General features: G+C 44.4%; 3 protein-coding genes across 6 annotated transcripts in view; 2 read left to right on the top strand and 1 right to left on the bottom strand.

Annotated features, from left to right (window-relative positions):
• Nucleotides 1–23,533: 23,533 nt before the first annotated feature.
• On the top strand, nucleotides 23,534–35,392 carry C1H12orf45 (chromosome 1 C12orf45 homolog). Its single transcript, XM_034778413.1, has 4 exons — nucleotides 23,534–23,681; nucleotides 26,073–26,159; nucleotides 28,003–28,139; nucleotides 34,329–35,392. The coding sequence occupies exons 1-4, from the start codon at nucleotides 23,576–23,578 to the stop codon at nucleotides 34,512–34,514; spliced, it is 516 nt and encodes a 171-aa protein (XP_034634304.1). The 5' UTR covers nucleotides 23,534–23,575; the 3' UTR covers nucleotides 34,515–35,392.
• A 1,527-nt stretch (nucleotides 35,393–36,919) lies between these two features.
• Nucleotides 36,920–101,753, bottom strand: ALDH1L2 (aldehyde dehydrogenase 1 family member L2). 3 transcript variants are annotated; one of them, XM_034778381.1, is made up of 23 exons: nucleotides 101,210–101,753; nucleotides 93,175–93,316; nucleotides 72,416–72,650; nucleotides 70,360–70,525; nucleotides 68,989–69,090; nucleotides 65,208–65,297; nucleotides 62,349–62,483; nucleotides 61,238–61,363; nucleotides 56,745–56,836; nucleotides 55,225–55,372; nucleotides 52,687–52,806; nucleotides 51,253–51,380; nucleotides 50,665–50,815; nucleotides 50,093–50,163; nucleotides 49,869–49,974; nucleotides 49,297–49,384; nucleotides 47,911–48,004; nucleotides 47,492–47,591; nucleotides 45,892–45,990; nucleotides 44,945–45,110; nucleotides 43,857–43,962; nucleotides 40,532–40,731; nucleotides 36,920–37,659 (listed from the first exon to the last, which is right to left on the bottom strand). In XM_034778381.1, the coding sequence occupies exons 1-23, from the start codon at nucleotides 101,258–101,260 to the stop codon at nucleotides 37,604–37,606; spliced, it is 2,772 nt and encodes a 923-aa protein (XP_034634272.1). In that variant the 5' UTR covers nucleotides 101,261–101,753; the 3' UTR covers nucleotides 36,920–37,603. The 3 variants fall into 3 exon arrangements, with proteins under 3 accessions (XP_034634272.1, XP_034634291.1, XP_034634282.1); XM_034778400.1 differs by lacking the exon at nucleotides 93,175–93,316 and having other exon boundaries at nucleotides 101,210–101,230; XM_034778391.1 differs by lacking the exons at nucleotides 93,175–93,316; nucleotides 101,210–101,753 and adding an exon at nucleotides 76,411–76,444.
• A 26,413-nt stretch (nucleotides 101,754–128,166) lies between these two features.
• The window catches only part of WASHC4 (WASH complex subunit 4), a 57,675-nt gene continuing 41,835 nt past the window's right edge, over nucleotides 128,167–144,006 (top strand). For both annotated transcript variants that reach the window (XM_034778363.1, XM_034778372.1), the window contains exons 1-7: nucleotides 128,167–128,251; nucleotides 133,632–133,771; nucleotides 135,968–136,021; nucleotides 136,186–136,251; nucleotides 136,433–136,478; nucleotides 139,701–139,768; nucleotides 143,997–144,006. The exon at nucleotides 143,997–144,006 is cut by the window's right edge and continues 73 nt beyond it. In XM_034778363.1, the coding sequence (XP_034634254.1) occupies nucleotides 128,191–128,251; nucleotides 133,632–133,771; nucleotides 135,968–136,021; nucleotides 136,186–136,251; nucleotides 136,433–136,478; nucleotides 139,701–139,768; nucleotides 143,997–144,006 (445 nt within the window). In that variant the 5' untranslated portion in view covers nucleotides 128,167–128,190. The remainder of the gene's footprint in view (nucleotides 128,252–133,631; nucleotides 133,772–135,967; nucleotides 136,022–136,185; nucleotides 136,252–136,432; nucleotides 136,479–139,700; nucleotides 139,769–143,996) is intronic.

The raw sequence follows: 144,006 nt of genomic DNA, 5'->3' as shown, positions 1-144,006 counted from the left end.
GACCCTGCGCCCCCAGCCGGGCACTTCCCCTCCCGGGCTCCGGCGGCGCAGGGTCTGGAGGCACGGGGCTGCCCGAAGCCGGTAGCGTTTGGGCAGCCCGGCTCTTAAACAGAGCCGAAGAGTCGGGGAGGAGCAGAGCCGCCATTTTCCCGGACATGTTCGGCTTTTTGGCAATTCCCCCCGGACGGGGGTTTGACTGCCGAAAAGCCGGACATGTCCGGGAAAAAGAGGACGTATGGTAACCCTAGAGTTGGAGAACAGGGAAAATGGCCAGCCCAGTGATTTAGTAGTGGGTCAAGGAACTATCATAGAGGATAGTTTGCCTCACCTGGCCAAACATGGGATTGAGGAAGATCAGAGAGAAATAGCAGGGATCATCAGTGTTTACAGGTCTCTCGGGAGGGAAATGATGTTGGGGAAAGTATGGATTTTTATAAAGCCACGAGGATAAACCCAAGTTCCTGACCTAGCTGTTCAGCCCATAAGGATCCTTACTTTCAGGTGGTAAGCCTCAAGACAACATTTTGAGTTGGGGAGGCTTTAAATGCTCATTTAAAATCTGACTTACTGAAGTTACTATTAGCCAAACACACAGATTAAGATAGATATAATTCAATGTTTGTATGCTCAATTAAGTGTATGCTACATATTTTCAAAATGTTAGATGTACAGTATATGTATTACAAGAGAAGATCTTTTTAAAACAAGTTGCAGACTGCTTTGTTACAGTTTAACTGAACATATATGCCAGTAACAACAACTGGATCTAAAACAGAGCAACAATTTTAGTTCTGGTTTGCAGCTTAACAAACAGATATGCAAACAAATGTTCTTATGTCCAGAAGCAACAGAAGCCATTCTTTAGAGTGTAGTCATGGTCAGAAAAATAACTACAAATGTTACCAGTGTTATGCATCAACCAAACTGCAGCTACAGCTTGATTTTAGAATATTTATTGTTGATGATTAATAGCTTTGGGTACTATTACAATGGAAAGTCACTTCTGCAATCAAAGAGGCGATCTAGTTTTCTGATTAAAAAAAAACCTGCAGTAAGTGTACTTCACCATGCAGTTAATAAAAAATTAAGAGAAATGTTAACAATCCTATTCTATCTCCCAGCTCTCTTTTTTTGAGGGGGTGAGGAACAGGGAAAAAAGAGAGAAGGAACTGACATCTCATGCCTCTTTTTCTCCATATTATTTCTCTTCAACTGTAAGATATTTACAAAGGAGGCAGTACATTTTACAGTTATATCTCCTTTCCCCTTACAAGTTCTATTACCAACTCAGCTACTGACTTCTTGTCTAATCTTGACACATCACTTAGGCCAAAGTTTTGCCTAACTTGAAACACTTAGAGCCTTAGTCTCAGAGCTACTGAGCACCTGCACCTCTCACTAGCTACAACTGGAGTCAGACACTTTTGAAAGTTTGGGCCTTAACATCTGTGTACCTCAGTTACCCAATCTCTCAAATTGCAAGAATACTTACCTTTGTAAACCACTTAGAGATGCTCTCTACTACAGAAGTGCAAAATACAATCATAACCTCCAGCTGTAACCAGTGCAGCCAGTACCCTCTGGGGACCTGAGTGCTGTGTCTCCCATGGTTTTGGGGACTCGTATTTCTTTCTACTCAAAAAGCACTCATACAATATTCATACCAGCATTTCTATATTTGCACTTTTTAAGATTTGTTTAATCATCCATATATATAATTATATAGTTAAAAAAAGATTAGTGCAATAACAAGTAACAGTGAAACCCAGAAAGAATCTCCAGCAGATACTGAGACAATCCTGGCATTTTGAGTCTTGTTATTTTATTCACTGTAAATGAGTGGCAAATAATCATTGTATAATTTGAGGGTAGTGGAAATTCTCTCAAATTACCAGATGATTTTCTAATTGACAACTGTAAACTTTACTTCAGGTTAGAACACAGCTTAATTTTTTCTTCTAACTTCTAGTTCTAGCCTCACCAATAAACAGATTCTGCTGTTAGAATTTAGTTAACAATTCTGTTGATTATGTACCAGACATAAAGAAACAAAAAATTCAACTAACTCTCCAATATTGTAGTTGTAATGACTATGTAGTGTTAAAAGGGGTAAGAAAATATGGTTCAGAATACAAAAGGAAGCAGAGTAATTACAGGGATGTGATTTTTACATTGTAACTTTTCTGACATTGTTAACAACACAAAGGGATCAGTTACACATTTAATATATAAGCCATAAACCTGGCTACACTGAATTCCTTTAGACACTAACACGCATGACATCCCCCAATGAGGAATGCCAATGAGCTCAGCTAGTTCAACAGTATTTGAAACATTTACTTCCAAAACCCAGCATCTGCTCCTGATGAAGTTGAGAAAATTGTAGTTCATAAAAGTATGAACCAAACTCCATGTTATAGCCCTACAGGTTAAAATAAGGTCACAGTGCAAATAGATGCTATTGAGGCCAGCATACCATTAGTAGAGTGAGCACTCAAACACAAGGTCATCAGCAGTCATATTATGACATGACACTTAGACATCCTTTGAGCCAAGATTACTTCACCCTTAAATGTTTCTCCAGAGCCCACAAATACTAACTTTCTAAACAGCTCTTAACATCAAAGGTATGTAAACTGAGCTTTTCAGGATGACTATGGGGATTTGTCTAAAAGACAGGCAGTTGTACTGGCTAATCAAAATGAAAATCTGATACTACTTTTGTCAGAAATTTGGGATGGTGGGGGGCAAGACAGGCCTAAGTGCCACCTTGTCTTTGTGGAGTAGAATATAAATTGGAAGCAGGGTCTGAAGCTCTAAAACCCTCCTGGCTGAAATAATGGTCACCAGAAATGAGGCCTTCAGTGAGAAGTGCAAGCTCTCAAGGGATATTCCACGAGTTTTGTTCATACCAAATGCAAGTCTCAAGGCTCACTAGACTGTCTCCCAGATGAGAGGATATGAGCTTGTAAACTTAAAAAAAAAAAAAAAAAAATTAACCAGAGGTGCACTCCCCTCTCTCTGCCCCCACTCCCCCATTTTATAACCAGATTGAAGTTAAACCTGGACATAACTGCCTCTCAAAGCCAGATATGTTCCTATGGATCCTTGGATCCAAACAAATTCAATTACTGGAACTCTATATCCCCAAGGGCCAAAGTCACCTTCTTAGCTGTGGATTTCTCACTTGCAGCAGAAACTTTGAATGACCCTGAGGTAGAGAAATAATTTCAATTCCTCCATAGGAACCTGGGATAAGGAATCAGGTTTCCTGATCACAGAAACATCAGAGACCAGATGTTTCCAGCGTCTTTCTCCTACATATCCTGACTGTTAGAAAACAGCCCTTTCTCCCCAAGAGCTATTGAGTTTTATATATGCAGTTCTACAGCATCAAGACATTATGACAATAGCAGGGGGATAAAAACGATGTTTTTACAGAGTACAGGGAGGTGGGAGCAGATTGGATTTGTTGGGGTGTTTTATCAGGGGTGAGAGGGCAGGTCAGACTCAAATTCAGAACTCTCTCTCTAACTGATTCGAATCCTGCATCTTGGCAGAGGGTTAGACAAGACAACAACAATTGAATCAGACACTTCAGTACCGAAGAAGAGCTGAGGTTCTGTGAGAAGAAATATTTTCACCTATCAACTGATGGTGTGCTGAAACTGCAGCCTATCATGGTGACCAATATTGTCTCACTGTTTCTTTGTATTACCTTGTCTGTCTGTATCCATCAGTTCTCTCATCTTATACTTAGACCATAAGCTCTGGGAGCAGGGAATGTATTTTTGTTCTGTATTTGTACAGCACCTAGCACAGGGTAGTAATAACAATAATATACTTGCTAATATACTCTGCTGTTTTTGTCGTGTCATCCATACTAAGCTGTACCCATCACACCACATATGTAAGAATTTCTAGGCACTATAACTGGTTTCTGTGGTAATATTTGCAATTATATAATTATTACTACTGTAGCACCCAGGTAATCATGGACCATGACCCCATTGTGCTAGGTGCTGTACAAATACAGAACAAAAATACAGTCCCTGCTCCAAAGAGCTTACAATCTAAATATAAGATAAGAGAACCAATGAATACAGAAAAATGAGGAACTACAAGGAAACAATGGTCTCAGCACACCAGCAGCCTACCCATTGTCAAATTTTCTGTAGGCATGACGACAAAGGAGAGTTTTAAGGAGGAATCTAAAGGAGGATAATGAGCTTTATGGGGAGCAGACTGTGAGGGGCAGCATGGGAGAAAGAGCTGGTGGCTAGACATCCACAAGGAGATGTCAGAGAGACTGGATGAGATTTTAGTTTGGATAGGAGGAGACAGGTCTAGAATAGAGAGAGATCTGAGAGACTTCAGTATAATGATGGTAGTTGAATTTGTGTTTGCAGATGAGATTACCCATAGATAAGATGCAGAGGGAGAAGAGAAGGAGGCCCTGAGGAACCCCCCACAGAAGGCTGGAGGTGGGCGGGGAGTGGGAAGATCCTCCCAAGGACACACTGAAAAAGTGATTAGAGAGGTAGGAGGAGAACCAGGAAACTACAGAGTCAGGGAAGCCAGGGGAGGAAAGATATCAAGAAAATGATGATCATGGTGCACTGCACTGAAGGTGGCTGAGAGGTATAGGAGGAGCATGGAAAACTGGTTCTGAGATATTGCTAGGATGTGTTCATTAGAGACCTTAATGAGAGCAGTTTCAGTGGAGATCAAGGGTCAGAATTCAGATTAGAAAGGGTCTAGGACAGATTTAGAAGAATAACTCCAGCCAGTGATTGTAAACAGTGTGTTTAATGAGCTTGGAGATGAAAGGGAGAAGGGAGATGGGCCATTAGAGAGGCAAGTGGGGTCAAGGCTAGGTTTTTTTGGGGAGTTTTCTGGGTTTTTTTAAATGAGAGAGACTAAAGCATGCTTATATTGTATGGGGAGTCAGAAGATAGTGAGTGGCTGAGTAGAAGAGTAAGGCAACTGGGATTGTTTAGTCTCCAGAAGAGAAGAATGAGGGGGGATTTGATAGCAGCCTTCAACTACCTGAAGGGGGGTTCCAAAGAGGATGGAGCTCGGCTGTTCTCAGTGGTGGCAGATGACAGAACAAGGAGCAATGGTCTCAAGTTGCAGTGGGGAAGGTCCAGGTTGGATATCAGGAAAAACTATTTCACTAGGAGGGTGGTGAAACACTGGAATGCGTTACCTAGGGAGGTGGTGGAGTCTCCTTCCTTGGAGGTTTTTAAGGCTCGGCTTGACAAAGCCCTGGCTGGGATGATTTAGCTGGGAATTGGTCCTGCTTTGAGCAGGGGGTTGGACTAGATGACCTCTTGAGGTCCCTTCCAACTCTGATATTCTATGATTCTATGATTCTATGGCAAGAGATAAGAGTGGGAACAAGGGAGATCAGGAGATGGGATAGGAGAGGGCCACTGGGGCAAGTGGAAGGGTTAGAGGAGAATGTGACAGGGGAAGAGGAGGAGATAGAGTTGTAGGAAAAGAAGGCAAGACAAGGGGAGGAGGAAAGACATGTATTCTATCCATTTTCTGTTAGAAGAAATTGGTGAGATTCTGTACAGAGAAAGAGTGAAGGCAGAATGAGAGGAGGGTTTGAGGAATGAGTCAAAGGTGGTGAGAAGGCAGTGGGGATTGCAAGTGTGGGATTCAATTAAGCTGGAGAAGTAAAGTTGTTTAGCAAGAAAGATGTTGGAACTGAAGGAGAATGAGTGTGTAGTAGAGCAGTGGTTCTCAAACTTTTGTACTGGTGACTCCTTTCACATAGCAAGCCTCTGAGTGTGACCCCCGCTTATAAATTAAAAACACTTTTTAATATATTTAACATCATTATAAATGCTGGATGCAAAGCGGGGTTTGGGGTGGAGGCTGACAGCTCACAACCCCCCATGTAATAACTTGGGGAGAGAGAGAGAGAGGGAAGGGGTCCAATGTCAGAGGTGAGGAGAATGCTGCAGATGTGGAACATAAGTTTGTGTGAGTGGGAGGAAGGGGGGAGAGGATCAGGGTGGAAAGGGGAAAAGGAGTAAGTAAAGCTGGTGGGAACTTTTACTGTACAGGGTGAGAGCACAGACACGGGCAAATGGAGCTGGTGGGGGTGAAGGGAAAGGAGGAAGACAGATGCTATGATATAGAAGAGGAATGTGGTGAGAGACACAGATGAACAAGATCACAAAACAAACAAAGCATACCACATGCTAGTCACAGAGCTCCTGGCTGATCCAAAAGCAAAGTACTGTTATTTGCTGAATAGTGGAATGCATCTCATGTCTAAAGATGACCATAGCTCATGATCAACGTTCTGCCACTAAATCAAATATTAATATCTACAGCCTCATGAGCACACACACTTGCAGAATTCTACCCACATTGAGTTTTGGATTCACTTTCACTGTAGCCATTATCTCTAGAGGTACAAGTCAATTCAGACCAGAACATCTGTAGTTTATTTTGATAAAATACATGTTTTCAGGCTCAGCTGTGTAACTGATCTCTTCATCCAATTTTAATATAATTAGAAAACCCGGAAAACTACTTACATACACCTTTTATACTAAATTAATTATTGAGATGAACAAAATAATCATGATGGAAAGTGAACATTGGAAAAGGCCACAAGCACTACCAGCAAGTTACAAAGGTCTGAAAAATAAAAGGTTTTATCAGGCTCCCAATGAAATTAATAATGAAACTTCCCAGCTGCTACAGTGGGACAGAATAGGTTGTGGTTTCTCCGGCATGTATTTTAATTATATGTTTCAAAAATATTACCACAAGTACAAATGTGAAGAAACCATGATGATGGCTCATGAAAATGATTCACTACTCTAGAACTTCAGTTAATTTTTTTCCAAACCACATAATTTTTCCTTATAATTGTGTATATTTTTGTTTTGTTATGTAAGAGACTATTATATGGGGGGAGGGAGTTGTTTTATTTCATATAGTAAAGTGTTAATGCAACTAGAAATTAAAATGGTATGGAAGAGTACCAGAAATATGAATCCAGACAACCAATGGGAAACAGAGGGTGAGGACAAGAGTCTGGCCAGGATGACTAAGAGCTTAAATAACTTTTGTGAAATAGTGTGGATAATATTCACATACCTTTTTCCTAACAAAATACTTGGCCTTTTGTCTTGAAGGCTGCACTAATGATGAAGTACAGAATACTAAACCAGCACATCTCAAACTTTTAGACAAACTCTACCACTATGTAGGTGTTGTTTAGAACCATTAACTGGAAACGAAGAAAGGCTATGTGGGGGGGTAAAAGGTAGAGTAACAGACCCCAATTGGTGCAGACCTATTTGAACTAAATGAGTCAAAATATCTCTTACAAGGGGGCTACTAAACATTTTTAACCTAAACTTATGCACAGCACATTGAGTAGCAACATACTGTAAGTCAGTTTACTCACCATGAGATTCCAGATGGGCTAACAAATAATAGACCACAATACAAATGGCTCATTTTGATAATTCTCCTCCAACAGACCACTAAAAAAGGTACTGTTTTGAAGTAGCAATGTGATCAGAAAGCCACTGAGGTTCAGAGACAGTTACTGACTAGGGTGACCAGATGTCCCGATTTTATAGGGACAGTCCTGATTTTTGGGTCTTTTTCTTATATAGGCTCCTGTTACCCCACACCCCCATCCCGATTTTTCACACTTGCTGTCTGGTCACCCTATTACTGACAGATGTCCAGAGAGAAGAAGAATCCTCTTATCTGTCAAGGGGGGGTTCAAGCTATCCTTACCTCAAGTCTCTATTTGTGTCTTTTATTAATTTATGGTATTATTTAGCAGTTGTTTTTGTTAACATTTTATTTGCATATAATTAAAAAAGGAAGAGGAAATGTTATAACAAGAGCTATAAGAATTAGTGGATAGACTGATCCCTGCCATATGGCAGGGATATTAACTTTTGTAAATGTCATGTGCCCAGGGGCAAAGAACAAAGATCAGACTTTTACAAGCACTCCTGTAAGTCACACCTTTATTATAGGTGATTTCTCAGACTACCAGGTCCAAAGCAATGAAGTAATTGTAGGTCATTATCAACACCTTAAAATATACCCAGAAGCTAACTGAAAGCCAGTGCTGCACCTGCACCTTGCCAGAGAGCTTCCCACATTAAAAAAATCACCAGATCACACCTACTAGACAGAGGGACAAACTTCTTAGCTATAGAGGTCTGTATAAAAAATTAAAGCCTTGAAGAAATACAGAAGACATTTGGAAATCAAATTACCATGTAATTTTAATTACATTTTTATCTTTTTTTAAATGAGGGTCCACCAAATGGGGGCTCACAATATCAGACACAACTGTAGATCCCACGGTATATAACACATTAACACAATTTTTTTTTCAAACTCAAAGACTATGATAAATTAAAATACCAGTCATTTTCAGTGTCTGGCTAATCAAATTAAAAGACCACATATTGAATGATCTTGTGGACTTTTGCAGCAGTCACCACCTCTTCTCAGCACAGACAAACTCACTTATGCCAGAACCTGATACATTTTCATCTATCAGAAAGTGCCCAGACTACTTCATATTGGAAAGGAGGGAATCTTGCAGAGCCACTTTACAAACCAGTTCATAAGAATGCATCATATTGCCATATACTAACCTGCTGCTTTTAAAATATTTCTCTGACACAAAATAAAAGTGGACATTTAATGTAACTATGAGATTTGTGTTGACTCCGGCACTTAGAAGCAAGCCTTCCAATATTCAGGAGGATAGTTTTGGGCAAATAAATGCAAAGGAGCAAATCTAATAATATAGCTTTGTAAATAGCATACAATGTTCTCCACAATCCTTTCTGACTGCACTGTCTTTCAAGGAGTTCACACTTAGCATGCCTCTGGAAGGCATTTGACCACTAAGGGCAGATCCAGCCTTTAACTTCTATATGCCTCAGTTTCCCATTGGTAAAATAGTAATATTAAACTTCTATCTGTATTACAGATAATACATAAGGCATAAGACCCCTATTCCTCAAAGTATTTAAGCTCGTTCTGAAAGGGCTTTGCTGAATTAGGGCCTAAATTACACTTTTTTAACATTTTAAATCTAGAATCGGTCTCTTGAGCCAATGGATTAAAAAAAAAAAATCGAAGATGGATACAGGCCAAATTTTTTTAAAAAAAGTTTACAGGTAATTTAAAAATAATGGTAAGATCACAAAGTAAGTACTTTTGTACTACATGTTTGCATTGCTCTTACAGTATATATCCTTTGAATGTGCTTTGTAACACAACCATAACTAATATACAACAGGATAAACACAGTAAAGTAAACATACCTATCTAAGAAACTCTACCACTGCAAACCACAAAATCTTGCCTATGTAAGTTTATCTAAATATTACATATGGGAACTACAAAAGAAAAGTTTAATTTTAGTATTTTTGCCAAAGTATAAAGCTATCCTAAATTATGGTTTAACGTGCCAGTCTTAAAAAGGATCAGTTAGCTTGATGAGAATCAGGGTATGTTGTTTACTGTGTATTGTTTTCCATGTGGTAAACACTGGCCTCTTACATTTGGTAAGGACAGTTTCCCCCCTCTTCTGGCCTTCAAACAACTCCTCAACCTCACCAACAGCTGCTGCTGAGTTTAGTTCCTTAAATCTAGATGACCAGGACTGTGGACCCACTTGAGCAGTAGCCTGAGGGACTTCCTTGTACTGCATGGGCCACAGCAAGTGAAAAACTTCATGTTCCCTAAAGACAATGAAAATAGAAGTTTCCATTCAACACATTGCTGGCGTAAAATCCCCAATGGTGACAAAGTGGAAAGGCCATGGCTTATGTACTTAAAAACCCAGAATGCTGCATACTGTTTTTGTTGCAAACTCTTCCAGTCTAATGTTCCAGCCACATTGGGTTCTATGGGAACAAAGGAAAAATCTGGCATGCCATGAGAAGGCAGCAAATCACCAGAGAGCATTCCATAGGTGGAAAGAGCTTGAGATGAGACTAAGGTTAAAGGCCACCATAGATGATCAGCATCAAGAGAAGATTGAATCAGAGTCTCTTTACTGGCAAAATGTTCTGAAAAAGCTCATTGCCATTGTGAAAATGCTTGCTACCCAAAACCTAGCACTGTGTGGCACTTCAGATCATTTGTATGTGCCAAACAATGGAAACTTACTTAAAATTGTGGAGCTGATGGCTAAGTTTGATGCTGTACTCCAGGAGCATCTAAGAAGAGTCACCACCCAAGAAATGTACACACACACCACTACCTTGGAAAAACAATTCAAAATAAGATCATACAGTTACTGGCAACAAAAGTCAAACAGAAGATTGTGGCAGATCTGAAGTCAGCAAGATATTACTCTGTTTTTCTGGACTGCACACCTGACATCAGCCATATGGAACAAATGACTTTAATGGTGTGTTTTGTAACAACAACAGAACCTAATGAAAATGTCCCAGCAATGGTGACTGTCAGAGAGCATTTTCTAGAATTTATTGACACTGATGATACTACAGGAGCTGGTATGACAAATGTGCTTCTTAAAAAGCTGGAAGATATGGGAATTGCAATAGCTGACGTGAGAGGTCAGGGCTACGATAATGGTGCCAACATGAGAGAAAAGAACAGAGGAGCGCAGACACGGATCCGAGAGTTAAACCCTCAAGCTTTTTTTGTCCCATGCAGTTTTCATTCATTGAACTTGGTGGTCAGTGATGCACCATCAGCTTCTAGTGGGGCTGCTGAATTTTTTAATGTAATTCAAAACATCTATGTATTTTTCTCTGCATCAACTCATTGATGGCAAATTTTGTAGCAACATCTGGGAACATCCTCTCTGACACTGAAACCACTGAGTGCCACACGATGGGAAAGTCGAGTGGAGGCGATAAAGCCTATCAAACACCAAATTGGGACGATAGATGATGCCATAGTTGCCATTACGGAGGATAATGTTATGACAGGAACTGTTCATGGAAGAACAGTGGCAGAGGGAAATGGAATCACCAGAAACACACAAAACTTCAAATTTCTGTGTGGCTTAGTGTGTGACATGACATACTGTTTGAAATAAATGTTGTAAGCAAGAGACTTCAAGGTGTTGACCTTGATATATCTGGAGCAATGGAACAACTGGTCAAAGCAAAGTCATACCTACAGTCTTACCGGTCAGATGAGGGATTTCAAAACGTTCTGAAGAGTGCACAGAAGTTTGCAGAGGAACTTCACACTGAAGCTATTTTCCCACCCAAGAATTCAAGAGTCACCAAAGAAGAAGACATTTTGATTACGAGGCACGGGATAATCCCATAAGAGACCCCAAACAACAATTCAAAGTTGAATTCTTTAACCAGGTGCTAGATTGTGCAATACAGTCAGTTGAAGAACGTTTCATGCAGCTCAAGGAACACAGCAGTATATTTGGGATGTTGTATGATATTCCAAAACTCCTCAATATACCCGAAGAAGACCTACACCAGCAATGCAGAACACTAGAGACAGTGTTGACGCATGATGACATACGCGATATTGATGTGAGTGATTTAGGTGATGAACTGAAAGCCCTTACAAGATACATTTCAGCAGTATCAACTTGAAAGGCAGTTCTGGAATATATGTGCACAAATAAGATGACCACCCTCTTTCCAAATGCTTTTGTTGCTCTGCGCATACTTCTAGCACTTCCTGTAACAGTTGCCAGTGGAGAACGCAGCTTCACCAAGCTGAAGTTAATAAAAACACATCTACGCTCCATAATGACACAGGAGAGGCTGGTCGGCCTTGCAACCATCTCAACAGAGCATGAGCTGGCCCAGACTGTATGGCCCGGACCTTCAGCAGGAAGCAGTTCAAATCTTTGCAACCAAAAAGGCACAGAAAGCATACTTTGATTATTCAAACAGATAAAAATGCCAGTGTTTACTATGGAGACAAGAAAAGTTACGTTTGCTGTTCAGGCGTTTGAAAGTTAAGTGTTACTTAAAATTTTTGAACAAGGCATTTTAAGTTGTTAGTTCTCCATTATTGGGGTAGGTAGCAGAGCAGTACCACTAGAGGAGAAGAACAGGAAGAAGGCAGAATTGAGACCTTTCAAAGTTTTGGCCCAAGTGAGGGGGCATCCCCACCTCAGGTGCCAAAATATTGTGGGCCGGACCTGAACTCACACAGAAAAATGACAGAAGACAAAAATTTCATATCACTTGTCGGCGAACACTTCACAAAGTGATCACTCCATATCTGACTTTTTAGTTCTGTCGTCTACCGAAAATTGCATAATACCTTCAAAAGACGAGCCTGGGAACTTAAATTATTAACTTTGTGGAATACTAAAAACCACAGACTTAACAGAGCCTGGTTTTATGGATCATTTCAACAATTTGTAATACACATTACTGCCTGCTAACCCTTAATTGCCCACTTCATTTTAAATGGTTTCCTACAGCAGGGGTTCTGAACCTTTTTCTTTCTGTCCCTCTTCCTGCTCCCCCTCCACCCCTCCCCAAAATGCTATAAAAACTCCTCAGCCCACCTGTGCCACAACAACTGGTTTTCTGCATATAAAAGCCAGGGCCCGTATTAGGGGATAGCAAGCAGGGCAATTTCGTGCAACAGGAGCCCCTGCGAAGCTACACTGCTCAGGCTTCAGCCCCAGGTGGTGGGGCTTTGGCTTTCTGCCTGGGGTCCCAGCGAGTCTAATGCTGGCCCTGCTTGGCAGACCGGACCCCCTAAACCTGCTCGTGCAGGGCCGGCTCTAGGATTTTTGCCGCCCAAAGCAAAAACAATTTTGGCCGCCCCCCGCTTATTTAATTACCCCACCCCCGGCCCCACCTCAACTCCGCCCCTTCCCCAAATCCCCAGCCCTGCCTCCTCCTCCCAGGCTCTCAAGCCTAGGAGGGAGGGAGGGGGAGAAGCAGCGCCGCGCCACGGCCACTCGGAGTCTCCCCCTCCCTCCCAGGCTCTTAAGTCTGGGAGGGAGGGGGAGCAGCGGTGCGCTAAACAGCTGTTTCGCGCGCCGCGGCCGCTCGGGATCTCCCCCTCCCTCCCAGGTTTGAGAGCCTGGGAGGGAGGGGGAGACCCCGAGCCGCTGCGGCGTGCGTAACAGCTGATTCACGCGCCGCTGCTCCCCCTCCCTCCCAGGTTTGAGAGCCTGGGAGGGAGGGCGAGTAGCGGCGCGCGAATCAGCTGTTTCGCGCGCTGTGGCAGCAGCAGCGGAGGTGAGCTAGGGCGGCCGGGGCACATTTTTAGGGGCGGCATTCTGGCGCTGGCCATGCCGCCCCTAAAAATGTGCTGCCCCAAGCACCAGCTTGTTTTGCTGGTGCCTACAGCCAGCCCTGTGCTCGTGGCCCCGCAGGGGGCCCCGACCCTGGTTGAGAACCACTGTCCTACAGCATGTGTGCCCCCTTATGCTTAACAATTCATCCCACCTTGTATTTAACATAGACACATTGGTTACCTTCCCCAGACTTAAGGAAGAGCTCTGTATAGCTTGCAAGCTTTTCCCTTACACAAACAGAAGTTAGTCCAATAAAAGATATTATCTCACCTACCTTGTCTCTCTCCTATTCTGGAACCCACCTGGCTATAATAACACTGCATACAATCATATAGTCATTTCCATGGCTAAAGACAAATGTCATAAAAATTGTTTGATTTCATTATATCAAATCTAAATTATAGCAAGTATATTAGAAAGTGAAAGTGATATCTGATGTTCCCAGTTCATACACTAAGTAATGCAACAGTCCTTAAACTCACTGGGCCCATATTTTTGTAGGAGTCAGAAGATCAAGCAGATTGTATGTGTGTATTTCTTTTTGTTTTGTTCTTTTGTGTAAATATAGCAGAATCTCGGTAATTCATACTAAGGCTTGTAAATTACTATTTGTCCTGACCTGTCCATTGGGATGGTTACTGTAAGAGCACACTGGACTAAATCAACAGGGCTGTTGGAAAACCGACAGGAAGGTGAAAACAATGACTTTCAGTAAGACCCTCCCACCCCAGCAAACACTGGAGGGTTGTTACAGGACAATGGGAGAGCAACTGACCCTGAGGGAACAGGCTCAACTTCCCACTGAGTCTAACAATCTGGTTTTGAACTAGTGTAGCCAAAAAGTCTGCAAACTGAGCGAACAAAGAACTCGGACTAGTTTTTTAAAAGGCACACTCCTGCAAGCAGGGGGAAAGACAGTTAAGGGAAACAGACTAACATCCAGAGTTCAGAGGTTAGGGGTGAGTAGGAAAGCAAGGCCAGCTTAGGGCATCTATGGGAATGGTAGGACTCTAGGTAAAACAGACATGCAAGCATACCTTTTGTTGTTTTAAAATCCTTTCTCTTATGGTTTATTCCTACTGTTAGTATTAAACAATACTTCGGTTTAAAATGGGTAGTAGATGAGGGGAGGGGATGGTGGATGAGGGGAGGAGGCTGTGTTGGGTAGATGGGCGATGGATGTGGGGGACAACGTGGAGTAGACGGTGGTGGATATGGGAGGGTGGGGGGTAGACAGGCTGTGTGGGGAAGGGGATGATGTGGGGGTAGATAGGTAGTGGATGAGGGAGGGGCTTACAGAGCTAGAGGGGCGGTGAATGGGGAGGGGCTATGGGGGGAGTAGATGAGCAGTGGATGGGGAAGGGGCGATGGGGGGAGTAGATGGGCGGCGAATGGGGGAGGAGCCGTGGGGGGAGTAGATGGGCAGCGGATGGGGGAGGGAGAGTAGATGAGAGGCGGGATGGGAAAGGGGGCAAAGTGGGGGAGTAGATGAGAGGCGGATGGGTAAGGGGGTAAAGGGTGGTTATGGGGGGAGTAGATGGGTAGCAGATGGGGGAGGGGCGGTGGGGGGAGTATGAGCGGAGCATGGGGGAGGGGCGGTGGGGAAGTAGGTGGGGAGTGGATGGGGGAGGGGTGGTGGGGAAGTAGGTGGGGAGTGGATGGGGGAGGGCTGGTTGGGAGAGTGGATGGGGAGGGGGTGGTGGGGGGAGTAGATGGGTAGCGGATGGGGGAGGGGCTGTGGGGGAGAGTAGATGGGGAGGGGTGGTGGGGGGGAGTAGATGGGTAGCGGATGAGGGAGGGGCTGTGGGGGGGGAGTAGATGGGTAGCGGTGGGGGGAGTATGAGCGGTGGATGGGGNAGGGGCTGTGGGGGGGAGTAGATGGGTAGCGGTGGGGGGAGTATGAGCGGTGGATGGGGGAGGGGGCGGCGGGGAGAGCAGATGGGGGTCGGGGGCGCTGTGTTGTTCTTCTCATTCACTTATTTAGAAACTTTCCTGCTCGGAGCAGCAGCATCCCCGGACCCCGATCCCGGCCGCGCCTCCCTCCCCGCGGCGGGTCCCGGGCTTCTCCTGCCCGTGCTCGGCTCCGCTCCTGCCCCTCAGGGACCCTGTCGCCCCCGATGCCCCCTTACCTGGGCGATGGTGGCGCCGGCAGCCCGCAGCCCCTCGCCATGGCCGATCGCTGCCCGCTCTTCGCCCGGACCAGCCCGGCTGCAGCGGTGACAGCTCCCGTGCAGGGTGAGCGGCGCTCCCACTGAGCAGGCGCGGAGCCCGCACGAAGGGAAGGGAAGGGGAGGGCAGGGCAGGGCACGGGCACGGGCACGGGCAGCCCCTTGATGATGTGGCCCGTGATGCGAGTGCGCAGCAGCCGCGGCAGGACCTGCCAGTGAGCTCGGCTCGCGGGGAACCCCCCAGCGGAAGGGGCTGAGCGCGAGGAGCCGCCGCCAACCGTCATCCCGAGCTCCGGGGGCGCGAGGAACCGCAGCCTGGCGGCGGGGGCGGGGGGAGCTATGTTGTAAGCTTCGCGCATTAAGCACGGGGGAGGGGAGCGCTCGGCTGTTCTCCCCAGCAGCCCCCTCCCCTCGGGCGTAGGGGGCTATAAAAGGGAGACTGAGGGGGTCGATTACTTGATCACAGCCGTATTGGGGGGGCACCTAATGACTGATGCCCCCAGCCCCAAGGGGGACGGGGTGCGGATGGGGTGTGATACTCCCACCCACAAACGGGAGGTGGGGGCAGTGAACCCCCCTCTTCACACACACACACACACAAAGAGGGGATGGGTGGGGCTAGGGAGAGCCTCCCAGTGGGGCAAGGGGCTGTACAGGAAGGACAGTGATCCCATTCCCCCACACAAATACACCCAAAAATCCTGCTGGGAGGAAGGTTAAGGGGCACTTTAACTAACACACACACACGTAGGATCAGAATGATGACAATTTCCTTCCCCAGCACCCTGAAGAGCAGCAAAGGGAAAGCTACAGGGGCAGAGAAATCCCCCACCCCAATTATCCCCTCAGAAAAACCTAATCATTTTCTAGCTAGGTGCCTTTTTTTAAAAAAAAAAAAAGTTTCCATTTGGTGCAGCTGTGCCTCCACGCCACAATGAAAGATGCCCACTCAATCCTGAAAATAATTTAAACCAGCCCAGTCCAGAAGTCACACATAATTACCATCCACTTTGCTATTCAATACTGTAGTTAAAAAAAAAAAAAAATCCCTCTAGAAAGCCTCTGGTTTGAATTACCTAGACTCCAGGAAGCATAATTTCAAATCCCAGCAGTTCTGGTTCAATTCTTCATCCCTTCCAGATAGATAAACTGAGTTCCAAGTTGTTTACTGTGTGCAGGTCTAGTGAGTGAGTTCATGAGGTACTATGTGCTCTGAGGGGACGTTAGAGATGAACTTGCTAAATCTTGCTCCACAGTTCGGCTTGCCAATGACACACTGGTCTCTTCCTGTTTTCACATTTCCAGTACTGCTTTCACAAGTGCTGGTTTCTCATTGATTAAAAGTGAGTGGGTGGCCATCTCTGTTTTGAGCAACGACACTATAGATTTGCAATGTATGAAAATCAAAAAAGGATGGAAAGCAGAGTAAGCACCAAATGTATTCCTGGCAATGCTTTTGCTTTCACTTGTAAAAGCTTTATTGGCAACAAAACACAAGACTCAACAATTTTTACTTATTTGAGACTCTTATACAGAATGCATTTGAACACTTTCTTTCTTTTAGCTAGATTGAAATAATTTCATTAAGTCAACTGATTTCATTAATTGGTTCAATGAAATAAAAAACATAAATTGCTGTTTGAAAACTTTTCTCTTTAGACTGGCTGGTTTTTTTAATTGTCCTTGCTCAAGTACTCGTTGATATGCCCAGAAAGCTTTAATAATTTAAGGCCCTGATCCTGTAAAGATTTACACATGGGCTTAACTTTACACACTCTGAGTAGCCCCATTGAAGTCAATGTACTCATGCATGTAAAATTAAGCACATGCAGGTTCAAAGTCTAACTATGATACGTATGTGGATTCTTTGTTGAAGTAGATATAGGGAGAGGTGAAGTTCAACTAATTTATTTTGTCCTGATAAACATAAATATTTTAAATTCAAAATGATGAATGTTTACATTCACTTAGTTTAACATTTGTACAAAACATTGAAAATATGTGCTGTTATTTTCTAAAAGAGTACTTCCTATGCTGATGCTCTGTACTTCATAGCAATGGAGAAACCTGAAGTGGAAAAACTTTTTTTTTAAAAAAATCTATACATGAATTTAGTGATGATGGAATCTGTCAGATTGACAGCTCTGGAACCTGTTTTTCGCCTCTCTAATCCACAGAACATACCTATCTCATAGAACTGGAAGGGACCCCGAAAGGTCATCAAGTCCAGCCCCCTGCCTTCACTAGCAGGACCAAGGACTGATTTTTGCCCCAGATTCCTAAGTGGCCCCCTCAAAGATTGAATGCACAACCCTGGGTTTAGCAGGCCAACGCTCAAACCACTGAACTATCCCTCTCCCCACAAACATAATACAGAGTGCCCAAAACACCAAGTGTCTGCAATAAGTTGGAGCTAAATACTGTGAGCATATGAATAAAAGTTTAAAGTTAAGTATGTTGGTAGATGTTTCACAGGATCAGGGCCAAAATCATTTGCATTGAAATAGTTAACAGTGTTGACATTCATGTCACCATAATTAGTTTTCAGAGTGAACATGCTATTGAGATTAATTGGACAGTATAGACCTAATGTTTTAGGTCTTTTCCTAAAGGGATTAATTGGACAGTATAGACCTAATGTTTTAGGTCTTTTAGACCTAATGTTTAGGCCGTTTCCAAAATTCAGAAAGATTTACACCTGGTCCATGCTATCCAAGTTATTTTCACAGTTGTGAGAGATAGCTAAATATATTTGTAAATGAAAATTGAGATTCTGGAGCACAACTGTATGGAAAAGAGTGAATTCTGCAGCAAATTCAGTGGTTACATAACTGGAATATACAGAGGCCAAGCATGGGTGGCAGCAGCAGTGGAAGCTTCCCCTGCTTTGGTCAGTCCCTGATCTTGAGGGACCACTTTTAGGGAGAAGGCAATTCTCCAAGTTAGTAGAAAAGTTAAGGACTAAGAGAGAGAGAGAATGTGTGTGTGTGTGTGTGTGAGAGATCTGAACATGAATCCAATAGAAATTGAACAGAAACCACATTTCACATAAACCACTATACAGCATTTGGAGGGTTAACTACATTTTGTCACAACTGGACTGGACTGAGTGATCTAGAAGTGAAATGTCCACATTCCATTGCCAATCCCTTGAACTGTCCAATCCCTCTTTACAGTTTTCAAGGTCTAAATTGTAATAGCTAGACAGCAATAAAAATTGCAGAGCAAATCCTGTATAACAGGTTGGCCAGTCAATTAAAGTTGGCAAGCATGTGAGTTGCTTGTCTAAGAGAAAATTTAGCTCCCTTGGGCCAAAATTTAATCTCAGATGCACTTGCCAGATTTTGACAATTAACATGGGAAAGGTTTCAAAAAATAGTAGCTAGTCACCTGGCTGCTTGACTTTCCAGCACAGTCGGCCACTTACTCAGTTTAATATTGTAATTCTTCTAAAAATGATGAGTTTTTCATTCCAAAGTATCACAGAAATGCATACCAAAAGTTTTTTGCTTTTTGTTGCCTTTTTCCTTCCCTTTCCTCATATTTTTAACTACTGATTTACATGAGCCTAGAGGGCTATATGTTACTTTCAGTTTGTGTGTACAACTCTAATTGATGGGACCACCACCTGCAGACCAAGGGTACTGTACAATCCAAAAAATGAAATGGTAATGGCCTTATTCTACCTTTTATTCCTTTCCCTGAAATACTGTTTCATCTTTATTTACTTAGTTTGGTATTATATTAAATTATGAAAACTGTATTTATATGATTTTCAAGCTTCCTCCACTTTTGACGAGCTCAGTGAGATCATTTGTTGATTTGCCACTACTCTTTCCTGAAATCTTGGTAGAAACTCTGTATTTGGAGTGGTAAAACAGCTGCGTTCCCCAGTGAGCTAAAGAAATATACTCACTGTAATCTATTTTTATATATTACTGTTTAAAAAACAATGGTTTATTATAAAGTTCTGAGGCAGTACTCCTTAGAGGTACAATATAGCTGATTGAAATACCTAACTTCCATCAGGGCATTTTGTATTACACCCCTTTAAAATTGCTTGCTTAGAATACCAGGAGACTCATAAGAATTAAAACCCCTTTCTTTTTCTGTATACTTAATTATGTTTGGATTACCAGTCATGTGTCTTTGAAATATTCAGACTGCATTAGTGATTGATCTCTTTAAAACTGTATACGAGAAGAGTTAATCTAAAATTACAGGAGTTGTATTTTCAGAGTCACATTAAAGAATTTTGGGGCCTGTGCACTATGGAAATTGGGGGTCTCCCACCTTCCCTGGGGTGGGAGGTCGGGAGGGGGGGGAAGGTCCTGCCCCCAAGGAGGTGTGAGAGGCTCCAGGGGATGGGGTTGTAAGGGAGGCCACTCAAGGCCACACAGCGACTCCTGTCCTGCAGGGCTGGGCTGGCTCGCTGCTCCAGCCTGTTGTCTCTTGCCTTAGGCTACATCTACATCGCGCACCCCAGCCGTGCTGCTGTAAGGTATGCTCTTTGTCTGCAAGAGAGAGCTCTCCTGCCAACAAAATAAAACCACCCCCAACAAGCGGCAGTAGCTTTGTTGGCGGCAGAGTGTCTCCCAACGACATAGCGCTGTCCACAACGGTGCTTTTTGTGGGTAAAACTTTGTGTTTTTTTCACACCCCTAACCGACAAAAGTTTTACTGATGAAAGTGCAGTGTCGACATAACCTTAGCATGCAGGTGGGGCCTTCCCCTCCAATGCCCTACTCTGGCCTGTGGCGTGTAAGTTTTGAGAGTTTTTAAAATCATTATTATTTTATGTTGTGTATGTGTGTGGGGAGGGGTTTCCTGGTAGTCAAGGGGCCTTCTCAGATGGGGGCCGGGTGCAAGTGCACAGTGGTTAATTTGGGCCTTGGAGTAAGTATTTCATTCAGCAGTACCTGGATAAATTTGAACTCCAGATCACTATGATATCTTAGGCTTATACAAGACACTATGACCTAATATAATATAAAATTAACATTAAATGCAATAAATTCAAGTAATAATAAAATACATCAATATCTGATTTATACAGCTATAACTCAGAAAAATCCTAAATGAGATGCCTAAATTTCTGTTCTCTGTCTCTCTTCCAATTCCCTTCTTTATCATCTTTAAATCTTTCCCCTAAGAGAAAGAGTTAAGGATGCCTTGATCCTGCACAGATCCTGCATAGCCTAGATTCCACAGAGATTTATCCATATGCAGATAAATCTTTGTGGCGCCTAAGCTATGTGGTACTTTATTCCACAATTACATAATATTGAACCTACAAGAAACTTACAACAGTTAGGATGCTGGTGTGCTGAGACTATTGGCTGTCTTACTCACCAATATCGTCTCATTGGTTCCTGCTGTTCCCCCAGTAGTCTGTCTTTATCCATCTGTTGTCTCTTGTTTTATACTTAGTGTGTAAACTCTCTGAGGCAGGACTGGAATATTTTGGTTCTGTTTGTATAGCACCTAGCACAACAGGGTGCTGGGCCATGACTGAGACTCCTGGGTGCTACAGTAAACCAAATAATGAAGAAGAAGAATGACATTATTTGACAAAAATGGATTAATTATGGGGAGGTATAGAAACATTTCACACACAAGTTGTAGTGTATTATCAGTACTTTTACTCTCCTATACTAAACAGATTTCACGGGGGAGACCAGCGTTCCTCAAACTGGGGTCCTGACCCAAAAAGGGTTTTTTTTTGGGGGGGGGGGGGGTCGCGATATTGCCACCCTAATTTCCATGCTGCCTTCAGAGTTGGGTGCCTGGAGAACGGCGGCTGCTGGCCAGTGCAAAGCTCTAAAGGCAGCACCCCGCCAGCAGCAGTGCAGAAGTAAGGGTGGCAATACCTAACCATGCCCCCTTACTTCTGCGCTGCTGCCTTCAGAGCTGGGTGGCCTGAGAGTGGCGGCGGGTGGCCAAGGGCCCAGCTCTGAAGGCAGCAGCGCAGAAGTAAGGGTAGCAGTACCGCGACCCCCCTACAATAACCCTGTGACCCCCCACACACACCTTCCTTTTGGGTCAGAACCCCTAAAGTTGCAATTAGAGCCCTGAACAGATACACAGAGTTGTGCACCCTCCACTTGCCCTCAGCCAGGAGTGGAGCCTGGGGGATGGGGACACGGCCGGGGGCTGCTCTCAGTCCCACCCTGCTCAGCAGGCAGGTGGAGGGTCCGCCATGGCTCCCCACAGCTGCCTGCCCGGCTTTTACCCTGTCGGGCTGTGACTCCGAGCCACTCCCTTCCCCGGCCAGAGTCAGGTTAGGGAGAGCAACACTGGTAGCAGTGGGGAGCCACAACAGCCCCTCTACCTGCCCCGGGTGGGAAGCCCGAGCAGCCCCCAGCTCGTATCCCTGCTCCCCCGCCCCCTGCCTCTGCCCCCCAGCCTCCCCGCTCAGTGTCCCTGTTCCCCCAGCCTGCCCCACCCAGTGTCCTTGCTCTCCAACCCCACACCCAGGGACCCGGCTCACCACAGCTGCCAGTGCGGCTTTCCCCAACCCAGCTCCAGCAGAGGGGGGGTGGGGGGCGAAGGGCAGCTCAGAGCTGCAGCCCTGCCATGATAAGAGCGAAGCGGGCAGCTGTGCGGAGCCGCAGCAGACTCTCCACCTGCCCTGGGCAGGGAGCCTGAGCAGCCCCTGCCCAGTGTTCCTGCCCCCCAGCCTCCCCGCCAAGTATCCCTGCCCCACAGCCCCTCCACTCAGGGCAGGTGGAGGGACCCAGGCTCCCCACAGCTGCCAGCGCAGCTCTCCCCGACCCGGCTCGAGGCGGCTCGGAGCTGCAGCCTGGCCACGATAAGAGATGGGCGGGTGGCTGTGGGGAACAGCACCAGATCCTCCACCTACCCTGGCCCTGGGGCCCAAGCAGTCCCAGGCCCATGTCCCTGCCCCCAGGTCCCTCACCCAGGGCAGGTGGAGGATCCGCACCAGTTCTTCACACCTACGCACTGGGTTCTTACCATCAGAGCACTACAGGGATACAAAATTTGTATTTGCATCTGTGCTACTATCCGCAGAAATGGTCCACGGCTATAAAGCGGATACACACGGATTTGCAGGGCTCTAGTTACAACACTGAATTTTCATTTTTAATTATCTGAAATTTACTATTTTTAAAATCGTTTGACTGTAAAAATGACCAAAATGGACTGTGAATTTGGTAGGGTTCTAATTATCAGATTATACAGGCAGATTGAAATTATAATATTAGTAAATATAGCACAGGTTGCTTTACCCTCCCCCATATCTCTGCGCGCTCTCAGATTTTCTAAACGCCATCTCTGAGCCTGCCCTTACTTAGCAGGGAGATTTCAGAAACTCTTGGTGCGTCAGTCTCAGAAGAGTTTTCAGGAACTTAAAAAAATATATCTATTTAATGGGCAGCAGAACCCCCCACAGTGGGGTCAGTCAGGGCTTAACCGTCTCCCAGAAATGTTAGGTTTATCATTATCCAATCAGGACATTTCATTGATTAGTCCCGCCCCTCATTTTAGGACTTTGCCAACTGGTTTCAATAGATTTATAATCAGGCATCTGTGCCTGTAGCCTACTACCACCTCTACAGCCTGTTTGGCCAGGCTATGTGATGGCCCATAGCAGTTTCTCGGGGTGGCTCCTCTATGAGGCACGTGTATCCGTTCCTCACCAGACCACGCCCTATGAAAAGCCTGGCTGCACGGGCTGAGCCTAAGGGTGTGCAATGAAATAGCCTTGGCAGGCCCCGGGCTGTAAAACAGGGGTGTACATGCTGGGGCCTCTCAGACTCTGGCCCTTCCCCCTGTGGCCGGGTCCTAGAGCTGGGGCTCCAGCCCCAGCCTGAATGTCTACACTGCAATTATCAGAGGGGTAGCCCGGCTGCTCCCTTGCCGTGTAGCCACACCCAGACAATCCCTCCCAGGGCTGAGTCTCCCACTGACGTCAAGGGACGCTTGGCCCCGCCTGGGCAGCGAGAGACTCCCGAGCGCTGGGGGCTGCCTCGCCCCGAGCTGCGCCGGCTCCTCCGGGCTCCAGGAGGCGCTGTGGCGCAGCCTGAGGCAGCTAGTCTGTGGCTAGAGCGGAGCCCCGTCGGCATCCGGATCCCCGACACCCCCTGCCCCCGCGCATATGGAAGGAAGCGGCGCGCGTAGGCCCGAGACCCCGATGGCGCTGAAGGAAGGTGCCGCGGGCGCCGCTGCCTCCAGGGAGCTGCTGTCCGTGGGGAGCGGAGGAGGTAGCCGGTCCTGAGCCGCCCCGTCCCCGGGCTGGGGAGGGAGCGAGCCTCCGGCTGCGGGCAAGAAGCGGGGCGGGGAGGCTGGGAAGCGGCGCCTGGCGGGAGGCGGTTTGCTCGCGCGCGCGGTCTGGTGTCGCTCCCACTTTTCAGCGATGGTGGCGACGAGCGGGCGGGTAACGCGGCCCGAGAGCAGCGCGCGCTGCCTGCGCGGCAGGTGGGGGGCCCGCCTCGCGCGGTAGCTGTTGCGCAAGCCGCGACCACGCGGCACCGCCCGGATTCAGCTTGACCGGCAGGCGGCCTCAGGGGTGGCGGGGGCCCAGCTTGTTGCGGGGGCGGAAGGTCTCGGTTTCCGCTCGCCCCCCCCCCCCCTCCCCCCATGAAACGCTCTCCGCTCCCTAGGCCGCCTGCACGTGCCCTGGAGAAGGCAAAGCACAGGCTCGCGCTGGCCCTTTCAGCAGCGTCCGCTGAGGCTCCGGGAAGCCGCTGAGCCCAGAACTGACCCGTCCTGACTAGAGCGGGGGGGGGGGCGAATAGTAAATTTCCTGCCAAATGCATTGTTTGGGGGGGCACCCAAACTAGTCACAAATGTTGGCCGAATTCGGAGCATAGTTTTGGCCGGAAATATAAAAAAAAAACTCTGAAAACAAAATTTTGGGCAGTGTTGAAATGGTTCGGTTTTGAACGTGTTAAAACCATCAAAAAGAACAGGAGTACTTGTGGCACCTTAGAGACTAACAAATTTATTAGCGCATAAGCTTTCGTGGACTACAGCCCACTTCTTCGGATGCATATAGAGTGGAATAAATATTGAGGAGATATATATACACACACATACAGAGAGCATAAACAGGTGGGAGTTGTATGCATCCGAAGAAGTGGGCTGTAGTCCACGAAAGCTTATGCTCTAATAAATTTGTTAGTCTCTAAGGTGCCACAAGTACTCCTATTCTTTTTGCGGATACAGACTAACACGGCTGCTACTTTAAAACCATCAGTATTTCCTAAATGAAATGTTGATTGGAATGAAGAGTTTTCTGGTTTTCATATTGGGAAGAAGAGCTGGGGGGAAAACAGTTTTCATAGAATTATAGAACTGGAAGGGACCTCGAGGGGTCATCTAGTCTAGTCCCCTGCACTCATGGCAGGACAAAGTATTATCTAGACCAGAGGGGGGCAAATTACAGCCTGTGGGCCACATCCGGCCCGCAGGACCCTTCCCACTGGCCCCTGAGCTCCTGCCGGGGAGCGGTGTCAGGACAGGCTTGCGGAGGAGCCAGCCCAACTCCCCCAGGCGGCAGCGTGGTGAGTTGGGTGGAGGGTAGCCTCTGACCCCTTCCCTTCTGCTCCCCTCCCTCCCTCGCAGTCACAGTTCCCCCAGCGCCTGGGCAGTGCATCTGTAGCTCCTGCGGGCGGCATAGCTATAGCGCCACCAGACCTGGTGCTCCAGGGCGAGGCAGTCAGGGGCTGTGGAACAGGGGGAGTTCCGGGGAGGCAGTCAAGGGGCCTGGACCCTGCTGCCAGGGACAGGGGCATAGTAAGCCAGGGCCCCCCTCCAGCCCCAGCATGCTTGGCCCCTAGCCCCAGCAGTCAAGCCCTGATAGGGAGTGAGTCCTGCCTGACTGCCAGGGAGAGTAGCCAAACGAGCAGGGGAAATGCACAGGGAAAGCATTGAGTCCCTCTTTCCCCCACCCCACAGGTAATGAGCAGGGAGGGTTGGATGGGGGTGGGGGTCCCGGGGGTGATAAACAGGGGGGATTGGATAGGGGACGAGTGTCCTGTGGGATTGGTCAGGGGGCAGAGAACAGGGGTGTTTGGATAGGATGCAAGAGTTCTGGGGGGTTGGATGGGGGTGGGGGTTCTGGGGGATGGATAGGAGGCAGGGGCCAGGCCACGCCTCACTGTTTGAGCCTCCCTAGCTTGTGGGATTTGATGAGATTCTCAGCCCAAGGCACTATGCAAATATATTATTTTAATGCAAAGGCTTATCTGTTAATCCCCACATATGTTCCAAAGGAGAACAAGTTAACTATACCTGGTATTACTGATGTAATGCTAAGTAAATAAGCGAAAAAATACTAAGGATGTACTGTAATGTCAGACCTTTAAAGGACAAAACTAGAAGGGACTGAATGTTTTCAAACTTCTGATAGGATAAAGAAATCATTCTAAAATAAACTTTTAAAGGTCTCATTTTAATTAGTGGTAAGTAATTCCCTTGAAATTGGTCATCCCGTTTGCTGTATTAAGAGTTGACTAGTTAAATTCTCCAACTAATGAAAACTTTCTTAAATTGTCTCTGTTTTCTGGTGCAAATCTTGTGAAATATCTAAATAAGGGAGCTAGTATCACATTGGTAAATAGTGAAATAACTGATGTAATTTTTCTTTGTAGGTATTCATGACACACTGTTGATTAACTCAAAACATGCCAGCAAAAAGGTCACAAATTTAGAGACAGTTAGGATACCAAGAAGTAACAGTAAGTGCATCTTTTCCTAAGGACTATGTTGATCACTGTTTGAGTTGCTTTGTGAGCTTGAAAAGCACATAACCATGACTACATCTAACGTTAATTTAGTTGACCACTGAAGCAGTTAGCATTTGAAAATCAATTAACAGAATAAGTTTTAAATAGTTTTAAACCTATTTTTGCTACTTGTGAATCTGCAAATTTCTCTGTTGCGGTTGCCGATATGGATGTTTCCCCCCTCTATTTATTGGAGCTTGATGCTAACTAGGCCTTTTTTACTCACCACATAAAATGGGCACAGTTCTCAGAATATTTCTAATGTAGTTAACTGACTCATCCTGCAGAGGGAGCACAAAGCATTAATTCCGCATAATTTTTTGTAAACATTTGGTGTTTTAGGGCCTAATGCTACAAACCCCCACTGGTGTCAGAGGGAGTATTTCAGTATGTAGAGGGCTTGCAAGATTGAACCTCTGGCGTTATATTTCCAAGTAGTGTAAAAATGGACTTCTAATATTGAAACTACTTTCTTAACCTCACTTTTTAAAAGAATACTGTCAAAATCAATAAGCCAGATTACTCATTTGTCTATTCAGTGATCTCATTGAATGGCTTCAGAGAAGGTATTTTTCTGCATTTGATCCATGTGCCTTGGCCCCTAATCAAAGACACAGAGTTAACTGGCACTGTTGTCTGATTGTGGTATAAAGTGACACATCTTCAGGATTTTTATTCTTTTCACAGAATACAAATTATTAGTGATTTCTCAGCCTTGGATTGTATTTGCTTAGTGTGCAAAGGGCGTCTACTTTTCATATAACCATTCTAATCTCTGTATTCAAAACCAATTTGCTAGTATAAAGTATTGGATGCTAGTATATCTTTTTAAAATAATCATTCCTTTTTAATAACCTTTCAACATTATCTTCAACGTGTAATTGAGATGATAAAGGAGGAAATATGGAGTTCTTTCTTTGACAGAACTTTATGGGGAGAGTCAGTGTGGCATAAAGTAGTAGTTTTTAAGGGACTTTACTGGAGTTGAATCAGAATAGTGCAGACTTACGACAAGAGAGGGAAAAGGCTATTTGAAAAAAGTGTGCAAGTATAATGTTAATCTGCAAGTGTAAGGGTAGACTCATCCATGAAGGGGATATGGCCATGACCCATCAAATAGCAAAGATGTCGCAACATTGGTGGGAAATCCCATGGAGCTTGGCAACATCCCTGCAAAAGGCCAGCTCCTCCATGCTGTTACCTACACTGCCTATCCACCTTGGCTGCCTTCTTGGCAGCATAACACACTTGGTAGAAAGCTGCTTCTGAGGTTGCTTTCTCCCATCAGCAGCACAGCTTTCTTGACAATTGTGCCATCACTGACCCCCCCCCCCTCCCCAAATCTTCTTTTGGACCCTGCCCCTTTGTTCCAAGAGAGGAGAAGGTAAGGTACAGTACTTCACAGGAACTAATATTGACGTGGAGCATCCTGAGTATTTCATTTTTTTTGGTGTGTGTTTAAAACAATAGAATTTTGCTATGAAGCATCTGTTGGACTCGCCTTATTTTAGTTTTTCAAAAAGGTCAAATAAAAGCCATGACATGACTCCCTTAGTGAACCATTTGGACTGATGCACAAGATCCATGATATTCTGCACTGTGTGTGCCCTGGAAAGTTGAGCAATCTGGTCAATAAAGTAGTAACTTTATTCCCCAAATGAATGGTTAAATATTGTAGACAACTTGAAAGTTCAAAATTAAAACAGTTAAATCCTGTGTTAATAAGATATTCATGTCTTTGTACTGCAAAATCTAAATATGCATATATGGTATAATCTCACTATTTCTACCTTAGTTTTGGACAGAGTTCAGAGCTTTCTACCGCAGATGGCCCTTGCAAACAATGAGCTAAGAAGAGAAATGGCAACCGCTCCAGCTCATCAGTTTGATATTGAAAATCTAGACAGCTGCCTTGAAAATATTATAGAAATGGTAAATATATTTCTTGTGTTTTGCTTTTGTAAAGTAAATTTAGTGCTGTGGTGTAAAACTCTTCACTCAGTTTTAGGATGGGTTTGTTTGAAAAATAAAGCTCCGAGTTTCCTCCTTTATATTCCTTTATAATTTTGATCTGAAACTAGCCTAAATTTAAAGCAAAGTATGCTACTTGCTCTTCATGACATAGTAATCTTGTCGATCACTGAAACTTGACAATAAACTACTTTATCTCGAGCAGTTTAAGCCCAGAATACGAGCTGCCTCTAAAGCTCTAATCCTGGCAATGAGTAATTTTTGTAATTACAGATAGTAATTTAAAGAGATTAAGTTTTTGTTTTCAAAATAATCTGACTTCTGATTAATCGTAATTTAAGATTGTATAGTAAGTAACAATAACAAGTGTTCTGTTATGTTTAAGGGACACTTTTAAGTACCGTATATACTCTTCATTAGCCCGTTCGTTTATAAGCCGACCCCCCCAAAATGGATAGGTAAAAATAGCAAAAACTGTATGACCCTTTCATAAAATGACCCTGTATTTCAGGGGTTGGAAAACTTTGGCTCCCGGCCCGTCAGGGTGAGCCACTGGCGGGTCGGGACGTTTTGTTTACTTGGAGCATCTGCAGACCTGGAGCCCCTCAGCTCCCCGTGGCTGCGGTTCGCCGTTCCCAGCCAATGGGAACTGCAGGAAGTGGCGTGCCACTTCACGCAGCTCCCGTTGGCTGGGAATGGCGAACCGCGGCCACGGGGAGCTGAGGGGCTCCATGCCTGCAGACGCTCCAAGTAAACAAAACCACAATGTATTAGATCAAGGATCGGCAACCTTTGGCACGCAGCCCACCAGGGTGCTTACCCTGGCGGGCTGCATGCCAACAGTTGCCAATCCCTGTATTATTCAATTCAATGATTCCATAGAGTTTAAAATCATCAATTTTGGTGTAGACCTGTTTATAAGCTGACCCACTCTCTTTGATGCGTCACATTTTTACCAAAAATATTCGGCTTATGAACAAGTATATACGGTAGTTTAAGGCCCAAAATCTAGGTCTCATATATGTCAAGTATAACAAAACTTAAAAATCTTAATTATGATCTTTCAAATTTTATTGGAAACTCTTGTATTTATTTCAACATCCCTCTCCAGTGTTTTAACTGAAATACTGCAGCATTATGCTAATGTCTTGGAACCCCAATGAGAAACTGATTATATCCAAAACATGAAAATAGCTGTCTGTTTTCATTATCTAGGGCTGAGACAATTGTGAAATGTAAATAGTGGAAGAGTGAATTAGATTCTGGAAATTGTTTTAAGAATCTAATGTGAAATTAGTAGAACAAGTAAAGAAGCTTTGGTTTTTTTGTTTGTTTTTGTTTTAAGTATTTGTCTGTTTTCAAATGTCTCTATGAAAAGCTTAATCATAGAGTTTAAGGCCAGAAGGGAGCACTAGATCATCTAGTCTGATCTCTTGTATATCACAGACCATCAACTTCACCCAGCACCCACACACTACACCCAACCATCGTAATGTTTGAAGTATTGCAACCCAAAGGAGATTATTAGCCTATTATGTGTCCCCCATACACACAATAGGAGGGACCAAGGTGCACCAGTTCTCGAGGCCCCCACAATGTCAGGGAAATGATTGAGATATACCCAGACAATCCTGGCAAGCGACCTGCACCCACAAAAAGTAGAGGAAGGAAACCCTCCTGCCCCCAGGTCACTGCCAATCTCATCTGGGGGAAATTCCTTCCTGACCCGACCTCACATATGACCATCAGCTAGACCCTGAACATGCAAGCAAGAACCAGCCAGCCAAGCACCTGAGAGAGAATACTTGGTGCTACCTCCAAGTCCTGGTTCACCCCTCTCGGTGTCCCATCTCCAGCCATGGCCATCCCTGATGCTTCAGAGGAAGGAGATTTAAAAAAAACCCTCCCAGAATACATTGTGGGGGGGGGGGGAATCCCTTCCTGACGTTTGCGGATGGCAGACTGAACCACCAACATGAGCTTCAGGAATTTAAGACTTAAACCAGAAGCGAGCCCCAGACCTGCTGGGTCCTGTCCCCTACCAGCACGAGCAATCCCATCATACAACCACACTCATAAATTTGCCCAGCTCTCACTCAAAACTAATCAATTTGTTTGCCCCCACAGCTCTAACTGCAAGGCTCTTCCAGAACCTCACTCCTCTGATAGTTACAAACCTTCTAATTTAAAGCCTAAATTTGTTAATGGCAAGTTTATATCCATTTGTTCTTGTGCCTACATCATCCTTTAGTTCAAATAGCTCTTCACCCTCCCTGGTATTTAGCCCCCTAATGCAGCAGTTCTCAACCATGGATCTGGGGGCTGCAAGCAGGTTTCAGGGGGGCCGCCAAGCTGGGCCGGCATTAGACTTGCTGGGACCCAGAGCAGAAAGCCGAAGCCCCGCCACCCGGGGCTGAAGCCTGAGCAATGTAGCTTCACGGGGCCCCTGTGGCATGAGGTCCCAGGCAATTGCCCTGCTTGCTACCCCCTTATGCTGGCCCTGGCTTTTCTATGCAGAAAACTAGTTATTGTGGCACAGGTGGGCAGTGGAGTTTTTTATAGCATGTTGCGGGGTGGGGAGAGGCGCTTCACAAAGAAAGGTTGAGAATCCCTGCACTAGTGTATGTGTAGAGCGCAACCATATCCCCTCTCAGCCTGCTTTTTGCTAGATTAAACAAACCAAACTCGTCCTCATTAGATAGGCCCTCCATTCCCCTGATGATTCTAGTAGATCTGTTTCTCTTCCAGTTTAAATTCATCTTTCTTGAACATGACTGACCAGAATTGTACACAACTCCAAATGAGGTCTTACCAGTGCCTTGTACAATGGCATTAATACTTCACTATCTACTGGAAAAGCCTCGCCCGATATATTCTAGGATCACAGTTGCCTTTTTCACAGTGCATCACATTGGTGGCTTATAGTCGTCCTGTGATCAACCCATACTCTCAGGTCTCTTTTCTCTGTCATTTCCAGTTGATAATCCCCCAGTTTGTAGCAGAAATTACTATTAGACCCTAAGTGCATGACCTTGCACTTAGTACTACTGAATTTCATCCCATTTCTGTTACTCCAGTCTTCAGGGTCATCCATATCTTTCTGTATAACATTTTAATAGCAATAAACAGAAAGCACATGTCAAAAGGTCTTATGGTTACAGTGCTTCTTGCAGTAATTCAATACATTTAATAAAAGTTCAGTTTCTTATGACTGATCTCACCATGCAGGTTGTATGTTTGTTTTGTTTTTTATGGGGGAGGGGGGGGTTGGACCTAGGATAACAGCTTTGGTTAGATGCAAATTTTTCGTACTTGTCAAAAATTTTATACAGCTTCACATCTTGAAATATGATCCCTTTTTTTTAGGGCTGTCAAGTGATTAAAACAATCGCGCGATTAAACAATAACAGAATACCATTTATTTAAATATTTTTGGATATTTTCTACTTTTTCAAATGTATTGATTTCAGTTACAACACAGAATACAAAGTGCACAGTGCTCACTTTATATTTGTTTTTGATTACAAGTAAAAAAAACAAATACACCTTATACAAGTACTGTAGTGCAATCTCTATCATGAAAGTCAAACTTTCAAATGTAGAATTATGTTAAAAAACAAAACAAACTTACATTCAAAAATAAGAGATTAGAGGAGCTTGGGTTGTTTAGTCTGACAAAGCAAAGGCTGAGGGGGGATATGATTGCTATCTTTAAATATATCAGAGGGATAAATACAAGGGAGGGAGAGGAATTATTCCAGCTTAGTACTAATGTGGACACGAGAACGAATGGATATAAACTGGCCGTGGGGAAGTTCAGGCTTGAAATTAGACGAAGGTTTCTGACCGTCAGAGGGGTGAAATATTGGAACGGCCTTCCGAGGGAAACGGTGGGGGCGACTGACCTGTCTGGTTTTAAGATTAAGTTAGATAAGTTTATGGAGGGAATGGTTTAATGGTAAAACATAGCCAAGGAAAACCAAACAATGGTACGTAAATAGCATAATGGCCAACAAGGGTCAGGCTAGAGATTCTTGCCTACGTGCTCGGGGTCTTACTGATCGCCATATTTGGGGTCGGGAAGGAATTTTCCTCCAGGGTAGATTGGCTGAGCCTCTGGAGGTTTTTCGCCTTCCTCCGCAGCATGGGGCAGGGATCACTAGCAGCAGGGTCTCTGCCGATTGAAGTCACTAAAACACAGGATTGGGGACTTCAACGGCAGAGTCCAGGGAAGGGTCTTGTGGCCTGCAGCATGCAGGGGGTCAGACCAGATGATCATAATGGTCCCTTCTGACCTTAAAGTCTATGAGTCTATAAAACACTATAAAATTTTAGAGCCTGCAAGTCCACTCACTCCCACTTCTTGCTCAGCCAATTGCTGAGACAAGCAAGTTTGTTTACATTTGCAGGAGATAATGCTGCCCACTTCTTGTTTACAATGTCACCTGAAAGTGAGAACAGGTGTTTTCATGGCACTGTTGTAGCCAGCGTCGCAAGATATTTATGTGCCTGAGGCACTAAAGATTTGTATGTCCCTTCACGCTTCAACCACCATTCCAGGGGATATGCGTCCATGCTGATGACTGGTTCTGCTCGATAACCATCCAAAGCAGTGTGGACCGATGCATGTTCATTTTCATTATCTGAGTCGGATGCCACCAGCCAGTGGTTGATTTTTCTTTTTTAGTCGTTCAGGTTCTGTAGTTTCCGCATCGGAGTGTTGCTCTGTTAAGACTTCTGAAAGTATGCTCCACACCTCGTGGAAGGCACTTCAGAGTCTTAAACCTTGGGTTGAGTGCTGTAGCTGTCTTTAGAAATCTCACATTGGTACCTTCTTTGTGTGTTGTGAAATCTGCAGTGGAAATGTTCTTAAAACGAATATGTGCTGGGTCATCATCCGAGACTGCTAGAACATAAAATATATGGCAGAATACAGGTAAAACAGAGCAGGGGATATACAATTCTCCCCCAAGGAGTTCAGTCACAAATTTAATTAACACTTTTTTTTGAGCGTCATCAGCATGGAAGCATGTACTCTGGAATGGTGGCCGAAGCATGATGGGGCATACAAATGTTTAGCATATCTGGTGCATAAATACCTTGCAATGCCAGCTGCATAAGTGCCATGCAAATGCCTGTTCTCAGTTTCTGGTGACATTGTAAATAAGAAGAGCATTATGAGCCTGTAAATGTAAACAAACTTGTTTGTCTTAGTGATTGGCTGAACAAGAAGTAAGACTGAGTGGACTTGTAGGCTCTGAAGTTTTCTTTGTTTTGGTTTTGAGTGCAGTTATGTAACAAAAAAATCTACATTTGAAAGTTGCACTTTCATGACAGATTGCACTACAGTACTCGTATGAAGTGAATTGAAAAATACTATTTCTTTATCATTTTTACGGTGCAAATATTTGTAATAAAAATATTCTTTGATTTCAATTAAAAAACAATACAGTATATATGAAAATATAGAAAAACATCCAAACTATTTAATAAATTTCAATTGGTATGCTATTGTTTAACTGCGCAATTAAAACTGTAATTAACTGCGATTCATTTGCGTTAATCGTGTGAGTTAACTGCGATTAATGGACAGCCCTAGTTTTTTGTTTAGAAAATATTCTGATTGTCTTGAATACTTATCAGTGGCACAGCTGTGACTGTGGATGACAACGTTAAACTGTTATGACATGAATTACATTAACAAAATATGAGAGAGCCCCCTGAAAATTATATTTTCAGACTTGGATTCTTGTCTGAAAAATCCAGCCTTTTGCTCCCTTCATTTCTCAGTTTAAACCAGAAGCCTTCACTTTAGACAAAGTGAATTCATCAATGTACCATTCTCTTTTTGCTTCATGTAAATTATTTAAAAACTATTACTTTATTACTGAGCTCTACAGGTGCTTAGAATGTATAAACTCATTTTTCATATTTAAACTTTCATGTTTATAGTGATCCCTAAAAAACTTGCAAATATTTCCAGTCTACTGAGGTCTACTGATTTTTTTTGCATAGCACATAATTGATGACTTTATGGTAAGGATGTTCATGTGTATTAAGGTCCTGGATTTTTTTTTTTAAACAAAAATCATAAAAGCAATATGTAGATATATGGGTTGTCCATTTTTTAAGAACTGTTGTTTCTTGCAGAATGTAGCCTTGGTTGAATTAAGTGGTTCTGACACGGATGAAGAAGAAATAATTTCAGGAGACAGCTCAGAATCTGAAGAGGACAGTTGTGCAACTGATGAAGTTACCATAGACACGATAAAACTTCCAAAACAAAAAGGAGAAAAAGGCAAAATAGAAATTTTGGACAGCAAAGTGAATGAGTAGATAGAACTATTTTCAGATTTCCATTTCTGAATGTATCATGTGTCCTGACTACTTTGAAGGCTTGACCCTTAGAAAACTAGCTAATTTCCAAGTGTGTGTCACCCGGAAACTGGCGAACTCCTAGTCACTTATGTCACTGGAAGTACTGTGTTTAGTAGGGTGGAGAGTTTCTTATGGCTGGGAGGAAAGCTGGAGCTCTTAGAACTAAGTCCAGACCTATCCCCCAAGCTATATAGAAATGAGTTGCATCAGGAGGTCAGGGTGGGGAAGAAACAGCATGAAACTTAGTAATTTGAGAGGCTGCACTGTAAAGCTTGGCAAGAAGTGTGAAGTTCTTGGCCTGTTGCGAGGTGAAGAACAGGTTACTAGGGTGTGGGGGTACGTACTTCAGGAGAGGAAAATAAGTAGATTGGAGGAAGACACAGCTTGTGTTTTGAGATGGGAATAAATATGCTAAGATACTAAAGTATTATATACTTGTCTTCACTAGCAAATACTAAAAATGACCACACTCAGTGCTTCAAGAGTTAAGTCAGGAAATATGCCTAATTTATTCTTGCCTCCTTAATTTTATAGGGAGCAATTTGGGCTATTTTACTGTATGTAGTTTAGTTGTGTTCTGCTTTTCAAATGATGTATTTGAATGTAACTTGTTTCTCAAAGAAACAGTATTTTATATAATAATGTTATATTACTGTATTGACTTCGCTACAGAAGATTGACTAGCAAGCTGCAGTTAAGCACAGGATTTAAAATCAATACTGTTTGGAACATTTGACCAAGATAATGATCAATACCATTTCCAGTCTTTGTTGAAGAGCATGTCCTCTTACCTTTCTTTATTAATAGGAAAAATAAAATCTTACTGGCATCAATTACTATTGTGATTCAATTTATGGGTTATTTTAGCTAAATTATTAGTCCAAAGCCGGTCCTTTGATGCATGTTGCTAGTAATCAATCTTTCTGAAAAGCAGCAGCACTTGGGATATGGGCTGTATAAGACACAGTGCTGAGGTGGTTAGTTTCTACTTATTAATTATGGTACATTAGAATTAAACTATTCAAACAGTTTTAAATCTGGAGGGAAACTGGCCTAAGATGCAACACTGGACTGCTAGTCTCACACATCACTTTAACATTGCTTCCCACTGGAAGGAGATTTAGACATGCCAGTTTTACTCAGCACAACTATTTAATGACCCATATCTATACACATTATTCCTTGTGTCTCTGGCTCCTAAATATCTGTCAACGGACAAAATCCAAAGCAGTTGGGGAACTAGTATGGTTGTCTGTTGAAGGTACTGTTTCTGTGGTAAATTAAACACTTTAAGGTACCTTTATTTGGATAGCCTGGATACTGTTTTTATACTAAGGTTTGTAGTATAGACTAATTTTACTCAATTGCATTTCAAATACACTTTGTCAACATGCAAAGTGAAGGAATTATGCAGTGATTTAATGGTACATTGCACAATGTGGATACAGCTTGTTTATAATGTCACACTTCATAAACCTTGCTTAATGGCTGTGTAAACTGTGTCCAGAACTGAATATTTAACTTTGTGAACCATGTTGATGTGCCTGATAAATTGAAGGTAAAAAATTGTCTTGTGGCTAGACCACTTTTACTACAAAAACATATTCCACATTAACTTGTCTAACATTGGGCTATTTAAGTAGGAAAATAATTACATAGAGCTAACATAAACAGATAATTTTGTTCTTGTGATACCAGCTAGAGATGAGCAAAAAAAATAGTTTTTTTCGTTTGGTAGCTGAACTGGAAAAAAACAACAAAATTGGTTCATTTCAAACTGACAATTTGTTTTTTCTTGCCAAAACAAAAAAATGTTGTTTGAATCAATTCTAATTGACACTTTGAAACACTTTGTTTAGACTTTAAATATTTTCTTTTAGAAGAAAAAAAGGGAAAAAAAACAAACCCAGCAGCAGCTATTTGCTAAATTTACACATGGCTTTGGTCTCACCAAAACTGTAGTTTTCAGGAAACTTACTGTTCACTGAAAAAACTTCACTGGGCTGTAATACCTGTTTTCAGAAGGTACATACATTTGGAACACTGTTCAGCTGATCTCACAAACTAATTAAAATATTGGCTGTAGCATGCTGTAGCTTTGTGGTACAGTAGTTTCTCTTAAAATGTTTCTTGAAGTACAGAATGTGCAAAGTTATGTTCATTATCTTGAAAAAACACTTGGTCATTATATCAGATATCCTTTCTATTTAGTACTTGACAAGTAAAAAATACAGTTAATATCTGACTTTATAGCATAGTAACTGCCTAATACCATAATCTTGCGTTAAATTCTCCTTGAGGTAAAGCGAGTGCATGTAATGTGAAATAATTATGCCACATACAATAATGATAGCAGACACATACACAGACACAGCTGGTTTAAATCTACTAATGTAACCACCATTCACAATCCCATACAAATTGCACATTTGCAAAAAGATAGAAAATATTTTCAGTAACTTCAGCTTAATATTCATAGTTTAACAAAGATCATAAGTGCACTTTCTTGCTTTTATTTACATTTTATGGCACTAAAGTTTCCAATACTGCTGAAAAGTCAGAGCTGTATACTTTTGTTGAAAAACTTGAACTGTTTTATAACAAAACTGTATAATGTGCATTTTAAAGTACAGTTTTAAGAGAATTTTAATGACTAAATGTATGTTAAAAGGTTTAAAATGATCATGTAAAATACATCTCTCATTAATAAAAAACTTAGGCACATCATGGGCCCAATCCTTGAGTCTTACATAAGCAATCTCCCATTGCCTGAGTTAAGAACAACTCGGAAGGTTTAGGTATGTGGACATTTAGATAAGTAAAGATCAAATTCTAGTTCCACTAAAGTAAGTTGCCGAATTCCTTGTGACTTTAGTGGGGCTAGAATTTGGTCCTTACAATTTTCCATGGATAAATACTATTTGCTTTTTGTTAGTGATACTACTTCAGAAAGTATATCCTGGGCATTGTATTAAGTGCTTAACAGAGTACTTAAAATTGAGGCTATCAGCAAGGGGGTTGTTTGGCAGTCAGGCTGAGCTGTTTCTTTAATACTCCACAGTTACAGCTTTAGTTCTGAGGTACTCATGAAGAGCTTCTTCACCTATGGAAGATCAAAATGTGAAGCAGTTATACCATCAGTTTAAAGGAATAGTCAGAAGACGTAGTTTTAACCACTTAACAGGAATTCTGAACTGTTGTTTGCTAAGTGCTTAGGTACTTCGCATTTGCATGTTCCAATAGTTTGTGGCCAAGGAATTACTTTTTTTTTCTTTTTTTTTTTTTAGACAAATAGACTGAGTATATTCTAAAATACCCCACGCTTATCCCATTGACTGTAAATTAAACTCTTTTTGAAGCTGAAAAAATCACTTTAGCAATAATACAATATATCATAATCTGATTACTGTCTATTATAGCACCAAAACACTGTCCTATCCACTTTAGAAGTTCCCCTGAAGAGCTTCTCCCCCCCCCACACACACACCCTCTCCCCAAGACAGTTTGGAGTTGCAGCTTTCCTAAGGTGCATTATAATGGGGCTTCTTCCTGTGAACATTTAGAGGTTGTATTCCCTTTGCACTTTACAAAGGTCCTTGGGAACTAAGTCAAGACCTCCTGTGGTGCACTTGGCTCTCTGACTGACATCTTACATTCTTGAGTTTTGCCTAAAGGTGAATGTTTCTGGAAAGTTTGACCAAAATTGTCTAGCTAGCCTTAGTGGGGAAATAGATTGCTTTATGCTTAAAAAAACAAAAAGGAAAAACTGACACCCCCACACATACCCTCTCAAAAATACCCCACAACAGCATCAAATTGACATGTCAGAGTTGTAAAAAAACCACCTCAAGCTTAATAATACCATTGTAAGTAGGATAGGTTATAGACATGAATTTTTTTTTTATTTGCAGGAGAGGGTAATTTATTTTATTTATTTATTTATTTATTGCTCAAAATATTTTCTGACATACTCCCTGGTGTATCCAATATAAATGTTATCTGCTATATAAACATCAACACCTTAATACAGACGCTCCCAGACTTACACAATCGTTCCGTTCCAGAAAGCCTTGCATAACTCAAATTTTGTGTAAGTTGGAAACTTATACCTGTACATTAGGCAAAAATTTCTGCAACTCGAAAAGCCTATTTCTGGCTTACAGAACTTTTTCCGTAAGTGCGAATTTGCGTTCGTCGGGTCTTGCATAACCCAGGGAGCGTCTGTACTTTGTGTTCTATGGCTATGTTTAAGTGAGATACTAAATAAACCAAAGTTGGGCTTTTAAATCCATATTTATTTAGGCACCTGCCTAGTTTTTCAAAAGTGCTCACTCAACCACTCCCACTGAGGTATTTTTGAAAATCCTCTATCTCCTTTAAAAGTCAAAAAGCTCAAGAAATTCAGAGTAATTAGATTTAGAAAGCTACATGATGTGTATGGAATAGTTTGGGAGAAATAGCCCCATAATATGTTGGCAAAAGTCAGTCTCAAAGATGTGAGAATGTTAATGGCAGTGAGAAGGTCATGTAGAGAAGTGTCATGTATGTGTATGTTAGGGGGACGAAAAAACACGAGTCAATGGAAACTCATATTGATACAAAGGGGGCCACTGTATGAACATATAGCCACATTACCTATAACTAGAGAGGGGTTTTTACTGAAAGATATGCGGGTGGGTAGGGTGCCCTGAAGGTGAATGGAAGCCAAAAGTAAGCTTCAGCACTAGTATGGGTCAGGGACACACAATTTAAGATCCTTGGGTAAATGGATTCTTAAGTCTGATTTCCTGTCTAGTGATTTTTTTAGTAATATTAGTCCTAATGTTAGTTTAACTACCTTCTTAACGTTATTATTGTGTGTTTAATTTGCCAAATAAAATCTGGTTTTGATTTTAAGCCAGTCTGAAATTAAGTAAGTTTTGAAAATGATAGGGGAGTTAATAACGGGGGACTGGAGGGAGACAGGAACTTCAGTGTATGCTTGGGTCTGGAAGAGACCACAGTCAATTTCCTTGAACTATGTCAAACAAGGGCTGGTGAGAACCAAACAACCAGAAAACCACTGACCAAAGATAATTCCCATGAAGGTTGTGATGCATTTGGAGCTGCCCACTGATGATTTATTATATGAATGCTGTTTGTTAGCCTGGTTATTGCATGTTTACTGCATGAGGGCTGTCTGGAACACAGGCAGGAAAGAGGGGATGGCTCCAGGTAGAAACCTATCAACTGACACCGAAGAGTCACTGACGGACAATGTCAGAATCATTAGGTCTAAAGACTGTTTGAAAGAGGAATACATTAATACTTTTAGTTCACACCAGTAGTGTCCACATGGGGTAGTTAGCAGTGCAGTGTAGTAGGTGAGCCATTAGACACAAGGACCTGCTGGGGGTGTTTAAAGACGTTAGGACTACACAGGTTACTATTAGGGGATGCTTTGCCTTTAGGTAAGGTAGACATGCAATGTAGACTATCTATTTTTATAATCCTTTTTCTCTAATAAACTTGTTCTCCAACTAAAATAAACACTTTGGTTAAGGAAGCCTGTCTGATTACTGTATGCTGCTGGTCACAAATGGAAGAATCGTAAGTGTCCAAATTCAGTTGGACCTGCTGGGTGAGCACAGTTGATACAAGGGGGATACTGTAAGCCAGAATCCGGTTGAAGACTAGAACTGCAAAATTCCACCCTGAGATAGGTAAAGGCATGAGGCCTGATACCTGAGAGGGTGCACTCAAACCAGCCGTGGGTCACAGAGATGCCATTAGCCCCCTAGCTGACAATGGTGTTATTTCTTACATTTTTCCTTGTTTTTTAAATGTAAAACTTGATCTATCAGGACTTTTATGGGCTTTTTTTCTCCTGTGATAGAAACTGGACAAGGCTTTAAAAAAAAAGGGGGGGGGGGGGTTTGAACCATCCGTGTATGTGTGTGTGGGGTAGGGGAGAGGGGTGAAACCAAACTACTTACCTAAATCTTTTCCGAAGCCAGATTGTTTGAATCCACCAAATGGTGCTGCCACATCAGTTTTGTTATATGTGTTAATGAAAACTGTTCCTGCTTCTAGATTTTCACTAACATACAGAGCTTTGCTTAGGTCTCTTGTGAAAACCCCTGAAGCTAAGCCATATTCTGTGTTGTTTGCACGTTTTAACACTCCATCGACATCCCTATAATAATAATAAAAATAAATCATTTGGCTTCACTGACAGTAAGAGAAACATAACAGAGACTCTGATGTAACAACCTTCTAGCTGCAGTGCAACAGCTTCTTTCCACACCCTTTTTCTTTCTAATCTCTGTTTAGCTGTTTTGAAAACATGACTGTTACGTACTAGTCTACTGTTCATCAGTCAGATATATGAAAATTCACATTACTGTCTCTAATTTATACAGTTTGTAAATTAGATTGCAGAATGCTTAAGATTTATACCAAAAAACCTCAAACAAAATATTGTATTATACATATCAGTTTTGTGCAGCTCCAGTGGAATTCAGGGAATGAAGAAGTACAAAAATGTTTGCAAAGCAGAGCTTTGCAGCAGAACATTAATTTTTGCTAAAATTAGCCCTAACTCTCATTTTGTTGGGGAATAAATTCTTAAAAAGCAAAGCCTTCCATGTAACAAATAAACCTTTTCATGGCATCTTCACTGTGCTAGTTTCTATTTGTACCTTATCCCCAAACAGCTTTAAATATCCTTAGTTGTTTACAAAAAATTGAATAAGTGACTTTTACCTTTCCCCGGGGGTGCACCACCCCTACTCTGCCCCAAGGCCCTACCCCCACTCCACCCCTTCCCCCAAGGCCCCGCCTTCACTCCACCTCTTCCCACCCCTGCTCCTCCCCCTTCCCGGAAGCCCTGCCCTCGCTCCGCCCCCTTCCACAAGGCCCCCCCCCCTCTTGTTCCGCCTCCTCCTGCCCCCACTCTGCCCCCTCCCACCCGCTGGTCTCTGCCCTCCCCCAACTCCTCTCCCAACTGCCAAACAGCTGTGGCTGGTGGGTGCTGAGAACCCACTATTTTTTTCCTGTGGGTGCTCCAGCCTCAGAACAACCACGGTGTCAGCATCTAATGAGTTTGATTAAACAACTTTTTAACGTGGCAGTTCATAGATTGTGTTCTATTTAGTCAAAAGTTTAATACTATATTTTCAAACTAGAAAAATTAAGGCCCCTGGAAATAATTCCATTAAGTTTATACAGTGCTTTCCCCCTCCCCCCCCTCGCTGAAGCTCACCCCAGTAAATTGCATTCTAGATCACTAAGGCTACATCTGCACTACACACCACTGCTGGCAGCACATTGCGTATCTGTAATGACATGCCACAGTGAAAAGTGGGCTGTGTCCACACTGTGGTAGAGGGGAGGCAGCTCCTTGCTGCAGGAACCGGGGGCGCGGCATGGGCAAAAGCCCCTGCTAGAGCCTTTCCCTGCTGCTGGAGTCTTTTTCTGTGACAGGGAAAGGCTCCAGCAGAGGGGAGATGGCGGGACACTACACTGCTAAAAACAGCGGTGCAGACAGGGAGACATGGCTTGGGGTAAGCAGAAGACTATGTAGGGTGTGTACTTGAGCACATACCCATACCCTTAAGAGAAGATGTGGCTTTACTCGCCTAAACCATGCCTCACAGTCTACGCTGCTTTTATACCAGTGCTAGGTGGCTACACATGTATGTATTCTACATGCCACTGAAAGAAGCATACACTGTAGACCAGATGTGGGCCATATCCAGCCCGCAGGACTGTCTTGCCTGGCCCCTGAGCTCCCGGCTGGGGAGCCTAGTCCCCAGTCCCTCCCCCACTGTCCCCCCTTTCCCGCAGCCATGCAGGTCGCACTCTGGCCCGCCGCTCCTGCTGGGCAGCGTGGGGAGCGCAGCTGGCTCTGGCTGGGTGTCGCAGCTGCGAGCTCCTGCTGCTGTTAAGGAGTTGCGGGGGGTTGGGTAAGGGAGCAGGAGGTCCTGGGGGGCAGTCAGGGAGGAAGGGTGGGTTGGATGGGGCGGAGGTTCTGGGGGGGGGCGGTCAGGGGATGGGGAACAGGGAGGAGTGGGAGTCCCGGGGGGCTTGTCAGGGGGCGGGAATGTGGATAGGGGTCGGGAGAGCAGTCAGGGGACAGGGAGCGGGGGGGGGGGGTTGGATAAGGGTGTGGGATCCCAGGAGGCAGTTAGGGGTGGGGGCTCCTGGGAGGTGGTGGTTGGGGGACGAGGAGCAGAGGGCGGTTGGATAGAGGGTGGGAATCCTGGGGGGGCTGTCAGGGGGCGGGGGTGTGGATAGAGGTTGGGGCACTCAGGGGACAGAGAGCAGGGGGGTTGGATAGGGGGCAGGGGTCCCGGGAAGGGACAGTCAGGGGACAAGGAGCCGGGGGGGAGGGTTGGATGTGTTGGGAGTTCTGAGGGGGGCAGTCAGGGGGCGGGAAGTGGGAGGGGTCAGATGGGGGTCAGGGACCAGGCTGTTTGGGGAGGCACAGCCTTCTTTACCCAGCCCTCCATACAGTTGCGCACCCCTGATGTGGCTCTCGGGCCAAAAAGTTTGCCCACCCCTGGTGTAGACGTACTCTAGTAAACCGCAAAAAGAACGGGAGTACTTGTGGCACCTTAGAGACTAACAAATTTATTTGAGCAGTTCCATTCTATGCATCCGAAGAAGTGGGCTGTAGCCCATGAAAGCTTATGCTCAAATACATTTGTTAGTCTCTAAGGTGCCACAAGTACTCCTGTTCTTTTTGCAGTTTACTAGTGTGCGGATACAGACTAACACGGCTGCTACTCTGAAATCTAGTAAACTGGTCCACAAACTAAACACAGGGATTATCTCACCCTTACTGGAATATACCCACTTCTGGAATAAAATACAGTTGTAGTTAAACAGCACATAGTAATGTGACACAACAAACAGTTTGTAACGAAGAAGTAACTGAGCCACCAGAATCTGCAGGGGGAACTGAGACACTGTAGGAAGAATGTAAGTTTTGTAGCGTGGTTAGGACACTGCATTTAACTACCCTTACTTTGCAAAAAGTGCCATTGGCTATTTAATCTCATGTAAAAGATGGTGCCTCCAGCAATGTAGTGTCCCTTTCCACCCTGCTGTAGCTTTGGTTCTGTGGCAACTGAGAAGAGTAGTCTGTACTAAATGCTTTCTTCAACACCTATCTGTTCCTTAGAGGATTCCTATCCGCACAATGACTCAGCGTGACCTTATGAGATTTGGCAGGATCACAGCACTAGGTGCTATGGTTGCATTACTTACTGATAAAGTAAAACAAAACCCTATTATTTAAAATAGAACAGAACATACCCATTCTTAAACTTTGAAATTACCATAACAGGACCAAAGGATTCTTCCTTGGCAAGGTACATATGGTCTTCAACATCTGTAAATACAGTGGGTTCCATGAAGAAACCTAAACAGAGGATACAGATAGGGTATCATTTGCATGCGAGTAAAATATTTTTTTAGTTTGTATTCTCTCCTTCTCTACCTACATAGTACCACACACCACACTCTCTGTTTTCCATATTCTGAGCTAAGTATTGTATAAGCCAAAGCAGCAGATGTAAATATCCACTCTAAATTTTCTTTAGAGAAAGAAAACCAGTATGTACAGAGACTTTCACACCAGAAGTTCTACTTTGCTAGAGATATAGGCCAGGTGTACAGAAGAAAAGGTTTGCTGGTACAGGTATATCAGCAAACCATCCTAGTCAAGATTCAGTTTGTTCCAACAAAAAAGTGCCTTTGCTGGAATAAGTTATACCATTCCCTGAACAAAATAAGCTATACTGGCAAAAGTAATTTTTAATCGGTATAACTGTGTCTACACTAGGGCTTTTGCCAGTGTAAAACTATTGCAAAAAAAAAAAAAATCACCAAAAAACCCCATCCCTCACTGATGTTACTATGCTGGCAAAAGTTTTTAGTGTAGACCTGACCTAAGTCTCAATTTAGTTTCTGGTGTGTCAGCTGCACAACTTCCATTAATAGTATATGGGAGCTGTGCCGGGAAAGTCGTATGTATCAGGTGAGGACTATTCCCCTTAGTCTCTATATGAAAGTCAGTCCTAGCAAAGAAATATTGTAGAACAGGCTGAATTTCTCCTTACATGTAAATATTTGAAGAGTTCTTCAGTATGAGCCATCTCTTTCTTCCAGGTCTTTATGCCAAGTGATTTTCTCCAGGACAATGACACCCTACTTTATTTAGGTATACTTCATAGAGTCCTCTACCTTGGTGGCCGCGGAAAAGAAACCATGTAGCTGTCCTTCAGCTCGTTTTGTACTATATTTCCGTGAGTTTATTCCTCTTTGTGCTACACAACAGAGGGAACCATGTGGGCTTTTATTTAAAAATGTAAAAATTGAAAACATTTCCAGGTAGTATTTACCTGGTCTACATACTTGTCTTCCTCCATACACTAATGTTGCTCCTTCTTTCACTCCAATTTCACAATATTCCAGCAGCTTTTCCAGGTGAGCCTTATGATTCTGTGGACCATGATCTGTGGCTCTATCGAGCGGGTCACCAATTTTCATCTTTTTGATTTCTTCCACCTACACGTTACCCAATTAAAATGAAAAGTTACATAGTGACACACTGGCCAATTTTGTTTTGAAATGACTAGTGACTATGGGTACTTTAGTGTTGGGGTGCCCAAGTTTAAGGCCACTTGAAGGGACCCAATTTTCAGAAGGAGTACTTAGCACTTTCTGAAAATCAGGCTCTTTTAAGTTGTTTCAAGTTGGACACCAAAATCACTAGTCACTTTTGAAAATCTTGACCGTTGTTTTTAGTTATTCATTTTTAAGTTTCTTCTATTACTGTGTCTGGTATTTAAAATGTCATTGTTAACTCAAGTTAACATAGTGTGGTAGCAAGATACTGAAGTTATTTCCTATTCTAAATAGCAATAAATAACTGAGTTTTCACACAGCAGTGTTGAATTTTTAATGGTGAACATTAGATACTCTTGTATGATCCCTGCTATACTTCCAGTCTTACCATATTTTTTCCCATATTCACAGTGGTCTTAAGTCTCATGGATACAAATTTGGCAATTTTTGGTTAGATAAATGTACAGATATAGTTGATAGGATAATGTCTCTTTATAAGTGTGTCACTTCTCATTGCATTTCTTGGGCAAGTGTCTCCCATTAGCACACCCTTTTCATTGCTTCATGATAGGAATTGTGATTTCCCAGCATCAGCAGCAATTGAAAGTTTAAATAATTTGCATGATGCATAAACTTGTGTGTGTGTATAAAATGACTTGATCTTCGCTTTACATTGTTACTACAGAATTTATTTTGAACATGAGCCCTTTAAATATCTTACCACTCTCCTAACAAATTCATCATGAATTGATTCTTCCACGAACAGTCTTCCAGCTGCAATGCAGTTTTCTCCCTTGTTGAAGTATACTGCTCCCATGCCCTGTGTCAGAAGAAAACACTATATTGATACTTGGTTTTACTAATTTCCCACTCCAGCTATTCCCTGGAACTACATTCTCTCTCTCTTTTTTTCTCCTATGTCTGAATCAATCAATGTATAGAACTCTTCTTTAAAGGGGCAATATTAGCATAAAACTCATTAAAGAAATAAAAATGTTTTCTCACCTCTGGGGTAAATCCTACCATTCTTCCCTCTACCTTCTTGACATAAACATGTGCATGAACAGAGATGGCCCTGGATGCAGTGGAGCTGCTGTGTGTGGAGGCAGGATTTAGGGAGGTGCACACCCCCGGCATACTGTTGAGTGAAGCTCCATAGAGACACTGTACAGCATCATGGAAAAGGAGTTTGGAAGCAAGGCTGATGAATACACAACTCTGCTGATACATTCCCCTTATCGAGGGTCGAGGGCTGTGAGGGCAGTCACAGCATGTGACCCAGTGGAGAAGTATGTGTTTCCATCCTGTCAAATGCACAAAGAACCTCCCCTACATCAAGCCTATGGACTCAGGCCTCATGCAGGAGGGACAATTTGCCCCTGTTACTAACTTGTGACCGTCAGAAAACTTTCAAAGAAAAACATTTTTTTCATGGGAAAAAATATTTTCATGAAACAATTTGTTTCCATTTTCTGACTGGCTCTCGCAATGTCTCAGATGATCAAACCATAAAGAGATTTTCAAAATTCAATTTGCTTTTCACAGTGCACGCTGTTTCCGCCCCGCCGCCCCCATTTAACTCTTCCTGGATCATAAAAAATGGATTGGAGAGTCAGCTTCACTATTTTGTATCTCATGCAATAGCACAATGTTGTTTGGGTTCAATGGGGCTCTAACTGCAGGATTAGGGCCTAAACTAACCACATCATGTAGCAACTAAGTATTTTTGTAATGAATGATGTAGTATATGCTAGTGTTATGTTGGAAATAGATCCCTTCAATAGGAAATAGGATTTTATAATCTACTAATTTTCCTCTATGCATATATTTTGCAAACTTTATAAAACAGAAGTTAAGGTTGGATGGGAAGTATAGGTCAGGCATGTGGGTGATAGTGAGTCATTAAGGATTACACGGCAGTGGGGAACTCACTGAATCTCAACTTCATTTCCAGACTTTTTTTTAGCATTTGGAGGGGTTTTAAGTATCAATTTTTTGTAAAATTAATTTTTTTGCAGTGTTAGCATGACTCCATGGAAGCACACTTTTCACCTTTACTCTTTTTCAATTAATTTTTTTGGAGAACATCCCATCTTTTTGAATAAGCCCCAAAAGTTTAAACTGTGTTGTCATACAGCCTAGAGAAGGGGAGCCTTGCTTCAACATACTGTATGAGGCTTAAAGTGTGGCTATCCTCCTGCATGTTTTAGCAAGCCCTGAGGAGGGGTGCATGTAAGAAAGAGAGAAGGAATTAGAACATTGCTTCTTAATAAGATGCACTAACAAGGCTTTGAAAATGTTTTAATTTGAAGTAACCTTACCATTCTCACAGCTTTGTCAAGTTCACAGTCCTCAAAAATGATCAGTGGGGATTTACCACCAAGTTCAAGGGAGACTTTCTTCAGATTACTGACTGCACAGCTACGGAAAGTTGTAAATAATTATATAAAATTAACATTCAGACATCTTTTAGTAATGAAATTATTTTCCCTAAAATCAGCTGGTGTAAATGAATAGCATATATCTATTTTTAGTTTTGGACAGTTGGACTTAATAGCAAATGATATTTCCAATATTTATTAAAGACAAATGATTAAATATATTCCCATCCATAGTCTGCATGTCATTTTAATGTTATGTGCAAGATGTAGTTTGCACATCAATGTAGTAAACAAACATTGATTAATCTACAGTATAAAAACAGATCTAAAACATCTTCTGAATATAATGAATACAATACCTCTTCATGATCTGTTTACCAATAAGAGTTGAACCAGTAAATCCAAGTTTGCGGATATCTGGGTGTTCAGACATGTGCTGTCCCACTAAACCACCTGTATTATCGTGGGATATGGGAAACAACTAATTGGAAAATGTATATGCAATTCTTAACATTCTAATAGTCCAGTAGGCCTGTCAGGTTAAATAGCATCTAATTTAAAAAATAAGTATCCTTACTTATGTTACAATTAACACCTCAGATTAATAAAACTAAAACCACAACAGCACAAATCCCTCCCTTCACCAATGGAGTTGAGAACTTCATCTCTGATACTTGGAGTGCTGGTAGAATAACCCAATTTATACACCTCTACCTCGATATAACGCTGTCCTCAGGAGCCAAAAAAATCTTACCATGTTATACGTGAAACCGCGTTATATCGAACTTGCTTTGATCTGCCCGAGCAGCGCCCCCCCCCCCCCCGAGCACTGCTTTACCGAGTTATATCCGAATTCGTGTTATATCGGGTCGTGTTATATCGGGGTCAGGGCCAGCTCCAGGCACCAGCTTTTCAAGCAGGTGCTTGGGGCGGCCACTCCAGAGAGGGGCGGCATGTCCAGGTATTCAGCGGCAATTCGGCAGACGGTCCCTCACTCCGTCTGGGAGTGAAGGACCTCCCGCCGAATTGCCGCCGCAGATCGCGATCGCGGCTTTTTTGTTTGTTTGTTTTGTTTTGTTTTGTTTTGTTTTGGCTGCTTGGGGCGGCCAAAACCCTGGAGCCGGCCCTGATCGGGGTAGAGGTGTATTTTAAACTTGTATCAGCTGACATATGTACTGTTTCATGAATCAGCCCCAAGGTTATCTTGGGGTTTGTCTTTACTAGGAAATCTTATGTTTAAACATGATTGTGAGGAGGTGAATTAGCTGACGTAATGTTAAATTGTCTCCACCAACCAATCTGTCACACTTAGCTAACTAGATTTCTCACAATCTTATTGAAATAATATGGCCTACTGGCAACAAGCTTTTGAGAATAAGAGAAGTTCTATAATCAAAAGCATTATGTTTCTCTATATTATAAAGGGTTCTTTGAAGATTTTTATATTTTTTGTTTGAATCGAGAATGTGTAGATAAGGGGCAAACACCCCTGGCTAACGCCATAGTCATTCCCCATTCAGCTCAGAGAATACATGTGAAATGATGTATCAGCTTTGTAATGTGGACAAAGATCCACTAAGAAGGAGAAGTCCACTCAGCACAGTTTTCACCTGACAGGTCTGCAGAGGTGAAAAGCTAGATCACCAACAACTTCACCTCACCTCAGTCTTTTACCTAACTGTTCTCAACTACAGTTCATACCAAGCTATATTTTGTACAGAAAAATAATTAGGTCAATGTTTTACCTGAACCAGGTAGAATATTTATAACGCCTTTGGGAAATCCTGCTTTAGCTGAGAGCTCTGCAAACTTTAAGGCAGTCAAAGGAGTGACCTAAACATGTACACAACAGTCAGATTAGGTCTTCTATTTTAGTTAAATATGCCATGGAATATTTAATGTGCAATACGTTTTAGCTTGCTACAATATGAATCTTACATTAGTTCATATTTTTACAAAGCTGACAAAGTGGCACTCCCTTAGAAAAAGGAGTTCATTCTGTTCACATCCCAGATTAATTATATTCTGAGTACACATGCATATCACCGTGCAACCTCCTCTCCCCCTCTTCCCTAACCATAGCTCCATGCAACGACAACATCGATAGACAAACAGAAAGTTTTAATGTATTCTCTAATTTGAGGGTGCAGAGAGTTCTAGTGAAGAGGAGTGCCTTGTATCAGTGTGGGAATAGCTACTGCTTTACATGTTTTATAGCATGCAACAGTTCCGTCAATGGATGGAGTCAATGGAAGCTTTGCCTGAATAGGGAGTGGAGAATCACACCCATAATTTGCATTTTCCCTTTTGATTTTACCTGTGCTGGTTTGAGAACTAACGTGTTGCCTGCAGCCAAGCATGCTGCACTCTTCCATGCAAGCATCATCAGTGGGTAATTCCAGGGGATAACAATCGCACAGACTCTTAAGATTGGGAAAAATATGAAAAAAGTTACATTTTCATAACAGATTTTGAAAGGATTTTCTATTTGTCAAGGTTAAAACTAGTTTGCAGTCATTAAGAAGAAGACAATAGCCTTACCCTATGGGTTCCTTCTTGGTGAATGTTAGGTTATGGTTTGGGCGGGCCTGGCTAATTGGGATTGTAGAACCCTAAAAGAAAGACAATGGATTTCAAAAAATGTATATATCTAGAAAGGAAAATTAAAATGCACCAATTATCTAACCATGTTTGTTTCAGAAAAATCATTGCAATCATGGAAGGCTTCACAGCCGGATTTGTTCTGTTAACAGGATGCCAGAGACAGAAAGATGCTGGAATATTGCTGCTGTATAACCTTCTACCAAGGATATGAGGTACATCTCCTCTATAACACTCCACATTCTCAGCCAGCTTATCTGTCATCACAAGTCAGACTCTAAATTCCTGTTTCCCAACAGGAAGCATAATGTGCTCCTATCATGTTTCCAGGAAGACTCTTACTAGGTAAAATTCTAATTCTGTCATCCACAATTTTGAATGCCTCATTTCCCTGTGTTAAAGTTGTTCTTCTGGGCTGTACAAGCAAAAGACAGTACTAGTAAAGAATAAGTATACAGAAGCATTGTAATTCATTTCTGACTTTGCGTAACTGCTGACAAATATTAGCTTGCCTGAATTTTGTCACACCATCCAGCAAAGTATCTGAATGTTTGCACAGACATTCCTACATGGGTCTTCAAAGCTAAAGTGTAGACAGCTCCTGAGTCAATGGCCTCAATTGTTGCTAATTCCTCTTGGTGTTCTTCCATCAGGTCAGCAAGTCTTTTAATTAAAACACAACAAATGAGAATCAAAAATAACAACACTGGGAAACGACACCTCCAACTATACCTAACTTACAAACGTGATGTGGGACTGCAAAATACTGCAACTCAGGCAAAATTTCCAGTGACTTCAGGATTGGGACCTTTGGCTATTTGTTAATGTAAATAAGGGCCAAACACCCAATAAACTCAATGGGAATTTTTTCATTAACTTAAAAAGGGTCTGACATGCACTCTGCAATGCAGAGACCCAAGTCAAAGTAAGCATATCCCAGAACTCCTCACCCCTCACCTCTCACCCCTTCTGAAATATGGCCACTCTAGCCCTATAACAAGGAAAGTCCATCAGATTCAGATGGGGTATACCATGATTTTTCAGAGGAAGTAAAATAAAGTTAAGAAACATGAGCAAACATAGCAAAACCCCTTACATACCTGTACATTAATCTCCCCCTTTCCCTTGCATTCATTCTTGCCCATTCACCATTTTCAAATGCATCTTTTGCTGCTGCTACTGCCTTGTCAACATCAGCCACTGAAGCATAAGACACCTTTGCTATTATCTGTCACAAAACAGCTAAATGTTAGCTCACATTTCAAGTAGTGTTACATACAATGCTTCCTTTCTCTCTTTTTATTTTTACTTAAATATAAACAAACATTTAATATTCTAATGGCTACCTATTATGCATCGGTCAATCAGGTTCAGAAAAGCTCAGACACCACCAATTGAGGTGGAATTCGAAGGACTGTGTGAACAGTCAGAATTCTGGATCCCTCTTTCCTCAAACTCTGCTAACAACAGAGCACACCCTCAAGCCTTATTTTATTTCTTCAACTATCACATGAACTTACTGATGTGACATTGAAGAAGTGGAAAAGCTTAGTGTCTGGTAAGACAATAGAATGCCTAAACATTCTAGAATACCATCTGGATATTGCCTCCCTGGAATGGTATATTTGTTACATGTATCACCATGGATGGACACTTATATTTAAGATGCCTTAAGATAATACCAAACTGCTAACGCTGTACTTGATTCTGGCTTCATTAATAGTGGTACAACTAGCTCCATTGACTTAAGTAGAATTCAGTTACTCCTGATTTACAGTGGCATATATGAGATCAGAATCAGGGCCCCAACAGTTGCTCAGCCAAGATTTGGTACTTTTTGAAAAAAAAAATGCATATTGAGAAGTCATTTTTAAAAGTGATTTAAAAGTAGGGTTACCAGATAGCAACTGTGAAAAAATGGGACAGGGGGTGGGGGGTAATAGGCGCCTATATAAGAAAAAGTCCCAAAAAACGGGACTGTCCCTTTAAAAATGGGACATCTGGTCACCCTATTTAAAAGGACACTTTCAGGACAAATTTGGCCTAAACTGTAGGATTTGTAAAAATAAGCTTTTACATAACTTCTGACCAACAGAAATGTGCTCAAGAAACTAACAAAAATCCCAGTGGAAACACTTTTTAAAAGAACTGATAAGCATTCCCCTGTTCTGTCTGCAAAGCCAAACACTGCAACACTAAGCTAAAGTATGAGAACCTGCTAGTGAAACTGACTTAAAATAGATTATAAACATAGCGAAATTAATCAGCCAGTTTTCACTATGCAGGCTAAGATGCAAAAAGTGAATAAAAAGCATAAAAACTGAAAAGTAAATTAGATTAAATTATTAACATTTCAAGATAACTAAAAGTTGAAGAATTTTTTTCAAGTTTTGACTGTAAAATAGTAAAGGAATCTTTTAAAATGTACTACATGATTTTCAACTTGGCAATATCCTTTTAATGTTTTAGATTATTTATCCAGAAATGTAGTATTCAGAATAAGCCAGTATTTATCATATGCAGAAATTACTCACTGATCCATCTGTTGGGTTTATAGTGTCGTATGTTTTTCCCTCTTCAGCATCCATAAACTGTCCATTTATAAAACACTGGTAAGGCATCTTCACAGTCATATTGTTAACATTTTTTGAAACCTAACAGTGAAAGAAACTCAACATTTCAATGCGTCTTACATCGTTGCCAACTCTCATGATTTTGTCATGAGTCTCATGACCATTATTGTTTTTCTTAAAGCACCAGATCCTGGAGTCAAGTGGATATGTGATGATTTCAGCCTTCATTCGTTAAAAAATAAATTTCTAGCCCTGTGGCTATGGAGAAGGCTTCAAAATGTGACCTCGGTGCACCCTAAAGGCTCAAAAAGCAGAAAGCAAATAAAAAGATCACCAAATCTATTATTTTTACTTAATCTCGTGATTTTAAAGCTAATCTCATGATTTTTGGTGAGCCTGACTCATAATTTTTGAACATTTGGGGTTGGCAATACTGTACATGCAACATGCAAAACTACGTACCTAATACAACTTGTAACTTTAATATGCAAAACCAGTTTTCAGACAAAGTATCAGGATGCATATATGGCTGTCAGTATCCATCACTAAGGCAAAACTAAATAGAAATTGTACTTCCTCTGAGGAGGAGAAGTGCCTAAATTATTAAATGGATTAATGAATTTGTATGGTTTTACTAGTGGATATCCAGGATCAAATCATCATTAGGGCCTCAATCCAGCAAGGTATTAAAATAGGTGTGTGACTAAGTAGATTTATAATCCAACTGAAGTCAATGGCCCTAGTTATGTGTTTCAAGTTACTGTGACTCTAAGAGCTCCTTTATGCCAACTGGCAAAGGGCTCACCCAACACACTGTTGGCAGAATATTTAGCCAAGCAGGGACCTGTAAGGTATCATATGAAAACGGGTGACATGCTGGTCACAAATATTGTTGCATGATGTATGTACAAGTTGTGTATAAAGACTTATGTATGTGTGCTGGAAATACGTTCGTGTAATATGTTTTGGAGGCAGCTGATAAACAAGCCTGCCCTAAACAAAGGAATGTCTGCATGGCTCTAGTTATGAGAAAACAACATGGCTTAATCACAAGCAAAGGACAATGAAGGTACATTTGCATCTAAGGTAAACAAAGTGATCAAGCCAACTGAGAAAGCAAATTGACAAGAGGATGAAGAAAGGGCTTGTTGCCCGAAGAACAGGGCCGGCTCTAGGATTTTTGCTGCCCCAAGCAAAAACAATTTTGCCCCTCCCCCCCGTTTTTCTTACCCCACCCCCGGCCCCGCCTCAACTCCGCCCTTTCCCCAAATCCCCAGCCCTGCCTCCTCCCCCCAGGCTCTCAAACCTAGGACAGAGGGAGGGAGGGAGGGGGAGAAGCGGCGCGCGCCGCGACCACTCGGAGTCTCCCCCTCCCTCCCAGGCTCTCAAGCCTGGGAGGGAGGGGGAGCAGCAGCGCACGAATCAGCTGTTTCACGCGCCGCGGCCGCTCGGGATCTCCCCCTCCCTCCCAGGTTTGAGATCCTGGGAGGGAGGGTGAGTAGCGGTGCGCGAGCGGCAGCAGCGGAGGTGAGCAAGGGCAGCCGGGGCACATTTTTAGGGGCGGCAGAGGCGGCATTCTGGCGCCGGCCATGCCGCCCCTAAAAATGTGCCGCCCCAAGCACCAGCTTGTTTTGCTGGTGCCTAGAGCCGGCCCTGCCAAAGAACAAGCAGCAGGGGGGAGAAACTTTGTCTTGGTTTACTTTTCAAAGAATACATTTCAAAAGGTTTCTAGACTATGAAAGGGAACAAAGGGGACTCCTTTGTTATCCATCTCTTTGGGGACAAAGAGATAAGCACCCTCTGATTCTGTAAGTGGTGGATCCTCCTGCCTGAAGGGCTGGAGATGCTCATAGCTTGATGTAGGAGAGGAAGCTGCTTAGGCAAAGATTGGAGCTTGGTTTGGTTTTGTATCCCTGCCCATCCTGGCTAACAACCATTGATGGGCCGATCCTCCATGAATTTATCTAGTTCTTTTTGAACCCTGTTATAGGCTTGGCCTTCACAACATCCTCTGGCAAAGAATTCCACAGGTAGACTGCATTGTGTGAAGAAATACTTTCTTTTGTCTGTTTTAAACCTGCTGCCTATTAATTTCATTGGGTGACCTGTAATTCTTGTGTTAGGAGAAGGAGTAAATAACACTTCCTTATTTACTTTCTCCATACCAGTCATGATTTTATCTCTATCATATCTCCCTCCGCCCCATGCTAGGGTTCCTTGGAGGAGAGTCTGTTGCTGTTTTTCTCAGAAAAGCAGATTTTTTTTTTGTGGGCATGATGACTGAGATACATGAGCAAGGCACTTTAAGGAAGTTTACGATACCTACATATGCAATATGCATGAATCCATCCACTGCTATTGATCTCCCAGTTTCATGAGCAATGGAATTCACCAAGTTTCACCTCCATCCCGTCACAAATAAATGAAAACTACAGAAACGAAACCAATACTCCGTCAAAGAAAATGTGCAAAATGTCAATAAAACCAAAAAAGGCTTACATAATCTATGACTAATTCTTCCTCTTCGTCCTTTCCCCTAAGTTTCCTCACAGCCATCTGAATAAAGTCTGCAAACTTAGTGGCCATATACACATCTTCATTCTGCAGCTGAAGTCCACCATATTTTTGTTTGATCTCTTCAATCATTCTGAAAATTGCAAAGAAATAGTAGGTTGAACTTTACACTGAAGTATTGTTGAGACAGTCAATTATTAGAAGGTGGAGTAGGGTTTTGGTTGGTTGCATACAATGTGTGGGCTTTTTTGTGTGCATGCCATTATTCTGTAGCTGTACTGTATTACTGCTAGCCATTGGGCTACATGGGGTCCTCAGTTATACACAGCAATTGTGCAGGTGTTATTAGGGCAGAATTTGGCCCAATGGCTTTGAAATACTCTGAGGTAACATTTTAGGAATAAAAGGCAAATGATAAACATATGTCATGTATAACAGGGTACGCTCTGCTCCTGCCTTCTAGCTTCACAGAAACTGCTCAGACTCCACCAGTTAGTTATCCACACAGTGCGGTTTAGTTCAGATTCCTGCCCCAACCCCTTTACAGTTCTGTGCAGCAATGCTATTTGCAGTGTCCCGTGTATCATCAGCCCTGTCCCCAGGGTCTGAGGGGAGAAGAGGTCTCCCTTCCTTGAGAGCTCTCTAAGTTTGGACTTGGACTCAGTCCTACTCCTCTCCCCTTGCACTTCCTTCCTGTGCCTTTTTAATCACTTCTCAGATGACTGGCTAATTAATCCATTAGCTCACCCAGACTGATTAGCGGATAACGTTCCATTCCCCATTCAGACCTCCTTGGGGAAACCAACTAGTGCCAGAGAGATCAGAGTGCTGGCTGACCGGCTAGCTCCCACCACTGTTACGTCATGCAAGTATTGTTCAGGCTATTTAGTACAGCTCGGGAACTGAGAATCATGTTACATTTGGTGGATTATTAATAGCAATGATTTTGCTAAAACTCTCAAGGCTTCTCATGTGATGGCTGTGGGCATTTGGGGTAGAGAAAGGAGCGATGCTCACTAATGTGACCTGATACAGCATGGTGACCTCACTTCATTTAGGAGTTCGGTATGCAGCTGCAGGATTGGGCCCCCAGATTTGGACTAGCTGTCAGATCTACAGTAGACTCGCTCCCAAATATCTGCCAGGGTAGTCCCTTAGTTTTGGGGCTAATCCTGCCCTTGTTATTCAGGCAAAATTCCAATTGAGGACAATGTCATGGGAGTCGACGGGAGTATTGCTTGAGTAAGCGGGGCAAGGGTCCAATCTTGCACTGACTTTGGGAGGTGAAGGATCTGATATGGCACTGGGATCACCTTATTATGTTTCTGGAAGTGGTTAATATGGTGAAAAAATGCATTTAAAATAATTTTCTCTTTACTGTTTTGTGACTTCTGATTGGGGAAGAGTGGGGAAAGGGAAAAATCACAGATACCGTAAGAACCATAACACGGTCACAATCTTCATTAATTGCTTAAAAAACATGGTTATTTAAAGTATAAAGTTACCTGACAACATGCATCGAGGATGCTCCAGATTTGAAGAAGTCTGTAGAATCCTCAATTACAGCAACACTGCTCAAAATTCCCTTCCAAATGGACTAAAAAATATAGAAAATAAATGAGTCATTACTACAAACAAACCCCTCTAATGGCATAAAACATCAGTTCACTGACGCTAATGTAGGTCTGCGTGTATATTTTTAAACATATCGGCTTTTTAAAAATCAATTACTTTTAGGGATACTAAAAGCCAGAAAAGCAAATGAGCATTTTTGCTATAACCACCATGCTAATGATTTGCATGTATACAGTTTGCATTTTTTTTAATGTGGCAGGTGAAATTACTATTGACCCTTTGACCTGGGCAGTTAGCCAGTATGTGGGGCTTTGCAGGTTTGTTTTGATTTGGGGAACTGATGTTATGAATTGTCTGAGTAGGAGCTATTTCTTTGTTGCGATCAGGGCCAGCAGAATGAAGTTATGGGCCATACCCCAACAATGGAAATATTGCGGGTGCTGATATATGTTTCATCTCCCACAATATCTCATGGAGGTGAGAGTGGAACCTGGTTATTCTTCCACCCCTGCACACATGCATTGCAGGTGGAGGTGAGAGCAGAACCCTGAGGAGGGGCTGGAGATCAAGCCGGCTGTTAGGAAGCAAGTAGGAACAGACAGCTCTCCTCTCCCCATCTTCTAGCTACTGCAGGTCCCAGCAGAGGTATCCAGTCCAGGGAGGAACACGTGCCCCAGCTGCCAGGTTGCAGGAGAGTGCACAGGCACCTGGGTTGGGGGCAGGGGAGCACTGGCACATAGGGCACCAGCTGCTGAAGAACTGTCGGGACGCCCATTCCCAGCCTGGAACAGGATGTCCCCATCGTGCCACAGTAGCTCCCCTCACTCTCCCTTTGCCGCCCCCCTTAAGAGCCTGCTTCCACCCCCCAGTCTCCTGGTTGCAATCCTGATTATTTACAAACATAGGCGTAGTTTGACTTGGATATTTGGGAGATAGGAACAGAGGTGGCACGTGGCGGGGGGACACGGGGCCGGGCTCCTTCGGAGGAAAAGCAAGAGCAAATTGGGGGTGCAGCTCGGAGCTGTGCTGTCCCCCCCCACACACCTGGGGAGCGCCTGGCCCCACAGAGGTGGCCCAGCTCGGGGAACAGGGCAGGGAGGGCTGCTGGGAAGTGAACCAGCATCCGGCTTCCACAGCGAAGAGAGCTGTGGGCCGGGTGATTCCCATCAGCTTCAGATCTGCTGGCTCCTAGCAGGCAGTGACGGTTTTTAAACTGTGGGGCACGTCCCCCTAGGACAGTGCACCACACATTTGAAAACCTCTGTGCTAAATGGAAGGCAGAAATCTGGGGGGCACATGACCCCATGTCCTCCCCCCTGTGTTGCCTCTAGTTTGGGGGGGCAATGCCCCATTCCCTCCCCAATCGCCGCCCATTTACAGAGCATGTACACGAAGTCCTGGTTCCCCGAACGCAGTAGGAACAAACAGCAGCAGGCAGTTTCTTTGCTCACGTTTTCCAAGCCTGCCTCTGCAGGAAGTTCTGTGCCCCAAGGAGCTCTGTCCCTCTGCTCCCTCTCAGGGCCATGCTTCAGTAGCGTAGCTAGCGGGGTGCAGGGAAAGCAGCCGTTTCCCCTCACCCCTTTTCCCAAAAGCGGCACTGCCGGGCCGGCGCCGGGGGCAGCACTGCCGGAGGAGCCATGGGCGGGGGGGCAGCAGGCGCGGCCAGAGGAGAGAGGGGGCTGGCTCCTCGGCCATCGCGCCCCACGCAGCCCCAACATCGCCACAGGTGCAGCCACCTCCTGCGGCGGCCCAGGGCTTGGCGGCCAAGCGCTCCCCGCCCGGAGCCAGAGCCGGGATTGGCCTGCAGCACGGGGCCGGGGACAGGCGCGGCACAGGATGGCCGGGCCGGCGCTGGGGGCAGCACAGCTGGAGGAGCGATGGGGGGGGGGGTGGCAGGCGCAGCCAGAGGAGAGAGGGGGCCGGCTCCTCAGCCATCGCGCCCCACGCGGCCCCAACATCACCGCAGGCGCAGCCACCTCCTGCGGCGGCTCAGGGCTCGGCAGCCAAGCATTCCCCACCCCGAGCTGGAGCCGGAGCCAGGATCCGCCCGTGGCGCAGAGCTGGGATAGGCCGGGGACAGGCGGCGGTGCAGGACGGCCGGGCCAGCGCTGGGGGCAGCACGGCCGGTGTGACGCCACGAATAGCAACCCTCCCGTTTTGCAACTGGGTGCAGTTTTTGCCACGCAACTTGACATCTGGGTTACTGGGCATGCTCAGTTCAGGTGAGCATGCTCAGTACACCCAAAGTAGGAAAACGGGAGCAGGGTTTGTTTGCGTCGCTACACCCCGCAGGTGGGGCCGGGCGGCGCAGCCTGGCAGGGGACACCTGCAGAGTGGGCTGGGCAGGAGAGACTCTCCCAAGACCGCAGGGGGACGGGGGTATCCGCACCCTTGGGAAGCCCGCAGGAGTCCTGAGTCGGGTCCCAGGGTTAATCTGGGGAGTGGGAAATGGGAGGAGCCAAGGGGGGCGTGGCCAGAGGAGGAGCCAAGGGGAAGCGCCTTTTTTCTGTTTGCTCCCCCTACATTTAGACCCTGGCTATGCCACTGCCAAGCTTCATTCTCTTGCTTCCTGGTGGCTTTCTCATTTTCACACGCACACAACATGCCAAGCAATCCCTTTTAGACTGTGCATTTGCAATCAGTCCCAGGGAACTGCTCAGGTTTTGCTATGGGCCAGTTATCTGGGGCGGTAGTCTCCCATTATTTCCAGCAATTGTTACATAAAATGGGTTTAACTGCTCCTTCCCCTTAACCCAGGGGTGGGCAAACTTTTTGGCCCAAGGGCCATATTGGGGAATAGGAATTGTATGGCGGGCCATGAATGCTCACAAAATTGGAGTTGGGGTGCGGGAGGCAGTGAGGGCTCTGGTTGGGGGTGTGGGCTCTGGGGTGGGGCTGGGGATGAAGAGTTTGGGGTGTAGGAGGGTGCTCTGGGCTGGACCGAGGGGTTTGGAGAGCGGGAGTATTTGGTAGTTGGATATGTACAGCAGGGACTGTGGAAGGGCTGAGAGGTAGTACTATAGAATAAATACACTAGATGGATATTTCTGTTAAAATGGGAGTGAAATTGCTGAGAATGTGCACATTTAAATTGTTATAATTCGGTTTCAAGTTGTCTCCACTGAACCAAATAGGGCAATTCACACCTATAAGAAATATTGTTTCTTGGGCTATGTCTACACTACACAGCTTTTAGCGACACAGCTGTGCTTCTACAGACGTGCTGCTAAAAGGCGTGCAGTGTAGCCACTGTTTGTTGAAACAAAAAACTTCCAACCCCAACAAGCAGCATTAGTGTTGTTGGCAGGAGAGCGCTGCTGCCGACAAAGCGCTGTTCACACCGGCACTTGTCATCGACAAAACTTTTGTCTTTCGTGGGTGTGTTTTTTTAACACCTCGGAACTACAAAAGTTTTGTCTTTCACTTGCCAGTGTAGACAATGCCTTAAACTTTCCTTGAGTCTGTCTACAGTACGGCCCTGGAGTTCAGACTACAGAAATGTGAATAGCAGTGTGCACCCAAGTGCTGAGCTTCAACTCTCCCGTGTGGATGCTGCACACACAAACTAAAAAGTTCCTAGTTCACATTAATGTTGTCCTGTCTGAGGACTCCACTAATGAGAACCAGGAACTGTGATGTACTTCGTGTACGTGGTACATTACACAGCTGCTTCTAGCAGGTCAGGCTTTCTGTATCAGATAAAGACTGATTACAGGACTTTCTTCTCAGAGAGATACACAAGAGACGTGTCTTCATTAAGATCCTTTAATGTTCTGCCACCTATGGCTGAGGTTAACTTAAATATGGGTGCCCTTAGTGGCTGAACAGTATAATACAGTTAAGCATTCCGTTACAGGAATCCTTGAGTATGAACCCGCAGCATCCCCACAGGGGAGTCCAGCACAGCACTTTTGTGTGCACTGATCTTCACGGCCCCAGAGTCCGAACTGCGGGGCAGTGTAGACAAGCCCTTAGATTCTGTTTTAGAAATAGGATCAAATCTTGCTGATGAATGTTTCCATGAAAAAAATAACGCCAGTTTGTTTGGTGTCTGAAGGCCCCACTGTGCGGGGAGAAGTCATGCTGGTGCTCGGACTCTACTTTGAAGTGTGTCTGCCTCACTCATCGCATATAATCCAAAACCATTCTTCTCGACTTGGTCCAACACTTGGTCTTTAGAATCAATCACTTATATCTAAAGAAAAAGTTTCTAGGACCATATATACATTTGTGAACACCTAACCTGATCTCCAAACACATCTGAATTAATTTTAATAACTTAACATTCATTCTTGTACTTTTGTATATATTTTGTTAAGAAATAACTTGCACATTTAAATAAAAGTTATAACATGTCTGTACCTAGACGTCTTTAATGCTTTTCTGTAAACTAATATCCTGCTGAACTAGTTTACAGAAATACCTTGATATCTTCCGCCATCTTTTTCTCCTCTTCTGTAAGTTCTATGACAGACATCTCATCAGATGAAAAGTATTTAGATGCAGGGATCATTTTTCCATCTTCAAATTGTAGATTTCTCACCAACAACTGAAAAAGAGGGGATATGATTTAAGTTGATGGAAAGGCTGTAAAACGTACTAAGTAGAAATTAATGTGTTAATTCGAATAATAATGAAATGAGTACGTGTCTGGTAGGAAATCTCAAACCTGTGATAAAGGTATCTTTAAATATTTTCTTCACCACAAACTATAGTAAATATAGGTACAATTTAACATATCTTAGAAATGAACATATGATGGGTGGTAGGGAAATGCCTGTAAGGATCAGTGGGACATGAAGACAGACCTGTAAGGTTACAGGACAACCACCATCCCCACGCTGCCAGCTGGTGGCATCTGGAACCTAGTTACTCCCTGCAAACAATCTGCTGAGGTCCGTGGGAAGTTCTACCTAGGGTGATCTGACTGACACTAGTTTTAGCAATCCCTGATTGGCACCCTGTCCCTGTATAAGTCCATGGGGCGTACCAGCAAGTGCCCAGGCAACAATGAGAATTCTTAGCTACCTGTCATGACTGCCCTGCTTCTCTGTTAGTGAACTCCTGGTTCTGATCCCAGCTCTGACTTGGATTCTGACTCCCGATCGACCCCTGGAACTCTAACCTGGATTCCTGACTCTGTCTTTGACCCTCGGTTTAGCTCATAACTCTGACTTAGCCCTCAGCTTGATTCTTAACCCTGATCCTGGCTCTGACCCCTGCTTTCAGTTCTGGGATCCCAAGCTCCCACCACTGGTCCTTCCTACCTTCACCCAGGATCCTGACAATACCTAAGATAAAGAACAGAACAGCATTTGGCACTCTTCATGAAATAATAGAAGATTGACATGTTCATGGCTGATTACCTGGCTGCTATCACTAGCATTGCAAAGATTACATCTAGATTTGAATGGCATGACATTTCCATACAGTTTACATTTTCTCCTAATGTTAATCAGTCCATACAGTTTTTCACCTCCCTTGCCCATGTTCCCCGCCTCCCAGCTACACTATTTATCTTGTTGAACACTTACCATCTTTCCATCATTACCAAAAAGAACTAGGCCATTTTTGGTTATAAGCCCAGGTTTTGTGGTGCTTTTTATTGCCAACGGTTGTCCAGGAGGCACTGGCCCATCAAGTAATGATGACCCATAGAAAGTAACCATCTACAAAACAAAATGAATGACAGATGTATAGGCTTTAAATCTCTCTCAACATGCTGAAAATGCAATGACATTGTTTTCCTGCTGTTAATGGGGGAATAAGAGGCCTTTGGTTCCCTTTACATGTAAACTGCAAAAATTGTAAAAAGCGACAAAGAGTCCTGTGGCACTTTATAGACTAACAGAAGTATTGGAGCATAAGCTTTCATGGGTGAATACCCACTTCATCAGACCCCTCTGATACTTGCAAAAATTGGGTGACTATATTATCTGTGGGCTTCACAACCCAGCATATGCAACTCTTTGCCCAAATGCAAGCCCAGGAAAATCCTGTGAGTGACAGCTATGTAACTCCAGGCCAGGCCCTTGTTTCTTGTCTTCTTACACCGCAAGCGTTGGGAGGCAAACACAATATCCATCTCAGTGTTTACACAGTGCTTACCACAGTGGGGCATAGATCCTGATTAGGGCCTTTGGGCAATATGGTAATATAAATATTAAATAACAATTATAATGACGAAATTGAGTACGCTTGGAAAATCTCCTAATGTTATTTACTAGGACTCAACTGTGAGCACTGCTGTGGACCCGTGAAGGGGCCACAGAGGGCACAAGGAGCCCCCCTTACTCCCCTAAACAGGCTACCTACATCACCAGAACCTGTAGGGGAGGGATAGCAGCTGCCAGCAGGCTGCTACGCCCCTCTGCCCCCCAACTTATCCTGGTTGGTAAGGAGTGGGTGGGTACAGCTTTGGCTCTGGTCCCAATGTACCAGTGAGCACAAGGAAGCTAGTGCAGAAAGGGAAGCAATCTGAGCTAGCAAACGGCCTGGTGCAGATGACTTCCCCAATCCAGAGCAAGGAGGAACCAGGACCAGGCTGTGACTATCAGAGTCACAATCTCCTATGGTAGTGCAGCTATCTGCTGCCTCTTACTTGGGCTGGCCTGTTGGATTAGAATCCAGCCCATAGGGAGAGCCTACCAAAGGCTGGTCTCATAGCTAAGCAACTATCATGCAGCCATGAAAGTTAGTTTGATTTGGTCTCGGTATACTTACTCCTGCCTCCGTGCTGGGAGCTGGACTAGAGGACCTCTTGAGGTCCCTATGATTCTATGACTTTAAAACATTTAAAACAAGGAACATTTGGATCAAGGACATACTGCCTTTTATCAAACTGAAAAGAATAGCTTTGTGATAAAGGGTGATTTACTTTTCTTTCTGGTAAATGGTCCCAGCATGCAAGGCCAAAAATCCTTTAACAATATTTCATTGTGTATTTCAGTAGCTCACAGTATTATATTCTGGTGTTACCTTGGGACATTAGTATCTCATTATGAACAGTAATGTCTACCTATTTCCTACAATATCTGGCACTATCTGGCTCTGCCCTCTCTGCTTACTGATTTGAACTAGAGCTCGGTCACTTTCAGACACATGCTTTTATTTTTTCTTTGAACTAACTGACCCTACCAAAGGGAATCATGTCTTTGACTTAGCTGTGATTTTTCTGGTGATTGATACTATGACACTATGCCCCCCATATTCTTCATGGAGATATTGTTATGATATGAGTATGGCATAATTATGATGTATTTTGTGCAAGATAATGCATGTGAAATTTCATTGGAAACGTTATGATTTACTGAATATGATTATCCTATTCGTATGCATGTATCATTTCTGCATCTGAATTTAGAAGTATTGACTATATCAATTACAAATGGGTTTATGCCTGGGGAAAACCCACCAGACAGAACGCAATCAGTCTGGATGGGCCATTAGAGAAAACAATAGGTCTTAGAAGATGTTTATCACCCACAGCGACGCCTTCCTGAGGACATTACAACCAGCCTCTGAGTTAGGGCTACTGAGGCATGTGACCAAGTCACCTGGTACTGGAATCCATCTTGGAATACCAGTGTTTTTCCACTGACTGGCAAAGGGTTCCCGCCATATGCAAAAGCTATTTAAGGCAGGGGAGTAACATTGTGGTTTGTTCTTCACTGTCTCCGCGCCCAAGATGACTGCTGTAAACACCTAAGACTGAACTGGGGAAGAAAGTATTGAACCCAGGCTAGAGGGTGTCTGGCCTGTGAAAGGATTATTTGGAGTTTTAAGCTGCAAGCAAGTCTCTGCAATCTGCCTAAAACAACATTTAGGGTGAAAATTTGCTGCTCATAACCAGTTTCTTTAGTATATTAAGCTTAGTTTGTGTGTTTTTTTATTTGTCAAAAAGCTGTTGCATCTCTCTCTCGATTTTCATAAGCTTATGCTGTACAGTTCTCTGTGCAATGCAAGACAGTATAATTTTGGGTTTGCACTCCAGAGGAGGGTGTGCACTTGAGTACTGGGCAGTTCCTTAGCTGATCTTAGCATCTCTGTGCAAAGCTGCAGCTGGGTGTGTCTCTACCTGTATGTGTGCTGGTTAAGTGCAGTCTGAAACATGAGGGAGAGCTTGGCTGGCTTGCCTCAGCAATATAGTGTAAAGGGAGCCCAGGCTGGTGGGTCAGGCGGACTCAGTGGTACCCCAGTTACAAGTGGCATCCAGGGGAGGGGGCACCCATCACAGATACATTTTATTAAGTGACTTGATCTATATTGTTATCAACAGGAGTTACATGTGATCACCAAAAGAAGGCTGCATTTCATCTGTAACTTTTATTACAAAAGCAAATAACAAAGATGATATGAAAAGTAAGGAAACACTTAAATTTCACAGACCATACCTGGCCATCAATCACTGTCCAGGCTCCAGGTACTTTATCATGCCCTCGGATCCAGTTATGCAAAGCTTCTGCAGGCTTGTCCCAAGAAATCTAGGAAATCAAGACGCATGATCTGATTCTTTCCTATCTCGCTATAAATAAAGATAACATTTCTTTCCAATAACAGCTACAAGTTGTTTCTCTCTTTCAGTTGTTTATTTAAGAATCTAGAAGGGGTCTTGGTTAGGAAAGGAAAGGAAAACTCACATTTTCTAGCTGGCTAGTCATCAGAGTCGTATACTGGGACACTATGAATCTTACTCAAAACTGCTTCTGCACAAGCTTTCCTTTTCAAAGTCTCTCATTCATATGATAAGTATGAGGATCACACATGGAGGATGCAAGGGTCCCACTTTATAAACTTTTTATAAATGGAACCTTCATAGCAAGAGTTAATAAATGACAGCTTATATTGATGTTAAAGACACAAGAAGTATGTGTTAGAGATGGGTACAATCCCATCCGTAAAAAAAGTTACTTATAGTTATAAGCACCCTGTGGGACTCTATAACAACTCATTAATCATTTATTAAAACACTAATCATGTATTTATCCTTTATCAACTCTTTATTAAATGAAACATTAATACAGCCTGGGATTCACACAAGGTATTCAAAGAATGAGTCTGTTTAATGCAAGGAACATGCATGGATCAGGCTGTGTTAAGGATCCTTTTGCATAGCCCATCTATGACCCTTGTAATCCTACACAATGCATGCATTGTGTTAGCACTTCTGCTGCTATGGGATATGATATGGACTTAAAAAATATTTATTACAGAACCAAGTCCATGATATTCAGTGGGTCTCTCTAGTTTAAGCTCAGAGAACATTTTACAGCTATGTTATAAGCTGATGACAACAGGGTTTTACAAAAGAGAAAAGAAGACGTCTCATCCAGCTCTCCTTACTCAGGCAGAATTCCCAATGAACTGAGTCTGAGTGAGGAGAACAGGGTTGGGACAACAGACACAAATTTAACAAGTGTCATAACTCTACAATAATAAATAAATAAAACTAAAAGGCTCTAAGTTTTTCTTAATAACTCATTTTAATTTTACAAGCATCATTTAAGTTAAACAACAGCGCTCGTTTTTCCTTGAGGCATCCTCAGCAGCAACCCTCCAGTGCACCTGTTGCAAAGGTCTAATATGCCTCTTCCCCAGGGGATTATCAGAACAGCAGGGACTCAGCCATCCTTCCTTAATCTGTTTTGTTGTTGTACCCATGATGTCCAGCAGTGTATGGGGACAACCAGAATGTGATCCAAGCCATTTATCTTTCTAGATCTGGGATCATTTTGGAAAAACCATCTGTAGATCTATTTGTCTCTTCAAAAATGCCAGTCAATAACTCTTGAGGCAGAAAAAGATAGTAGGCAGCATTTTATATGAAGACTTTCTATTGAGGCTACAGATTGAAAGCTTTGCTATGCTGTTTTTTTTTACCCCTTCTGTTATCAGTAGTTTGCAGCAAAAGTAATGGAGGAGTCACAGATAGCACTCTATATAATTTATGGTGGCTCTCCCAGCCTTGGGTAAGGTCCCTGCTTAAATAGGTAGAAAAAGCAAGGAAGAGTATTATACAACTGCTTGAGCATGAACAAACCATATAAAATATGTTCCCATTATAGTCTTTATCTAGATAATTTTTTTAAAAAAATACTTATTTAAAACTCCACCTGTTTGGCAGAGAATTAAGTTTTCCCAGCATGTAATCTATTTCTGGCAGAGAGTCCAGTGCAATTTGTTAGCAAAAAAAAAGGTCTAATCCAAATGCATTTGTACAGGCAGTCTGATACATTAAGAAACAGCAGCTGTTCTACACACGTTGATGCTGTGTAGATGATCCTAGATAGGACATTATGTTGCTAAATATAAAAGGCTGAAGCCAGGGCATATGAGCTTTGCCTAGGGCTCTATTACATATCCGTGGAATTTGTCCAAAAATTTGGGAGTAAAGGGATTAAATATCTTAAGATATTAATAACTTAAAAATATCAAAAAGTATCATTCTACCCCGTGAATACAGAGGAGGAATCACAGAATAAGCCTTTTCCTTTTTATTAGTGAAAAGAATGGAGGGTGGGATATTCAGATGCATCTAAGTGACTTAGGAACACAGGTCTCATTTACTTTCAATAAGACTTGTGCTCTTAAGCCCCTTAGGTGCTTTCAAATTCATAGAAGCCAGATCCAAAGCTCCATGAAGTCAATGGGATCCTTTCCATCAGTCTTAGAAGGCCATGGATTAGGTCCTTGAGGAATACCACCACATTTTAAAATACCAGCGGAACACTAGTCATTAGAAGAGGTTGTTATATTTATTTGTAAAATACAAGATCCAGTGTAAATTACATAATTTGAGTCTAAATGTTCTCCCTCTGAAATCAATGGCAAACTCGAAATGACTTAAATGGGAGCAGGAGCAGGCCCTTACTGTGCAGAGTACTCGATCAAAGACTCAACAGAAGATTAAGTTTCATGAGTGATGGCCATGAGGGACCATATGGTCTCTTGGCACTTGCAGAACCAAATCCTGGGATAGGAAAGAACACAAACCAACCAAGCAGCTCTTGGGTTTGCGCTGTTTTCAGAAAAGGGAATCACAGTCTACTATTGCTTTTTATTTAATCTTCTCCTCCCAACAGTTCTGTTCTCTCTCCCCCTATTCCTCTGCAAATGCTTCTCTGCCAACTGGTCCCCCTTTCCTTTGCCCATGCTGCTCAACTGCCTCCTCCCACTCTCTTCTGGGAATTCCTTTCCCATTGGCATCTCTTGCCTCTTCTCTGGCTGCAGCTACTGCTGATGGCACCTGTCCTTAAGGCCTGCTCCTGTTACCTCTCGTAATCCTTCTCCTATGCAGCCCCCAGAAGAGGAAGCTAATCTTTCTCCTTCTTGTTTTCAGCTGCTTTTAAGGAACAGCGTTATCTTTTTTTTTTTTTTTTTTTTTTGCAAAGAAGAGGCTAAACATCTCTAAAAACAGCTGGAAGCAAAGAAAAGAAGCCAATACTGTGTGATCCAGTAAATATTCTGCAGACTATGAAAGGTTCATGGACCAGAGTTTGAGACTCCTTGATCCAGGTACTTTGTTCAAATGTGATCACAAGTGAACATGCAGGTACAGAGCATATTTGTTTGTGAGTAATAATAATAAAAACAGAGGCAGAGAGGTTCCGTAACTTGCTCAAGGCCTGAGCAGAAGTCAGAGCTGGGATTGGAATGCAAACAACCCTCGCTCCTGCTTGTATACAGACCCCATTAGATCTCATCTCTCTCTCAGGCAGGATGGGCATTTTACAACATGCATATCTCCTACGCTCTGCTCCTGAGTTGTACGCTCCAGACTTCACATCTGAACTGGTTAACACAGAATTAGTCCAGAGAGAGTATTTGGTACTACAACACACTGTCTAAACTGTCTTTAAAGACACTGTGTGTGGCACTAACTTTACTCAGACGAGTTTGTGCGATTAGCCCCTTAATTTATTTTTAGAGCAATAATTTCTACAACTAGCGCATGTAGAGAACAAGTCAGAATGATAAAATATTTCTGCATTTTCTATCTGTGCCAGACTTGTTCTTGCTAATTAGGACATGATCCTGCACATGCTGAAGTCAAAGGGACAATTCTCATTGACTTCCATTGGAGTAGTACCAATACACCAGAGATCTTTCGGCGCATTGAACATAAAGTGTAACCACGCTGTTATGAGCAACACAGTGTTGTTAACACTACAGTACCTCTGCATTTTCTTTCTTCTGGATCCCTTCATATGTTGCCCCTTCTTCAGGCTGAGGTATCCGAGGAGCTTTACCATCAGCAATTAGCTGGACAGCTTCTATCTAAACAGGAAAAAAGCAGTTTTAATTGCTCCAATAGGCCAAATTTTCTCTTTGTTTACATATACTCTCCCCTCCGTTATACTTACTAGAGTCAGTAGAAGTTTTTCCTATGTAGGGTGCAGGACTTGGCTCTTTATTTATTTTTTAATCCAGGGTTGCTGAAGTGTAAGAGACTGATCCCGCAAAGACTTATGCATTTGCTAACTTTATCCACCACAGGCCCATTCACATCAAGAGTATTACTCACTCACAGTGAATAAAGCCAAGCACTTGCATAATCCTTGCAGGATTGAGGCTTAGCTGAGGGCAGAATATGGCCTATATATTGCATTCAGCCTTTCTGTTTTTAACAGTTTGCAAAAACAGTAATTACTTGGCAGATTCCCGTGTAAATTCCTGCCAATATTTAACAGGAAAGGAGGAAGGGATTTCTCTACTGTTCCATGCACATAGCATTTTTAAAAAACAAATTATGGTGTGTGTGGGTGTGGGTGTGTGTGTGTGAGAGAGAGAGCAAGAGAGCGAGAGAGATGCACCAACACACACACCAAAGTCCACACTTTTAGGTTTAAATTTGACTTCCTGATCCACAAGTAAGTAAAACAAGGTTCTGGAAATTTTGCTAAACAACAGAGCCCAAACCTGCAAATCCTTAGTCCCCTACATCATCTCACTGATTTCAGTGGGATTACTCCTGTGAGTAAAGATTTACAGGCTGTGGTGCTCAGATAGTAGCAAGGTACAGAAGAGTTAATTTGCTCTGGGGACACTGTCAAACTGCAATTGTCTTCATGCCTTCTGTGACACGTGGAAATAGTCACCTTTTTAAATAACAAAACAAAGGAAGCTCCAACAGAAATGTTGTCTCAAATTTTCATTTTTTTAATCTGAAAGCTCCAAGTCCCTGTTTTCTATGATGCTATAAACTATTTACTGCTGATCAGTCCAATTTAAAACAACAGGGCAAATTCAATCCAGGTGTAACTCTACTGAAGACAAAGGAGTTACGTCAGAGATGAATTTGACTCATTGACTTCAGAGGGAGCAGGATTTATCCCCAACTCAAAATATTGTGGGTCTCCAGTGGTGTGAATGAGCATAGCTTGTGGATTAGGAAGTCAACGGAATTACTTCAGCTGAAAATCTGGTCCAGTATATTCCAATTTCTTTAGTATCTAATTATATTTAATTTATGTTTAAATTCCAAGAGGATTAGATGTGCCAGATTTTTCCTTGTAAAATGTCTGTAGTCAGCACAAGCAGACTTACCATTGCTTTTATGCCTTCTGGGAAAAGAAAATGATTATATAAGTCATCCACAGTATCGTTCCGTCCTACATCACATTCCCGCTGCAGAAGAATTGGTCCAGTGTCCAGACCATCATCAGCCCAGAAAATAGTAAACCCTGCTTTTTTATCTCCTTGAATTAAAGTCCTGCCAATAGAATATTTTAGAGTAAATATAGAGGGAATGACCTTAGTCACAAATATCAACCCATTTGATAGTTCATATGACTGATGCAGGCACAATATGGAGAACTGTGTGTGTGGAGTCTAATCAGCTTTCTTAGTACAGTGACTTCATTGCTGTTATTCAAGGAGCTACAAGCTTGACACTGCTGATGTGTATACAAAATGACATAAACAAGACTGTGGCCAATGTTTTATGTGTTGTGCTTTGCAGTCCAGTCATTTTTGTTTCATAGTTTATTGTGCTAAATTATTTTAAATTAATTATGAATGGTACAACAAATGGCACAGAAGTTCTGCAGTGGGCTGTGATACCATTTGGAAGTTGGAACCATCAGTACTAACAAAACAAAATAGTACTAATGTCTGTGCATCTACACAGTCTTTTTCATGAACATCTCCAAGTCAGTTACTAAAATTAACTAAGTAAGCTTCACAATATATCTGAGAAGTAGGTAAGAGAAACAGAGGTGGTTCACTACTAAAATGTATTTCCAGGGTGGAACACAACAACTGTTTAACAAAGCACAGCAATACTACACAACAGTTTAAGACAAGTGGGTGGTGAAACATTGGAATGCGTTACCTAGGGAGGTGGTGGAGTCTCCTTCCTTGGAGGTTTTTAAGGCCCGGCTTGACAAAGCCCTGGCTGGGATGATTTAGCTGGGAATTGGTCCTGCTTTGAGCAGGGGGTTGGACTAGATGACCTCCTGAGGTCCCTTCCAACTCTTATATTCTATGATTCTATGATTCTATGATTCTAAGTGAATAGGAACATCATATCCAGTTATTGCCTTCAATGGAACTATGGTAATTTACATTGTCTCAAAATCTGATCCTGAATTTGGGAAGAATTTTAGCCACAGAGGTCCCAATTCCACAGGCCCTCCACACTGCTGGAAATTAGGCACAATCGTCTCTAGTTGCGTGGCTCAAAACTGACACACAAAATTAGTGAACACTTAACATTTGGCTGTATGTAAATCACCAACATCATTTCCTGCATGTTCTAAATGTTCCTTGGCAGCCTCCCCCCTTAGTTTTTGAGGCCTCACAAAACAACAGCAAAAGCTGAAATGCTTGTAAATTGGTGGATTTGGAAAACTGTAATGTTAGCAAAGAAGGTGATTGCACTGCAGAAGTGAGATTCTCAGTCTCTGGAAATACTAGCAAAAATACCTAAGCTTGTCATATTACTGGCTCTTGCAACTTGAAACAGAATATCCAACAGAAGAGAAGAGCTGCTTAGCAGATATTGTAGCAACACTGATGTGCTATAATAGAGGGTATAAGTCTTCAGTAAATTCTAATTCTGGTGGATTTAACTACATAACTACTGTTAGCAGTGGCAGATATATTGTTAAACCTCCTCATACAGCAGTAAAAGTGTACCCCTCTGTGTTTGAACTGAAAGAAGGCTTGACATAAGGAAGGACAAGCAGGGCTTGTTTACAGATATAATAAAAGTTTACAGATATGTAAAACCTTACACAGATATGTAAGGTACATATCTAAACCTGTTTAAATTTCCTTCATTAAGTGTGCACCTCTTTCTTTTTATATAGTGAATCGAGTTATGTGAGTAAAACCATACTAGAAACATGATTCATAGCAGCAATCTCAGTAGAATACTGAGTAATAAAACTGGTAAAAAAAAATCAATCAACAAAAACTACACTGGAACCTAGGAGTGATGGAGAGACCATGGGCCAAACCTTCAGGAAGGTGGCACAATTAAAGTCAATAGAATGATGCCAGTTTAAACCAGTTGAGGATCTGGCCTGTGTATCTTTCAGAGATATGGGAAATCTAAATAGCTTTGGGGTTTTTTGGTAAAAAAAATAAATCATCTCACCAATTGATAGCTGAAGCTCCTCTGTGGCGGGGAAGGATGGATGGATGGTAGATAATTGATCCATGCTTAGGACTGTCAATAACATCCATGGGGATGAACTGCGTACAGAATGGAAGTACATTTAGATCTGCTCCAACTGATTTGTAGGCTTCAACTACTTCCCGGATAGGCTTGCCCTTAACTCTCCATCTGGGGAACTTAAAAACAGGGGTGCCATCTTTCTCTGCTGCCAGTGCTAAGAAACAAGAAAAATAAATTTTTAAAAAAGAAGTATGTTACATTAAAAATTAAAATGTAACAAATAAGGATGACATCGTATGACAAGTAAATCAGATAGTTAAATAAAAATGGCTGCTTTATATTGATTCTAAAATGCCGTTGTACTCTATTGCCCTGTATATACTAACCCAGGCCCACAAAATTCAGGTACCTTTGGCATGGGGAGCATGTTACTCTTATTATATAGCACCATAAACAACTACTGTATGGTACTTGTCACAGGGTGGCTGGTCCCAGTGATTAAAGTAGGTCCAGCACCTCTGTGCCAGAACAGGTGCCCCCAGTCGGGCCAATTAAGGGGGTGCAGCTGACCCTGGATCAAGAGGGAATTTCAGTAGGTACGTCTATATTGAAATGTAAACCCAGGGTTTGAACTCAAGCTCAAGCCTAACCCCCCTTCTTTCTACACAACAATCGCAACTTAACACACAGAAAGGAAGATGAGACCTTGGCTGTGATCAACTAAACAGTCTCAAGTGTGCCAAGTTCCTTTTAGTATTACATAGTCTATCTCATACTCCAGTACGAGAAATAGCATGTGGAAAGGCTAAAATTTCAGGGAGAAAGAGCACAGTAAGAGGGACAACTGTTTTACAAACAAAGGAGCAAGTATCATCACGTAGGAGGCCATCAAGGGAGAAGGTTGGCATAGCAGTTAAACCAGGATTAATCAATTATTTTTTGTCAAGGTCCAAATTTCTTGGTCAAAGTATAGTCGAAGTCCAGACTCCAGAGAAAATAATATAAAAACAACAACAATGGTAATAATGAGTAAATAAAAAGATTTCAGTCTGAGATACAGAAGTGCCAAGCACTCACAGCTGTAACGATAGTTAGTGATGTCACAGTTCCCAAGGTAATAGCACCCTTGACCCCTTCATGGGCTCCTTGAGGGCACCCCACTTAGATCTCAAGCCTCTAAGAATTGTCTCTCTTAGGGCAGAGGCCTACAACTCTCTCCCTCTAGACCAGGGATTTAGGCTGCAATTTCTCCTGCCATTCCCTGTGAATATCTGATCAGGTGTGACTTTAGTTCAGCACCTTCAGTCCTGTTCTCTCAGGAGCAAGGACCAGACAGCCTTCAGAAAGGAAAGTATTATTTATTCAGAAGAAAGCATTGCAGAGAAAACATACCATAAAAACAATAAACAGCTTGTGTCAAGCTTACTAGGTGTTATCCTTTTTCCACATGGAGACCTGGCATGTTTTAAAGCTTCAGGTCCACTCGCAGGACCTGGTTCCATTGGTCACAGTCTCATGCCAGTTCTTGGATTGGATGAGAGAGGTCCCTTCCCATGCCAAGTTGGTCATTTTATATCATTTTCAGTTCTTTGTCAGGCAGTCTCTGGAACCAGGACAAACTAGAATATGCCATTTTCTCCAGGAATGAGACTTCTTCAGACTTGTTACCTACCCTCCTGCCCTGGTGATTTTACTTCCTGCAAGACCTTGTAACTCCCTAATTGGGCTAGAACAGTATCACTAGCCCATAAAGATACATATGACATTTATAAAGCTGATAAAGTCATATTTCTACAACTCATTTCACAGGTTGACAGTTCCTGATAGTTCATTCATGCTTATGTGACTTCTGTTACTGCATTGCTGTCCCAATTTTAAGAAAGAAATTAAACCCTTCACACCAGCAAGTAACAATACAAGGTGAGAAGGGAAACCAAGTCACATTTTTTCAATAAAAATAAATCAGCAGTTTCCTAAATGGGAGCTGTGTTTTGAACATATTAAGAACTATATAATGCTAAGTACTCTGAAAAATCAGGGCCTATGTGTGTCAGATTTGATACCCAAAATTAGTGGATACTTTTGACTTTATTGTCTGTGTCTTAGTTCCCTATCTGCAAGTTGGGGATAATGATGCTCCCTCATCTCACAGGGGTGTTATGAAAAAGACAGTACTCTTGGTGAAACATTCAGATACTATAGTGACATGTGCCATAGAAGAACCCATGAGGAAATTAATAATTCTGTCTTCATAACAGAGTTTGAATAATGTCTGGTAAATAAGGCCTGGGGCCACACACTGAACAACAAGGAAAAAATAAAATATTGAATAGTTGCTCAATAAATGAGCACTGTCCAGTCCGTGCACTGAATGAGCAGGAAAAAATAATATGGCATCATGTAATTAAAGACTGTACCATAATGCATACGCACAATGGTGCCAAATTAAGATTGCACAGGCCATCTTCATTCTGCATTTCCTAACTTTTAAGTAAATGACTGTGCAAGCTTAATAATGTTATTTTAGCATAGTGTGTGTGTGCGGGGGGGGGTGTGTGTGTGTGCAAGATTCTGCATATCCTAGTCTTTTCCTCTAGCAAGGAAATCTCAGTCCAGGTGAATTTTATGTGCACGGTAAGAAGGTCCTGTGAGGGTAGATAATTCTTACAGAACTCCAAAGGAAAAATATCACTATGGCCTTATGACTAATAAGATGATGACAGTCCTAAAGACACAGAGAAGGGAAAAGGAAATCCTTTACATAGGGAGCAGAATGGTATTCACCACCCCTCCCGCAATGTTTAGTCCTGCCTCATAGACCTGGGAAAAAAACCCAATCCTTTCGGCGTTACAATGTGCTCCGTTTCTCTAGTGTGTGCACATGCATGCTTGTGCTTGCACCCTGCTGTCCTGCATTGTACAGAATTAGATCTCCTCACCTGTTCATTGATTCATCATTGTTTTGCCCACTAATGGCTGGCCTGGAAAAAGGCTATATGCACTACAGCTACAATAGCAAACAATTAACAGAGTTTCCTTTTTGACTCAAGTGGTAGCAAGTCTTTCTGGAAATAAGGGTGAGAGTTCTTCTGAAGATAAGTGCATGCAGATAACTGAGGACAGTACCATATCTGTGTGTATATTCAGTCAAGAACAGAAATGTTCTAAGGACAAAGAACAAACAAGAAGCTATGTTCTAATCTCTCAGCGATGCAGCCGCTGCAGCCATCATTAAATTCATTTTTAGGGTCTATGTATTAAGCACCTATACAAACAGAATGGAATGATGAATTTTATTAACTGTCTAACCGTGACATTTCATATCTTGTCTAATGATCATATCTATCTGGAATAAGTTTGGTTTCATAGAACTTAATTTTCCACTTCAGCAGTTCTGTACGTGACTTTCAATACAACTACCTAAGATTCATTGCAGTCAGTGGTATCTTGCTATCTGGTTCAAATGATCACAGACAGCTCCCCTAAAATATATTTTCTGAGGCCCATTGTGTAGTCTTCCATCTCTATAGTTACAAATGAAGAAGAACGAGGAGTACTTGTGGCACCTTAGAGACTAACAAATTTCCTAATCACATCAGCCACACTATCAGAGCCTTGTTCACCTGGACATCTACCAATGTGATATATGCCATCATGTGCCAGCAATGTCCCTCTGCCATGTACATTGGCCAAACCGGACAGTCTCTACGCAAAAGAATAAATGGACACAAATCAGACGTCAAGAATTATAACATTCAAAAACCAGTCAGAGAACACTTCAGCCTCCCTGGTCAATCAATTACAGACCTCAAAATCGCAATAGACTCCAATGAGAAACTGCAGAATTGGAATTAATTTGCAAACTGGACACCATTAAATTAGGCTTGAATAAAGACTGGGAGTGAATGGGTCATTACACAAAGTAAAAACTATTTCTCCATGCTAATTTCCCCCCCACACACACAATTACTCACAACTTCTTGTCAACTGTTGGAAATGGGTCATCCTTGTTGGTGTCATTAGGCATAACCCTAGGTAACTCGGGAGGGTGGAAGACCATGAGTGTCGATGAAGCCTTCCTGCACTAGGCCTAAATGAACCAAAGTTCTTCCATGTTTAAACTCTAATTGACCTCAAAAGCCAGATGCAGAAATTGGAATGTGTAACTGCCAGTTATCAGGTGCAACAGGCTGCATACCAGTGCCAAGTGGTAATAATGAGGCCTGCATACTTCTGGCTGAAAGGCAAAATAACAAATCAAAGGAAAGGGACAAGATAATAATTCCAAGAGAAGTTACTAACAAGCTGGACTTATAGCCGGCAAAATGATTTAATTGCTTAAATGTAATTGCTTGCTACTTGCGTAAAGTAAACTATTATAAGGGGGGGGGGGGTGTTGAAGGGAAAAGCCTAGCTGCAAAAAGAATAAAAAGAGAAAACTGCTTGTCTCAGTGTGCTTGATCTGAGACGTGCCTGTCTCCTTGCACCGCTTTGAGATCTCAAATAAACTTTGATTGCTTCTCCACCCTGGTGTGTTCATTGGTGCGAAGCACACCGGGCAACGAACCCCGCTGTTGCTTTCCTCGGGCACTCTGTGCCGGCAACAGTCTTGGCGTCCCTGGGTGGGCTCGAGGCTGAAATTTAGCCTTGCCCGGACCCCTCTCGGAGGTCGACGGATTGCGGCGACGACCGACGCCCAGCGCGCACTGGTGGCTTCATCGGGGGTCTCAGCGGAGATGCGGTTTGGTCGACCCTGGAGGGCACAACGGTGCAACGTGCTCGTACAGTGGAGAAGCGGCTGCGGGCGACAGTGGGGAACCAGTCCCATGGATAGGGCGACGGTGCGAAACCGGACCCTTGGATAAGGTAGGAACAGTCCAGTGGGAACTTTACCTGTTTTGACCTGGGGACGCCCAGTGTCTCCCTAGGGTATGGGGCAGAGACTGAGTACTCCAGGCAGGGCAAGGTGTACGCCCTTAGAATGCATTCTGGTGAACTGGAAAGTGTTTGAATCGGATCCATTGACTAAAAGTAAACTGAAAAAGTTCTGTACAGTAGACTGGCCTCAGTACCAGCTGGAGGACCAGGAAAGGTGACCACCGGAAGGATCACTTAATTATAATACAATCCTTCAATTACTTCTGTTTTGTCAGCGAACGGGTAAATGGAATGAACATATGTATGTATAGTTGTTTATGTTGCTAAGAGATAGGTCAGATCTTTTGCAGAGGTGTAATTTAACCCCGACAGGATCGGCAGTGGCTAATGTTAGTCCCTCGAACCCCTCCCCGGTTGTGATGGCAGAGCCGGTGTCCCCTTCGGCTCCAACACCCCCACCATATAAAGACAAGGTGCCACAGGACCCAGAGATTGCCTCCTCGGTGGGATTCTATCCATTGATTACTGAGACTCGGATAGCCCATCTTGAAGCAAACAATCGCCCAGCCACTACTATGCAGGTCTATATGCATGTGCCTTTTAACCCGGTGGACCTAGCAGCCTTTAAGGCACAGGCAGGGGAATTATCCACGAACCCAAGCAAGTTTATCTCGGTCTTTGAGGGGTGCCTGGCTAGCCATAAGCCTGACTGGGATGATTGTAATGTCCTTATGCGGACCCTGCTGTCTGAGGTGCAGCATAATCAGGTTGTGTCTAAAGCAAGGGAGGAGGCACAGCGGGGACATTCTGGATATCCAGAATGTCCCCATTCCTGCTGATATGGTCTCCATAGCAGATCCAAGGTGGGATCCTAATGAGCCTCAGGATCAGACCCGCCTCAATACGTACAAAGAATTGCTTTTACGTGGTCTCCGACACTCGGCTGTCCGACATAACAATTGGGCAAAGCCGTATGAGCTAGTACAGGAGCCAAAGGAAAGTCCGGTTGCTTTTCTGCAGCGTATTCAGGATACCATCAGGCAAACTACTAATGCCAATCCCAATGATCCGGCCACCGAGGCAATTATAAAGGGTATCTTTACCAGCCGTGCCGCCCCTGATATTAAAAGGAAACTACAGAAAAAGGAGGATTTGATGGGCATGACCATGGCACAAATTCTGGAAACTGCAAACAGGGCTTACAGCCTTAGGGAGGGAGAAAAGGAAAAGAGGCAAGTGAAAATGATGGTCGCAGCAGTACAGGCCAATGGCAGGGGAAAGTTTCAGGAAGCTGGAAGGGGCCGGGGAATGAGAGGCCGTGGACGTGGGCACCCTGGCTCACAGGAAAGGCGTCTGGGTCGCAACCAGTGTGCCATATGCCGGAAGGAGGGACATTGAAAAAATAAGTGCTCCGAAAGGGAAAGTACCCCTATGATGGCAGCGGAGGAATAGGGATGTTAGGGGAGACGGACTATCCTGTCCCCGGAACCCCGAGTAAAATGCGGGTGGGAGATTCGGACATAGACTTTTTAATAGACTCTGGAGTGGCACGAACCGCCGTAAACCAACCCCTTCAGCTGTCCGTGGCAGACTTCCTCACTGTGGTGGGAGCCACAGGAAAAGGAACCAAGTGCCCAGTGTATGCCCCTCCGGAATGTGCTTTGGGAAACAGAACTCTATCTCACAAACTGGTTTACCTCCCCGACTGTCCAACGCCTCTACTAGGACGGGACCTGCTTTGTCGCTTAGGTGCCACCCTGTATTTCACCCAAGATGAAATAACCCTCACCTTACCCCCCGAGAATGCCTGGATATGACCCTTGCAATTGAGCCCTCAGCCATGCAAGCCCCAGAATGGAGCCAGTGGGAGGAGCGGGTATACCCTCTGGTATGGGCATCCGGGGTCCCAGGAAAAGCAGCTCATCAAACCCCCGTTAATGTTCAGCTCTTGCCAGGAAAAGGTCCGGTGCGAATCAAGCAGTATCCGATCAAAAGGGAAGCCAGAGAGGGACTGCAGGAGACTATAGACCAATTCCTAAAGTGCGGGGTACTTCGAGAATGCCAGTCAGCTTGGAACACTCCCATCTTGCCTGTACAAAAGCCCAATGGCACATATCGGCTGGTCCAGGACCTGAGGGCGGTTAATGAGCGGGTTAAGACTCTGCACCCCCTTGTTCCAAACCCATATACACTGTTGGCCTCTATAGGGGGGCAGTACACCCATTTTTCGGTCCTAGATTTAAAAGATGCTTTCTTCACGATTCCGGTCAACACCCAATCTCAGGAGATTTTCTCCTTCGAGTGGGAGGACAAGAGAAGGGTTAAAAAGCAGCTTTGCTGGACAGTGCTGGCCCAGGGATTTAAAAATTCCCCCACCCTTTTCGGCCAGGCCCTGGCCAGAGACTTGGAGGAGTGGGACAATGAGGACAAGGTCCTCCTCCTGCAATATGTAGATGACTTGTTAATTGCCGCTGTGGGTCTAACCCCTTGCCTTAAAGCCACTGTGAGCCTCCTGAACTTCGTTGGACTCCGAGGATATCGGGTAGCACAGAGTAAGGCTCAGATTGCCCTCCCAGAAGTACAGTACTTAGGGTTTCACATAAGAAAGGGGGAGCGTCAGCTTTCAAACGAAAGGAAGGAAGCTATCTGTCAAATTCCTATCCCAAGCAATCGTAAACGGCTCAGGGCGTTTTTGGGCATGGCAGGCTTCTGCAGAATATGGATCCCAGAGTTTGGACTGTGGGCTAAACCCTTGTACGAATGCATCAAGGGAGTGGATCACGACCCCTTTCACTGGTCCTCAGAAGCCGACAAGGCATTTAAGGTTTTAAAAAGGAAACTGATGGAAGCCCCAGCCCTGGGTCTGCCGGATCTCTCTAAGCCGTTCCAACTGTATGTGCATGAAAGGAAAGGGGTGGCCCTGGGAGTGCTTACTCAGTTATTAGGCACCTGGAAACGTCCCGTGGCATATTTCTCTAAACAACTGGATCAAGTTGCCAAGGGGTGGCCGGCATGTTTATGGGCGGTCGCAGCAACTGCCCTAGTGCTTGGGGAAGCCGAGAAACTGACACTGGGGGGAATTGTGCAAGTGTATACTCCCCACATGGTCCAAGCCCTGCTGGATACTAAGGGTGGTTTCTGGCTTACACAGGCTCGGGTAGCTTGGTATCAAGCTAAACTTTTAGAAAATCCTGAAGTTACCCTACAGACCTGCCCCTCCCTTAACCCAGCCACCATGCTGCCAGAAACAGAGGAGCAGGAAAAGGCGGTTACTTACCTTCTGTAACTGTTGTTCTTCGAGATGTGTTGTTCACGTCCATTACACATTAGGTGTGCGCGCGCCGCATGCACGGTCATCGGAAACTTTTTCCCTCAGCGGCTCCCATCGGGCCGGCAGGGCTCCCCCCTCCCGCCAGAGCGGCACCCCCCTCTCGGGTATATATATCCCTGCAGGCCCGACCCTCCCTCGGTTCCTTCTTGCCGGTGACTCCAACAGAGGGGAAGGAGGGTGGGAAGTGTAATGGACGTGAACAACACATCTCGAAGAACAACAGTTACAGAAGGTAAGTAACCATCTTTTCTTCTTCGAGTGATTGTTCACGTCCATTACACATTAGGTGACTCACAAGCTTACCATTGGAGGAGGGTAGGAGTCAAGGAACAATCGATTGAAGGACAGCCCTGCCGACCACCGCGTCCTCCCTGGTTTGATGATGGATCACGTAGTGGGCTATGAACGTATGCACCGACGACCAGGTGGCCACTTTACAGATTTCCTGGAGTGGAACCTGCGCCAAGAAAGCCGCCGAGGACGCTTGGGCCCTAGTCGAGTGAGCCCGGATCTCCGGGGCTGGTACGTTGGCGAGCTCATAGCACGTGCGTATGCAAAGCACAATCCATGCTGACAAGCGTTGCGTTGAGATAGGCAGGCCTCTCATTCGCTCCGCAATGGCAATAAACAGTTGAGTTGATTTGCGGAATGGCCTGGTCCGCTCTAGATAAAATGCTAGGGCCCTACGGACATCGAGGGCATGCAGGCTGCGGTGGCTGGGGTCCGTATGGGGCTTAGAGAAGAACACCAGTAGACAAATGTCTTGGCCCATGTGAAAATGCGTGACCACCTTTGGAAGGAATTTAGGGTGTGGCCTCAGTTGCACCTTATCCTTATGAAAAACTGTATAAGGAGGTTCTGAAGTGAGGGCTCTCAATTCCGATACCCTCCTGGCCAATGTGATGACCACGAGAAATGCTACCTTCCATGAAAGGTGCATGAGGGAGCAAGAGGCTAGGGGTTCAAAAGGGGGCCCCATGAGTTTAGTTAGGACCAGGTTGAGATTCCACGCAGGGACCGGTGGGCGCGAATAGGGAAACACCCTTTCCAGTCCCTTGAGGAATCGGGCTACTGTGGGGTTGGAGAACACCGAAACTCCCAACTCCCCAGGATGGAACGCCGATATGGCAGCCAGATGCACTTTAATTGAGGCGGGGGCAAGCCCTTGACGTTTGAGGTCCAGCAAGTAGTCCAAAATTGACGGGACCGAGGCCCGCAGAGGCTGTATGTGATGAGGCTCACACCAGTGGGAGAACCTTCTCCATTTGGCAAGTTAGGTTGCTCTTGTGGAGGGCTTCCTACTACCAAGGAGAATTCGCTGGACCTGGTGAGAGCACCTTTGCTCCGTATCGTTTAGCCAGAGAGATACCACGCCGTGAGATGTAGCGACGGTAGGTTCGGGTGGAGTAGGCGACCCTGGTCCTGTGTGAAGAGGTCGCGATGGAGGGGGAGGGCAATCGGGGCGGATATGGACAATTCCAGCAGGGTCGTGAACCAATGCTGGCGTGGCCACGCCGGGGCGATGAGGATGACTGCCGCCTTGTCCCTGCGGGTCTTGAGGAGGACCTTGTGGATGAGCGGGAATGGAGGGAAGGCATACCTCAGGCTCCCGCCCCACGGGATCGCGAAGGCATCTGCCAACGAGCCCGGGCTGAGGTTCTGGTACGAACAAAACTAAGGGCATTGGCTGTTGTCCTTGGTGGCAAAGAGATCCACCAGGGGAAACCCCCACCTCTGGAAGATTGAACACAGGACGTCCCGTTTCAACGCCCATTCGTGCATGTGGTAGGACCGGCTGAGGCGGTCTGCTAACCCGTTTTGGACCCCTGGGAGATATGTTGCGATAAGGTGGACTGAATGGGCTATACAGAAGTCCCATAGCCGGAGCGCCTCGTGACAGAGGGGAGAGGATCAGGACCCACCCTGCTTGTTTATGTAGAACATGGCGGTAGTGTTGTCCGTCAGAACTGACACGCTGTGGCCTTCTATGGTGGCGTGAAAGGTCTGACAGGCGAGGCGAACCGCCCTTAGCTCCTTCAGATTGATGTGAAGCAACTTTTCTTCCCTGGACCACTAGTCCTGGGTCCGCAGGTCCCCCAGGTGCGCCCCCCAACCCAGGTCCGATGCATCTGTTACTAACGTCAGAGTGGGTTGTGGGGCAGCGAAGGGGACCCCCTCGCAAACCTGCTGCTGATCGAGCCACCAGCGGAGGGAGTTCAACACCCAAGCCGGGATTGTCACCACCAGGTCTAAAGGGTCTCTGTTGGGGTGATACGTTTGGGCTAGCCACAACTGCAATGGCCTGAGTCTTAGGCGGGCATGTCTGACTACATGTGTGCAGGCCGCCATGTGCCCCAAGAGTTGCATGCAGCACCTGGCCGTAGTCATGGGAAATTGTTGGACAGAGCCTACAACCCTTTGAATGGCCAAGAACCATGACACTGGAAGACTTGCCCGCGCTGCCACCGAGTCCAGGACTGCTCCTATGAAGTCCAGTCTCTGCATGGGGATCAGTGAGGACTTGGGCACATTGACCAGTAGGCCGAGTTTGCAGAACACCTGTAGAGCCAGCGTCAAGTGGGAGCGGACCTCGGCCTCCGACCTGCCTGCGAGGAGCCAGTCGTCCAAGTACGGGTACACGCGCATCCTTCTCTTCCGAAGAAAAGCTGCCACCACGGACATGCATTTTGTGAACACTCGTGGGGCCGTTGCCAGGCCGAAGGGCAGGACCGTAAATTGAAAATGGCGCTGGTTGATGGTGAAGCACAGGAACCGCTGGTGGGCCGGGCAGATGGCGATGTGAAAATACGCATCTTTCATATCGAGGGCAGCGTACCAATCCCCCGGATCCAGGGATGGGATAATAGCTCCAAATGAGACCATACGGAAACGTGTTTTGACCAGAAATTTGTTTAGTCCACGTAGGTCCAAAATGGGACGGAGGCCCCCTTTTGCTTTGGGAATCAGGAAATACCTGGAGTAGAATCCTTTCCCCCTTAGGTCTGGGGGGACCTCTTCCACTGCTCCTACAGTGAGGAGGGTCTGCACCTCCTCCATGAGGAGTTGCTCGTGAGAGGGGTTCCTGAAGAGGGACGGGGTTGGGGGATGGGAGGGAGGGGGCGAGGAGAACTGAAGGGTATAGCCCGCCTCCACCGTGCGCAGGACCCAGCGGTCCGATGTTATATGTGACCAAGCACGGTAAAAACGGGACAGGCGGTCCCTGAAACATAGAGGTGGATCCGGAATAGAGTGTGGTTCCCTTGCCGTCGATTGCAGCTTCAAAACCCTGGTTTATTTCCTGGCTGCGGCTTGCCTTGGCCATGATTTTGGCCCTGGTTAGGCGTATTGTTACGTCTCCGCCTGTTATCCCTGCCACGTCTGCGGTACGGTTCTTGTCGAGGACGAGGGTGGTACTGCCTCTGTGGTGGTTGGGGCTTGAAGGGTTTCCTCTGTGTCACTGGGGTATGCATTCCCAATGACTTGAGGGTTGCTCGAGAGTCTTTGAGGCTATGTAGTCTGGCATCCGTCTGGTCTGAAAACAAGCCTGACCCCTCAAACGGAAGGTCTTGGAGGGTGTTTTGCACCTCTGGGGGAAGGCCGGAAGCCTGTAACCATGCCGAGCATCTCATTATTACCCTTGACGCGATTGTCCTCACAGCTGCGTCCGCGGAGTCAAGGGAGGCCTGTAGGGAGGTTTTGGCTACCGCCTTCCCTTCGTCCACTAGAGCTGTAAACTCGGGTTGTGAGTCCTGAGGCAGGGATTCCTTAAACTTGGAGACTGATCCCCAAGAATTAAAGTTGTGTCTGTTCAGAATCGCTTGCTGATTAGTGATCCTCAACTGGAGGCCCCCGGACGAGTAGACCTTTCTCCCAAATAAGTCCAAGCGTTTCGCCTCCTTGGCCTTGGGGGCCGGGGCTTGCTGGCCATGACGCTCTCGTTCGTTGACCGCAGAGATGACCAGCGAACAGGGAGTTGGGTGAGAGAAGAGGAAGTCAAACCCTTTAGATGGGGCGAAGTATTTCCTCTCCACGCCTTTCGCAGTTGGTGCACTGGAGGCCGGTGTTTGCCATACTGTTTTGTAGTTGGACTGGACCGTTTTTATGATCGGGAGCGCGATCCTGGAGGGGCCCTCCGGGCTTAAGATGTCAACCATGGGGTCCTCCTGCTCTACCGTCTCCTCCACCTGCAAGCCCAGATTGAGGGCTACACGGCGGAGCAGGTCCTGGTGCGCCCGATGATCAATCGGAGGAGGGCCAGACACTGTTGTAACCGCCACAGCTTCGTCTGGTGAGGAGGAAGAGGTCAGGGCCTTTTGCGCATCTTCGTCTTCCTGCAACTTCTCACTGATTGGGCGCTCCTCTGGGGCCCATCCCATGACGTGGGTCTGAGACGGTACCGGGCTCGGTGCCGAGTCTGCTCCTTCTCACTCCGGTGGTCTGGAGACCGTGGCCTCCTTTCGAGAGGGCGGGCGCCACTGCGGAGAGCGGGACCGGTGTCCCGAGGGCCCAGATCTCGAGGTCCTGGACGGGGGGCCTTGCTGGTGGTAGGCCCAAGGGGTCCAGAATAGCCATTCTCCTGGCTGGCCCCATTGAGGATGCCAAGCGGCTTCGTGGTCCCTACTGGCCTGTGCCCTGTGGGCATATCCGCCGTACCGGCCCGAGTCTGCCTCCGAAACCACAGACGGTGATCTGGAAGGCCACGGCGGTGCCGTGGGGTGGTGCCGGTCCGGGGTCGGAGAGTAGTGCCTCCGTGACCGGGACCTGGAGTAGCGTCTTGCCGATCTGGACCTGGATCAGTACCGGTGACCACGGGATCGGGAACAACTACGGGTGGTCGGTCTCGGGGATCGTGTAACTGACACGTCCCAGTGCCTACTCGAGTAGGGCTGCTGGGTCGGTGCCGGCCGCTTATTGAGGCCCAACGGCTGTGGAGCTCTCTGCGCGAAGGGAAGTTGGGAGTCCACCGAGGCGAAGCTCAACCGGGACTGGCGCCATGAACGGTGTCAAGATGGCGACCATGATGGGCGCACCATTGCCGGCTTGCCTCTGGATGGCAGTCTCGGCGGAACGTCTTTAGTTTGGATGGGGCCCTTAGTGAACAATTCAATGAGGTCCTTTGCTGCCTCAAATGTGTCCGGGGTGGAGGGCTGTTCCAAAAGCTCCTCCAGCCCTTCCTCCTCACTCGACGCGCCTATCCCGGGGCTCGACGGGCCTTTCGGTGCCGGAGCCACTGACACCGGGACCTGTGTCGGGGCCGCAACGGCCTTAGGCGCACTCGAGGTCTTCGTGGGCGCTGCCCTCTTATGCGGGGAGCGTCCTCGGGCGTTGGGTTGGCCCTTCGATTTCGTCGGCGAAGACGACCGGTGCCGGAGGTGTTCTCGCTGATTCGGTGCCGTGGGCTTAGGGTGTCCCGCTGGCGCCGGATCACGGACCGATGCCGGGGCACTCCGCACAGAGGCTGACGGTGCCGTCGAAGTGGAGGGCTGTAACGCCGTCTCCATGAGCAGCTGCTTAAGGCAAAAGTCTCTCTCTTTCTTAGTCCTGGGCTTGAAAGCCTTACAGATCTTGCAGCGCTCTTTTTGGTGTGCTTCCCCCAGGCAACAGAGACACGAGTCGTGTGGATCGCTTAATGGCATAGGCTTACAGCACGTGGCACAAGCCTTGAAGCCTTGGGCGTGCGGCATGCCCCGCCGCCCAGGGCCGGTGCCGGGGTTGACCAAACACCTAATACAAGAAGTTTGAGTATTTCTAAAGAACTGTTAATTGCCAAGCTTAACACTAACTACTAAAGAACTGATAACTGTAAAGATAACACTAACGACTATGCTAAGGGACACTCTCAGACGAGAGACAGAGTTGTTCCAACACCGCCACGGACGGTAAGAAGGAACTGAGGGAGGGTCGGGCCTGCAGGGATATATATACCCTAGAGTGGGGTGCCGCTCTGGCGGGAGGGGGGAGCCCTGCCGGCCCGACGGGAGCCTCTGAGGGAAAAAGTTTCCGACGTCCGTGCACGCGGCGTGCGCACACCTAATGTGTAATGGACGTGAACAATCACTCGAAGAAGAACACGACTGTTTGGAGGTCATAGATGCCCAATACTCCAGCCGTCCGGACTTAAAAGATCAACCGCTCCTTAATGCAGACTGTGAGTGGTACACCGACGGCAGTAGTACTGTTACAAACGGACAAAGGAGGGCGGGCTATGCTGTTGTAACTCTCCACGAAACCGTGGAAGCAGAGGGTTTACCTGCTGGGACATCAGCCCACCTGGCTGAATTGGTAGCCTTAACCCGTGCACTTGAACTGTCAAAAGGAAAAAGAACAGAACAAGTTAACTGAGGAAAAAAATAGCTAGCAAGTTCAGTCCAAAGATAAGATGCTGGCCCCATCTAAGGACATTGTTCACAGCTAAGACTTGGCTGACAACCAAGAAAAGGGGGGCCTGAATGTGCCCAAGCAACTATGAGATCTGCAAAACACTGCCAGGCATTAATGAAATGTGTTAGGTTTCTTTTCTCACAGATAAAAGAAGTGCTAACCAAAGACCCTAGCAGCCCTGCCATTCATTGAAACAAGGAGACTGAGTCTACGTAAAGTCCATCAACGAAAGACTGCTTTGGCTCCACACTGGAAAGGCCCTTTCTAAATCCTGTTAACCACCAACACCGCTGTGAAGTGCCAAGGACTGCCTACCTGGACCCATGCTTCTCACTGTAAAAAGGCCCCTCTCGGACTGATGATAAGCCTATTTCTCCTTCTAGCTCTGCTGTGCCTTCTGGACAGCAGGAAAAAGAAGAAGAAGAAGAAAAAAAAAGGACAAGGTGAAGTGCTAGTAACCTCTCCCTTGTCTACTGACAGACCTACTGTGCCTCTGGATTTTTCTAAAAGAAGCAAAACCATTACAGGGTAATGTGCTAGTAACCTCTCCCTTGTATGATGCTGAACCACACTGTTTCAGGAAAAGAAAAGAAGGAACACTTGCTTCATTGAAACCACAAAGTCCAGGAATTCCTGACTACAAAAGACATTAAGAACTGACCCTGGTGAAGAAAAAAAAATTATACTCCGGCAAAGAGGCTCTTACCCAGCTTATGAGTAACTATTTTCTAACCTCTGGACTTAGACTCATAGCATTCCAGGTACAGGCTGAATGTCTGATCTGCCAAAAAAAAATAACCCTCGACCGGGAGTGTCAGTGCCACCAGCCACTCTGGAACCTACCCCAGGCCCGGAACTGGTTTAGCAAATAGACTTTACTGAGTTCCCCCGAATCCAAGGGTTCAGATACCTCCTTGTCTTGGTGGATCGATTCAGCGGATGGCCTGAAGCCTTCCCATGCCGAAACAACACTGCCAAAACGGTGGCTCTTAAATTTGTCAAGATCATTCCCTGCTTCGGACTCCCCCAGTGGATGGAATCTGACAACAGAACACACTTCACATCTCAAGTCGTTCAGAAGATATCGGATGCCCTGCAAATCCCCTGGAAGCTCCACACTCCATGGCGACTGCAGGCCAGTGGGGTAGTGGAGCGTACAAATCAGACACTCAAGCGACATCTCTCAAAGGTCTGCCAGGAGGTTTCCCTACGGTGGCCTGATGCCTTACCCCTTGTTTTGCTCCGCATTCGCGCTCTCCCAAAGGGCAGGTTAGGGCTCAGTCCCTTCGAGATTATGTTTGGAAGGGCATGGCCTATGAACGGTACACCGGTTCTGTTAGGGGAGTGGGAGGTAGGCTGTGGCTTCTTATCTCAGTACATGTGCTCTCTGTCTGCTGTTCTCTGTTCTCTCCACAGGTATACCAAAGATTTGCAGCCTCTCCCGCTGGATGCCCCTGTCCACTCCCTGCAACCAGGTGACTCCATTCTCATTCGTACCTGGAAGGACGAGCCTCTCCAAGAGAAGTGGAAGGGGCCCCACACTGTCCTGCTGGTCTTGCACACAGCAGCAAAGGTTGAGGGACACAAAAACTGGATCCATCACTCTCATCTAAAAGCAGTGCCCGCTCCTGAACGGTGGACCGTCCAGCCTACGGAAAAGACTGCCAGCGACGACCTGGGACTTAAACTGTTATTCAAAAGACAATAAGGTCTGCTGGGAATGTCCTGTGACCTCTTTGGACAGTTGCAGCACACTCCCAGCGAAAACTCTGAGCATTGGTTGTGTTTATTTTCACAGGGCCGGCCTAACCTGGTGGCCTGGTCCCTTTTGTTTTTAGTCTGCCTGCTATTGGTAATTGTTATTTTGTGGGTATTTGGGGAATTGTAATTGTTAGACCCCAGGGTCACCTGCCCAAAATGGAATCAGGTCCAGGGTCTGCCACTGTGTTACTCTTTGCCATAGGGGCACTCCTCTCATTGACTCCCGTTTCCCCCCAGGCACATGCGGGATGGAGAAAAATCCCTATCAACTTAGAAACAAATACGTATGAGGCCCTGAAGGTTTGCTTTGCCCAAGAGTTTAACCTCTCTAGATATGCTCCCAAATCCCGCACCACGCGGCAGGGTTACCTTGGAGGGTGGTCCCCCAAAATTGGTCAGATATCTGCTGGGGATGGTTCAGTAGGGGAAAAAATACCCCGGGTACCCCCTTGTCACAAAACTGTACCATTGAATCCCAGTATGCATTAAGGGACGACCCCTGGAAGCCGCAGGCCAACTCAACACATCTCCCTTCCCCTATTAGGCTGCGGTCAGTGGCCCCCGGGTTGGTGTGCTATCGACAGTTCAAGTCTAGCAATCACACCTGGCCCGCTGAAAATAGCATCTGTCAGTATTACTTATCCCCTGACAGTAACGCTTCCGTCCCTGTCTATGTTAACGGCAAATCCGACTCTACCACCCAGTTCAGACCGTTTACTGACACCCAAACAAGTAGGTGAAGTAGCGGTTATAATGGCTTGGTAGGGAATGACCACTCCTTTTACATTTGCGGTACCTCTGCCTATAAGTGGCTACCGCATCAGTGGTATGGAAACTGCTATTTAGGATATCTTGCCCCTCCCCTTTGTGTCATCCCTAAACTGCCCCCTGGCCGTCCCAGACAGCGTAGATCTTTGTATGCCACCCCAGAGCCCATTACAGAAGGAGACAGGTTGGGTATGATCCTCCTCCCATCCTATGGGGTGGGACGGCTGGCTCAATTTTATCATTGGCTCTCTATGTTTCTCACCAAGTTCGCCAATGAAACCTTGGCCATAGAGAAGAGCCTTAACTCAGAGCTTTACCAGCTCCAGTTGCTGTCCCTGCAAAACAGACAGGCCTTAGATTATGTTTTAGCCTCTCAGGGCAGGGTGTGTGCCCTTATTGGAAGTGAATGTTGTACTTATGTCCTGGAAAACTCATAGGACATTAACAAGCATGTCCTGTCGGCCAAACAGGCTTTTGAGCAGTGGAAGGCCCAGGAAAGGGAACCCACGGTTTTCGATTCCCTTTGGAGTTGGTTGCCCGACCCGGGAGGACTGGGGGGTGGCCTTATGCGTCTCCTCCTCACAGGTGTGGTACTATGCCTGGTCACCCTCCTCCTGATTGCTTGTTTTAAAATGCTCCTCCGTAAGCTTTGTGCCCCCCGTTCCCCAAAAGTCCCGACATACCCTCTCATTTATAACCCCAGCTCCATGGCACTCAATCGTATCTTGTCCACAGAATATGAGAAAACTCAGCCAAAAGCTTGTTGAGTATTCTCAAAGGAGGGAGTTGTTGGTGTCATTAGGCATAACCCTAGGTAACTCGGGAGGGTGGAAGACCACGAGTGTCGATGAAGCGTTCCTGCACTAGGCCTAAATGAGCCAAAGTTCTTCCATGTTTAAACTCTAATTGACCTCAAAAGCCAGATGCAGAAATTGGAATGTGTAACTGCCAGTTATCAGGTGCAACAGGCTGCATCCTGATTATCACTACAAAAGGTTTTTTCTCCTGCTGATAATACCCCACCTTAATTGATTACTCTCGTTATAGTTGGTATGGCAACACCCATTTTTTCATGTTCTCTGTGTATATATATCTTCCTACTGTATTTTCCACTGCATGCATCTGATTAAGTGGGGTTTAGCCCACAAAAGCTTATGCTCAAATAAATTTGTTAGTCTCTAAGGTGCCACAAGTACTCCTCGTTCTTTTTGCTGATACAGACTAACACGGCTACCACTCTGAAATGAAGAAGAAAACCACATTCAGGAATAACTGCAAAGTAGAGAAGAAATAAGTACACTAAACCTAGGCAACAGAATTTATTATACACTAGATAAATCCAGTTGCACGACTGACCCAATACCCCACCAATTAGGGTAGGACACATGGTCTATTATGTTGTAGAATCTATTGTAATAGAGTGTACAGGCCCATTAAAGCTTGCAAGAGGAACTCTTCTGAGCCCACACTACACCTTGACACATTTGCATCTAAAAAAACCTGTGGGACAGGAGATGAAGCACAATGTGGCCTTAGTGGACCCGAGAATCCATCTAATTTAATTTAGGTTATAAATCTCTTCATTTTATAAATAAAAAGTGGAGTTTTACCCAATAAATCTTGATGGTATTAAAGTAGCCTTCAGAAGATATTTATTTAGGCATGTATTTCACACTGTATATTGGGAGTATGCATGTGTGATGTAAATCCTTACAAAATTCTTTGAACTATAGTCCTTGCACATATATTGCCTCTGCTTTTAGAAATAAAATCTCAGCTGACTGACCATACAATATCATCATCAAATTCCACCTTAAATTGAAACTATTTTGAATCATTTGAGTGTAAAATGCAGCAGCTATCAGCCCAAACCAAATTTTGTCACCTAGTGTGCAATAAACTAATTTTACGGCCAAGCTACAATAAATAATTGATTGAAATCAATTAAAGTTTTGCCCAAGTGAGTACTGCTTTGGTTGCATAGTATTGCAACCTTTTTCTATAGTACCTTCCCATAGCTAGCTGAATTATCTATTATTAAGCTAGTAGAGCTCACCTAATTCTTCCTAACTGTGAAAAGCTTTGTAATTTTATTTTAAACGAGACAGACTATAGAATTTAATAAACTTGAAAGCAAATCACAAGTTTGGGAATGGTTACTGCCTGAATAAGCAAAATTTATGGTTGACTTTTCCTTAATAAAAGTCCTGTAACAACATGTCAGGGAATTCTGAGTGACTGGAAACAGTTTATTAAATGTAATTTAAAATTCTGATTAGCCACTAAGGTTCATTGTGTTTTGGTGGTTGTAGTTGTTAATCTTATTAACTAACTGTTGTGGCACCATGGAGAAAAATAAAGTTATAATTAAGACAGCCATTTCAAAGCAACTCCTTTGTTACTCTAGACTCAGTGTTAGAATTATACGGCACAAGTACACTACTAAATATGATCAATCAGCAACTATTACTTCTAAAGGACTAGAACATACCTATATGCCTATGCAATGGAGTAAGGGGGGATAAGTTGTCCCTTTACTCTCTTGAATGGTCTGCTTGTACCATAAGCTGCAGTGCGCAATGGGAAGCAGGATTTGCAGAACTGCTATTTCATCTCCAGACCATACAGGTAGTCAGGAGAGACTGGGGCCGAGGACAGGCAGAGTCTTGGACGCATGTCTCAATGTGCTAGACAGCACAGCTATGCCAGCAAACCAGATGACATACTGGGCTGAATATAGGCCTGGCACTAGGGTTACCATATTTAAAAAATAAAAAAAGAGGACACTCCACGGGGCTCTGACCCTGCCCCTTTCCCACCCCCGGCCCCACCCCAACTCCGTCCCTTCCCCAAAGTCCCCCTTCTAACTCCACCCCCTCCCCTGAGCGCCCACATTCCCCCTCCTCCCTCCCAGCCACGCGAAAAGGGCTGCCCGAGCGCTACCAGCTTCACGGTTTGCTGGGCAGCCCCCAGACTCTGTGCCCCCGGTTGGCGCTTCCCCAGCACAGCTGGAGCCCGGGAGGGGAAGCGCCCAGCTGGCGGCGCAGGGTCTGGAGGCATGGGGGCTGCCTGAAGCCGGTAGCGCTCAGGCAGCTCGGCGCTTACAGAGCCCAGGAGTCAGGGAGCACAGCAGCCCCCGGCGCCCGCTCTAAGGTAAGCCAGGGAGTATTTTTCCTGGACATGTTCAGCTTTTTGGAAATTCCCCCCGGACGGGGGTTTGATTACCAAAAAGCTGGACATGTCTGGGAAAAACCGGACGTATGGTAACCCTACCTGGCACCCCAGCAATTAACTTCCTCCCCAGAGCAGGATGCTCTGAATGACACTCTGCTTCTCAAGCTGTTCCCAGGGCAATGCAACTATGAGATGCTCTTTAAATGGGGCAGATCGTAAGGTGGTGGTATAGCCCATGACAATTAACTCTAGATAGAATTTAACTTAACACTGAAATAAGCATACCAGGTTAATTATTTTATTATGCCAAAAATCATGGCACAGATTTATATTTCTGGTTATACGTACAAATGACTACCATAAGGACAATGCCCTCTCATGGAGAAGCAAGTTAACTGTGCTTACGCACAATGATGATACTCACATTGCGATTGATTATACTTACCCAAAGGGTCAGCTTTCCCATTCACGTCTGGAATGGTGAACACTCCCACGACTCTATGTCCCTCTTTCTGCAGGTGTCTATACACTTCTTGACCAAAAATACTCTGACCTATCAGAGCTAGCTTTAGCTTACGTTGATAAGCCTGTCAACAAGAGTTAAAGCAAACTACATTTTAGGATGCAGAAAAGATACGTTGCTACATGTAATTCTGTCTTACTCTTTCTTAGCCAATGTTAGTTTTGATTTGTAAAGCAATAGTGTCTTTCTGTCCCAACAATATAATGGAAAAAAATAAATGACCCATTTTTCCACCTCGTTCTTAAGAAGTACATATAATCTGCAATTTAGCAAGACCATACTTCTTTGCATAGAAATGTCACTTGGTTTTGTTACTACCTCCTTTATTATTGCATCAGCAGAAGTCTTTCCAGGTACATGCACTGCTTGTTACAAAAAGGCATAACAAAATCCTACCTACGATTGACAAACCATGAAATCTTATCTTTGAAACAGACTCTTAGCAAAATCTAGCTATTTCTGCCACAAGTTTCTGGAATATGCCCTCTAACTTCTAATTTAATCTATTATTCTTGCAGGAAAATCGAAATATTTTCTAAGAATGACAAATGTCAATAGACTTGACACTATGTTCAATGTCACATTAGTTCAAGCCACTCAAGGCATCAGTGACTGAGCCCAGTTCCAAAGTCCTTCCCTCACATAACAGATCTTTGTAGTACTGTCCACTCAATTCCTACTTCTTGTTCAGCCAATCGATAAGACAAACAAGTTTGTTTACATTTATGGGAGATACTGCTGCCCGCTTCTTATTTACAATGTGATCTGAAAGTGAGAACAGGCTTTCTCATGGCACTGTTGTAGCCAGTGCTGCAAGGTATTTACATGCCAGATATGCTAAACGTTCAGATGCCCATTCATGCTTCGACTTGGAGGCTCTAAAGTTTTACATTGATTTGTTTTTGAGTGCAGTTATGGAAAAAATAATTCTACATTTGTAAGTTGCACTTTCAGGATAAAGAGACTGCACTACTGTACTTGTATGAAGTGAATTGAAAAACACTATTTCTTTTGTTTATTTTTTTTACGGTGCAAATGTTTGTGATCAAAAATAATAATATGAAGTGAGCACTGTACACTCTGTATTCTATGTTATAATTGAAATCAATATTTGAAAATGTAGAAAAACATTCAAAATATTTATAATATATTTAAATTGGCATTCTTTTAACAGTGCGATTAATCACAACTATTTTTTTTAAATCTTGACAGCCCTAAAAACAAGCAAACAAAAGTACATATGTTTGTAGCAATCCTTCAGAGAGCGGGAAACAGTTTTGTCCTAGCAGCTGCAGCAGGAGCCTTCTTAGGACTCTGCTCTCTTTATACATGCCATTTGAAAGTCAGGTGCAACTCCTGCTTCTTTCCCTGAGGGGATATCTCTAGGTTCTAGCTTCTCTCCTACCAGGGGATGCTGCCTCTTCATGAGGGAAGCTGGGACACAAGGGTACCACAACCACTAGGGCCACCATTTGGGTCCCAGAGGATTTGAACTGCCCATATGAGTGACTTACAAATCCTGTATAGATTAGCAAACATTCAGGTACTGAAAGATATAATACTTTGAAATAAACAACAAACCATTTCATGATGAAGAGTCAGTTGCAGTACTTTTTGCAAATGTCATGAAATTAGGGTTACCATATGTGTTTTTTCCCGGACATGTCCGGCTTTTTGTAATCAAACCCCCATTGGGGGGGATTTCCAAAAAGCCGAACATGTCCGGGAAAAATACTCCCTGACTTACCTTAGAGTGGGCACCGGGGGCTGCTGTGCTCCCTGACTCCTGGGCTCTGTACGAGCCGAGCTGCCCGAGCGCTACCGGCTTCAGGCAGCCCCCATGCCTCCGGACCCCTGCACCGCCAGCTGGGCACTTCCCCTCCCGGGCTCCGGGGGCACAGGGTCCGAAGGCATGGGGGCTGCCCGAAGCCAGTAGCGCTCGGGCAGCTCGGCGCTTACAGAGCCCAGGAGTTCAGGGAGCACAGCAGCCGCCGGAGCCCGGGAGGGGAAGTGCCCGGCCGGGGGCGCAGGGTCCGGAGGCATGGGGGCTGCCCGAAGCCCGAGTGCTACCAGGCTTCACGGTTTGCCAGGCAGCCTCCAGACCAGGGCCGGCTCTAATCTTTTTTGCTGCCCCAAGCAGCAAAAAAAAGCGCCGCCCCGCCGAGTTCCCCCCCCGAGCGCCGCGCCCCTCGCCGCCTCCCCGCCGAGCGCCGCACCACCCACCCCCCCCCGCCAAGCGCCACGCGCTGGAGCGCCCCCCCCGCGGAATGCCGTGCCGTGCTGCTCCCCGCCACCCCAAAATTTGCTGCCCCTTACCAGGTGCCGCCCCAAGCATGTGCTTGGTTGCCTGGTGCCTGGAGCCGGCCCTGCTCCAGACCCTGCGCCCCCAGCTGAGCGCTTCCCCTCCCGGGCTCCAGCTGCGCTGGGGAAGCGCCGGCTGGGGGCACAGGGTCTGGGGGCTGCCCAGCAAACCGTGAAGCTGGAAGCGCTCGGGCAGCCCTTTTTGCGTGGCTGGGAGGGAGGAGGGGGAATGCGGGGAGCTCAGGGGAGGGGGCGGAGTTAGGGCGGGGACTTTGGGGAAGGGGCGGGGAAAGGGCGGAGTTGGGATGGGGCCGGGGTTGGGAAAGGGGCAGGGCTAGGGCCCCGCCAAGTGTCCTCTTTTTTTATTTTTTAAATATGAAATGATCCATTTTAAATTGTATTTCAGCTACACAGTTAGCCCCAGAAAGAGGTCTTAAAAATTGGTAGGATGTTCATGAATACAGGAAATGTTCATGAATTAGGAAAATTCCTGTAGCGCTATTTTGAGCCATAATGTTCTCTTGGGTGTGTGCATGCAACTTGCAGTGAAGACAACAGGAAATGAATTTGGCCAAGAGTAAAATTTGGCCCATAGGTTGCAACAGTAAAGAAAAAGTCATCCTGTATTATAGTATCAGAAAGCACTGGTGCAGCTGCAGCAGTGCTAAGTTGCCAGTGTGATGGGAGTAGTAAAAATGCCGGAGCCTTGTCTACATTGGCGTGTATACCGTTGCTACCTCCAGTACAGTTGTACTATTGGTGCTAACAGCTATAATATGGCAACATATTTTTCTAGTGTAGACAAGACTTTCCTGTTTTAAATTACAACGTGCACATTATACCTTGAAATTTTTATATCCTGGCAATGCAACATGGCCACAGATAACTCCTGCTACCAGTGCTTCATCACCTCAGCTTCCGCTTTTCAGAAACACAGTCCCAGTTATAAAAATCTGAGATTGGGTTTTTCTAACCATTTAACTGTTTATGAACACTCCAGGCAAGTTCAAGAAGTGTTCACCTGCTGTGCTACTGAATGTATCTGGTACAGTATGAAATCCACTGATTTCTATGGAATGTTAATTGACAATGGCAGCACCATAGATGTGATGGAAAAAACATTAGAGAAAGTCCTCCTGATGCAAGTTACTTGTTCTACATTTGTTCTCTTGTTAACTGTCACTCAATAGCACCTCAAGTACACAGAAGTAGTACTTTTAGACTTGTATTTTTCTTTTTCAGTGTATTCCCCACTAAATAAGGACTACCAGCAAATGAAGTTAACAAAAAGTCCACATAGATCATTTATCATCCACAAATCATGACCAATTAAGTACCATCAGAAGAGTTAAACTCTTCCTTTCCTGAAAACAAAAAGTAAGTGTGAGAGGCATACTTGAATAGCCAAATTTCTGAAGGGACTTTAACAGAAGCTAAAACTGTGCATGTATTTTTATGTGTCTGAGTTTTTAGCTTCGCCAGCTTCTGCATTTAGGAGTCTGAAACTACAAAAACTCTGGATTCAGAGAGCAAACTGCAGCTGGGCAGGCAAGTCTGGAAGTTAGCCAATTTGCCTGTACAATTGCCATTTATGCTTGGAAATTCACATTGTTTTGCATTCTTGAAAACTAAGACAAGAAAAACTGCACCAGCAATTTTAAGTCAATAAGTATGATCAATGTCTAAGTAAATGGGGCTTGAAAAATATTTTAGAAATAGCACACTCATCTCAAAATCTTAATTCAGAAGAGCAGTTTTGTTTCCACCGGTCAAGTTTTTAATAACATATATTCCATAATCATAAACTTATATCTCTATTCACTAATAATTTATACGTACATAAATCTGATTCTTATGTTACATGGAGCTGCACACAAATTACAATTCCAGATCATGAGCTGCTGTAAATCAGTGTGTAGCTCCACTGGAGTCAATGGAGCAACATTACGTCAGTTCATGCTAGCTGAGGATCTGGCCCAAAATTGTTACTGAGAACAGATTTCTCTATGTTTAGCAGAGTTCTGAGCCAGGAAGTGGTTAGGGATAAAGAGAGGATGTAATCTTTAAAGCAGCAGAGAATAAATATGAAGTAAAATTAAGAGCACAGAATGCTCATACATGCATACTGCATGCATACACACAGACACAGTTACGTTTCTGCATTCTGTTGAACAAGAAGATTAACCTGACAACAAGCCAACTACATGATATCGCGTACGTAGTAAGTTGATCGACTGAAAATGATTTTCCCAGCATGAAGGATATATAACTTCTCTATGACCAACTATTCTTGAATAACTTCTCCCTTGAATTGACACAAACATAGTTTCCATTAACATTCAGTATGGCTAATGCAATCCTGTATTGTATGGTCACATATATTTGCAGCTAGTAGAAAGTAAGAGCCAAATCACAAGTCCTCCAGGCATAGAACTCCTATTGGGTTCAATGGAGTCCCATACAAGACGGGGATTGCAGGATCAGGCCACAAATCCCTTTCTTTACTTCTGGTTGCTTCCTTTTGTCCTATTTAAAAGTACCAATTGAGTGACATAGCTGAGGATCTTACTGCAAACCTGTGTCTTGTTCTGGAATTGGAAGATCTTCCTCTAAAACTGTTTACACAACTTGCTAGTCTTTTGAGAGTGGAAATTCCTTGCAGCAAAATGATACGGAGACATGGTAGAACTGCATAAAAGTGTAAATTCTGTAAAATTATGGGGGAATGTAGGACAGCCTGGTAGTTACTTCTTCACTGAAATGCCACCTCTGGGATGGATCACTAAAAAGATAGGTCCTATAGTCTAGTTCCTAAACAGGAGCTCACTACATGCTATCAAATCATGCAGGTGGCATATGGTGATATATTAATAAGAGCAATCCTCATATACATTGCTGATTATGGACTTGTCATTGCTTTGGACACATGTATTGGTACTATGGAGGCAATGTTGAGCTTCCCTTGTAACCACCTTGCTGACAATGAGCATACAAAGTTATCAGATGCACTGCTTCTCATGGGAAGGTTCTTGATTATTCATTATTGGTGGGGACTTCTTCTCGTCTTCTTTTTTGGAGTTATCCCAACAGGCCTGGAAAATAGTGGAGCTCAAACTGATGACAGAGAGATGGCTCAATTTTACAAGGTATAGAGCCCTTTTATTTTTATTGCAAGGGAACTTCTAGAGGAATTTTGTTAACATGGAGAATATCCCTGGTCTTACAAAGCTGTGTGAGCAGAGGATCAGGGATTTGGAAAGTGTCTGAACATTCTTATTTAATTTCCATTTGTTGAACTTGGTTTTGCTTTCTTTTTTCTTCCTTATGGTATTATTTTGCTTGTACACCTCTACCCCGATATAACGCTGTCCTTGGGAGCCAAAAAAAATTACCGCATTATAGGTGAAACAGTATTATATCGAATTTGCTTTGATCCGTAGGAGCATGCAGCCCCCCCCCTCAGTGCTGCTTTACCACATTATATCTGAATTTGTGTTATATCGGGTAGCATTATATCGGGGCAGGGGTGTATTATAACAAGGATAAAAATACTCATAGGAAGATCTCAAAATTCACTCTCATTTTACTTTGATATGATTCTCCCTAGCCAGATGCAGAGAACAAGATCGGTGTAGAGCACACAACCTGAAAACTAGTTTGTACAGGTGATGTACACAGATAGGCACCCAAATCCACACTTGGGCATCTAAATAAAAATGGCCTCCTTTTAAGAGATGTTGAGCATCCACAGATTCCATTGGCTTCAGAGGAAGTTGTGGATGTTTAACATTTCTGAAAATCAGTCCTCTTTTATGTAGATATAAATAGAGATATAGCTGCCTAATTTTTTAGGCACATACTTTGAAAATATTGGCTACAATATCCATTGATTTTATGGTATTGATTTACCTTACATAAAATAAAATTACTAGAGTTTATTTTAATGGCTGTTTATATGACACACAGCATTTCAACATTTAGTCCATTCTGATTCTTATTCTTCTCCCATGCACCTCCTGCAACACAAAATAAGAATACACAAGCACTGCATATATTAATAGTCTTACAAGTCTCATATCAAAAGCAAATCACTAAAAAGTGAAAATGTGTTCATGCTACAGTTTCTCCTTGTGAAGAGAAAAGTTAACGTTGCAAAGGGTATTCATTTCATTGTTATAAATAACAAATATTTCTGGAATTGCCTGTGGTGTGTGCACCTCTAACATGTTTCACTGGTAGTGCTTTCAGTTCAATTTCTCTGCAGATTAATTTTCAATAGCTCCCATTCTGGTTACAATATTATATTTATTCTCTTCAAGAATTTAGACACTGTTACTGATGACAAGGGAAATATTTTTTATGCTACATCTCTTTAAAAACGATGAAAAAGGCTTCTCAAAGGATACATTAACATGGTAACTTTAATTCTACCTAGTGTCAGGATTCGTGCACTAAAGCCTTGCTCCTCTGAATGAAAACCAATAGCACTGCCTCTCCCCATCCATATCTCTGTATGCAGCGTGTCAGTCATCATTCACATTGCTGATGCAATTCCAAAGAGCTTGGCTAAAGTCTCTTACTGTAAAAACCCTTCAAAGCAGATTCCCCAGCAGGCAAACAGCCGTCCTCACCCTGGGTCATGCTGTCAAATATGAAACACAGAGCGGGCTTCGGGGGGAGAAAACCCCCCCCCCCCAACTGCATTCAGCCGCATCCATGAATCTTAACCAGAGTGCCCAAAGCATCTCGTCTACTTTACATCAAATTTTAAGGGACACATTTAACCGGCCATAAAGAACAGCGTGGATCGTTATCACAGTCTCCCAGCAGAGCTATGCAGTTTAATCCAACACCAGACAGACAAATGTCCGCCGCGCCTTGCATTAATTCTCTACAGGCAGAGTGTAAGAACTGATGTTCACAAACTGACACGCCTCCAAGGCCAGCATTTGGAGCAGAAGCTGAAGGTTTACTTCTTAATAAGGAATAGCCATGCCTGTTCCCAGTTTGACTACAGTAGTGGGAACAAGCCTGGCTATTTCCTTTTGAGAAGTAGATCTTTAGCCGTCTTTCGCAGCAATTACAGCCTCGGAGCACCGCTGACCTCCCCTGCCCAGACTCCCGTGAGAACATGATTGCCAGTTCATATTCTTGAAAAGCAAAGATGTTACAAAAGCATCATCGATTTTCTTCGTCGCAGCTCCCAGACGTCTGCGATACACAGCATGGTGTCAGAGAATATTCCGAGATCCGCGCCATAATACCGAGATCCACCAGAGTCTGGCAAAGCAAGATGTTCCTATTCTGGTAAACAAGTCAAATACCCCCTGAAGGGACCTCTGACCGTCCAGTGCCAAAATTCATGGGATAACATCTCGGCCTATTTTTATCCTTTCCTGGAAGAGGTATTGCCCAAGCACAGCTGACTTGTCCTCCCCTCCCGCCCCCCATTTCTGGGCTATTGAGGCTTCTCATCCAAATACGGAAAACAAATATATGCTCACAGTCTTGCAAGCAAAAGCAATATATTTGCCAAGTCCCACTGAGTCTGTCCTGACCCTGCACCCTCCGCCCCCCCATAACCCTATTGCTCATTCCTGAGCTACGGCCTCCTGCAAAGCTCTTTCTTTGGGGGAACCCATCCTCACACACTCACTGTGGCCGTGGTGGAGAATTTCCTCAACAGCTGATGAGCTTTCCACAGCATTTTTGCAGGATCTTTGGTGCCAGCGGCTCGCAGGTCCGAAGCTTTGCCGGGAGCAGCTGCAGCAGCGCGGGGGCGAAGTGAACACCTGTGCCCCGCTCCCGGGGACAAGCAGGGGCAGAGGGGGAGGCGGCCCAAGCTGGGAGATTTGTCTGATGCAACCCGAGCTGGGTGCCGGTGGCCGCGAGCCAGGCAGGCGCGCACACAGGCCAGCAGCAGCTTCCCCCGCGCCCGCCTGCGCGCGCGCGCTCCTCCGCTCTGCCCGCCCGGGCTCTAAGGGGGATGCGGCGCAGGCTCTCGCCTGGTTCGCTGCCAGCTGCCTGAGAGCGAGACCTCTCCTCTGCTGCTGCACCTGCCCCTCCGTGCGCGGGAGAGCGGGTTGTTTCCTCCTTTGTACGGGGAATACAAAGCCGCCCCGGGTGGTGGCAAGGACCGAACTGAGCGGGGAGTTCAAGCAAGAGCAAAGTCCCAAGTTGTCCCCTGGGGAGATCAGGCCAGGAGGCGGGAGCTATTTCCCTGGTCCGAGAGGAGGGGTTTACTGCTCTCTAGCTGGTGCCAGTGCACAGGCAGAAGACAGGAGCGGCTCAGGCATTGCAGAGTAGGGTGACCAGACAGAAAGTGTGAAAAAATCGGGACAGGAGGTGGGGGGTAATAGGAGCCTATATAAGAAAAAGACCCAAAATCGGGACTGTCCCTATAAAATCAGGACATCTGGTCATCCTATTGCAGAGCTTGCAGGGGATGGGGAGTGGGGGGAACAGGCGTTCGGTTGCTTTGCTTGCACAAAAGGAGGATAGCCCCGTGGGAAACTGCTTCTTCTCCTCAGAACAGGTACTGCAGGTCTGCTCCAGCAGCGCGCCTGCTCCCTGCCCTGCAGGTGCGTTTGATAGGTGAGAGGGTAGTGCTGGTCCAGCTCTCGTCAAGCCCACGCCGTGCCCAGCACTGGGGTAGACCGATCCTGGAGCATGAAATGAGCTTTTAAGTTTCCCTGGTTCGGCTCACTAAGACTCCTGAAGATGAGGGCCCAGAGGAGTGAATTTGATGGAATGTTGTTTGCGGAGCCAATGGCCTGAGTGAAGGACACAGGTTTTAGGCACTCAGGGGTAACCCATGTTGCTGAGGCCACACGCTGCTGCATTGGATACCAGCTGTAGTTCCCATACTTCAATCCCCAGCCTTGAGGGTCCACACCCAATCCTTCTCCTTTCTACAGAGCCAGTAAGGTTACCCATGGCATTTATTTGTTTTAAATCTTGTCAGAAGGATGGATGCTGGTGTCAGTGGTGCAGCTAGCAGTATCTTCCTGAAAATCCACCTTGCCCACTGCCTGTGATTTTACTGGGAGTCTGGTAATATGTGGTGTTCTTTGTTTTGTTGGGGCAGGTTTTTCTTTTCTTTTAAAGCCCCACCAGTCTTCTGATTACATGAACATTTCAGCTTTAATTTTAAAAGGTAAGTTTATAGTCCTCAGGGCTGTGGAGAAGAGCTTGAAAATATGAATCTTCCAGGGTCAAAAAAACAGCAAACAAAAATACTCCCAGATTAGTTATTTTTAAAACACCAGTCTCATGATTTCCGGGCCTGACCCATGATTTCTGAATGCTTGGGGTTGGTAGTACTGTTAGCAGGAGTTTTATTCCTGACCACAGTGCAAAGCAAGAATGGAAAATAGTTAAATAACCAGCTGTAGTTGGAAACTTTTGTCAAAAATGACAATTTGATAAAAACCAGAAACAAAATTTCACAATTTTTTGGCAAACTTTATCTAACCACCTCTGTCATGACTCTTTCTTATTCCAAATCTCTCTTGTTTTTATTTGAGGGGTTGGGTGTAGTACGTTGCAATGCCGATAGAAACCTAGATAGAAATCTAGAGGGGAGGGGTTTTATACACCCTTTTATTTAATTACACAGGTAAAAGACAGGCCCCCTTATTGAAACCTACCTGAAATAAAACTCTACCCCATCACAAGCAGTCTATGTGTTATATCTCCTCTTTCATCTTCATGCCCTAATAACAAAAGCATGTTTTTTGGAGAAAAATGTAGCGAGGCAAAGAGAAACAGGGCTCCCCACCAGCAGTGATGCTGTGCTGAAACCTCTCCCCTTGCTCCCCCTCTGAAACATCTAATTCATTTGAGCCCTCTTCCATCCTGAGTCCCCTCAGTTTTCTCTACCCACTGGAATTCCTTCTTGAAGGAGGAGGCTGTTTTAGTGTTCCATGGGGACAGGGTGTGAGGGGGGACCTCCTCAGGGGGTAGGCAGGACATTGGTAATCTGAACACTGTTTGAAAATTGTACCAGGATTAGGCTATCTTGCAGAGTCCTAGAGCCCAGGCTGTAGTCTGAGCCCAAACATCTGCCCCATAATTAAATAGCCCCTTCACCAGAGTCCCAGACAGCTGGCAGTAGCTAGCCCTGGGTTTTTAATTGCACTGTAGACATAAGAGGCCCATCCCTAGAAGGAGATGGGGAAGAGGGTACATCCTGTTCCAGTCTCTAATACTGTCCCGAGAAAATCAAACACATAGGAGACGAGATAGGGAAGAAAATGGAGAAGACATCAAGACAAGCTTCCTCAATGAGCTTGTAACCGGAACAGAGCTCATTGGAATGCAACGGATGGTAGGCAAGGCACCGGTAAAGAATATGCACCTGCCCACTCCTTACCAGATAGGAAAAAAATATTGGCTCCCTTTTTAGTGTCCAGGGCAAAAATCCTAAGGCTTAATTGTAAGCCCCCTTTCTCCCCTAGTTACCCTTATTGCCCACCTGCGTGCAAAGGAGAGAGCTATCACTGCAGGGCTGCAACTCCCCCTCCAACGCCGGGGGCCAGAGAGTGGATTTGCAGGGATGAGGAGTACAACAGAGCTAGCACAGAGTGGGAAATAAGTCATGCCAGCCCTTTATCTGGTCCACCTTATTTCCCCCTGGGGTAAAGGAATGACGAGGACTGAATTGTGACTATCTCCTAATTCGCTCTGTGGTTTGTTCTGGGTAGCACAGCCATGCACTCCTCCTTATTCAGACCTCACTGTAATTCCACTACAATCTAGATTGTGAATGAGTCTACAGAAATTATAACATTTTTAATAAAACATTTCGAATTAAAAGGATCCTCTGGATTTTTTTTGGTAGTAAATTGAAAAATCCAGAAAAGGGTGCCCTTGGCCAATTCTTAGTTGATGTTTTCCTCTCTGGACAGTTCAAATACGGGGCATGCATTTCCCCCCACACTCTTAGAATTTGTTTAAATGGTTTTGGGTGGGTGGATTGAGTGAATACAATTGAAAGGAAGGAGGATTAAGAGAAAATGCAGAGAGACAAAGAGAACATGGGGAAAGTGATGGAGGGGAAGATTGAGAGAAACTGGGAAGATTTAATGACAACATGGGAAAAGAATTTACTGAAAGAAGAAGAATTGAGAAAGTGATGAAAGCACATAGAAACTTTACATTCAGACCCCCAATACTATCAGACAGGCCCTGGCAATAGACACTTTGAAGAGGATCCAGATTCTGTGAAAAATAGCCGATCAGCAATTGTATACATTTCTAATGTTTCTGGGAAAATCCCTTTGCTCTTTCCATATGCTTGCGTGAGCTAAAATTCTGCATTCCCAAAGTACTGTAGGCAGGAAAAGACAGGAAAGTGTATTTGCCTGTAATTGCAGATTGTGAAGCTGACTTTCAGAAGGTGCATGTTATTTAGTTACAGTTTTTGCATGTTTGTTCACTTGAACCCTGATTAAAATAACAGGACAAAGTGGAGGGAATGAAAGGGAAAACCTCAAGAGTGACTAGGTGGCTGGAGGGATTGATTTATAAGGAAAGCTAAGAAACAAAACCAAAAAACTAGATGTCTAGCTTCACAGAGTTAGCACACTAAGAATAGAAATTCAAGGACCTAGCTACTGTAGTACATGCTTGGGGGCTCAGATGGGATTGTGGCCAGAGCTGCTAGCCCCTCCTACTTCTTGTGCTGCAGTGACACCACTTCTATTTTGAATGCACTAGTGCAGTCAGAGCTAGCATGTGCATGTCTCCTCAAGCTGGGAATCTCCTAGCTCTACTGCAGACGTACCCTAGAGACACCGAAGCAGGGTACATAGCTGTCTGCAGATATTTGAAGGGAGTGACAATGAGGATCAGATTGTGCCTGCCCCCCGTGGGTATGTGAAAGGGAAAAGGCATAAGGAGCACTCTTCTCCCTGCAGTCTCTTGTGCCACTGCTGGGCAAGGTTCTAACACAGTCCCCGTTCTGCTCAGGTAGCACAAAGAATGCTCCAGGCTAATGCCTACAGTGGTGCTAGCCTCTACAAAGAGGTGTGGAGAGGCAAGGGTGGGGCTGTGGTCCTTCCTTCTCTGCACCAGTCAGTAGATCCATCTCCATGGAGAAGGGAGCACATGTTGTACCTTATCAAATGGCACACTTCCCCTGTTTTCCAGTGCTTGCAGCGCACTCTGCTTCTTGGGAACTTCTAGTAAGACATGGTCTACACTATGGCATTAGATCGACATATGCCGCGTTAGGTTGAATGTATAATGTGCGTGTCTACACTACCGAGCCCTTTCTGCTGACCTAAAGATGTAAAATTGATGCCTGTACTCCACTTCAGCGAGGGGAGAAGTGCTAGAGTCAACCTTCCTGGGTCGAATTAGGGGTACTGTAGACACAACGCTGTGTAATTGGATGGGTTTGGCCTCCGGGAGGTGTCCCAGCCCTGTTCTACACAATGAGTTTAGGTCAAATTTAGCAGCATTAGATCAAGTTAACCTTGCACCCGTCCACACAACGAAGCCATTTTTGTCGACTTAAAGGGCTCTTAAAATCAATTTCTGTACTCCTCCCTGACAAGGGGATTAGCGCTGAAATCGACCCTGCTGGGTCGAATTTGGGGTAGTGTGGATGCAATTCTACGTTATTGGCCTCCGGGAGCTATCCCAGAGTGCTCCATTGTGACCGCTCTGGACAGCACTCTCAACTCAGATGCACTGGCCAGGTAGACAGGAAAAGCCCCCGAACTTTTGAATTTCATTTCCTGTTTGGCCAGCGTGGCGAGCTGATCAGTACAGATGACCATGCAGAGCTCATCAGCACAGGTGACCATGGAGTCCCAGAATCGCAAAAGAGCCCCAGCATGGACCAAACGGGAGGTACTGGATCTGACTGCTGTATGGGGAGACGAATCTGTGTTATCAGAACTCCTTTCCAAAATACGAAATGCCAGAATATTTGAAAAAATCTCCAAGGGCATGAAGGACAGTGGCTATAACAGGGACCCGCAGCAGTGCCATGTGAAACTTAAGGAGCTCAGGCAAGCCTATCAAAGAACCAGAGAGGCAAACGGCTGCTCCAGGTCGGAGCCCCAGACATGCCGCTTTTATGATGAGCTGCATGCCATTCTAGGGGGTGCCCCTACAACTACCCCACCCCGGTGTGTGGACTCCGTCAATGGATTCTCACGCAACAGGGATGCGGATTTTGGGGACAAGGAAGATGAGGAGGAGATTGAAGATAGCGCACAGCAAGCAAGCGGAGAAACCCTTTTCCCCAACAGCCAGGAACCTTTTTTCACCCTGGATCTAGTACCCTCCCAACCCACCTAAGGTGGGCTCTAGGACCTGGAAGGCGGAGAAGGGACCTCTGGTGAGTGTACCTTTGTAAATATAATACATGGTTTAAAAGCAAGCGTGTTTAATGATTAATTTGCCCTGAAGACTTGGGATGCATTGGCGGCCAGTACAGCTACTGGAAAAGTCTGTTAACGTGTCTGCACGTTAACCTGAAAACCGCAGCCCCTCCTTTTAAATGGCCAACCCATTTTAAATGGCCAACTCAACGGGTGCTTGGTATGGGAAATGAGGGCGCTGCTGTTTGAAACCATCCCCACATGTTATGAAGGTTAAAGAAGCCAAAAGACTGTGGCTTACCATGTCTGCCTGCATGCTGAATTCTGTTGCCTGCCGGCCCTGCGTGTATGATCTCTCACACCAAACCAGTAGGCCCTCAATATAAGAGGCAAAATGTGACCTTGTAAAGAAAGCACACATGCTATGTAATGTTAACAGCTTGGTTCACCGTGAAAGAGTCTACCCATTGTACTCTAAAACATGTCTCTTTAAATACTACTCTCCCTTTTTTTCCTCCCGCAGCTGCAAATGTTTCAACACTCCCCGTATCATCTCCGTCCCAGAGGCTAGCGAAGATTAGAAGGTGAAAAAAATGCACTCGCAACAAAATGTTCTCTGAGCTCATGCAGTCCTCCCACACTGAAAGAGCCCAGCAGAATGCATGGAGGCAGACACTGTCAGAGTGCAGGAAAGCACAAAATGAACATGAGGACAGGTGGCGGGAACAAGAGGAGAGATGGCAGGATCAAGCTGATTGGTGGCATCAGCATGATAAGAGGAGGCAGGAAGCAATGCTTAGGCTACTGCAGGATCAAACTGATATTCTCCGGCGTATTTGTTGAGGTGCAGGAAAGGCAGCAGAAGCACAGACCACCGCTGCAGCCCCTGTGTAAACAACCGCCCTCCTCCCCAAGTTCCATAACCTCCTCACCCAGACGCCCAAGAACACGGTGGCGGGGGGGAGGGGCCTCTGGCCACCCAACCACTCCACCCCAGAGGACTGCCCAAGCAACAGAAAGCTGGCATTCAATAAGTTTTGAAGTGCAGTGTGGCCTTGTCCTTCCCTCCTCCCCTCCTCTGCCACCCCACCCAGTGGTTCCCTCCTCCCTCACCCCTCCCGGGCTACCTTGGCAGTTATCCCCCCATTTGTGTGACGAATTAATAAAGAATCCATGAATTTGAAACAAAAATGACTTTATTGCCTCTGCAAGCAGAGATCAAGGGTGGGGGAGAGGGAAGGGCAGTTGGCTTACAGGGATGTAGAGTGAACCAAAGGGGTGGGTTTTCATCAAGGAGAAACAAACAGAACTTTCACACCGTAGCCTGGCCAATCATGAAACTGGTTTTCAAAGCTTCTCTGATGTGCAGCGCGCCCTGCTGTGCTCTTCTAACCACGCTGGTGTCTGGCTGCACATAATCAGCAGTCAGGCGATTTGCCTCAACTTCCCACCCTGCCATAAATGTCTCTCCCTTACTCTCACAGATATTGTGGAGTACAGAGCAAGCAGTAATAACGATGGGAATATTGGTTTCACTGTGGTCTAACCAAGTCAGTAAACTGCGCCAGCGCACTTTTAAATGTCCAAATACACATTCTACCACCATTCTGCACTTGCTCAGCCTATAGTTGAACAGCTTCTGACTACTGTCCAGGGTGCCTGTGTATGGCTTCATGAGCCATGGCATTAAGGGGTAGGCTGGGTCCCCAAGGATAACTATAGGCATTTCAACATCCCCAACTGTTATTTTCTGGTCTGGAAAGTAAGTCCCTTGCTGCAGCTGTTCATACAGACCAGAGTTCCTAAAGATGCGAGCGTCATGTACCTTTCCTGGCCATCCCATGTTGATGTTGGTGAAATGTCCCTTGTGATCCACCAGTGCTTGCAGCAGCATTAAAAAGTACCCCTTTCGGTTTATGTATTGGCTACCTTGATGGTCCGGTCCCAAGATAGGGATATGCATTCCGTCTATCGCCCCACCACAGTTAGGAAATCCCATTGCAACAAAGCCATCCACTATGACCTACACATTTCCCAAAGTCACTACCCTTGATAGCAGCAGCTCAGTGATCACATTAGCTACTTGGATCACAGCAGCCCCCACAGTAGATTTTTTTTTTAATTAATTGAGATATCCCATCTCCTAGAACTGGAAAGGACCTTGAAAGGTCATCGAGTCCAGCCCCCTGTCTTCACTAGCAGGACCAAGTACTGATTTTGCCCCAGATCCCCAAGTGGCCCCCTCAAGGATTGAACTCACAACCCTGGGTTTAGCAGGCCAATGCTCAAACCACTGAGCTATCCCTCCCCCCCCAATTTGCCCACTCCAAATTGATTCCCGACTGACCGGTAGCTGTCTGGCATTGCAAGCTTCCAGAGGGCTATCGCCACTCGCTTGTGAATTGTGAGGGCTGCTCTCATCTTGGTATTCTTGCGCTTCAGGGCGGGGGAAAGCAAGTCACAAAGTTCCATGAAAGTGCCCTTACGCATGTGAAAGTTTCACAGCCACTGGGAATCATCCCAGACCTGCAACACTATACGGTCCCACCAGTCTGTGCTTGTTTCCCAGGCCCAGAATCAGCATTCCATGGCATGAACCTGCCCCATTAGCACCATGATGTTCAAATTGCCAGGGCCCATGCTTTGAGAGAACTCTGTGTCCATGTCCTCATCACTCTCGTCACCGCACTGCTGTCGCCTCCTTGCCTGCTTTTGAAGTTTCTGGTGCTGCATATACTGCAGGATAACGCACGTGGTGTTTACAGTGCTCATAACTGCCACGGTGATCTGAGCGGGCTCCATGCTTGCCGTGGTGTGTCGTCTGCAGAAAAAAGGCGCAAAACGATTGTCTGCCATTGCTCTCACAGAGGGAGGGGCGACTCACGACATGGCTTACAGGGTTGGCTTACAGGGAATTAAAATCAATAAAGGGGGCAGGTTGCATCAAGGAGAAACACACACAACTGTCACACCAAAGCCTGGCCAGTCATGAAACTGGTTTTCAAAGCCTCTGTGATGCGCAGCACGCCTTGCTGTGCTCTTCTAATCTAATCGCAAACAGCCTAGTCAGCAAACAGCGCCAGTGAGCTTTTAAACGTCCAAAGGCATATTCTACCACCATTCTGCACTTGTTCAGCCTATAGTTGAACTGCTCCTTACTATTGTCCAGGCTTCATGAGCCATGGGAGCAAGGGGTAGGCTGGGGTAGGTGGGGCTGGCTGGGAGAGCAGCCTGAGGCAGAAGCCTCCAGTTGGCATGATATTCCAGGAAGGACTGAATCTTTGGAGTCATTCCCATTTTTGTCTAGGAGCTCCTCACCGAGGTCGGCCAGGAGCACCCATGTCTGCCCAGGCGCCCCCGACCAACCTCACCGAGGTCAGCCAGGAGCACCCATGTCTGCCTAGGCGCCCCCGACTGACATCACCGAGGTCGGCCAGGAGCAACCAGGAGATAGCGGCAAATGGTGCAGTACAACTGCTAACCATCTTTGCTAACTTGCAAAGGCAAGAAGTTGCTGCTGCTGCTGCTGCTGTGTAGCAATGCAGTACCGCATCTGTCAGCAGCACCCAGGAGACGTATGGTGACGGTGAGCTGAGCGGGCTCCATGCTTGCCGTGGTATGTCGTCTGCACGGGTAACCCAGGAAAAAAGGCGAGAAACGATTTTTTGCCGTTGCTTTCACAGAGGGAGGGGGGCCTGATGACATGTACCCAGAACCACCTGCGACAATGTTTTTGACCCATCAGGCATTGGGATCTCAACCCAAAATTCCAATGGGCAGTGGAGACTGCGGGAACTGTGGGATAGCTACCACAGTGCAACGCTCCAAAAGTCAACGCTAGCCTCGGTACTGTGGATGCACTCCACCGACTTAATGCGCTTAGTGGGGACACACACAATCAACTATAAAATTGATTTCTAAAAAATCGACTTCTATAAAATCGACCTAATTTCGTAGTGTAGACATACCCCCAGAGTGCTCCAATATGACCGCTCTGGACAGCACTTTGAACTCCACTGCACTTCAGCTAGGTACACAGGAAAAGCCCCGGGAACTTTAGAATTTCATTTCCTGTTTGATCAGCATGGAGATCTCACCACCAGAGCTGACCATGCCTGCCCAGGGCTGCAAATGCACTCCAGCATGGAGCATACATGAGACACTGGATTTGATTGCTGTGTGGGGAGAAGAGTCTGTGCAGGCAGAGCTCTGAACCACCAGAAGAAATGCTGACATCTATGCCAAAAATCACACAGAGAATGGTGGAAAAAGACTACATCATGGGGATACAGCAGTGCTGTGTGAAAATAAAGGAGCTCAGGGAAGCGTACCAGAAGACAAGGGAGGCAAATAGTTGCTCTGGTTTTGAGCCACAGACATGCCACTTCTATGAGGGGCTGCTTGTGATTCTAGGTGGGGACCCCACCAGTACCCCAACACTCTCCATGGATACCTCCCAGGGGACCCAGGCAGCCACGGGCAACAACGAGGAGGACATTGTTGATGATGATGAGGAGGAGGAGGATGCGCAGCAGGCAAGTGGAGGATCCATTCCCCCCCGACAGCCAGGACCTTTTCCTAACTCTGGGGCCAATCCCCTCCCGGGACCGACTGTTGCTGGACTGTGATGGCAGGGAAGGCACCTCTGGTGAGTGCACACTTGCATTTAACCCTTGTAGTGTGATTACAATTGTGGTTAATGTTTAATTTGAGGTAAACAATTGGGATACAGTGGCGCCCAGTCCAGCCACACAAAGGGTGCTCCCTGGAAAATCCTGTTTATGTGCCAAGTGTTTCCCCACCAAAACATGTCCCCAGGTGTGCCCTGACACCACCTGCCCTTTCTTGTGTGCTTACCATGCCTGCCTGAAAACCGAAATCTGCTGCCCAGCACTGTGCCATGTGTTGTACCTTACTGATAGGCACTTCTTTTAGAAGACAAAATGTGGCCATGTACCTCAGGGAATGTATTTACTGCTGTGAAGTGTTTCATTCATTACAAGAGTTAACCTGTTTTCAACAATGTATGTTTTTCCTTGCAGCTGCAACACTGTCTGTGGGTGCTTCCTCCACACCAGCACAATGGATGTCCCAGATTAGAAGGTGAAAAAAGCAGACAAGGGAAGACATGTTCTGTAATTTGATGCGCTCCTCCAAGACTGACAGGGCTCAGCTGAATGCATGGAGGCTTACACTGTCGGAGAGCATGCGCACCGACCAATTGTGCAGGAAACATGCAGGGATCAAGAGCGTGACACGCAAGAGGAGATGTTGCGGCTTACGGGGGAACAAACAGACATGTTGAGGCATCTGGTTGAGGTGCAGGAAAGGCAGCTAGACCTTAGAGTCCTGCTGCACCCAGTGATGAACCAGCTGCACTCTCACCAAGTTCCATATCCTCCTCTCCCAGACGTCCTAGAATCCAGGGGTGGGGGGGGGGAGACAGAACTATTCCATCAGTGTTGGATCGTTCATGAAACTGGTTTTCAAAGCCTCTCGGAGGCGCAGTGTGCCTCAATGTGCTCTTCTTATTGCCCTGGTGTCTGGCTGTTCAAAATGGGCTGCCAGGCCACCTGTCTCAACCCCCCACCCCGCCAGAAACTTTTCCCCTTTACTTTCGCAGATATTATGGAGCACACAGCAAGCAGCAACAACAACAATGGGAATAGTGCTTTTGCTGAGGTCTAACCTAGTGAATAAACTGTGCCAGCAGCCCTTTAAACGTCCAAAGGCACATTCTACCACCAGTCTGCACTTGCTCAGCCTATGGTTGAACTGCATCTTACTGCTGTCCAGGCTGCCTGTGGATGGCTTCATGAGCCACAGGAGCAAGGGGTAGGCTGGGTCTCCAAGGATAACTATTGGCATTTCAACATCCCCAACGGTAATTTTCTGGTCTGGGAAGAAAGTTCCTTCTTGCTGTTTTCTGAAAAGACTGGAGTTCCTAAAGATGTACCTTTCCCGACCATCCCATGTTGATGTCGGTGAAACAGCCCTTGTGATCCACTAGCGCTTGCAACACCATTAAGAAGTACCCCTTGAGGTTTATGTACTCTTTGGCAAGGTGGTCTGGTGCCAAGATAGGGATGTGTGTTCTATCACCCCATCCCCAGCTAGGGAACCCCATCGCGGCTAAGCCATCCACTCTGTCCTGCACGTTTTCCAGAGTCACTACCCTTCTTAGCAGAAGTGATTTGATTGCCCTGGCTACTTGGATCACAACAGCCCCCACGGTAGATTTACCCACTCCAAACTGATTCCTGACTGACCGGTAGCAGTCAGGTGTTTCAAGCTTCCACGGGGCTATCGCCACTTGCTTCTCAACTGTCATAGCAGGTCTCATTTTGGTGTTTCTGTGCTTCAGGGCTGGGGAAAGCAACTCACAAAGTTCCATGAAAGTGGCCTTACGCATTCAAAGGTTATGCAGCCATTGCTCCTCATCCCATACCTGCATAACTATGCGGTCTCACTAGTCTGTGCTTGTTTCCCAGGACCAGAAGCGGTGTTCCACTGTGTCAACAAGCCCAGCATGTGCTAATTACTCCATTCCATGGCTTCCAGCACGGCTATTTGCATGGCATCACATTCTTCCGTGCGGCGACTCCTGGCTAGGCTCTGCAAATATCGCAGGACAATGTGCGAGGTGTTTGCGATGCTCACAACAACAGTGTATAGATGAGCAGGGTCCATGCTTGCCGTGCTATGGTGTCTGCACGAGTAACCCAGGCTTAGGCGCAAAAATGGCGAAGGGAGGGAGGAGGCAAGTGCATCATGGGAGGCTGATGATATGTACCCAAAACAACTCGTGAAAATGTTTTTGTCCCATCAGGCACTGAAAGCCTAACCCAGAATTCCAATCAGCAGCAGGAATTGTGGGATAGCTGCTCACAGTGCATCGCTCCATGAGTCGATGCTAGCCATGGTAGTGAGGATGCACTCCGCCGACAGAGTGTGCATAATGGGGACATGCAGCATCGACTTTGTAAAATCGGAGGCTAAATGTCGACTTAAATAAATTCGACCTAATTTCGTAGTGTAGACATGCCCTAAGATGGGGGTACTTCCATTGCACTCCACCAAGGGCTGTGGCTTAAGGTCCCAAGGAAGGGGAGGAATTATTTAGGATATAATTTAGGCATAAAAACTTATAGACCAGGATGGTACAAGGGGAAATAACTAGGAATAATGTAATGAAATTAAGAAAGGGAAAATAAAGGATTAATGTAAAGGAGCAAAAAAAATTTTATGATGAGGGGTAAAATGTTCAGAAGTGCTTAAGGAGCCTAAGACCCATTTCAAAAGTGATTTAGGCACTTAGAGCCCAAATCTCATTGAAAGTCAATGGACTTAGGCCCTTAAATCACTCAGGTGCTTTTGAAAATTTTAGCCAAGATCTATTGGATTATGGAAGTCTTTCCAAAGAATTAGTTGGACTCCCATTATTTGGGACATTAAAAAAAAAAACCAACCTAGATTGGACAAAGTACCAGACTATATCCTATAGGAAGAAAACTTATACCTGCAGGTAGATGGATAGAATGTTTTAATAATAGCATAGAAACTAGAGAAGGAAAAAAATATGAATTTATAAAGAATAGCTATGGAGTAATCACAGTTTTTCTTTTTAAACGTTAAGCACAAAAAGCAAAAATCTCTTAATTTCCAAATATGTTATGCTATCGCTGCTGGTATTTTTATGCAGACACACTAAAATGTCTCCTAATTATATGGTGAAAATTCTTAAATTGTACAACAAAGACCTTGAAAACTCAATATTGTTGCACTAAAATGTATCTTATGACAGCTGTCGTTTATTCTGAAATGTTTGTCAATTTTTTATATTCTATACACTCTACATTTTTTTAAAGATAACTTAAGTTTTACAATTTGGCAGATCCTATTGTAACCATCTGGGGTCATATACACACAGAATTGTAATTTCAGGACCCAGCCAAAAGCATTGAGGTAGCAAAAAGAATAAGACCTTCAACTTAAAAAAAAAAAAAGTAATCTTTTTCATGAGCTAAACAAACTATTTCACTAACTCAGCCAGCAATAGGAATTAGTCCATGTGTTTGTCTTACTGATCTATATAGATAGAACTCTCACATATTCCATCCACAGAATGGACACTACCTCCACAGAGGTTGGTACTAGAAATAGATCTAAGCCACAAAGTTTAGATCTAGATTCAAACTTCTCCTATGTTTAAGAATCTTTAGATACAGGCTTGTGTGTCAAACTGTCAATAATGTGATGTAGCAGCTAAAGATCAATCTAAGAACTGACATTTCAGCTTCATGCAGCATATCTGGACTTCACAGGTTAGCAACTGGTAATGATCTATGGTGGTATTCTGCACACACCTAAAGCATGGCATTAATAAAATGCACATGTGAAAAACTGGGATTTTAATTACTTAATTTACCTTGGGCTCCAAAACACCTCTGCAAAGGAACATCTCCACTTACTTCACAGCCTTTTGAAAAGTAATGCATCAAAGGGGAAAAGAGACCACAGAAACCAGTGTCCCTCTTCAGCAAGGAGAAGGAATACATCATGCATTAAAGAACACAGAGGGAGCAGGTCTATTGATTTTACTTTAGTTTCCATAGTGATGAAGAGCCACAAAGAACTAGGATGCACATGTTGAGAAGTATGTTAAATCACATGTATGGATGACAGCATTCCTACGACTTCTTCCAAGATGATGGAAATCATACAGATGTCCATTTAGTAATCACCAAACCAGTTGTCTCGAATTTCAAGAACCATTACAGCAATTTAGGCCAGTTCCAATGATGTTTCTGCCATAGAGGTAGAACCAGCTCCACAAAGGGATTTAAATGCCCAAGTCCCTGCTCAGCTGTCACTTAACCCTGTAGGTGCCTAAACTCACTTGGTGCCTTCATTTTTGCTGTAAAAGTCTCCATGGTGCCTAAATTTCTGCCTCTGGGCACATGCGCTGCTGCCTCAGGCAAACGTTCAGGTGCTTATCTCATGCCTAAACCCCAGCATGATCCTCAACCAGATGGAGGTAAGTGTTTCCCCACCTATCTTTCTTGTGGAGCCTAATCCTGTAGGTGTGCTCTGAACATACCTAACTCCGTACAGAATGGTCATGGGTGTGGCGACGACAGAGGAAAGGAAACAGAACGCCAGGTCTGTGGTAGCCAGAAAGCCTTAAAAGCCTCAAGCCGAAAAAACCTCCCAGGAAAACTTTCCTGGGGTTTTTATTCTTTCTACCTCTCTGCTTACAACACTTCTAACTGGTTACATTCTTGTGCATAGGGAAAGCATACAGTGTACAACAAAATGAGATAGCAAACCCATATCTTGTGCACGTGAAAGCCAGCTGCGAGGGAGACAAACAGGCCAGCCAAGAAGTTTCCCAAAACACAGACGCTGGGGTGAAGGCCACTCCTGCCTTGTAGCCATGGAAACAGTGTGCCGTAACCATGGGCTGGCAATTTGGGAGCTATGCATTCCTACATCCCCCCCTTTTCTATTTTAGATGCGGTGTTTAAACGGAGCACCCTCGCAGGGTAGCATGCACAATGCCACTAGATTGGGTATACACTGAACAAAGCAGCAAAATAAAACACTAAGGACTAAAACTAAAACCCCATACTATAAGAGGGTTTTTATCTACCCCGAGGGTAGCCATAACTAAATGTAATCCCACTAAGGAGGGGAAATGTCCTGGCGGATGGCTTGAGCATAACATCTCAGCATATCAATTTGCTGTTGTATGGCAGATTTATCAATGATGTTATTAAGGCCCAACTGCGTATTCACCGGTATGTTGCTAGGTGACTTGCAGACAAGAACAAGGCAGGTACTTAACAGACCTTGCATATCCGGGGCAACGGCCAGGCAGAAATCAGATTGATTTAATACTTGTGCCAGGTAAACCCAGATGTCTTGGTGAATTACCCAATCCCACATGCATCTTCTCCATGGACCCGGCAGGATACGGTATGTGGGCTCCCACACCCCCTCAACCGGTCCATATGCTTGGAAGGAGCACTGAGAACGTCTGCACTTCCACCCAGAAAGTCTCCAAGTATGTCTCCATGGCCATAGATCAGATGGTACTCCTGATGTGTCTGTAAGGGCAGTGGGCCAAGCCTGATGCTCTAGATCATTTCGAATGGCCATTAGCTAGTCATTCCGGAAATCCTGAATTTCTGAACATGCTAGATCCCACTGCAATGCCTTCCCAGCCTCAGTGATATTCAATATCATCTCTGTCAGCAACTTCTGGGTCATTGAACTAAGGGCGGAAATGACATGTAACTCACCAACTCCAGCCTGTATCTGGGTTAATTGTACTCCAGAAACAAGGCCAATGGCCTTCTCTAATTGCCCCAATTTCTCATCATATTCTTGGTTCTTAAAAATATTCCAAACTGCTGCTGCACTATTGGCCCCATCCCATAGGGATCCGGTCAAGTCTTTCTTCTTTCTAGAAGAAATAACCCAAGCCCTCTGTTATGCTAATCTAATGGGAGCCCCCTGTGAGCAATTTGGGTATTCATTTAATTGTTCACTAATTGGGTGACCAAATAACAATAATGGCCTCTCTCATTGATTTTATCAAATATATGGCATTGTCTGTATTTGGATGTATTACAGGGGTAATAGTGTAATAGAGGAGATGGCAGGGGCAATGGCAACAAGGTGCCTTTGGTACTTATTTAAAATCCAATTAGGGAGGGCAATACATGCTGAAGGACTTATCCAAAACACAGGGCGCAGCCTATAGAATAAATCCCAAAATCCAATCAATACCACATTCCCAAGCATGGGTCCCACAAGTTTCTTCCTGCCAGTGTATAATTCTTTGTTTCTTCACCAGGGTCAGTTCTTAATGTCTCTTGTAGTCAGGAATCCCTGGACTTTGTGGTTTCAATGAAGCAAGTGTTCCTTCTTCTCTTTTCCTGAAACAGTGTGGTTTAGCATCATACAGGGGAGAGGTTACTAGCACATCACCCTGTAATGGTTTTGCTTCTTCTAGAAAAATCCAGAGGCACAGTAGGTCTGTCAGTGGACAAGGGAGAGGTTACTAGCACTTCACCTTGTCTTTTTTTTTTTCCTGCTGTCCAGAAGACACAGCAGAGCTAGAAGGAGAAATAGGCTTATTATCAGTCGGAGAGTCCTCCCGAGGTGGAGGGGTCTTTTTACAGTGAGAAGCATGGGTCCAGGCAGGTAGTCCTTGGCACTTCACAGCGGTGTTGGTGGTTAACAGGACTTGGAAAGGGCCTTTCCAGCATGGAGCCAAAGCAGTCTTTCGTTGATGGACTTTACATAGACTCAGTCTCCTGGTTTCAATGAATGGCAGGGGTGCTAGGGTCTTTGGGTAGCACTTGTCTACCTGTGAGAAAAGAAACCTAACACATTTCATTAATGCCTGGCAGTGTTTTGCAGATTTTACAGCTGCTTGGGCACATTCAAGCCCCCCCCTTTTCTTGGGGGTCAGCCAAGTTTTGGCTGTGACCTTGGATGAGCCTGCTAGCTGTATTTTCCTCTCAGTTAACTCATTCTGTGCTTTTTCCTCTTCTCCCTTTCTCAGCTTCTTTTAACCTACAAAGGAAACTTCCACTCTTCACTCATACACCTTTTCCCAACAATGAACACATACACATTGTCTTTATACAGTATATTAGTCTTATTATTTAATGTATGCCATGTACACCCTTCCAGTAAAATAACTTTATTACAGAGCTTTGGAGCAACAAACCGGGACAAGCACACCCACTTTTGAGGAGTCCACTCAGTACAACCTCTGGTGTTCAATAGCTTTCCTCCCTCCCCAGCCCTCTGGCTAGAAATCTGAGGTAGCCAGAAGGATCCCATGGGCAATATGGGGAGCGGGTTAACCTTCCATGTCCTTGTTTCCAAAGACTGTTGGTATGCAAATTTTAACAACAATTTTTCAATTAAAAAATCTGGCCAATGAAGTTTCTTTTTCTTACTTAAGCAAATGTATTGGACTTTAGTATATCACATTTTCCTGATTTATCCAAACACTTTGTATTCCAAGTTGAATAAAACAAGTATCTGTTTTTTGATTTAATCCTCCTATTTAATTTTGAGCTAGACTGTCTTATGAAAATATTAAACCCAACAATTCTGGCCACAAGACAAACACCACAAGACAGGACAAAGAACACAAAAATAATTCCTATTGTACCAGTAAATGCATGGTACATTGAATGCTATTCAGCTGGCATCCGTTTTCTCTGATAATCTGAAAGACAAAAGAACAGAAGTCTACCCCTTCTGGGCAGTCAGTCATTGCTTAAAATATTTCCTTTATATACACATACTCTTGTTGATTTCAGGCAAAACAGAGGAATTACCCCATATTTCCTTGTATTTGTTTCATATGCAGCCCAGGTTTCAGTGGCTTCTACCTTATTAGTTAGAAAATTGCATTAATACAGATGCTTTCTGGCTTGCTTCCAGATCCAAAGCTATCCACAGCTTAAAGATTCTTACTTAAAAAGGGTCACAATTAACTTTCCCAGTCTTTTGATTGCCTTTTACTTCTAACTCCTGAAGACAGAAATTCATTAACCGGTTAACCAAAACCAAAACAAAACCAAACCAGATAGTGTCTCCTTATCCTATTAGGACTCACCTTATCGGAGCACGAACCCCAGGGGCTGCGGTGAAGCAGAGAAAAGGGGCGAAACACCCCGTTGGCGCCGTTCCCAATTCGCCGCAGCCATCCGGAGTCCAATGTCCGAGCTAGGAGAGTCCCGGCGGAGTCGCCAGAAACCGTTACCGAAATATCAGGTCCACCTAGCTGAGAGCCAACAACAGCCAGACAGGGATAAGGAGGAGTTGCTTTATTCTGCAGAATAAAGGAGAGCCTTGCACCTTGGTACAAAAACTCTGTCTCATACACATTTTACCATTCCAATTATCATCCTGGGGATTTGAAATCCCCATGCTTATAATTACTTACTCCTTTCCTTCCACTATGCCCTCAAAGTTTCCAACCTGTTTTCCAGTCAGGAAGCCATAACGACCCGCAGTCCGGATACCAGGGACACTGGCGACCTATTTCCCTTAGAAGGTCCTCAATATGAGCGACCGGGACAACGACACACGATCGCTGCCGTATAATCTTTTGTAACTCTCTTGCGTGCTCCTTCTGGGCACTGGAAAGTCCCTCCCCCATACTCACGAATCGGGGCGGCAAACGGCCGCGGGGGTGCACTCGGCGTATCCAGCCGGTGAGCAGGGGGTTATCACGTCGGGGTCACCAGCTGTGGCGACGACAGAGGAAAGGAAACAGAACGCCAGGTCTGTGGTAGCCAGAAAGCCTTAAAAGCCTCAAGCCGAAAAAACCTCCCAGGAAAACTTTCCTGGGGTTTTTATTCTTTCTACCTCTCTGTTTACAACACTTCTAACTGGTTACATTCTTGCGCATAGGGAAAGCATACAGTGTACAACAACATGAGATAGCAAACCCATATCTTGTGCACGTGAAAGCCAGCTGCGAGGGAGACAAACAGGCCAGCCAAGAAGTTTCCCAAAACACAGACGCTGGGGTGAAGGCCACTCCTGCCTTGTAGCCATGGAAACAGTGTGCCGTAACCATGGGCTGGCAATTTGGGAGCTATGCATTCCTACACATGGGTGGGAGAAAGAGGAGGGCTCCCTTATAAACTCTAGCCTAGGGTGGGAAGCCCAGATTCAATTCCACCTTCTGTTACCTGCAAAAATCTAGGGCACCTCACTATACCCTACTGAGGGCTCAAGGCATGCCCCAGTTAATTTAGGTACCGCCGCCCATTCCCTACTGAGGGCTCGTGGTGTAAGGCACCTACCCTTATCCATAGGGCTCAGGGAGAAACCTGGTCAATTTAAGTATCTGCCCTTTCTCACAGGACTTAGGGATCTATGGGTCTGTGGGATCTTTTCCCAGTGAAAGAGCCTTACACTAAACATTATTTATTAGCAATACACACTGAGAACATATATGCCAAGCAAATCTCTTATGCTCACTACTCCCAATATACAGACAAACTTCATCCAATGGCCAGTCCACTTGTCTATGGATGCCGATGATGCCTCTGCACGTCACAGTCATGCAAAGGGGTCAGAGATCTAGCAGCTTGATGTTGAACTGCAGTCTGGAGATGATTCCCAAATATGGATGATTCCAAAAACTAGCTACCTCCTTTAACTTCACTAGACCTATCACATTATTCAATACCTCCAGGTAACAAAATGTAACCAACTGTGCACTGGCACTTATGTTTCCTCATCCCTGCTCAAATCTTTTTTTACATTTTATCTTTCATGCCTGAATTGTAACTTATTTCTGACCTTTATTTGTGCAGATGGTCAGCATAAATTTGCTGGTCAGAGCTTATCTTATCTATTTTACCATTTGTTGGGGTCTTTCTGTATCCTCCCTAAACTTCCCAGTGCTTGGGTGTCTCTACTTTACAACCCTGGGTGTTATAACTCTTGTTAGGGGCATTCCTGAAGCGGGGGTGCCTTAGCAGCAGCCGAGGATTTTTCTTAATTTTAGTGGTGAAGTACCAGAGTTTCACCCAAGGCTAATCAAGGCTAGTTTAATATGGGAGAGAGTTAAGTCCCAGGCTTACACCTCTGTCTGATGAGTCAAAGGGATTTGAATAGGGGTCTCCCACTTCTCAAATAAGTGCCCTACACATGGGACTATGGAGTCATTCTCACACAGTCTCTGGCCCAGTATATAAAAAAAAATTAAATATGCAAAGTGGAAAAGCTTCACCAAGAGAGCTTGAGAGACACCCACATCAGACCAGCCCATATTTAGAGCACTCTTCTGCAGTGTGAGAGACAAGTTCAACTCCCTTCTCCACATCAGGCAGGGGGACAGATGAACACAAGTTTCCCAAATCCTGGGTAAGTGCCCTAACCACTGTGCTAAGCTTCCTTCTCTTCCTGCCTTCCTTCCTCCTCCCACTTGCTAACGTAAGCAGCTATCCACCTAATGTGGATTCCATTCTCAGGCATCTCTCTCTTTGCATGCATTGCATATGGAGCACAGGCAACTAACCCAGGGTTTGTGGGATCCACTGATTTTCAAGGTACCTATAAGGCACTTTGGGTATGTCTACACTGCAATGTAAGTCCAGGGTTAGGAGAACTTGAGTTAGCAGACCCTGGGTGTGTTAACCTAGGTCTTGGAGTGCCTACACTTATTTGTAACCCCAGGTTAGGAATTGTGGAATCCTGGGTCAAATCTGGGGTTCCAGTGTCTACACAGCATTATGAGGGCCTAAGTCCAACCACCCATATCCCAGACTTCCTAGCACTCTTCCAAAACATGGTCACGCTAGCCCTTTGGTCATGGTGCAGTGTGGGACAACTTGACTGTCCAGAGGACAAGCAAAGTAGGCTCATGGGATTGTGGGATACTTTTGACAGACTCTCAGAGAAAAAAGTCCCAGCTTGACTCAGGCTTGGACCCCCCAGAGACCTGGGACCCTGGGTGCAAGCCCTGAGTTAGCCTAATTTGTACACAGAAAGAAGGGGAATCAGGCTTGAGCCTGAATTCAAACCCTTGGGATTATATCACAGCATAGACACCCTCAGCATTGCAATACTTAAAGACCTTTTGTGGATCTAAGCTGTAATGATTAAAGTGATCTATTCATCTGAAAATGAGCAATAGGTCCTCTTGTGACATAGTAATGTTTCACAGCAGCAGAGTGTGCATTACTCTGTACACTGATTACAACACACATCTTGTGCTTTTGGAATACTACTACTATATTACAAGTTTTTCACCATTACCCCTGTATCTATGTGAAAAGATGCCCCTCAGGTTTAGTAATTTGAGATAAAATCTTGGCCTCACTTAAGTCAATGGTCCAGTGGGGCAGGATTGCAGACCTGGAGTTTTCGTCCTTTGTCAAATGCTGGTATTCTCTGTTGGAGATTAAATATTTTGTTTATTTTCTAGTTTAGTAAAATTCTTATTTTTGTGGCTGGATATAAATACAATTTTCAAAAAAATTCAAAACTAAGCATGAACAGCTTCCCAGGATGGTTTTCCTTCTAATCTAACTGGTTTTGGTCCCTAATTTTCAGTACCAACTCTATCAGAGAAGTGTATGCGCCAACTGGTGATCTAGTCATACACATGGCCAGAGCCACTCTATACTTACAAGTACACAAACTAACAAGAATGTGTACATACATGTCCAGCAGCATCAACTCAAAGTAGCATGTACACAAATGCACAGCAACAAATGTAGGGCCAAATCTCGTTGAAGCACTGAACACCATCAATTCCCATTGACTTCAGTGGAAGTGGGAGGTGTTCAGTGTTCCGCAAGGTGTGTTCAGCACTTTTTAAAATCATACCTGAAGGCTACATTCTGAGAATAAATGAATACCTGCAACTCTGAAGGTTAATGGGAGCTGCAGGTGTTCAGGACCTTTCCAGGATTTGGTCCCTCTTGAAAAAGTCACATCCTGGATTTATTGATTAACTAAGTCAGCTCTGTGTAGTTTTCTTGCAGCTAGAAGCCAGCGTTGACAGGACTTTTGGTCAAATTTCTCCTGCATATTTTCTCTTTCAACCATCCCTTCAAGATTGACAAATACTTGGGCAATTTTGTGTTATAAGTGAGTTAGTTAAAGAAGAAACAGAACAAAGACTATGCTAATTGCACGACAGTTTCATCTCAAACACGAGATACTGTGGCAGCTTTTTCCCATATTTTTCTACTTACTAAAGCAAGCTTTCATGAGAACCTTGTATTTCTTGTTTTATCGTTTTTAAGATGCTCTCACCATATATGCTTTTATTATTTCTTTCATCTGGTCTTGACTGGATTTCATTTCAGCCTAGTTGGCTTTGCTTCCATGATCAATGGTGGCAAGACTAACTACCTGATGACAGAATTGTATGCCACCCATACAGCTGTTAAAAGTCACACTTGACTCGTTTTTACAGAGTAACCAAAAGCAATTCCTGATACTTCTTTTTTGGAAATCCAGCCACAAGATAAAATTCCTGCCTACAATCTATTAAAAAAAAAAAAAAAAAAAAAGCTAACAGGTAGGCTGTAAATGTTCTACAGAGAGTCATTGCATAACCTGTGCTGTTGCAGATACACCAGCCAAGAATTCGCCCCACTGTAAGTGCAGCTCCATTGACTCCGGAGGAGTTTTGCCCATTTACACTAGTAATGAATTTTCTCTGGATGCTCTTCTCCAGCAGTTTATAAACTAGCTCCAGGAATAATGTTGTTTAGCAGTTTTGCCTACCCTCTTTCAGATATCCTAAGCTACTACTGACAAGTACCAAACAAACTTAAGGCCCAATGCTGCAAGATTTTCAGTATTCTAAACTTCCACTAACTTCAGTAGGAATTAGGATAAGGATGTGTTCAGCACCTTATAAGAGAAGGCTTCTAGTGATTTACAAATCCATAGTTATCTGACCCCAAAGTATTTTTCAAATTCCATCAAGAAAATAGATAACCAGAACACTCAATTAAGTCTTCTGCATATTATTTGTGATAAATTAGTACCTAGAAGCCTTACTCATGGTCCAGGACCCCACTGTACTAGGTGCTGTACAAACACAGAACAAGAAGACAGTCCCTGCCCCCAAGAGCTCAACTAACCACATACATGGAAGATCCTTATCATTTTCTAGTATTCTGTGGTATAATAGTCTTAAGTTACTTGTTGAACTTTACATAGAATGTGACACACAATGGTCCAACATAAATCATATATTCACAGACAATGAAATGACCAGAACAATAAACTACTCTCCCCATTGTATCCCTCTTTGGCAATATTACAATTATCAAACAAGAAATTATTGTAAAAGTTCAAGTCAATTACAGCATTTTCTGAAACGAACAACAGATTTTTTTGGCATTCCAGCACTCCCACAGACTTCCCTATAAATATGTATGTGAACAGACTCCACCTTCAACTCATGCAAATCTGGGTAGATAAGCCCTCGTGGTGGATTATACCTGACACTACAATACTTCTCCAAGTGTATTTATTATTGCTTCTTCCTTAAACTCCATATCCAACACAATATAGCAGCAGATGAATAAAGACCCCTTCCTTCTCCCTGAGTCAGCTTGCTTTTTTCCCTGGGTTCTCCAACAGGTGAGCTAATTACCTCATTAGCTCATCATGCTCCCTGTGGGTGTAAGTGATCCCTTCTACCCTTCCAAACCCAATCAGATTACCTAACTCCTTCCTACTCTAACCATACCTGGTGCCCTGGGTGATGTAAATGTCCAAGCTGCTGGCCTTCAACAGGCTCTATTTGTAGATGCGAACAGCACCGTGTCACACTGTAGGAAATAAAAACTTTCTAGTACAAACAAAATTCCATAGAGATTAACTAATTTTCAGAAATGATGCTCAAAATCTCCTAAGAAGCTCAGCTGAGCAAATTGCATACAAACCACTGCTTAGTCAGCACAATATACTTATCAATCAAAGCTAGTCTTGACTGGCTGTCATTAGAAACCTAGTAATTTTCACAAGCAAGTCTGAGTCAGTGTCAGATAAAATCCAGCAGTACCAACAACTGAACTACAAGACCAATGTAGCTGAACAAAGAGTGCCACCCAGTGAATAAACTGAAAAGCATTAGTCAGTCATTTCAAAAACGGCATCATAAAAGGGCAACATGTAACTTAATGCTTTAAAAAAATCTAATTGTTACTAAAGCTTAACTCACTTAAAACCTTTTCTCCAAATGTTTTCTTTCACTGTAACATTTTCATTCAAAAGCATTCCCATTTCTGTCTTCCAATTTGTGCTCACATGGACATCTCTATTTTATGCACATCATAACAGTGTGGCTGTTGTGCATTTGGCTGGTTAGCTCACTTTGTCCTCAGGTTTCGCAGCCTTCATAAAAACTGCACACGCCCTGGAACATTTTATTTTGTACATATTCAGTTCACATATTATTTTCTTTTAAAAAATTGGAAGCCATATCCTAGCTTTGAATATACATGAGGGCTCCACTGAGTTCAATGAAAGCTGCATGTACATAGAGTATGGCCCTGAATGTCTAGCCTAAATTAGGGGCAATTCTTAATACCTACTTAAAGATACTGTGCACCCACAAGTCCTATTGATTTAAATGGAAAGTGAGAGATCCCAGTCCTTTGCTGATGGTCAGCATGTTGCACAATCAGCCGCTTAAACTTTTTGTGACCTTTTAAAAGAATCTAAAGTAGCTATTTCAACAGAAACCAGGGAATTGAGGGGAGACACTGGTGGTGCTGTGTAACTGTTTGATAACACAGACCAAAAATACACATAGCATCATCTCTCTTATTTGAAATTATCTTTGAAATAAAGATTGGTTTATTGTTTCTGTAATTTGACAAGAAATGAATTTCAACGCCATTGCTTCAAGTCTGTTCTGTTCTTTTCACATCCATTTAAATGAGATGAAAACTGAGCAGGGAGATGTCAAATGTCTTAATGAAACACACAACAAAATGTGTCTTCCCCAGAAACAGCTTTAAAATGAATAAATGCCAAATGGTGGATTTGCTGTCTTTACCCAGATAAGTGCTGCTGCTCTGTCTATACCCGCTGGTGCTGCTGAGACTATTGCAAGTGTTCACTTTGCTCTGAATGGTATTGCTCCTGCTGCTGCTGTCCCCTTTGGGGCTGATATTCTTTCTATTGAAATTGCTGCTACCATTGCTCTTGATGTTATTGCTTTCTGGGCAGCTGGTACACAGGATGGTGGCATTGCTGGCCTGGGTGGTCCTATTCTTGCTGCACCTCCTGGAACCGTAGGTGCTTCCCACTGCTGCTATTCTGAAACCTATTATTATTGCAAATGCTGCTGTTGCGACTGTCCCTGCTGCTGCTCTGGGCCACTCCACTTGCAAATGTGTTATTTGCCTCCTAGAGGCCGGAGTCGGGACCCCAGTATATATTGTACAAACACAGCACTAACTTGCTGTGCTTGAAGAACTTACACAGGGGTTCTCAAAGTGGGGGTTGGGACCCCTCAGAGGGTTGTGAGCAGGGCTGGCTCCAGGCACCAGGCAACCAAGCATGTGCTTGGGACGGCACCTGGTAAGGGGCGGCCAATCTTGGGGTGGCAGGGGGCAACGCGGCGCTGTGCTTGGCAGGGGGGGGGGATTCCAGCAGCACGGCGCTCGGCGAGGGGTGTTTGGCGGCGCGGCGCTCAGTGGGGGAGTGTTTGGTGATGCTCCGCGCGGGGGCGGGAGGGGGGCTTCAGCAGTGCAGCGCTGTGCGGGGGGCAGAGGTGTTCGGCGGCGCAGCGCTCAGTGGGGGTTTCGGCAGCGCGGCGCTCCATTGGTGGGTAGGGGTGTTCGGCAGTGTGGCGCGGGGGGTGTTCGGCGGTGAGGCGCTTGGCGGGGGGTGTTTGGTGTCGCTCTGCGTGTGGGGGGGTTCAGCAGCGCAGCTGGGGGTGGGAGGTGTTCGGCAGCGCGGCGAGGGGCGGCGGTTGTTCGGCAGTGCTTGGCGGGGGGGGGTCGGCGGCATGGCACTCAGTGGGGGGGGTGTTACGGCGGGGCGGCGCTTTTTTTTGCTGCTTGGGGCAGCAAAAAAGTTAGAGCTGGCCCTGGTCGTGAGGTTATTACATGGGGGGTCGCGAGTTGTCAGCCTCCACCCCAAACCCCACTTTGCCTCCAGCATTTATAATGGTGTTAAATATATTAAAAAGTGTTTTTAATTTATAAGGGGGGTCGCACTCAGAGGCTTGCTGTGTGAAAGGGGTCACTAGTAAAAAAGTTTGAGAGCCACTGACTTACAAGAAGTGGGCTGTAGTCCACGAAAGCTTATGCTCTAATAAATTTGTTAGTCTCTAAGGTGCCACAAGTACTCCTGTTCTTCTTTTTGACTTACAATGTAAGTAGACAAGATAGACACCGGGTGCAGAAACTGAGGCACGGAGGGGCGACGTCACCTGCCCACGGTCACCCAGGAGCTCAGTGTCAGAACCGGGAATAGCATCCAAGGCTCCTGACCCCCAACTAGTGCCAGGTGTACCGGCCCCGGCTTGCCCATATTGGTGAACCGGGAAGTGGGCGGGCTCCGGCCGAGCTGTGGCGGTGGCGGCTGCTGCAGTTCCCGCGGCTGCCCCAGGAGGGGGCGCTGCTGCGCCGGCCGTTCCGGGCCGTGCCCGGGGTCCTCTGGCGGCTCCAGCCCTGCGGCCGCCGCCGCACGCCCCGCCGCACTCCATTTCCCGGCGTGCAGCGCGCGCGCGCTGCCGGAAGTCCCGTGTCGGAGCCCGGGCGCTGCTGCCATGGCGCTGGAGACCCTCTCCCCGGACTGGGACTTCGACCGCTTCGACGACGGCTCGCAGAGTAAGCGGGGGGCGGGGGCGAGAGCCGGGCCCCGGGCCCCTCCCGTCAGCAGCGGGGCGCGGGCAGGAGTCAAAGGGCCAGCGCGCGATGGGGGACGGTCGCACCCGGTGCCCCAGCGCCTCCCTGGCGCGCGTGTGCCCTGCCCTACCGGCGGGGCCGGGGAGCGAGCGACCGGCCCAGCCCTGGCCCTCTCCCCTGGGGGCAACGCGCCACGGGCCCCGCCCTGCCCAGAGCCGGTCGGGGGCTCAGTGTCCCTGTCCGGCTGCCTGGCGCGCGTGTGTCCTGCCCTGCCGGCGGGGCCGGGGAGCGAGCGACCGGCCCAGCCCTGGGCCTCTCCCCGGGGGGGGCAGCGCGCCACGGGCCCCGCCCTGCCCAGAGCCGGTCGGGGGCTCAGTGTCCGTGTCCGGCTGCCTGGGTTGAGGGTGGGGTTGCGATCGTAGCAAGGTCACCACCTCCAGCCCCCTGTGCTGCGGCAGGGCCAGGTAACCTGTCCTAGCCCATCGCTGGCTGGCGTCTGCCCCACCTGTTCCTACAAACCGCCAGCGATGGGGATTCCACCGCCTCCCTGGGAAACCTGTTCCAGAGCTTCGCTTCTCTTCAGTCGGAAAGTTTTTCCTGGTATGTAACCTGGATCTCCCTTGCTGCAGTGTAAGGCAATTTACTCCTTATTTTGGCTTCAGTTGCTATGGAGAGCAATTGATCAACTTCCTCTGAACAACATCCCTTAAGGTATTTTAAAATTATCAGGTCCCCCCTCAGTGGTCTATTTTTCAAGATTCAACATGACCTTTCCTCATAGATCAGGTTTTTTTTAAACCTTTTATCATTTTTGTTGCTCTGGTCTGGACGCTCCGATTTGTCTGCATCTTTCCCAAACTGTGGCACCCAGAATTAGACACAGTCCTCCAGCTGAGGTCTCACCAGTCCTGAGTAAAGCAAGACAAGTAGCTCTTTTGTGTTACATACCACACTCCTAATAATACCCCTCAGAATATTAGCTTTCTTCATAATTGCATCACATTGTTGACTCATATTCAATTTGTGATTCAAAGGTTCATCTTCCTTTTGTTTCTCCTCCCTCCACAGGCCCCCATTTGAGAGGTTTTAGCAAATATCCCAAACACTGAGGTGGGCATCAAACATGGGGAAACACTGAATTTTGCATGAATTGGGGATTTTTCCTGCTGAAACAGTGAAGCCTCTTTCATTGCAGTTGCTGTCTTGATTAGCTGGATAAGTCATGCTGGAATAAATTAGTTCCGTGATGTGTTTTTGCTGTGGCTCAAAGGGAACTAAGTAGGGCATTCGCTTGCAATTTCACTTCAACTTTTTTTAAAATGAAGCTTAACTCTTTGTCAGCCTGCTTGTGTGCTTGTCAAAAATCCATTAATTCTCTGTCCTTGTAGACAACTTACTTTCTAAACAGAGAGTGCATGTGTTGTAAAATGAATGGTCAAGCTGAATTAATTACACCAGTTATTACTGAGCAAATATGTCTGTCATGAGCTGCTGTTTCACATAAACAGTATAAGTTTCCCAAGTGGTTGTCTGTTCATGCCACATTTATTTTATTTACTTTCAATGAAAACTGACTTGACTTATTTATGATTTCTAACAATTGTATGCACCGAAAAAGGAAAGTTTAAAGTATAGCTTTTCATAAAATGGTGCCTAATCATTGCTTCCCAGATATTAGCAGGTGTGCGGAGCTGAGAGCCTCTGACATGAGGTACTTCTTTCACACCAGCTTGATAGAGGACAAGCAGCTTACTTCTCAATGAGCAAAGCGATAGGAAAACAAAATGGGTATGCCTGTTTTTAAAAGGAAGTTTCTTGTATTCCAAGCAAGCTGGATAAAAATCCACGATATGAAAGATTTTTTTAATAAAGTTGGTCTCATTTAACTTTACAACTAAATCTTACATCTAACTATTAAGTATTATAATTGTTTAAACAGAGGAAATGGGGGACCAAATCAGTCTGGTGTAGAATCATAGACTCATAGAAGTATAGGACTGGAAGGGACCTCGAGGTCTTCTAGTCCAGTCCTCTGCACTCAAGGCAGGACTAAATATTATCTAGACCATCCCTGACAGGTGTTTGTCTAACCTGCTCTTAATGTTGCATTGATGCCACATATATAACTAGGCTTGGCAAAATTCAGCTTTTATTTTCTTACAATTTTGACAGATAATATTGATGTTTAAACAGAAACAAAAAGTGATTAAAAATAAATTTTCACTGTTGCGGGAAATTGTGGGAGGGTTAGACGACAATTATATAATGACAGTAGATGTTGAGATTCAAAAGGTTAAGGCTGGATAACCATTAAAATAGAAATTGTCAACATCACATGTCAAAATAAACAAAGTAAATATTCTTATATCAAATCTAAGAAGTTCTCAAGAAGAATTCTTTTTACTTGGCCTATCTGTGAATTTTGATTATCGATGAAAATACTGTTTGTTGGTTTGTGTGTGTACGGTGAAATTCAGGTTTACCAACATATTACCAATAAAAATCTAATCTTTCCATGCCTATATATAACAATGCAGTTATCATTAATGAATCCTCATGGGATGATGTATACCCAGTATAGAAGTACTGTCTGTCTTATTAAAGAATATTAATACAATTAGAGTCAAGTATCAGAAGGGTAGCCGTGTTAGTCTGGATCTGTAAAAAGCAACAGAGAGTCCTGTGGCACCTTTAAGATTAACAGATGTATTGGAGCATAAGCTTTTGTGGTTGAATGCCCACTTCGCTCCAATACATCTGTTAGCCTTAAAGGTGCCACAGGACTCTCCGTTGCTTTATAAAATTTCTGTAATTGTATTATCTTCACTGTTGAGTAAGGTTTTGCATTCTCCAAATCTTAGTGGTTTCATTTTTAATGGCTGAAAGGAAATTGAATCAATCAAATCTGAGTACAGTTTATAAAGTGTTGTGTCTGCACTGACTTCCTATCCTTCTGTATAATATCTGCATCGTCTGAAGTAGGATTTTTGTTCAGTGCATGGAAATGACAAAATAAGATTTACTGCGTTCTCTGCTGTACTGCCAGTTAATTTCTCAAATGAGTGAACTTGTCCAAGTGAAGAAAATATTGTCTTTGCACCTACATGAGAGGCTACAAACAAAAGTTGCCTTATTACTTCAAACTCTTTCTATAACTGGCTGGCAAACAGCTTCTACCAGTTTAATGGTTGAACATATCTCTAAATTTGGCAGCCAACGACAGGTACTTCTAAATTGTTCTAGCCTGGATGTTGGTGTGATTGAGAGATGATTAGTATATAACATTGTAACACATCAACTGCTTCAGGGGCTAAGCATCTAGCCTGGCATTTTAACTTTTGCCCTTTGGATAGTTACCTTCACAATTATAAGAGCCGGAAATGTTTATATTCAGTTAAAGCTTACATCCTATAGAAACGAATGGGTATCTGCCCCACTACCACGAAGTGGCAAGCTTCCTACTTGCCTCTTGTGAATGAATTTTTTTCAAATACTGAGGTAGCTACAGAATTCCTTCTGTATCAATTGAATCTACTCTGGTCCTGATCCTGAACACATCTATTTATGTGCTTAAATTTATTCTCATTAGTAGTCTCATTGAAATCAACGGGACTGCTTGTATGCTTAATATTTTTGTATGTGTGTTTGCTGCATCAGAGCTTATATTTTTGTCCACTTAATTGTTTTTTATGGGGACAAGATAGAACAGCTATTTTTCTATTCTACAGGAGGCTGCCCATCAGTGGTGGAACAGTATAAATGGTATTAACACCAATTACAAAGTATTTTCTCTGCACTGGCTCCCAGGGGAAAAAAAATTACTGCACACATTTTACCCACAGCAATGAATAACTAGCAAAACTGATTCCTTCAGACATATTAGGTCCTCATATGGCACTGTGCATTTGACTGTAGATGGCACTGTGCATTTTGATGGATATCTGTTAAGCTTGCATAGCATTATACAAAGTTGTTGCCATCTGTATGTTAATCCATTTGCTATTCATAGATTCTAGGACTGGAAGGGGCCTCGAGAGGTCATCGAGTCCAGTCCCCTGCCCGCATGGCAGGACCAAATACTGTCTAGACCATCCCTGATAGACATTTATCTAACCTACTCTTAAATATCTCCAGAGATGGAGATTCCACAACCTCCCTAGGCAGTTTATTCCAGTGTTTAACCATGATGCAGTGTGTACATTTAATTGTAAGCATTGACCACAATCTCAGTTTTGCTTTTGCTGTTATTACAATGAATCATTGGCTCTATTTAAATCGATGCCTTACTGTTTTTAATAGTTAGTGAGAGTTGCATGTTGATTTTTTTTTTTTTTGATTGGTATATAAATATTTGTGTGGCAGGAGTCGGGACATAAACTACTACAGATAGAAAAAAGGCGGGTATAGTCAAATAAGTTTGAGAACCACTGATCTAGGCTGTAAACAATTTGGGACAAGAATTCCATTTCTTTGGGGCATTTTAACTACAGTAGAACCTTAGAGTTATGAACACCAGAGTTATGAACTGACCAGTCAACCACGCACTTTATTGCCAGAAGCATGCAGTCAGGCAGCAGCACTTATAAAGATCAGTGACCTGCATACTTAATTTACCAACTAACACAAATATTCTTGATATTTGCCCAATGGAATGTTGCTTGAATATATCACCACTTTTGGCAGTGAGTGGGCTGCCATGCTTCATTTGGCCATCTAATTTCTGAGTGGTGGTAGAGCAGAATGCTCTGACAGAGGGAGAGTTAGCTTGAAGATGGTTAGAATTTTGGGTGGTGACTTAAGACAACGTAATCCTGCAATCAAAGTAGGAGGTAGTGGTAGGAACAGCTATTTTTAATGCAGTTACCAGTGAGTTCTAAGAAGTGATAAGACACTCATTGCCTCAAGGGTATAATATTACCATAGATGTTTGGTTAGGGATCTCTCTTTCAACTAATGTGCAATATTAAGTTTAAGATGTCATAATTTGAGTTGTCTGTATATGCTATCTACTTAGTATCTTCATGTTGTAAAGTTGACATCTCTGGTAGTTTAGCTTGTTTAAGGTCAGTCTTGAAAATACGCATAAACTAAAAAATAACGTAACTGTTTTGCTGCTCTTGGCAAATAACATAACTTCCCTTTAAATTGGTATGTTTGAGTTTATAAACCAAGGGAAAAACTTGCATTTTCTTGGTGTCAACCTTGTTAACTGAAAGTGATTTCAGGAAACAATGTTGTAAACTAAATAACGGATTAAACTAGATCTTACTTTAAATAATCTGTAGGATATTGCAGTTCAGTGAGTATCCTATAAAATACTTTAACTTTATGATACTACATAAATATTACTATTTACTCTTAGAAATTCATGCTGAAGTACAGTTGAAGAATTATGGGAAATTTCTTGAGGAATATACTTCTCAGCTGAGGAGAATAGAAGATGCATTGGATGACTCAGTTGGAGATGTTTGGGACTTCAATCTTGATCCTATAGCATTAAAGGTCTGTATATATTTAATGCATATTGGAATTATCTACGTCTTCTACAAATTAGAATAATGCATTTCAGAGGAATTCAGTTATGATTTTACTAATGAATCTCTGGAATGATCAGATTTACTGGGCAAACATTCTCGTATTCCATCAATACAAAACTGTCAAATTAAATGGAGAAATGTGATTGTCCAATAGCTTATAGTTCTGTTACCAAGCATCTATGAAAAGCCTTCAGAGATGGAGCTCTCATTTCAGAATACAGTACTTATTCTCTCCTGGGCTGCATGAGAACCATAAGGCTGAAGCTGTTGGTATCATGGTGTGCCAATCTGGAAGCCAAAAAATCTCTCGCTTGCAAATGAGTTGTATAGTTGGAAGAGAGTTTGAAGGTATTGCAAGGTCTCTGCTTTTGAACTCTACTAGTCAGATTTCTAAACTGCATTTATGAGCGATTAGAGTCACCCTGAGGATATGGTCTTGGCCTAACGGCCTCTTTATCTCTGATCAGTGGAATGTCATTGTCAGCCAGGCTTTGCCTGCATGTTTCAGGCTTTAGAGTATTCTTCCCCAAATGACTGAGGGCAGGTTGTTTTCTGATAATGTTAGAATGTTGGGGTGCTAAATGAGTCCTGTCCCTCCATCATTGATAATTAGGCTCTTTGGAGTGTAGATGGCGATTGTGTTGGTCAGACACAAACTCTTGGGAAAAGGGTGCTTGCAGGGTGTCTAATTTGGCATTCTACAGCTGCTGGAAAAAGTGTACACCATCTCTTTCTTGTACCCTGTTCAGACCTTTTAGAAGAGTTAGTAACCACTGTCTGTAGAGTCTCGGATGTTCATGGCACTTCTATGGGCCAGTAGCCATTGTGCCTTCTGTCTGGAGTGGACCTGAAGCCTTTTTTAGTTGTGATTTATTTAAAGTGATGCTTCTGTTGATAGACCCAAATAGAACTATAAACTTTTTTGAATCTTACAAATTACAGAAAACTGTTTCAAATATCTTTCTAGAAAAGTTACCTTCAGGTAAAATATTTAAAAGTATATTAGCGCATTAAGATATTTTTAAAGAGCTAAAACAAAAATATTTTTGAGGCTAAGCTTGCACTGTAATGAGACAGTCACTAATATATATTTTCCCTGTAACCTGGAAGGGAAAAGGTCCATGCAATTGTGCCCTTTTATTTGTTCAGTTTTTTAAGTTGTGCCAAAAAAATTTCCCCTAACCCATTTTAACCATAAAATAGCAAATCATTGTTGATTGTCAGATATCATTTCACATTATTTTTTCTCTGTCCTTTGGAGCTTAGTGAAACTTAAAAGAATCCTACATTCTGAGCAGTTCAGGGAACCAAATTCTTGCGTACAATTCTTGTTCCGTACAGAAGAACAGAATATTTGAGCACAGTGGTGTAAACTGAGCCATGCATAGATATATTTGCAACTAAAATACAGGTTAGGTTACATTTGGCTCACTAGCCTCAGTGATTGCATTTTAAAGGAGGGCAAAAAAACCCACACAATAGTCCTCCTCCTTCTAAAGCCAGTTATTTCTCTGGTCACAAACTTCCTGTCCTTCATGAAGTACAAAATGTTAGTTCTTTTTTTATGTTGAATTTACAGGCATTATTTAAAAACAGAACTTAAGTTTTATCCCCTTCTGGGAACGTGCCTGCCCAGAAGCCTTAGTGGGTTAAACTTTGAACTTGTGCATCCAGACTCAGTGTTAGCATGCACAAATGGGGTAGAAAAGCTCTTGACTGACTTTCAAATCCAAAATAAGTGTTTATGTATGCAAATACATGCCCTGCCTGCACAAATAGGTATGCACACATTTTTGTAATTACAAAATTAGAAGCCATTTAAAAATTGGGCCCAGTAGATGTCTTATAGCAGTCATAACTTTTTGCTTTAATATTTCTATAATTGTTATACATTTCACATAGTTCATTTGTCTCTTACCCTTGCATACCTTCATGAAAAAGGACTTGATGAGTCCATGTAATATGAGAACTGGAAATTTTCTCCATGGTAGCCTGCCATAGCATATACTTAGTGTCTTTTTGGTACTGAGTGCATTTGGAACTAGGTTGAAAAAATTAAGTTGCTTAATATAATCATATAAATGGTGATTCCTTTTAGAAATTAAACATATGCTTTTTTAAAGAAAGTCTTCTAATATTTCTATTTTCAATTAATGTTTAGCTTTTGCCCTATGAACAGTCTTCCCTGCTGGAGCTCATAAATACAGAAAACAAGGTAAAATGCTTTAAATTTAGAATTTTTTAATTACTCTGTAGTAAAATCTGTAAATATTTTTTTTTGTAGAGCGCTTTGAACATGAAAAATGTGTCAAATATGTTTTTATTTATTATACTTTTATACAACACTTGTAACTCTGTTTTTTTCCTTGATGAGTTTAGGTTCTGAACAAAGTAATAACTGTGTATGCTGCCCTTTGCTGTGAAATCAAGAAGTTAAAATATGAGGTAATTCCTACAGCCTGTCTTTATTACTGTTATAAAATGTTTACAGTTTGGCAAATTGAAATATAGATTTTACATCTTGGCATTTTTTAGCTTCTAATCCTGCAAACAAAAGCCATGTATTTTTGTAAATTGAGTATTTATACCTTTTTAATCTGGAAAAAATCTCTCCTTTTGTTGGTAGGCGGAAACTAAATTTTATAATGGCCTCTTGTTTTATGGAGAAGGAGGTAAGTAGTTCCATTTATAGTGTCAAATAGTGTTTTCTTATGCTGTTGCTGCTGCTTATATTAAAATAATTGCACTCTTATGTTATAGGCTTAGAAATGTACTTTTACTACATTTTTTCTATTGATGAAAACCTGAACTCCTGGTCTCTGTTACAATACAAGCCCTGCATATCAGTGTCTTGTAACTACATTGAATTAACATCAAACATCATTAAGATTTTAGCCAGAAATAGCCATTATCTGCTGTGAAGCACTGGTATAGTAGTGGGAACTTCCTTGATATTTTGTCTCTGCTTTATGTATGTGTTGACTGCTTATATGAGAGGCAGGAAATGGGGACTGATGGCAAGAGAGTGTTTGAACACTTTTGGCTTTTAAGGAAGGATTTGGAGAGAGGGCAGGGCACTAGGCATACAAAGAGAGGGAGACAGTTTCTTTCAGAAAGTGCAGCATGAGGCTTTTAAAAAAAAAAAAAAAAAAAGATTTCATCTTCCCTTTAAATGCTGAAATGTAGGTTCACACTGTCTTGTATTTTAAAAAACTACTTTGTGAGCACATGTGCTATCAGGGCCACCGGGGGTGGGGGGGGGGCAAGTGGGGCAATTTGCCCTGGGCCCCGCAGGGGCCCCCATGAGAGTTTTTCAGGGCCCCTGGAGCGGGGTCCTTCACTTGCTCCGGGGGCCCCGGAAAACTCTTGTGGGGCCTGGGCCCCCGGAGCTTCTTCCACTCCAGGTCTTTGGGTCCTTCCGCCCCGAGGCCCGCCGCCGAAGCGCCGGGTCTTCGGCGGCAATTCAGCGGCGGGGGCTCCCTGCCACTGAAGACCCCAGGCCCCCTGAATCCTCTGGGCGGCCCTGTGTACTATTGCAGTTATTTTTCAAGGTTTATATATTGAATATAAGTAATTAGCCCTAAAACTCGTATCCAACTCCTCCTCACAATGCATAGATTTTTGCAAGATATCTTCAGACAACATGTGACAATATATACAATGGACCAAATCCTGCTTGCCTTACTCATGAAGAGCCATAATGGCTTCAGTACCTCATGAGTAAAGTGAGCAGGGTTTGACACTGCTTGTGCTGTCAAAACATAGGCATATTAGTGCTGGTTAATCACTTGAGTCATTATCTTGGCATGAAAACCACTGGTGTCAATGGATTTAAGGCCATGATACTACTGAAGGTTGGAGGCCTACCTATACTTAATTCTGAATTTCTGCATTTTAAGATAGTGTAAGCCAAATTGTAACACTTTAACATAGACACTTGTTTTTAAAGTAGTAAGGGGTGGGTTATAGTGCCTCATGCCTGTGTGTGTGGGTGTGTGTATATATATATATATAGAGAGAGAGAGAGAGACAGAATGCAGGGCTCTGCTTTTTTTTCCCAATTGATAGGTCATAAGATCTCCCTCTGGGTGAAAGTTTACTTTTTTTTTTTTTTTTTTAACAGCGTAAAACTGATAACTCATACATGAAGGGGTTACTAGTGACATCTTGCTTTTAAGCACGGTGTTTGGGGTTAAAGCACAGGACTTAGGAGATCGGAATTCTCCTCCTGACTGTGCTACTGACTTCCTGTGTGACCTCAGAGCTAGTCACTAAACTTCTGTTTTTCCCATCAGAAAGATGGGGAAGATAATGCCTCTTTTACAGTAGCCTTGTGAAGCTCAGTTCATTAGAGTTTTGTAAAGCCTTTTGAAATCCTTGGATAGACAGGATTATAGAAGTGTGTAAATTCTTTGAGGTTGGGACTGTGTCTAGCACATTCTAGGTGCGCTGTAAAATATGACTGTCTTGGTTCTTTTGATTAATCATTTCTCTAACTGCAGATAACTTTTTAAAGCAGACTTCTACCAGACATGTTTAAAGCCTTTTGAATCATAGTGACATACTGCCAAACTGTAACAAAGGTGTCCCTCAGAAATGTTCTGCCTCATTGGCAGGGAGAAAAGAGGGCTGCAGCAGCTGTAAGCTGCTTATTCTGTGACAGCAGTTTGGTCCTGCTGTTTCTCCTCTTCCTCCTGGAGAAGCCAGCAACAGGGAATGGATGGGAACGCAGTCCTCTAACCAACACCTCTGGATGGGAACGCAGTCCTCTAACCAACACCTCTAGATGCATGAAAGCCAGCTGTTCCTCTTGTAGCAGCTGCCATAGCAATTGTAGGCTTACTTGGGTGAGCAGCAGCTAGCTAGGTCCCTGTCTTGGCAGGGTCTGAAAATAGGAGGCAGAGCATTTTTGAGTTGGCCTCTGGGGAAAAAAAAATTCTGTTCTCCTCTCCCGATGTGACAAATTCCTGTCCTCCACCATCACATCACTGTGCACAGGGCTGACCTAGGGGTGGTGTCAGCAAGATGTTTATTTGGGGTACACATCAAATTTAACAGAATGACTTGTACATTAAAAAGTGTGTGTTGGAGAAAGATACAGTCTTTAGGAATCTCAGAGCCTTCTACTGCAGAAGAGTGGAGCCTAGCTGCTTGTGCCTTTCATCCCCATTGATTGGTTTATATTGATGTAGATTTTCAAGGCTATCTTCTTAAAGCAAAGGGGGTAGAATTTAAAACGGCTGAGATTTTCTTTCACTGGACCTGAAGTCAGCTCTTTTAACAAAGGACTTGCACAAGCCCCCTCCAGACTGCCATTAGAAAAGCAATTATTGTGCACACTATACTAAGGTTTCAAATTAAATCCACAATACCACAGGTTCTTAATCCCTATTGTGGATTAACTTCTTACCCAATTTAATTTTTAAAATTAAAGCTATTGTTATTCATAGTGGTCTTGTATAAAAGTCTTACGCATTAAGTTTTTAATAACTCCGTATGCCAGATTTTGTCAAATGAGATTTTATGGCCAATTATAATTGCCAGAATAATGTGTTTACAGATATAAATGCTGACACAATGTTAAACTGGTGCTCCAGGAAACTTGGTACTTTGTAACATCCTATTATTTATGTTGAGGCTAGTGCTCTGGAGCCCCAGTCATGGACCAGGACCCCATGGTACTAGGTCCTATAGAAATACAGAACAAGAAGATGTTCTCTGTTTAGCAAAGCACAGTCAAGTCTTTGTTAAGGATTCATTGGAAATACATTGCTTTATAGCAGTGTGCTTTAATTAAAGGTCAAACAAAATTGGTTTGTCATCCAGGCTTCAGTGTAATGAATAGGTTTGTCTGATATTCCTAAAGTCAGTGAAGCTTTTGTTTATCTTTCAAGCCACAGATTCCAGCATGGTGGAAGGTGATTCCCAAATACAGATGGGAAGATTTATTTCATTTTTACAGGTAAAGAGTGCATCTTGGCTTTGAAGCAGTTGTAATCTGTTTTTTTTGTTTTTTGTTTTTCTACTTGTCAAGTGGATTCATCAGTTAGGATATCCTATTTACATCCCATTCAACGGTACTGGGAGTCACTTTTGTATGCAGATTACAACTTCTTGCCTGCACAGCTATTACAACCAACCTCCTTCACTCATCTTTTCAAATAGAGAGCTATTAGGTGCAATTTGTTCACTATTGTGTTTCTGCACTTGAAGCTGTTTCAAGCACTGTAAGCCCAGTGTGAGAAGGCTAAAAGATTTTCAGATTCAGTGCCCAAATAAACTAGTTTACCTAAACACACTTCAACAGGAGAAAATATAGCATGACTCTGTCATTTTATGTTAAAGGTCTAGCATTCTGTTGCATGTTTCTGATGGTAAATTTTAGTTTGCCATTGAATAATATAAAAAGTGGTAGTGCTAGCATGGAATAAACCATTTGTTTGTTCATCTTCCTTCAGAATGAGGTAAGATTAAAACAAATGATGATGCCTCACAAAAAAAATTCTGGGGAATAACATGCCTTTTAGAAACAATTGTGCTTATTACCAAGGACATTTGAATGAAAACAGGATCTGTGTTTCTGAGGATTTCCTTTGTTCTTGGTGTTCATTCTACAGTAGAAGTTATAATTCTTTTTCTGGCATGATTTCCATAGCAAGTGATTGTGCAATCACAAACAGGATCCTGTTGTCATGAAAAATGTACTTGTAGTAAAAAATGAAAAATATATAGTGCTTAAACAAAACTGTGTCTAGAAAATGTAATTTCAGTCTTCATTAAACAGGACTTTATTTACTGTCTTGTAAATATCGTGTATCAGAGTTCTTAGTGGTCCCCTTTGGTAGACCAAATATCAGAGGAAAATACTTGCTAAGCTCTCCTGCATGCAGTTGCTAATATCTCTGCCTTTTATTGTCCACTTTCTGTCTCCTGATTTTTGTTCTCTCCCACCCAGCCATCAACTTTCTCATTCACTTTTCACCTCCCAATTTCTCCTACTCATCTGTTTAGAGGAGAAGATTTGTTGATGGCTCTGTGGGCCCATGCTACATGTGCTCCTGTGGCTCAGCTGAGAGTTCTGGGAGCCAGGAGGAGAGAGTGGCTGAGTGGGTGTTTGCTTACACTCCTGTATGTAAGATATCACCCCAGGACCATCGAGGGAAGGTTGGGGAGCTTTCAAATAGCTGTATCCAATTCCTGCTTTATAAGAATCTGTAAGAAGAATCTCTCCTTACTGAGCCTGTCCTGTTCCCACTGCTGTGCTCCATTTCCTATTCCCCAGTAGGAATGGGCTGGTGACAGTGTCTACCATCTGAGAAACACTGACATAGTCAAGGATGTGCAGAGCTGGCAGAGGGGTCAGAAAATGCTGTTTTCGTATAGCTGCTACATAAACGTATTGGCTATTTGTTGCGGATTTGACCGTTCTTGGTATCCAGAGATTGTTCTCAACAGATGTAACAGCTAAATATTTACTGAGGTGATATTAAAGAGACAAATTATGATACTAATTTAGGAATACCTGCCAATGTTTCACTACCCTCTGCAGGATTAAACCACATAATGTTTAATATACTTAGAAGATTTTCAAAATCTGTCAGTTTGCTGCATAGTCTGTTGCTGACAGTTGGATATGTGCCATGAAATTGAACTTTCTGCATTAAGGGTTTAAAGGGGCAATGTTAACTGGTTCTAGGCCTGACATTTAAGTTCTGTTTTTAAAAACCTAGAAACCTCAAAGCCAAATACAGAAAGAATGTTTAAATGAAAATGAAATTAAAACCCAAACAACGTTTTTAAGCAAAGGAAAAGCAGAAAGTGAAACTGAACAGGCTGTTCGTAGGTCCAAGATGAGTGAAATGCAAAATGTAAAACAACTGCATATATGATAAAAAGCCAATTTCGATTTTTTTTAACTCTTCCATAGATTAATATAGTTTAAAGCCAGAAAGTACCAAGAGGTCATCTAGTTTGACCTGAAATACCACAGGCCATTACGTTTCACCCAGTTATCCACGTGTTGAGCCCAGTAATTTGTGTTTTAGCCAAACACATCTTCCAAAATGGCATCTAGTCTTGAGCTGAAAACTATCCACCACTTCCCTTGGTAATTTGTTCTAATTATTAATTACCTGCTTTTTGAATCTCCCCCCCCCCCCCCCCCATTTCTAACTTGAATTTGTCTGGCTTCAGCTTCCAGCCATTGGTTCTTGTTATACCTGTCTCCACTAGATTAAAGAGCCCTTTAGTACCTGGTATTTTCTCCACGTGAAGGTACTTATGCACTGTAATCAAGTCACCTCTCAATCTTCTTTTGACAAGCAAAACAGATCGAGCAGTTTAAATCTCACTGTAAAGCATTTTCTCCAGCCCTAGAGTCACTTTGTGGCTCTTTTCTTCCCCCTCTTCAGTTTTTCAACATCCTTTTTAAAATGTGGATATTTGACCTGGACACAGTATTCCAGTGTCGGTCTCACCCATGCTGTATTAAAAAGGTAATAATCACCTCCTACTCCCAACTCCCATGTTTATGCATCCAAGGATCACATTAGCCCTTTTTGCCACAGTATCACACGGTTTATTTGCTTGTCCACTATGAGCCCAGATCCTTTTCAAAGTCACTGCTTTCAAGGATACAGTCCCCATTTTATAGATATGGCCTGCATTCCTTGTACCTAGATGTATTGACTTTTGGCTGTATTGAAATGAATTCTTTTTGGATGGGGCAAGCTTACCAAGTGATCCAGATCGCTCTGTATGACTGCCCTGTCCTCGTTATTTACCACTCCACCATTGATTCCAGTGTGTATCATCACTAGTGGAAATGTGCCAGATGACTTCATAATCCTATCCAGTCTTGCGGTTGCATTTCAGATGTTCACTCCTGTTCTTGTGTCCCTGGCTGAATTCTCTGTCCTCTCCACTTTCAGTTTTAAATCCAGCATGTCAGTAACTCATGAAAATAATCATTTTTTCTGTCTTGAACTGTAGCTGTTTATCTGTAATTTGTGGCTTAAGCTTGGCATAGCTTCAAAGAGAACAATGGTTGTTTAGAGCTAGAGCAGTGGTTTTCAAACTTTGGGCTGTATACCCCTTTCCAATTAATGTAGTCCCCACGCATCCCCATCTGAGATAGACAGAGGCGATGCCTGGAGGGGACACGCGGAGTCACGTGCTCCCCAGATTTCTGCTTTCCATTTAGCAACAGCTTCTGGAGGTTTTCAAACTGTGGGGTGCGCCTCCGTAGGTGGGCGTGGAGGAATGTTCGGGGAAGGGGTAAGTGGCGACGCTAGGCAGCTCAGGCCAGCTCCGCATAGTGGGGCTCAGGGAGGGAGCACCACCTCCACCCTCTGACTCACTTCAGTGGGCCACCCAGCCTGTTGCAACCAAAAATTGTAACTCAAATTGTAACTCAGGCTGGGTGGCTTTGCTGAGGTGAGTCGGGGGTGGAGGTGGCACTCCACCCCTGAGTCCCGCCCAGCGTCACTGGCCTGAGTCCCCCCAGGGGGGTGCACCTCAGAGTTTGAAAACCTCTACTAAATAAAATGCATTGTCTGCCATTATAGGATTTTTCTTGCATACCCCTTGACAAGAGCTCATGTACCTTTAGGGATATGCGTAACCCAGTTTGAAAACCACTGGGCTAGAGCATGCTTTTGTCATGGAGTTCATAGAAAGCAGTGGTGCTTACACACACTGCCTGAGGGAGAGTTGTAGGAGGCCTTGTGCCTCAGAAGCGTAAGGCCTTCTAGGGCTCTTTGTTTGGGGTGGGGTGTAACTTATTGCATCCATTTTAAAGGTGTACTATACTCCCCCAAGCAACCAGCCAGCTCTTGGCCATTGGATGGGTGAGGTGGGGCAAAGCCTTGCCCAGTGTCTGCACATTTATTCTGGGAGGAAGCATCTGAGTGACACTCCCCTGAGCGTCAGGACTGTGGTTCTAGCTAGCCCTATTGCTGGCCACTCAATAAGGAGAAGGATCCTTACTCCCTCTTATGCCTCTGTGTAGCTTCATTAACCCTAAATCCTAAAGAAACACGCTTCAGGAAATGTGTCTGACTTCCTGTCCAGGCTGCAGTTTTGAGAAGCCTCAGGCTGGAATTCGGAAGTTGAACTTGGGATTCTGGTTGCATGATTGTTGTTCGCTGTCTTGGAAATAATACCAATGTATGCAAAATTTGTCATTTCAGGAGCTGTCTT

Source organism: Trachemys scripta, chromosome 1 (assembly GCF_013100865.1).
Source record: "Trachemys scripta elegans isolate TJP31775 chromosome 1, CAS_Tse_1.0, whole genome shotgun sequence".
Lineage (NCBI taxonomy): Eukaryota > Metazoa > Chordata > Testudines > Emydidae > Trachemys > Trachemys scripta.
Note: the sequence above shows the minus strand (reverse complement) of the source record. Positions and strands in the feature narration are given on the sequence as shown.

Excerpts from the sequence above, each read along its gene's own strand:
- C1H12orf45 (XM_034778413.1), top strand. The coding sequence starts at position 23,576 with ATGGAAGGAAGCGGCGCGCGTAGGCCCGAGACCCCGATGGCGCTGAAG. Across the intron at positions 23,682-26,072 it reads GTCCGTGGGGAGCGGAGGAG|GTATTCATGACACACTGTTG; the intron begins GTAGCCGGTCCT and ends TTTTCTTTGTAG. Across the intron at positions 26,160-28,002 it reads TAGGATACCAAGAAGTAACA|TTTTGGACAGAGTTCAGAGC; the intron begins GTAAGTGCATCT and ends TTTCTACCTTAG.
- ALDH1L2 (XM_034778381.1), bottom strand. The coding sequence starts at position 101,260 with ATGCTGTGGAAAGCTCATCAGCTGTTGAGGAAATTCTCCACCACGGCC. Across the intron at positions 70,526-72,415 it reads GGAGCTTCAGCTATCAATTG|GACTTTAATTCAAGGAGATA; the intron begins GTGAGATGATTT and ends TTCTATTGGCAG. Across the intron at positions 49,385-49,868 it reads TAGTTCTCAAACCAGCACAG|GTCACTCCTTTGACTGCCTT; the intron begins GTAAAATCAAAA and ends GTACATGTTTAG.